General features: G+C 36.0%; 1 protein-coding gene and 2 long non-coding RNA genes across 11 annotated transcripts in view; 2 read left to right on the top strand and 1 right to left on the bottom strand.

Annotated features, from left to right (window-relative positions):
- Nucleotides 1-49,131: 49,131 nt before the first annotated feature.
- On the bottom strand, nucleotides 49,132-51,856 carry LOC143679217 (uncharacterized). The gene is made up of 3 exons (XR_013173598.1): nucleotides 51,807-51,856; nucleotides 49,393-49,472; nucleotides 49,132-49,190 (listed from the first exon to the last, which is right to left on the bottom strand). It is a non-coding gene; the product is annotated as an uncharacterized LOC143679217 (long non-coding RNA).
- Nucleotides 49,137-138,951, top strand: LOC143679216 (uncharacterized). 8 transcript variants are annotated; one of them, XR_013173592.1, is made up of 6 exons: nucleotides 49,137-49,234; nucleotides 54,429-54,470; nucleotides 60,853-61,075; nucleotides 62,412-62,463; nucleotides 93,930-93,977; nucleotides 138,414-138,951. It is a non-coding gene; the product is annotated as an uncharacterized LOC143679216 (long non-coding RNA). The 8 variants fall into 8 exon arrangements; XR_013173591.1 differs by lacking the exon at nucleotides 62,412-62,463 and adding an exon at nucleotides 62,156-62,206; XR_013173593.1 differs by lacking the exon at nucleotides 138,414-138,951 and adding an exon at nucleotides 94,296-94,482.
- A 5,028-nt stretch (nucleotides 138,952-143,979) lies between these two features.
- The window catches only part of LOC143681208 (uncharacterized), a 7,129-nt gene continuing 6,929 nt past the window's right edge, over nucleotides 143,980-144,179 (top strand). For both annotated transcript variants that reach the window (XR_013174467.1, XM_077158022.1), the window contains exon 1: nucleotides 143,980-144,179. This exon is cut by the window's right edge and continues 329 nt beyond it. The gene's annotated coding sequence lies outside the window, so the exon portion shown is untranslated.

Here is a 144,179-nt window from a genome sequence, read left to right as displayed (position 1 = left end):
TCTACCTTAGAATTATAAAAATACTCCCCAATATAGCTTCACATATAAAGGTGCTTAGACAAACTCCAGGCAGTCTTCCACTTAGAAGAGAGATTGGATTCTAAGCATCTGTTACTAAATTGGTTGTTTGGGAGAAAAAACCTAGAAATAACATTTATGATAGTTAAGCTCCCAAAATAGCCTACAAATATCCATTTCATTCTGGATTCTGGGGAAAATGGGGCTTTATATTACATGATAGAAAGAAAAAGTGCCTCTCCACCATTTTCTGGTTCAGTTTCCTTTAGTATTCTTTGACATCACTTTACACCTTTTCTGATAATCCCCATCCTTGGCGTGCAGAAAATATATATTGCTTCAGTCAGCATAAAAGGTCTTCCTGTGGGACAGAGCAGTTTAGACTCCATCCATAAAAAATAACAGTGCCTCAAAACAGTACTCAACCTTATCCAAGTCATACCTTCTCTCCCTTCTGCTGCTGTGAGAAAGCCACCACTGAACTGAACTCCACTGTTTACCAGTTTTGCAACCTTAAACTCAGTGCTTATCTTTTCTGAGCAATGGTTCCTTCCCTTTTGATACTTTGCAGAGTTGTGGTGATGGTTCAGGGGAGCTTATCCAACTCCTCCCTTCACCCTAAAACTAATTCAGTAAAGGTGTATGTGATGTATGGTCATTTATAACCAATGGAAGAAAACAGCATTTTTAAGGTTAATGCTTAATTAACTAATAATATGGAGGACAATAGCTAACATTTTTTGAAGACTTCTCACAGGCCAGGCACCATGGCTTATATGGATTTCTTTTGGGGTAACAATATGAAATGCAAACAAAACAGTATCAGACAGTGTGTGGAAGGTTATACCTGAGACCTGACTTCTCCTGTCCTTACCACATCCCATGTCCAAAATTGGCTTCTGGAAGATGACCGTAGAGTGAATCTTTTTCTTGTCCTTTACTTTGTATTTCTCAAATGAAAGGTTTTTGTAGTAGGAGTCACAACAGCAGCAGTTGACTTTCACAATAGGGTAGGAATGGGGAAAAAGAAAATACCATTTGTAAATACCGCATTTTTATATGACAAATGGTTTCTAATTTGTAAAAGATATTTAAGTGAAAGAGCTATTCAATATCTACATCTACTGGAGAAAAAACCCTTCTTTGAATAGCATATCCATTGCAAATTTGACCTTGTTTACATAAAGCCCTGCTACCTGGCTTTGGTTTTGTTCCTGAAGGGACATGCCATGACAAACTAGGGCCTATCCTTTCCCCTGTTTCATGAAAGGTGAAATTATTCTTCTATCCCTTCTGTACACTGCTTTTCTCCTTTTCACCAAATCTAAGTCCCCGAGGGACTAGCAGGAACTCTGATTTTCAGTGAAAAGTTTGAGGCTCTAGCATACGGCCGATCGTGTGTGTCCCTTTCCTGGGCTCCACGAGGCAGCCAGAGGACAGACTCCATCTCTGTGTCCTCTGAGATGTACCAGGAGAAACCTGGCCAGATTCAAATGCCTTCCATTCATAGTTTAATCCATTCATTTAATACATAAATACTGACTCCCTCTTATAGGCCAGAAATAGATAAATTCCCTTCTCCAACAGAGCTAAGAATTTAGTTGGAGAGATAACTATTAATCCAATAATGACACAAAGTTTAGGTTTCAAACACGGAAAGTGTTTACAGGAGATGGATGAGGTGCTGAGGAAGGGGTGTTTGACCTGGTCTGGGACTGAGGGAGTCATGGGGGGTTTAATCTGTGAAGAATAGAAAAGACTGAATTAGGGAAAGAGGGGAGAGAAGAATGTTTTAGGCAAAAGTGCTATTGTTCAGAAAGGTTATGTGAAGGGGGGAGAGCGTGTCAATTCCATGTGTCCTGGGGCAGGGCATTGTGACTGGAGGTCAGCAGTGAGGGAAACTACTGTGCAGGATGAAGCTGAAATGATCCTCTAGGCCATGCTACTGATTTCAGAATCTGTCCTATTAGCAAATACCTCTCGTCAAAGTTTCTAAGGAGAGAGTTAACTGATTGATACCCAGGAAAGTTTAGATTGGTGAGAGGGTCAGAAAGGATGTTCCCAGGCCAGTTAGCAGGTTACCAGAGTAGATTAGGTGACAAACGAGGACATCATGTATTCATGTGGCAGTCATGTAAAGGGAGAGGAGTGAGCACATTCAAGGTATTTTTAGCAGGTAAGATAAATATTACTTGATGTTGGGATGAAAATGGGGGTGTGGGGGAGAAAAGAGATTTTTAGCCTGTGCCCCTATTTACTTACAGAGGGAAATTAGAGGAGGACCCAGTTTTGGGGAAAAGAACAAGAATTCAGTTTTAGACAATTGCCTTTAAATTTTCCCAAAGGAGATGTCAAATAGGCAGGTGACATCTGTTCATCTAATATATTTCTGAAGAGAGAGATGAGTTTGTGAAAATTCTAGGACTCATACAGACCTGAGTAATCTCTGGTTTATCTCAGCACTGTCCTCAAGAAATACTTAAAAAACATACAAAAACAATTCATTCATTGAAGTTATATTTTACAGAACTATGTACTAGATGATATTAGAATACATTTCCCCTACTTTAAAGACTCATTCAACAACTATTTGTTGAGTGCATACTATGTGCAAAGCATTGATGTAAGCACTAAGTGAACAAAAGGGATGAGATACTTGTCCTCACAGAGCTTATATTCTAATAGAGACAGATAATAAATGAACATATAAAAATGTAATCACAGGTGATGATAAATACTGATGAAGTATCTATCATTCAATATCTAAAACAGTAAGCTAGATTTATTGTTTGCTTAAACAAGGGAGAACTGTGCTTGTAAGACAAAATTTAAAAACAAAGAAGAGAGCTTATCTTTTATAGAGTTTTAGAAATTATGGATATTAGAAGCTGTTCTAGTTTGCTAGCTTCCAAAATGCAACACCAGAAATGGAATGACTTTTACAAAGGGGAATTTAATAAGTTGCTAGTTTACAGTTCTAAGGCTGAGAAAATATCCCAATTAAAGCAAGTTTATAGAAATGTCCAATCACAGGCATCCAGGGAAAGATACCTTGGTTGAAGAAGACTGATGACGTTCAGGGTTTCTTTCTCAAGTGAGAAGGCACATGGCGAACACAGTCAGGGTTCCTCTCTCATCTGGAAAGGCACATGGTGAAAAGGGGGTCATCTGCTAGCTTCTCTCCTGGCTTTATGTTTCATGAAGCTCCCCAAGAGGCATTTTCCTTCTTCACCTCCAAAAGTTGCTGGCTGGTATACTCTCTGCTTCTCATGGCTATGTCATTTTCTGCTCTCTCTGAATTTCCTCCATTCTCCAAAATGTTTCCTCTTTTATAGGACCCCAGTAAACTAATCAAGACCCACCCAAATGGGCAGAGACATGTCTCCACCTAATCCAGTTTAACAACCACTCTTGATTGAGTCACATCTCTAGGGAGATGATCTAATTACAGATTCAGGCATACAATACTGAATAGGGATTAGAAGAAATGGTTGGATTTATAAAATGGGATTAGGATTAAAACATGGCTTTTCTAGGGTACATACATCCTTTCAAACTAGCACAGAAGCTGATGTGTTGACTTTACATGCCATGGAAATATGTTTACCAGAATAAGACTGTTGCTGAGTGGCTGACTCTCAGAAGTGGGATGGAGTGAATGCCACTGATGGACATTCTTTAGAAGTCTGTGTACTGTTGGGAAACCATCACTGAATTATTAAATAGGTTTAGCACTGTTTGTGATTGTTACTCATTGCTGTGGTGAACAAAGATCATCATCTTTTTCCTACAAGGGAGGAAATTTTATATTCTCAATACTATGAAGAAAAGTAATTCAGGATAAAGAAATAGAGAGAAAAGGGAGTTACTGTCACATTTGAGCAGAGATTTCAAAATAAGGAAGCAAGTCAAAGTATCTTTACTGAGAGTTCCAGGAAGATGGAAAAACTAGTGCAAAGGCTCTGAGTAAAGAGTAGACTGGTGGCTGAGAGTTCAAATAGAGTTGAGAGGGTACTCTGGAGGTCACTCTTATGCATGCTTCAGTTAGATGTTGCTACCTATCATAACTTGACAAATCCCAACCAAAACCATTCCTGCGAAACCAAAAGAACACCTGGGGCATTACATAAGATTCTACAAAAGTTCCATGCACTAGTGTAACTTTACAGAAACCTACAAATTCCAGATGGATCCCTGGACCAGATAAGTCCTGAATAAGGTTGAATGACCATAGCCCAAATACCCCTAGAGATCAAAGGTGATGGTGGAGTTATACAGAGAAGGTCGGATTTGACATATGAGTATGAGTGATGAATCATTTTACAGATATTTCTTTTAGTCTCCAGTACCTTAGAGCAACAAAAAAAAAAACCCTAAAATTGTGGAATTTTAACCCATACCAAACTCTGAAATCTGTTCTACAACTCATTGTTGTGATGTACTTTGAAATGTATTGCTTCTATGTACATGTTATTTAAAGAGAAGGAGGATTATAATAGAGAAGATAGGGCTTAACAAATAAACATGACTACTGAGTCACTATATGTTTGTCTGCTGGTCTCCAGTGTCTTGGAGCAGCTAGAAGAAAGAATGAAAAATCATGGAACTGTAACCCATACCAAACGTTAAAATCAAACGTTTTAACTACTTGTTAAAATGTACTTGGAAATATACTGCTTTTTTGTATATATGTTATATTTCATAATAGAAAAAAAACATATATAGCAGGCTGGGCAGATGTGGGCCAAAAAATTGAAAAGGAAATAAATTTTCAGGACTTCACAATTTCCTCTTATTCTTGCATTTATTGTTCTATGTCATAGTCTCTCTAATGTTAGTTAGAGAGGAAAATTATTGTTTATGAGATTTTGACACAAATTCAGCAATAAACATAACATTTTGTAATTTTGCTTTTTAACATCTCATATTTGTTTTGAAATATGTGATTATCTTAGAAGGAAAAGATTTTGAATAAAAATTATCTAAATGCAAATGGGGCTGTGTCTGTTTCTTACACTGTGACATTTTTGCTGTAAGAAGTCAGCTGGCTTACAGTGATCCAAAGTGCACAGATATTGAAGACTTACTGGTTCAACAATTCCACCACCTATCACATGAATAACAGATTAATAACCATTTAAAAAATTATACCACTTGATTTACCATGTTGACCCTTCGAGTTTATTTGTGTTTCTTTTTCATCATATTGATTTTCTATTTCTATTTTCATGTTGTTTTATTTTGTGTCTTCTGGCTGATGGCAGTAAATAAAAATACAGTTTCTTATAAAAACTAAAAAACAGAAAAGAAAAAGACAGTATTTTGGTGAGCATAACAAATATTTGTGATCTATTTTCAGTCTCCAATGACTACTGCTGCATGGTTTCTATGAGAAAATCAGTCCAAACAACTGATTAATAAATTAATTTAAAGAATTACAAAAAATGAAAATGAAAACAAAAAAAGGTAGGGATTGTACTTAGTGAGATGTTTTGTGGCTTACCATAAATGTTTAGGTGTAAAAATTTAGGAATCACAAATTCTAGTTATTTAAATTAGATTATTTATTTTAAATGAAAATATAAAATAATTGAAACCTTTGCAAATAAAAGGAAAAAACCATAGTAGATTTTGCTGACTGAGCTGATATTTTATAAATATCTGCCAGGTATTAATACCACAATAACTGAAAATGCATTTTGGGGGCATTTTCTATTTAATTATATAATGGTTTTTAAAGATCAATTTGATATTTCAAATATGAAAATTTAAGTAGGGTTTTGTCTGAAATAGAACTAAAATATGACTAAATTTTTCTTGAATTCACTAAAATCTAGCATTAGAGAGCATGTGTTAGGCACTGTGACAGACTTCTGACATCAAATTTCAATACAACCCAATGAAATCATTTATCATAAGCCAAATTATACAGATGAAGAAATTGATGCTCAGGAAGATGAAATAATTTGCCAGATTTTACAAAGCTGCCAGCTTCTTCTTTGCTTCCTATGGTGATAATGTGAATGGACAGGAGATAGTAGATGAACTTTTAATAAAATATGTAGACCAAGAACTCTGCAATCTAGGAGAGAGATTTTATAAGCTCTTTAAGGTCTGAATAAGTCACATTCTCATCCATAGTGTATGTATGGGAGAAGCAGTGTATAAACAACAACCTAAAATCTTTCATCCACTGACAGTATGTTTGTGGTGGTATTCTATTCTATGGATATCTCTGTGGACATTATTCTTATACATATGAAAGAATACACAACCAATGTGCAAATGTGTAAAAAGTCTCTTTGAGAAAAAGTTTATGTATTATTGGAGTAATAAAAAAGCTTTGTCAAACATAGAAGATTAAAAAATATTTCCTGTTTTCAATGAATCATAAATATATTTTGTCTATCATATTGCTTTTTCAAATTTAATACAGCATAAGCAAATAGTCAACTAGGTAATATAATCTCAGTATTCATTTTGGCACATATATCATATTCTCAAGTACACTGAATGTTTTAAAATGTTATATTTTTAAGTATGTGGAAGGTTAGCAATAGAAAATACATAAAAGACAAATAGAGAAATCAGAATTATTATTTTTTTAAATAAGCATGTTGTTTCACATCATTACCTATGTGTATGCTATATTTTGAATAAGTCTTTCTTGCTGAAGGTGACAACAGCAGTTCACAGTATGATAACTCTCTGTTTAGCTACAGCAGCAGAATCACAAAAATACAAATTTCTACTGAATATTCACTTTGTCCTTTCTGTAATTGGGAAAGAAAACGGACTAATTTGGGGAGGGAAGTGGTGAACGCTGTTGTTATTTTTCTTGTCAAATGGAAACAGACCAAGGTTTTCAGTACAATAAAGCACGCCCCAAGAGTTTAGTAGACACTATTCTTGAACAAAGCTGAGTACAATTTCATGCAATTTAGTGAATGTACAAATTCCTTTTTTTCAAGAAAGCTAAGTAGCATTGACTTATCAAATAGTTCAATAAAAACAACCAAAAAGAGGAAACCTATAATTGAAAGTGGATTCCAAAGCTGATGATCTGTTCCCCACTTAAGAACTAAACAATCATTACACACGATCTGAAATTACTTAAAGTTGTGCAGGAGATCTTTTCACTTTGATCATTTGCATGTCACATGTTGATCATCTTCACATGATTTTTACAGGCAGAGGCACAGAAAATAATGGTGTCCAATCTCTCCTTGGTTTGGTGAATCAAGGTCATCAGACAGGAGTGATTAGGTGTGACCATGGATGCAAATCCCTTACCATTTCTAAATTAGTTTTTAAGATAATGAAGTCACAGGAACACAAAAACCACAATGAATATTCTACTCAGAAGTGAGGTAGGGATGGAAGCCAGTAAAAAGCAGTATAAAATAAATAGAAATCTATTTTATCCTTTATAAGTGATTTCCAACCCAAACTGCATATTCAAATCATATGGCAGATATATTTTTATACCAGTACCCAAGCTTCATTCCAAATCAATTCAGTCAAAATCCCTAGGGGTATCTTTTGGGCCACTTGATTCTTTTTTTAAAAAAATCTACAATATGCAGCCAGTGTCACAAACAACTTCCTACCCTTTCCTGACAAAATAGTGTAAATTTTATTAGTAAGTACAAATCTCAAATATCCAAATACTCAAAAGCTTCAGTAAGCTGGCTCTGCTTCATCCACACATATGTCATGTTCCTTTGGCACACCAGTGTAGATTCCTAGTCTGCTCTCTTTAATCCATGTTTCAAAGGTACTAAATGCAAGATAATCTACTAATAGCAGTACCATTGCATATTTGCAGAGTCCTTTAGAGTTTCTCAAATTGCAAATATATGACTTGACTTGGGCCTCATGAGAAAATTGCATATAAAATTGGAGTATAGTCTCCATGCATTGAGCACTTAGAAACTTAGAAATAGAAAAATTAAATGACTTTTACTTCATGCCCCTTGATCTTTTTATCATACCAGAATATATGTAAAAAGACTATATACATAAATGTGTAAAATGTTCAACAGTAGTGAATTGGTTAATAAATATGGTTCACAAATAGAATGGAATTCTCTATTCTTAAAATGAGATTGATAGATAATAGGTAGAAGAAAGGTAGATGGGAAAACAAATATCTATAATATTGTAGCTAGAAAAAAAGTAAGTTACTCTGTAGAAGTATGCAGAACTGTGACTCACATTCTGTAAAATCAAAACTCATTGCCTGTGGCATGTGGGTGCATGTGTGAGATGGACAGAGACAGAGAGAGAGAAACAAAGAGATAGAGAAAGAGAAATGGAAAAGGTTAAATTTCCTATTTTCTGTAGCAGAAGCACATGTATGCAAGTCACAAAACCCTTATAATTTTTTACATATATGTTGAAAAGGACTTAGGTCTGCTCTAAGGTGTTTTAAATTTGCAATTCACTCCTTCACAAGCATGTGTTAACTCTTCTGATCTAACTGCAGATCTAAAGTATTTTCTTTGAGAGAAGTTTTAAGGTCCTAGATCTAAATCTGAGGAAACCATCTGATCATGATCCAATTCAAACAGCATTTATTCATTCCTAGTGGTAAAACTCTTCCCTGGATATGTTCCTGAATTATGTTAGTTGGATGGCTTTTGTTGAGTGTGGCTACCCCATCTATTCTGGCTAGGCAAAATTCTGGTCTAAAAATAGTTGGTAGAAATAGGCTTGTGTTTATACATGGGAGTATATATGTGTATCTGCATGATTCCTTGGCAACCAAGTCCCAGAACCACAGGACATGACTTCTCAGAGCAGACCTGGAGATATTTAAGCATTTGTGTCATTAGGTAGGAATTGAAACATAAAACAAAAAACTCTGGAATATAATGTCCAGGCACAGAATGATGTTTATATGGGAATTGGTATACAAAAAAGAGGTTTTACAAAGCAAGAGGATAGGATGTTTATTCATTGACTGATCATTCAATAAATTCTAAGGAAAACAAATAGCTAATAAGGAGCCAACCTTGGCTGAGTAGGTCCACCTCCAACTCATCTCTTTCTTGCCAGTTTCAACTATGGTACAACTGTGTGTATGGTGTGTGTTTGAGAGAGAAAAAAGGGAAAGAAAATTTAAAAGTTTAAATTTCCTATTTCCTATAGTGGCTGCACAGGTATGCAATCATCTAAAAGCCATATCAATGTTTTTTAGATATATATCATTTTAAATATATTTAATGGGCTGCCATCCAATTAAGATGACAGTGAGGACATAGGACTATCTTCTAGAGACCTAGATCTACTCTAAAACTAATCACTTTCTTAGCTTTCTTGTATCCAGAGGTGCCCTTGTCACAAAAATATTGTCAATGAAACAAAACCAGAAGTCAAGTGGGGCTTCCAATAAAGTAGTTGCTTTTCTGTTAAAATGGGCAGATGCGATGGGCTCTATTTTTCTGCCTTTTTCTTCCACCTTGCAACATGATGTGCTGCTTGGAAATACAATGATATTGTAATGAGTCGACAAGCTAATACTTAAAGGATGACAACCCCAAAATAGAAAGACTTGGGTCTTCATTACCATATTGGAGTTTATGTTCCTGCCCTTGACTGCTTATCTCCAAATTCTTAAATGGGATCATTAATGGTTTTATTGATTAATCCATAAGTATTTAAGTGGACTGTAACATGAAGCTGAAAATATTGCTAGCTGATAAAACCATTTAGAAAAATCTAAGCATTATTTTAGACTACACCCTAATATATATTTAGATATAAAAGCAAAACCATAAAAGTAAAGATAAAAATTTTTAATAAAATACAACATTAATTTAAAAAACTGAAAAGGAAAAATTACAACAAAAAAAGACAAAGTGCTTTTTAGCACAAAATATATAAAGTACTTCCTCATTATGAGGCAAGTAAAACTTTTGTTTTTTTAAAAAAAGCACAACACACAAACATAAAATATGCACTAAAAACAAATATAATGCCCAGCAAAATATAAACCTATGTTAAAATTGTCAATTAAAGGAATGAATCAGATTAGAAAATATTTCAAAGTCTGAATTATCCATTGCTATCAAAGGTTCAAGAAAGCAGTTCTGTTTATGCATTCTTTGTGAAAGTGCAAATTGGTATCAGGAAAGATTTTGTCATCAGGTGTAAAAATTTTAAGTGTTTCTATTAGCTGGGAAAGTAATTTTATTTTCTTAGAATTTCTCCTATAGATATTATAAATAATTGTCAAACTCATCAAAGATAAATGCACAAGGTTGCTTGTTGCCATGTTGCTTTAATATCCATAATTGCACAAATGGAGACATCCTAAATGCTTACTTGTTGTGAATTGATTAGTAAATGATGGTTCATACATAGAATGGAATTTTGTTTCCTTACAATGAGATATATTGATAGTCAGTTATGAGAAAAAGAATGGAAAATATCTATTTTATAGTAGATAGAATAATAGCAAGTTACTTTGCATAAGTATAATTCACTTTTTGTATAAGAAAAATAATCAAGAAATGGTGATCTTAAATATAAAAAGCTAGGAAAATACATGCCAAAATTGTAATAGAGAGTATTTCAGAGTAAGGTCAGGCATAAAGGAAATTGATTAGTTCTTTTGTATTTCTATAACTTCAGATGTTAGTACAATAAGCTCATTTTATGCACATACAAATAATGGTTTAAGTGTAATAATTCTTAAAATCAAATTATTCTGATTTTCTATGAAAAAATTAAGGCATTCCTTGAATTCAAAGAAAAGATATTTTAATGATAAAATTACAAATATAAAAAAAACCTTCCTTTTCACTTTTCAGTGCGATAATTCTCACCTATCATGCCAGAGACCAGGGTTCAATTCCTGGAGCCTGCCCATGCCAAAAAAAAAGTTAAGAACCCCTCTGTCTCTCATTATAACAACTTCTAAACTTTTCTTTTCAATTATATTCTTAATGAGTTTATATATGATACATAACTATTTCCATTTGTTTTCATTGATGTATTTATCATAATATCCAACCTTTACCAAAAGATACACAAGTTTTGCTGGGATTTATCATACCACCCAACACAAGTTAATTTTCAGCCCAATAATATTCTACTTCACATAATTCAGTGGAAGTATGACTAGGGATGGGATCATTTGGGCATTAGTACTCAAGGTGGGAAAAAATAAGTATCTTTTTTCAAGATAATAAATAAGACAAAATTTATACACTGAAATCAACCGATATCTAATTTGCTGTTGTTCTAGTTTGCTAGCTGCCAGCATGCAATATACCAGAAATGGAATGGCTTTTTTTTAAAGGGGAATTAAATAAGTTGCTAGTTTACAGTTCTAAGGCTGAGAAAATGCCCCAATTAAAACAAGTCTATAGAAATGTCCAATCTAAGGCACCCAGGGAAAGATACCTTGGTTCAAGAAGGCCAATGAAGTTCAGGGTTTCTCTCTCATTTGGAAAGGCACATGGTGAACATGGCATCATCTGCTAGCTTCTTCTCCTGGCTTCTTGTTTCATGAAGCCCCCTGGGAGGGATTTTCCATTTTCATCTCCAGAGGTCAATGGCTAGGGGACTCTGCTTCTCGTGGCTATATCATTCTCTGTTCTCTCAGAAATCTCTCTTTTTCCAAATGTTTCCTCTTTCATAGGACTTCAGAAACTAATCAAGACCCACCCAAATGGATGGAGGCATGACTCCACCTAATCCAGCTTAACAATCACTCAATTAAATCACATGTCCAGGGAGATGATCTGATCAGTTTCAAACATTCAATACTGAATAGGGATTAGAAGAAACAGCTACCTTCACAAAATGGGATTAGAATTAAAACATGGCTTTTCTAGGGTACATACATCATTTCAAACCAACACAACTGTTAATATACATTACATAACATTTTATTACTAGGATATTTTCTAAGAGGTTCCAAGCCTACCATTGCATCTTAAATAAATATATTACCAAATAAATATGTGAGATTCCTAATGCTACATCTGAATTAAAATTATCTTACAATAATAGTAATATATTTAACTTATCAGCTCCAGTTGGAAGTACACAGGGAGAAAAAATTTCTACTCTTAGTGTGATCAAAAGATGCAATTTTAAGTAAATACATTGTTTAAAATTCCAGGATACATCTGTCTTTTGAATTAATTTCCAATTTTTAATTAGGGTTCAAGTAATTAAAATTTGATTTACTGACCTTAATTGGTACATTATATTTTCTGTGATTACTAAGGAGCCATAATGTCTGGATTTATGTGTAACTAATATGAGACAATTTATTGAAAAGTTCAAACTGTATCCTATGCATAATTCCTCATTTTTTCTTTGTCTTTTCCTATCACCCCAGAAAAACAGTACATGGAACTCAACATTTCAACTCATGGTTAATCAAATGTCCATGCTCATGATCTCAGAAGAGCTACCACTCTACAGAATTAGAGGCTTATCAATCCATTTTGGTGTATTAGTTTTGTTGTTTTAGTCTATGGGTTTTCTTTATGATATCTCAGTAATATCTCTGCAGTAAACTAAACTAACTCTGCCAAAGGCCTTCTGCTGCCACCTTTTCCATGCCACACTGGGTTACTGATATTAACTCTCTATATTAATTCAAATTATATTTGTTACATTAACAACATCCTTTCCTCATTTTATCTGCCTCCTTGTTTTCCATAATGATCAAATGCACTAAATTAGGACCCTCAACGAAATCCCTTTAAACTGCTCTCTCCAAGGTATAATAACAACTTAACACTTAATTCCAAAGAAAAATATTAATCACATGTTTTAAAACTGTATTTAGCATGGCTAAGTATTAGAATTTTATAGTATTCTCTCCTCTCTTAATTTCTATACCATCACACTTGTTGTAGTTTGAAGTTTTATGTACTCCCAGAAAAGATCAGATTCTTCAATTTAATCCACTCCTGTGTGTGTGGAACCATTGTAAATGGACTGTCTTGGTGGGTAGGATTTGAAGTGACCCATCTTGTTCATGGTGGGTCTTAATTCTCTTACTGGAGTTCTTTATAAGAGGATGACAGACAGAAATATAAAGCCAGAGAAGCTAAAAGAAGCTAGAAGCTCAGAAAGAAAGCTACAGATAGGGTAGCCAGAAGCTGAAAGCAAGGAATCCCAGGAGAGAGAGACCAGTAGATGTGGCCATGTGCCTGGTCATGAGACAGAGATGAGGACCACAGATAGCTAGTCTTCATGGAGAAGCATCGCCTGTTGAAGCCTTGATTTGGACATTTTTGTGACCTAAGAACTGTCAGCTTGTGAGTGAATAAATCTCCACTGTAAAAGCCAATCATGTTCTGGTGTATTGCATTTCATCAGCATTAGCAAACTCGAACAATACTATTTTTCTTGGCTCTCTCTAAGCAGTTCTATTCCCTCACTTGGGGATTTTTCTTCTCTTCAGCACTCTTACACCTCTCCTAAACCTTGATAAAGTTTTCCTTCTCCTTTTGAACATCTTTTTTTTTTTAACGCTCCATAGTTCAGTGAGTTAACTCATGTACCCATGGCTTCAATTTCCATATCAGAACTACAAGTTAGATCTTTCTTCTGGCAGGTACCTGACAATTATCTTCATTCTCATATTTTACAACACCTCAAAATAAATACTTTAAGAAATGAATTCCCATTCCCAACCTCTCTTCTTACTGCATTTCTTATTGGTGAATTCATTAATAATTATCCAAGTCAGAAACCTGCTGCCTTAATTTGTTAAGCTGCTGGAATGTAATATACCAGAAATGGAATGACTTCTAAAAAAGGAATTTAGTAAGTGACACATTTACAGTTCTAAGGCTGTAAATATGTCCTAACTAAGGCATCCAGAGAAAGGATACCTTGGCTCAAGGAATGGTGATCTGGGAAGTCATGTGCCTAGCATCTGCTGGTTCTGGTTCCCAGTTTTGTTGCTTCCAGCATCTGATGCCAGTGGTTTCCCTTCTGAGCATCTGTGTGCCCACACTTAGGTGCTCCAGGATGAAACTCTAGACTTCATCTCTTGCCTTAGCATGTGCTGGGGCAGGAGATTTTTTTCTCTTCAGGTTCTGGTTATTTCTGTGAGTCCTTGCTTAGGAGCTGGGCTATTTCTGTCTCAGACTCCAAATGTCTTCATCAGTTCATTCTGTCTGCAGTCCAAGCATCTGAGGCTTCATCAAAATGTTTCCCCTTTTAAGAAGACCCACCTTGAATGGGTGGAGTCACATCTCCATCTACTCAAAGTTCACACCCACAATTGGGTGCATCACATCTCCATGGAGATGATCTAATCAAAAATGTCTGTCCTACAGCATTGAATAAAGATGAAAAGACATGGCTGCCCCCACAAGACTGAATCAGGATTAAAACATGGCTTTTCTAGGGTACATAATAAGTTCAAACCAACACTCCTGGGATGCAATGGTTGATACTTTCCTCCACTTTAATCCATCCCTTGTATTTAATTAGCTCCTATTTCTGGTTTGCTAATGCTGCCAGAATGCAATAAATGAGAAATGGACTGGCTTTTATGAAGGGGATTCATTAAGGTAGAAGTTACAATTCTAAGGCCATGAAAATGTCCAAATTCCTTCTCAGAGGAAAAGCAGCATTCAGGTTCCTCTGTCATATGGAAAGCATATGGCAATGTCCACTGGCTCTTTGCTCTTGGGTTTCATTGCTTTCAGTTCCTGGTTCTAGTGGCCTCCTCTCTGAGCTTCTTCTGTCTGTCTCCAAACATCTGAACTCTGCTCTGTGTCGGCTCCTTTAAGGAATCCAGTAAACTAATTAAAACCCACCTTGAATGGGCGATGGCACATCTCTAATCACAAGGTGCCACCCACAGTTGGGTGGGTCACATCTCCATGGAAACAACCTAATCAAAATATCCTACCCAAACAATAGGTTTGCCCCCACAAGACTGGACTCAGATTAAAAAAACATGGCTTTTCTGGGGGACAGAATAGTTTCAAACCAACACAACCCCTAAGTATTATAAATTCTATCTTCTTATCTCCTCTTACTTTTCTCTTTTCCTTTGCTTTTCTACCATCACTTCCTTGTTTCTGAACCTACTCACTCATCTCCCAAGTACCAGCCTCCCCTCTTAAGTTCCCTCCTCTGCACTATCTTGTGACTGATATTTTTTAAAAAAGTGTCTGAAAATGCCTCTTACAGTTCAAACAGCACAATGAAAATAAGAACCTGTCTCCCCTCTCTACTAAGTCATGAGTAAAATTTTAACAAATAAAGACACTGGTGAATAAAACAACCAAAAAAGGCAGACCTGTACATATGTATAGAATATATAGTGGAGAAAAATGCTTATCCCAAGGAGTTTTCTGGCTTACAAATAAAGGGCATTCAAGCTAAAAAAAAAAAATGAAGACTGTCTAAAAGCAGAAGGCTAATTGAAAGTCAATCTTCTGAAACATTATGCTAGTCAGGTGCCCCTCACCTACCTCCCTTTCCCCATGTACAACAAGCATAAGCAGTCCAGCATTATACTCTCAGGCATGAAAAAAATAGAACTCTTAATTTTTTTTAATTAACTGCATTGGGAGAATTAAGAGTTCTAAAGATGCCAGAATGGCTTCCAATGCTACAGAGTAAAGATCTTCCTGTTTAGAATCCCAAGAGAGTCTTCCCCATCTGCTCACTGTAACTAAGGACAAGCATTACTCACTCATGAATTCCATGTCTGAGCTCCCATGGTGGAGAGACCTAGCAGGAAAAGAGGAATCCAGCAGTAGGGGCAAAATGATGCAAATCACCTGTCTTCTTCAATACAAAGAAACTAAATACCACCAGGTGTGAGAAGAAAGAGTCGATGTCATTATAATAAAAAATAAACACAGATGGCCAAAGGAAACAAATATAAACCAGGAAACAGAAGAACTGCAAAAACAAAGCTCTAATAGATATTGAAGCATCTGAGAAAATAATACATGCATTAAAGAACAGGAATCTATGAAAAAGGAATAACAGGAAGAGCTTATGGAAAGTATACATGGGGCTATGTTTCTTGGATACTTGTGATTTGATATTATTATCCAAAGGAAATCTAAAATCTATATTTGCACTGAGTGTTAGCTTTCTTTCAAGGAATATTTGATTAGAACTATTAATAGGTGACATAATGAGCAAGTTCTAAGTACTTTAGTACTTTCAAGGTAAACGTGAGCAAAGATATGTAGATTATACATAACAGAGTATAGAACTACTTGAACACCTGTTTGGTTTGTATATGTTTTATAAGCCCTGATGCACACCTTGACAGAAGAATCAGGAACCAGATTTGTATATTAAAAAATTAAAACCAAAGGCTTAATTCTTTTTCAGTTCTATTTCATAGTATCATAAAACAGGAAAATTGAAATGTGTAAGACACATAAATAACCTGAATAATTGACAAATGGCTAATTCTATTCTTAGATTTTAATACTACCATTTCTTTCTGAAATAAATGCAAAATTCTAAAAAATGATACAATAAAGTATTTTCAGTCTAAGAAATTAGTATGTTCTTTTTTTCTTACCTGCAGTCTTTTAATAACCATTATGCATGAGTTATGCAACTATTAAATGAGTCAAATGTGTGAAAACATTTTTTGCTGCTTTACATCTTGCTTTATACTATAATTGCTTTATAGTATAATAACATACATTTTTCAAAAATGAATACCAAAAAATAAATGAGAATGGATAAGAAACTGTGTATTTAATATCACAGAAAGAAATATGGTGATTGACTCCCAAAGTAAACACTATACTGCAAAGTCTTATGATTGTTTCCATTGGGAGAAGTAAAACATATTTCTACTCTTGACACGCAGATCATAGTTCTATCCCTTTGTTCCAATAAAGCAGGTTCCACAATATGCATTTGCGGATGTAAAAAGCAATCATATAATTGTCCCTCTCACTGTTAATACCTGATAGTAGCTTCCAGAAGCAGCCAAATGTAAACCCTTTGAAGGGTAGAATATTTCCATTATTCAACAGCAAACTGGGCAGTGAAGAGGCTTAAAGAGCCACCAAGAATCATCACACAGTTTTTAGACTGATTGCTACCCTTAATATATTTGTGGACATTTAAAAAAAATGGCAGCATATTAGTTTCACAAGGGAGGGAGACAGTGACATCTCTCTTTCAAAAAGTTAAAACATCAGTATACATAACTGTTCAAATTTAATCCTGAAGCAAAGGAAGACAGTCAGATTTTAAACTACCTTATGCTAATGTACTTTGTTAAAATTCAATTTTGCTCCAGCACTCCTATTTACTTAGATTTATTTATGCTTTTCCCTTTCCTTACTATATTTTTCTAATTTTCTGCCTGTCCAAGCTCTTCCTCTTTTAAGGCCCAAATTGTTTCTATCTAAAATTTATTCTCTATTTTTCAGTCTGTATTATTTTTTCCATTCTCTTCATGTTTATAAAATAGAATGGTCACCTTTTTATAGAAATTGGCACATTCTACCCTGTATTTATCTTGGTTTATTTTTCATCTGTACTTGCCTATGATTTCCTTCTAAGCACATTCTTGATCTGAACCCTTTTTGTATCTACCACCAGATGCCAAGAACACTGAGCCTTGCATATAGTTAATTTCAATAAAAATATTTTCTTGTTATGGAACCAATGAAATTTGAAACATACATGTAACATCTCAGGTGTATTTAAAAATAATCTTTGAAAATTCAAAATGGAGGTTGTATCAAAAATTCATGTTAAAAACATACATGCAGGAGTCTTAGTTAACTACAATTTCAGTAGCAACTACTTAAAAAGTCACAGTTTTATTAAGATGCCCTGACAAAAATATAACATCCACAGTAAAAATGGTAATCATGGAACTGTATGTGTCAATAATCTCCCATCCTGGATGTTATGAACGCTATTGTAATAGATTCCAAACTGAAGGAAAATTTTGGAAAACTAGAGGACACCTGGAATAAAGTCTTGAAATCCTTCCTATGAAGAATGACTGTGATATCTACTCCCAAGAAGGGAAAATGTGGGTGCTGAATATTTGGAAGTGAGGGTCAGCTTGTTCTAAAGTGCTCTGTAATGCCTCAGGCTTCTCACACTTAAAACTAAGATGGTAATGATTGATTATCACTCATAGGATTATGAGGACTAAATAAGTCAATGCATTTTATACATTTAGAGCAGTTTGGGACACTTAGTATATCCTATAAAAGAGTTAGCTCTTGATAAAATTATCATTCCTTGAAAAGGTTGAACAAGAGCCAGTGTCACACATGAACTGATATTTCACTGTGTATAAGAAGGAGTCTCATGATAATGAGTATTTTCCAACTTCTCAAAACAGTGGAGAAGTTCAAGTTTCAACTTAGATGCTTCTCATAAAGAAATTTTAGGATATTCTGGTCTTGGAAAGAAGTTGTGCTGGAAATGGCTGCAACCAATAAATGAGTAAGTGCATTGGAGGGCACCAGTGTTGACAAAAAGTTCTCTGCTCATGTCTGCAAGATGGTCAGGGACATTCTGTGTTCCCCTCCCATGGTGCTGGGCCAGATTCCTCAGGCACTCGCTGTCAGTAATGTCTGCATTTTGGTGAGTATGTAGACATAATGAGATTTATGACCATATGTACAGAACACTAAAATTATGGCTTTTTATACATAAAGAATAACAAAGGCACTAGTCTGGGATAAGGCCATAGGTAAAAATGTTGGAAAATGACAATGCCAAATTCACACCTTTGCCTAAAATACACCTCATTCCTAGTGGCTAAGCAAAGGCTTTAAGGACTGTGGCACTGAAACTGTGATGTCACTAATTTGCCTGGAATATTCTGATCATTCACAGAACAAAGTAGCTAGAACAGCCTAATAGTGTTTATTTCCACCTCAAATATCCACAATGGAGCATTTAGGACTGGCAATGCACTGTTGTATTTCATTCTGTACATGTGTGTATTTGGTTGATAAAGACATGCAGAAAATGTGTTCATTTTCCATACAAATATAATTATTCTATATTAAAAGGGGAGAAATAAGAGACCTTGGGACTCTTTATAGCACTATGAACATGAGCCAGAACAATTCTTCATTAAAAAAATAGGCTCAGTAGTTATACTAAAGCCTTTAGTTATATTATACTTGCCCTAAAATCTATTGTCTGAAGTTAAGCAGTTATTGGCACCTAGGAAGATGTCAAACAAGTTTTTTCTGTTCCTACACTTGGAAAGCATAATAACTTTTTAACCCAGTTACTCTCTGCATGTAACACCCACACATTTCCAACTAACTAAACATCATTGAACATAGACTAGATAATGAGTCATGATTCCTGGTTGCAAAAAACAAAACCTGCACTACATAGGGAAAGCGTTAAACAAATGCACTAAATATTGGGTAGTTTGCAGAGACCTGGGAGAGGCTAGAGAGTCTGGCTAGGATGCCATGCAACAAGAACAATACATAAACCATTTAAGGGACTCTCCACATTGTAGGGCATCTGTGGGATTGTGGGGTAAGGAGAGAGGCAGGAAGAAAGAAATTAGGAATTCATGGGAAAGATATATAGCAGATATGTTAACAAAGGAAATTGAATCATTGATGTTGTGGAAAATGCAAGCCATTACTCATTTTCCTCCTTTCATTCATAAGCAACTGATAGGGTTGGTGCATTGGGGATTAATTTAAGTTGGAAGCCAAGTGTGAAAATAAAACAATGAAAGTGAAGTAGAAAGAAAAGTCACAGCTCTAAACGTTCACATGTAGCTGTGCTATGACAGCAAAGACTTCAAGTTTTATTTCAATTCAGAGTTAGAGATGGCTGTAAACACAAGCCTGTGTTTGGGTTCATTATGGTTTTTATTGGAGTATATGATCCAACCTACACAGAGACTGTAGAATTGCTGAGCCATTGTATCTGAGAGACTGATGACCTAAAGTGAGCAAGTGTTCACAGAGTATGAGGCTGGGACCTGAACGGCTAGGCTGAGTAAATTACCTGATAATATGGATGATACGTAAATGAAGCCCAGGAAACAAATCCTCCTTTCCTATACATAACACTAAAGACAAGGGAAGTAATATCATTATTTCCTTCTACTGTCAGAAAATTTGCTGTACCATTTTCTGCAGAAGCTACTTTTAAAAGAATAAATCAATTTGGGAAGAAAATTAAAATCCTAGGTTTCTGTATTCCTCCATTAGAAAACAAAGATTTCCTTGCCTTATGATGCTTGCTGAAAATAAAATGAATCTTTATTATAAAGAAAAAACTATGCTTTCTACAATAGAATTGGTATTAACTGACAACTTGGTATATTTTGGGTAAAATACATTTTATTATTGTATTTATATGGATAGAGAAAGTATTTGCTAAAAGAGCTAAACAATTTATCTTTCCAACCACATAAGAATTTTATGGGAAAAAGAAAAGTCCAGTTATTCCCCATCCAAATTCCTAAGTCCACAATAACATCTGCTGAAGCAAAGCTTTTTAAAAAATTTCTAGTAAGGAAATAAAAGCGGTCTTATATTTGGAAATAATTTGAATTTCCATTATTCAGGTAAGTAATAATCAACTCACCTTTTACCACTTCAGAGAATTATATTAAAGGTCCTCTCTCCTAGATAATGTCTTCAAATACAAACTACTTTAGAATACTGTAAAAATCTATAGAAAGCATCACACATAATTGTACAACTGTGGAATAATATATGCTTCTTAAAATTAATAATAAAATATGGATGCACTTCCAATTGCTAATACTACTTAACAATGTTTTGGAAGATCTGACCAATAAAAAAGACAAGAAAAATGAGTAAATAAGGAATATTGGTGAGAAGAGATGAAATTGTCAGCGTTTGCAGGTATTTTATTTTTAGAAAGCAATAAACAACTGAAGGTCAATAGTGTTCAATAGGTTGTCAACAAATATCAATTATTTTCCTGTAAATCAGCAATAACCAGCTTGAATGGACAATGGCAACTGTCTTAGCTTGTCAGTGCTGCTGTGACAATGCACCACAGACTGGCTGTCTTAAACAAGAATTATTGTCTCAGAGTTCTGGAAGCTAGAAGTCTAAAGTCAAGGCTTTGGCAGGGGCATGCTTTCTCTGAAGTCTGTGGTTTTCTGGTGGTGGCTTCTGGCAATCTATAATTCAATTTCTCCCTCTGTCACAGGGACCCATGTTCTGTCATAGAAAATATTTCTTTCTTCCATTTTGATCAATTTTGCCCCCTTATTCTTATCTTTAATATTACATGACATCATCCTATGAAGATACCTCTTGACAAATAAAATAGCAAGACAAGCTGAACTGTTTTAATTTTGGGGCAAAAGCAAAGACTTTAAAGAATGAATCATTACTATACAGAGGATATTTCAACTAAAGCCAATAAAAACAAGAATTGAATCTAATTAGACAGGAAAAGTTTGAATGGATAAGGCCAAAATATTCCAGTTCATATGTTTTTCAAACCGACCCTAAGTAATGGGTCCTATTTTAACTCCAGTTACAGGAAAAGAAGTGAGGCCCTAGAGGGATTATGCAGCTGGGCCAAGATTTCATGGCTAAGCCAGGATCTGAATCCAGCACTCCAGCTCTACTGTCTGCACTTAGTCACCAGAATTTGCTGCCTGCAATCATAAATATCTCTGCTGTTAACATAGGTGTCAACTGATAGATTTTTGTTTTCATCATTTAACATAAAAAGGTCTTTTCCCATGGTGTTGTATGTTCTTTTTAACTATAATATGTAATGTGTGAGTAACAGTAGATCAAGCATATGAAACCTGTTACCTATTTCACTATTTTATGACTGACACTCACTCAAGTTATTTCTAATTTTTTATTTTATAAATAATGCTGAGGGAATAAAGCTTTTATTCATAGTTGTCATACATAACATAACTTCTTAGAAAATGAACTGATTGTGAAGTACTCAAAACACAATATCCTCTGTCCAAATTATGACTATTTTACAACATTTCACATCTGCTGCCAAATTTATTTCCCTAAACACTGTGTCAGCAGGAGATTATATTCAGGGATGATAATCAAAAGTTATACTGATATGAATCAGGAACTGAGAAATCAGAACAGACGCTGTAAATAGACAGAATTCTAAAAATTTCCCCCAAGTATCCTGGCCCCTGTATATTCAACCAAGCATTTATCCAGGTAGTGCTGTGAAAGGACTTTGCAGATGTAATTAATACTACTGTTCTGTTGAATTTAAGATAAAGATATTATCCTGAATAATCTAGGTGGGCCCAATGAGTCCACGTGAGCCCTTAAAAAGCAGAAAAAGGTAGAAGAGGAAGTCAGAGAGATGTGACAGAGAGGGATGTCCAAGAGATATTAAGCATGAAAATTATTCAACATACAGTGTGATGTCACAAGCATGGCAACATAAGACAGCTACTGGAAACCTCTCCCCAAAGATTAAGTGAAAAAAAGGACAATTCTCACTTTTTAATTTTCTGGAAGAAGGTTAAGACTGGAGAAGGATCCCACAAGTGCTAAATCAAATAAAGAGAAAAATATCATATAGGAAACTTCCATCCCAACTAGCTGGTCCTTTCCCCTCCCCCTCACTCAGTCCCAACTTGGAAAGTGCCCAGAGGTAGCAACCTGAATGCCTCCTATGTCTACAAAGAACATGGACTGTGATATTCCTCACAGAGGTGAGAAAGACCCCGCCTATGTCCAGACACAGAGACCAGGACCACGGAGACCCACAGCAGGACTTCAGTTGATGGGAAAGGCAGAATACAAAAGGGCAACAAGAAGGAGTTTCCAAAGTGGAGGATTACAGAGGTGGGGGCAGAATTATTCCCAACAGCAGCAAGTAACCAGGTAAAAACTGCCCAAATCAACTGCTTGGGGACGTAGCAGACAGGGGAAGACACATCAAAGCCCAGGTCAGTGAGAGACAAAGAGTCTGAGAAAACATGGACAGAGACTGTAAATCCAGCCATGGGTCTTGGAGCTCATCCCTGACCCTGGAGGAAAAGAGCAGCCATAGGTCAAATTCTCACTTGGGGACAGTTGCAGACTGACAGAGCTAAGGGAATCCTCTGCCACAAGTACAGAGTACAACACTGAGCTGGATTTTGGTCAAAAATGTGAGAGCACAAAAACCCTGCAGTTTCAGCTCCACTCAGTCAGACACTGCAGGGGTCCAGGAGACAAACAGCTTCTGAGGATGAGTAAGGCACTGAAGAGCACTATGTGATGTGCAGGCTGGAAAGTCCAGGGAAAAACTGCAGGGCTTCTCATGGTCTCTCCAGACCCTCTCCTGGCCATCGGAGCTGATCTTATATCTCCTGCACAGATATGTGGCCCAGTTTTGGCTGAGAAATATGGATGACCCAACTGCCAAAGCAGTGCCCTAATATAAACACAAACAACAACTAAATCCTATCAAGATAAGGAAATTGACCTTCCGAATAGACCTATCAAGATAATCAGATGACCAAACATTGCAAAAATCACGAGGCATACTAAAACTCAGAAAGAAATAGACCAGTCAAAGAAACAGATAAAAAAAACTCAGAAGAAACTCAAAATCTGGAACAACTCATCAAAGATGTGCAAACAAATCTGAATCAGTTCAAAGAAATGAAGGAAAATGTGTATAAAAAGATAAAGTATATTAGGAAGACACTAGAAGAGCATAAAGAAGAAAAGGAAAGAATACATAGAAAAATAACAGATAGATGGAAACCAAAGACACTGTAGATGAAATTAAAAATATACTGGAGACATGCAACAGCACACTTGAAGAGATAGAAGAAAGAATCAGTGAACTAGAAAATGGATCAACCAAATATGAACAGATAAAAGAACAAATGAGGAAAAAAATGGAACCATTTGAGGAGTATTTCAAAGAAATGACTGACAGCACACAGTCCCAGAAGAAAAAAAGAAGGAAAAAGGGCCAGGAAGAATATTAAAAGGAATAATAGATGAAAATTTCCCCTGCTTAGAAAAGATGTAAATATGCAAATCTTAAGAAGCCCAAAGCACTCCACAAGAAATAAATCCAAATAGACCCACTCTGAGACACACAGTAATCAGACAGTCAAATGCCACAGAGAAAAAGAAACTTTTGAAAGCAACAAGAGAAAAGCAATTCACCACATACAAGGGAAACCCAATAAGTCCAAGTGCTGATTTCTTGTCAGACAGCATGGAGCGAGAAGGCAGTGCTATGACATATTTAAGATACAGAAAAAGAAAAATTATTGGCATAGAATTATCAATACAGAAATGCTGTCTTTCAAAAATGAGGGAGAGTTTTAAATATTCATAGATAAAGAGAAGCTGAGAGAGTTCATTAAAAAAAAAAAAGACTAGCCCTAGGAGAACTACTAAAGGGAGTTCTGGTGGTTGAAGAGACAGGAGAGAGGTCTGGAGGAGAGTACAGAACTGAAGATTCTGCAAGAGTAAACAAGTGATTAAAAGAGAGAAAATGAATGAATTTCATAAATAAAAAAATAAAAGATAAGATGGTTGAATTAAGAACTGCTTTTACAGTAATTGCTTTGAATGTTAATGGATTAAACTCCTGAATCAAAAGACTCATGTTGGCAGCATGAATTAAAAGATATGATCCATATATATGTTGTTTACTGGAGACTCAGCTTAAACTCAAAGACACAAATAAGTTGAAAGTGAAAGGTTGGAAAAAGATATCCCACACAGTAGTAACCAAAAAAAGATCTGGGGTAGCTATACTAATATCAGACAAAATAGACTTTAAATGCAAAAATATTATAAAAGATAAAGAAGGACATTATGTATTAATAAAAGGGGAAATCCACCAAGAAGAAATAACAATCATAAATATCTGTGCTGTTTATCAAGGTGTCCCAAAGTACATGAGGCAAACACTAGCAAAACTGAAGGAAGTAATAGACACCTCTACTGTAATAATAGGAAACTTCAACACACCACTCTCTCCAATAGATAAAACATCTAAACAGATGATAAATAAAGAAACAGAGAATTTAAATAATACGATAAATGAACTAGACTTAACAGACATGTATAGAATATTGCATGACAAAACAGCAAGTCATACATTCTTCTCAAGTGCAACATATGCTAGGGCACAAAACATGTCTTAATAAATTGAAAAAATGTGAAATTATACAGAAAATTTTCTCTAATCATAATAATATGAAGCTGGAAATCAATAACAAACAGAAAATTCACAAATATATGGATGTTAAGCAACATGCTTTTAAACAATCAGTAGGTCAAATAAAAATTGCAAGAAAAGTTAGTAAATATCTCAAGACAAGTAAAAATGAAAATATAGTATATCATAACTTATGAGATGCAACAAAGACAGTGATGAGAAGGAAACTTTTATTCCTAAACACCTACATTAAAAAGGATGAAAGGAAAAAAAGGATGAAAGAATTAAAACCAATGACCTAATTGACTGTTCTAGTTTGGTAGTTGCCAGAATATAATAAACAAGAAACAGAATAGCTTTTAAAAAGGGGAATTTATTAAGTTGCAGGTTTACAGTTCTATGGCTGTGAAAATATCCCAGTTAAAGCAAGTCTATAAAAATGTCCAAGTAAGTCACCAAAAAGAAGTTACCTTCAATCAAGAAAGCCAATGGCAATGTCCAGAATGTTTGTATGTTTGTTTGTTGTTTACACTAAAAATATTAAAAAGAAAGGCCAATGATGTTCAGGGTTTCTCTCTCGACTGGAAAGGCACATGGTGAACATGGAAATGTCTGCTAACTTTCTCTCCAGGCTTCTTGCTTTATTAATTTCTCCTGGGGCATATTACTTCATCTCCAAAGGTCTCTGGTTGCATGGGCTCTGGCATTCCTCATTCTGAAACTTTCTCCAAATGCTTCCTCTTTTAAAGTATCCCAGTAAACTAATCAAGACCCACCTAGAATGGGTGGAATCACAACCCCATCTAATCAAATGTTAACACCAACATTTGGATGTGTCACATCTCCTTGGAGATAATCTTATCAAAAGATTTCATCCTACATTATTAGTAGGGATTAAAAGAAACTGTTGCTTCCACAAAATTGCATTAGGATTAAGATGTGGCTTTTTTAGGGTACATAATTCCTTTCAAACCAGTCCACTGACCAACTGGAGAAAGAACAGCAAACTAATCCCAAAACAAGCAGTAGGAAAGAAATAACAAAGATTAGAGTAGAAATTAATGAAATGGACAATATAAACAATAGGGAGAATTGAAAGAAAACAGAAGTTGGCTCTTTGAGAGGATCAATAATATTGACAAACCATTACTAAACTGGCAAATATTAAAAGAGAGAAGTTGCAAATAAATAAAATCAGAAATGAGAGGCAGCATTACAATGGACAACAAAGAAATAAAATAGACCATAAGTGGTTACTATGAACAACTTTTTGCTAATGATCTGGATAACTTAGATGAAATGAACAACATCCTAGAACCACACCAACAATCTACACTGACTCGAGAAGAAATAGAAGACCTCAAGAAAGCAATCACAAGTGAAGATATTGAATCAGTCATCAAAACCCTACAAATAAAGAAAAGCCCAGGAAGAGATGGCTTCACAGGTGAATTATACCAAGTATTCCAAAAACAATTAACACCAATCTTGACCAAACTCTTCCAAAAACCTGAAGAGAAGAGAGTACTATCCAACTCATTCTATGATGCCAAAATCACCTCAGTACCAATGTCAGATAAAGATACTACAAGAAAAGGAAACTACAGACCAATCTCTCTAATGAATGTAGATGCAAAAATCCTCAACAAAATACTTGCAAAAATAATCCAACAGCACATTAAAAGAATTAAACACCATGAACTAGTAGGTTTAATTCCAGGTATGCAAGGATGGTTCATCACAGGAATATCAATAAATGCAATACACTGCATTAACGAATCAAAAGGGAAAAATCACATGACCATCTTAATTGATACATAAAAGACATTTGTCAAAATTCAGAATCCTTTCATGATAAAAACACTTCAAAAGGTAGGAATCAAAGGAAACTTCCTTAACATATAAAGTGCATATATGAAAAACCCACAGATAGTGTCATACTCACTAGTGAGAGAGTTTCCCTATATGTTTGGGAACAAGACAAGGATGAACACTGTCAGCACTGTTATTCAATATTGTGCTAGAAGTACTAGCTAGAGCAATTAGGCAAGAAATAATAAATAAAAGACATCCAAATTGTAAAGGAAAACTGTTACTATTTGCAGATGATATGATCCTATATTTTGAAAATCCTAAAGAAAATAACAGCAAAGCTACTTATTATTAATAAATGAGCTCAGCAAAGTGGCAGGATGCAAGAGCAACATGCAAGATTCAATGGTGTTTCTATACACTAGTAATGGGCTATCCAAGGAGGTAAAAAAGAATCTCATTTACAATAGCAACTCAAAGAATCAAATATCTAGGAATAAACTTAACCAAGGATGTAAAGGACTTGTACACAAAAGACTACAAAACATTGCTAAAAGAAATCAAAGAAGACCTAAATAAATGGAAAGACTTTCCATGTTCATGGATCAGAAGACCAAATGTCATTAAGATGTCAGTTCTACCCAAATTGATCTACAGATTCAATGCAATGCAAATCAAAATTCCAAGAGAGAACTTTGCAGACATGGAAAAGCTAATTATAAATTTTATTTGGAAGGGTAAAGGGCTTTGAATAGCCAAAAATATCTAAAAAATAACAAAGAAGTGGGTGATCTCACACTTCTTGACTTGAAAGTATATTATAAGGCCACAGTGATCAAAACAACATGATACTGTCATAATGATAGACATTGGGATCAATGGAATCAAATTGAGTTCAGATCTATGGTCAATTGATTTTTTATAAGGCTTCAAAGTCCACTCAACTGGGACAGATGGTTTCTGCAATAAACGGTGTTTGAAGAATTGGATACCCATAATGAAAAGAATGAAAAAAGACTCCTACCTTACACCCTGTTTTAGTTTGCTAAAACTGCTGGAATGCAACACACCAGAGATAGATTGGCTTTTAATAAGGGGAATTATTTAGTTACAAATGTATAGTTCCTTGGGGGAAAGGCAGCTAGCTTTCATCAAAGTTTCTCTGTTACAAGGAAAGACACATGGCAATATGTGCTGGCCTTCTCTCCTGGCTTCTGGGTTCTAGCAGCTTTCCCAGGGGTGTGTCCTTTCTGCTTCTCCAAGCATCTCGGTCTGAGTTGCTGACCTCTCTTTTGAACCCCATCTTTTAAGCCCTCAGCTGAGTAAATTAAACTCCACTCATTGCAGAAGGCACTCTCCTCAGCCTGCCACAGACGTAATCAACCATAAATGAATTTCAAATGCTGATGATTTAAGTCCACAGCAACAGAAAAATAGGGCACCATCACCTGGCCAAGTTGACACCTGAATCTAACTACTACACACTGTATTCAAAAATTAACTAAAAATGGATCAAAAACCTAAATATAAGAACCAGAACTATAAAACTCCTAGAAGAAAATATAGGGAAATATATTAAAGATCCAGAGATAGACAATTAATTTCTCAGATTTTATACCCAAAGCATGAGCAATGAAAGAAAAAAAATAGATAATGGAAACTCCTCAAAACCTGAAACTTCAGCGTTTCAAAGGACTTTGTCTAAAGGGTATAAAGGCCACCAATTCAAAAGGAGAAAATATTTGGAAACCATATATCTGATAAGGGTTTGAATTTCAGAATGCATAAAGGAATTCTACAACACAACAATAAAAAAACAAACAACACAGTTATAAAATGGGCAAAAGACGTGAATAGACATGTTTCCAAAGAGGATACACAGATAGCTAAAAAGCACATGAAAAGATGCTCTGCTTCATTAGCTGTTAGGGAAATGCAAATCAAAACCACAATGAGATATCACCTCACAGCTACTAGAATGGCCACTATTAAACAAACAGGAAACTACAAGTGTTGGAGAGGATGTGTGGAAATTGGAACATTTATTCACAGCTGGTGGGAATTTAAAATGGTGGAGCCACTATGGGGGACAATATGATGGTTCTTCAGGAAGCTAAGTATAGAATTGCCTTATGAACGGGCCCTGTCCACTACTTCGGATATACCCAGAAGATCTGAGTGCAGGGATGTGAACAGATATTAGCACACTGATATTCATAGCAGCATTATTCACAATTGCCAAAAGATGGAAACATCCCAAGTGTCCATCAAAAGATGAATGAATAAACAAAATGTGGTGGATACATATGATGCAATAGTATTCACCATAAGAAGGAATGAAGTCCTGAGATGCACAGCAACATGGATAAACCTTTTAGGACAGCATGTTAAGCAAAACATCAGAAACAAAAGGAAAATATTGTATGAGCTCACTGATATGAGTTAATTACAATATGTAAACTCATCACCAAAAAATATAAAATTTAGGCTACCAAGAAACTGAATGAGGCTAAAGAATGGGGAGCAGTTGTTTAATATGTGTGGAATTTTAACTAGGTTAAACTTACACCATAAACTCGTAGCCATAAAATATAGAATTTAGGTTACCAGAATATAGAATGAGGCTACAGAATGGGGAGCAGTTGCTTAATATGTGAAGAATTTTAACTAGACTCAACTTAAACCTTTGGAAATCAACTGATGTGAAATTAACAGAGCTACTTTTAAAAAGGGAATTTATAAAGTTACAAGTTTATAGTTCTAAGGCCATGAAAATGTCCAAACTAAGGCATCCAGGAAAATACTTCAACTCCAAAGAAAGAGCCAATGAGGCTTTGGGTTTCATGCTCAGCTGGGAGGGCACATGGTTAGCTTTCTCTCCTCATTTCATAAGGCTCTCCCAGGGGCATTTTCCCTCTGCCTCTCCAAAGGTCTCTGGCTGTGTATACTCTGTCAGCACTACAGGCTCCTTCCAAAATGGTTCTCTCTTAAAAGGCTCCAGTAAGCAACCCCACCTTGAATGGATGAAGACACATCTTGATGGAAAACACCTAATCAATAATTATCACCCACAATTTGGGTGGGTCACATCTCCATGGAAACAAGCAAAAAGATCATGCAGCAATATTGAATGAGGATTAATGTGCATGGCTTTTCCGCAGTAAATGACAGTTTCAAACTGGCTCAGATGGGGTATATAGGAAAAAAGTTTATTTATTGAAAACTATGTACTATAGTTAACAGTAATATTGTAATACTCTTTCATCAACAATAACAAATGTACCACACCAATACTGTGGGTCAGCAATAGGTGGAGATAAGGGGTGTGGGGAAAATTTCATTTTTATTTTTGCTTATTTTCTGGAGTAATTAAAATGTTCTGAAGTTGATGATGAGGATGTATGTGAAAATACTGAGATCCAGTGACTGTACACTTCTGATGGTCTGTATTGTGTGTGAATATATCTCAATAAAATTGCATTAAAATTAGATTAAATTTTAAAAAAAGGAAATAGGAGATGGTGAGGATATAGAGAAATAGGATCCCTTATCCGCTGCAGGCAGTACTATAGATTAGTACAGTCACTGTGAAGGTAATACAATGACACTACTTCAAAAAGTTAAAAATAGAATTACCATATAGTTTAGCAATTCCATTCCTAGCAATAACCCCAAAGAATGTAAAAACAGGGTCTCAAACAGATACCTATACACTAATATTCATAGCCAAAAGGTGGAACAACCCAAGTGTTCATTCACAAATGAACAGATCAACAAAATGTGGTATATACACACAATGCAATATTATTTAGCCATAAAAAGCAATGAAGTTCTGACATGAGTTACAACATAGATAAACCATAATGTTGAGTGAAATAAACCAGACACAAGAGAGACAAATATTGTCTAGTCTCACTTCTATTAAATACTCAGAATAAGCAAACTCATAGAGACCAATGGTAGATTACAGGTTTCCAGGGGCAGTGAGTGAGGGAAATGGGAAGTTATTAATTAATGGGTGCAAAGTTTCTGCTGACAATGAGGAAACCTTTCAGTAATGGATTTCGGTGAAGATAGCACAATGTTGTGAATGTAATTAATACCACTGAATTGTACACCCTAAAGTGGTTAAAATAGGAGATTTTGAGTTATGTATGCTGCTACAATAAAGTTTTTTTTACTTTATAAATTATTTTATTTCACATCCAAATAATGACCCAATGCTCTACCCATAAATTCGCAAAAACAGCAGGAGCTTTTGTAAAGAAAACAACACAAATTTTAAAAGGTGCAGGAATTACTCTGCTTCTAAATTAGTGACAAGCTGGAAAAATAAAACTTGTTACACCAGGAATCTAGGTTAGTGGAAATTAAAAGAGTTTAGTTTCATACCAGGAAAAAATTATTCAGCGGTCACCCACAAAATCCGCAGCTGGCTAGCAGAACACTTAAGCCAGGTCAGAACAGTCCAACCTAATTAGGCCTCAAACTCAGGGGGGGGGAATGCTCATGTAAGATTCTAGTAAATCAAAATAGGAAATCTTACAAATAAAAGCATGATTTAAAGCCCATTTTCAAACAGACTGTTGGTTGCTTATTGTGGCCCCTCTCCCATAACATTAATAAAGGGAGCATTTTACTGCAAAGAAAGCCTTATTTTATGTTATTAGCCATAAACCTTTGTCATTACTTATTATATAAATCCTGCCTAGGGCCATTATCCAAATGATGTGATGATTTTATGCCCACAATTCACCTCTATACTTACAGAATTTTCACGATTTACATAAGTACAACTTATCAGTGAAGGTTTAAAGTTGAGATAAAATCAAACATCTCCACAACTCAGCTAAAACCTAACATGTTAATACTACAATTTGTGCTAACCCTCCAGGTCTGAAGGAATTAATTAGAAATTCAGCACTCACTGAAGAAAGGTCTTGTAATCTGTTTGCCAGGATAGCAAGAAATGCAAGTTACATTCCTTGAAATAACTATATTTTCACACATGTCTATGAAAATTTCTTCTTCACTATAACCTATTTACAGATGAATCAATTACCAAATAAATAAATACAATTCCTGCCCAGGTATGACTTTAAATTATATTACCTTGCAAATGAATTCAGATCATCATCCAAACCTGCAAATCTGCACTAAACATCATTGCCAATAATTTTCTTCTTCTTATCCTGAAAAACATAACCTTAATATCATCTCATTCCTAGGAAGTTCAAGATTAAAAGTTCTGCTTTATAAAATATAGATAAAATGCTGAACTACCCATTTTTGAAACTGGTGAGAGCATGATTAATATCTAATAAAATCATGCTATGCAGTTCCCAAATACTGCTGTTCCAGTGTGAGTTCTAGTGCTAACTTGAGTGTAGGTTGTTCAGAAATAAAGTGATCAGAGGAGAGACCAGGCAAAGACAACCAAGATGCAGGATAATTAATTAATTGAGATTTTTATTTGTTGACCTTATTTCAAAGTACTCAAGTTACCTACATTTTTCTTGAGTCAAAGCATCAGCTTTTGAGAACAGGAACTCTTTGTTACTTTTTGAGGCCTAAATATAGTCTCTTGTACTGAGAAGACATTCAATTATTTTGAGAAGACTAAATTAATTAATAAACAAAATCTTATTCTGCTATATGTTTCTGAATACAAGTATTACATTTAAATTTTTATTGTAATTTTATCTAGGGATAAAAATTTAGGGATTAGTTAAGGATTAACAGTTAAGGATTAGTTGATTATTTCAGAGCACTAAAATTCTGCCCCAAGAGCTACATTCTCCAAATTTACTTTTACTTAAAACAATTAGACTGATTCCAAGCTCTAATAAAACCTAATTTGGAATACATAAGTGTTTATTAGAATAAAATACATATACAGAATTAACATTAAAATTGCTTCACTTCTCATGCCAGTTTACCTCCATCAGTTTCTTTAATGGTTTTAGTCTATGCTTTAAATAATTTTCACATCTGTAATACATCTAAGCTTACCGAAGATACAATGTACCTATTAGATACTGAACATCAAAATTTAGGGATAAGAACTGATAGCTATATCCTATCACACTACATACTTTTGTAGAATTTGGAAAGAGGATAATTAGATTAAAATAATTCAATTGAAATGTGGTAAGCTGTATGAAAAGGATTTTAGTAGCAAATAAGGCAATGTTGAGATAAGAACATTAAAAACATTCATGGAAAATGAAAAAAACTTTGAATTCAAATTGGATTTATAGTGACATTATAATGACTTATTGAAGAGTTGAAAGCATTATTGCAACTTTGGAGGTATTTTTGCTGGTATGTTTTTAATGTTCTGTTTAAATTTGGCATTCATGAAAGACTTTGAAATTCAAGGTTCAGCCTCTGACTGAGTAAGCAAATGTTTGTAATTCATTATAATCTGAATATGAGTCTCTTCAGATCACAGTGTTTCAAAATGTTTTTAGGACTTTCTTAACATGTTTCTTCTCTTATTTGGGCTTGTGAGGATGCCAAGAAAGTTTATGTGTCCAATTAAATGTTTCCTCCAATGGATTTGTGATGAAGCCATTACTCTTTTGAGCTTTATCTTCATCATTATTATTGATCTTGATATTTGCTTATAATTATTTTCAAAAGTAAGCTTAGTTGGCTATAACTGAAGTCATTTTTTATCCTAAATTCACTGTCTATATTTCATTACCTTCCATTTCATCATTAAAACCATTGAGATATGATTTCTACCTGCATCATTCCAATACTTTCTGGTTGCTAAGATCAGTATTGACCTTTGCATTATAAGACCTGATGGAAGTGTTGAATCTTTAATTGATGATGTCAGAGAAGTCTGAGAAAAATTCCTTTTCTGATTTTCTGACTTTTCTTGTAAAACTTAGTAATGATTATTTCTTTTTACATGGTCATTTGATGATTAGCTATAATAAGTAGAAATCTTTAAACCACAAATATAAGCATTTTGGTGTGATGTTGTGTTGGCTTGGATTTTGAATATGTTGAAATGATTTGATTTGTGAGAAATGAATGAATAAAGCCGCTAAACTCATCAGATGGCCATGTGGATTGAGTGGTGTAACCCGGTTTGGACATGTTCTCAGTCTTGTCCACATTCTGCTGGGTATAGACTCATTGTCAATAAAATCTCTTCAAAAAGTTACTTCAGTTTAGATTGTGACTCAACTGAATCACACTGTGCTTTAATCTAGATGATAGGAGTCCTCTATAAACAGAGAGAAATTTCTGCCAAATGGAGATGAAATGAAAAGCCACAATGAGCAGCCAAAAGCTGGAAGTCAAGAGAATCCAGAATAGAAATGAGAAGATGCCATCATGTGCATTGTCATGTGAAAAAGAAGCCAAGGACCAAGCATCACCAGCAGCCAGCCTCAGAATGCAACAGGCTTTAGAGAAAGAGCACTTCCTCATTATTACCTCAATTTTGGGCTTTTGCTAACTTCAAAACTATAAGCCAATAAATTCCCATATTTTAGGCCAAATGATTTCATGGTACTTGTTTTAACAGCTAGGAAACTAAAATAGATAGTAACTGAAAATACTACCACTCTATTTGGTTAATCACATAAAAATATTGAGTCCTTTGCTCTTTCTGAGATAATCTGATACAACATCACGCCCACCTCCACCCTGCAAACCAAAGCACATACTCTCTCCCTCTCCTGTGCCTGAGGAAAGAATGACAACTAGTACATTAATGGGACCTGCAAGCCACAGTGAGGTCCAACTTTCTTTCCTCCCTCATATGCACCCACTAGGCATCAAATTATCTCATGACCTTGTGGATTATCTTCTGACTAATCATATCTCATCCCTTCTGGTATTAGGGAAATGGAGAGCATGGTACTTTAGGTTAGACATTGTGTCTAACCTAAAGGTATGTATGAGCACTTTTCTTCTTATTAGGTTCAAACAAAAGGGCAAAATTCTGTGCCCTCAATAGCTGTACTTGGACACCACAGCCAAAACTTATTTTATCTCCCACCCCTGCAGCTGCATCACTTTTGATCTCTTCCCCATTTGAAAGTCACTCCCACCAATTTCCAAGAACACCACACTTGCTTTTCTTTTGTTGTGGTTTGCTTTGACTTTAACAATGAGAAGTTGACTCACTGTTATAAGGAAGTCCAAAATCAAGACACTGGAAAGACTGACCTTCTACAAGAGTCTGTGTTTTGGCACTGGTTGCTGGCAACCCTTGGGGTTCATGGGCTCTTATCTCTTTTCCCATCACGTGGTGATGTCCTCTCCTTCCTTCCAAAATCTGTAGCATTCTGGCTTCTGTGATTTCTGGTCCTCATTTTGTTTCCTTGTTTTTCTTCTTATTATAATTGGAGACCTTGTGGGGTTACAGAACAATCATGCATACAATACAGGATTCCTATGCACCACCCCACCAGCAACACCTTGCACTGGTGTGGAGCACGTGTTACTACTGATGAGAGCACTTTTTATAACTGAATTTTTTTTTAACAGAAGTAAACTTTGTTACAATTGACAAAAGACTATTATAATAGTACTGTTAACTCTCATCCATAGTTTACATTAGATGTATTATAATGTAAACTGCCCTATACCACCCTATTATTAACATCTTGTATTAGTGTCATAACTTTGTTATAATGCAATCCATGAAAGAACATTCTTGTATGTGTATTATTAACTATCTATAATAGGGTCCACCATGTTATATAGTCCTGTGTTTTATCTTTTAATTTTTACATTAGTAACATATTTGACCTAAAGTCTCCTGCTTTTAACCACATTCACTTAAATTATTTGGTGTTCTCAATTACAATTCCAAAATTGTGCTACCAGCACTACTATCTATTTCCAAACCTTTACAATCATTCCGAACAGAAATTCTGTACAATAGAGCGTCAAACCCCTATTCTCAAAAACCAAACTATCCCCTGGTAAACTATAATCTAGACCTTAACTCCATGAATTTGCTTATTATAATAAGCTCATACACATGAGATCATGTAATATCTGTCCTTTTGTGCCTGGCTTACTTCACTCAGCACAAAGTCCTCAGCATTCATCCATGCTGTTGCATGCATCAGGACTTCATTAGTTTTTCCGACTGAATAATATTCCATTGTATGTTTATACCACATTTTATTTATGCATTTGTCAACCTAGACATTTGAAGTGCCTCCCTCTTGTGGCAACTGTGAATAATGTTGCTGTGAGCATCAGTGTGCAACTACATGTTAGAGTCCCTACTTTCAAGTCCTCTGGCTATATACCTGGTAATGGGGCTGCTGGATCATATGGTAATTATATACTTAGTTTTCTGGGGAACTGCCAAACTGTCTTCCATAGTGGCTGCACAATTTTACATTCTCACCAGCAACAAACAAGTGTTCTTATTTCTCCACATCCTCTCTAACACTTGCAGTTTTCTGTTTTTTCAATAGTAATCATTCTAATTGTTGTGAAAGGGTACTTCTTTTTGGTTTGGATTTGCATTTCCATAATAGCCAGCATCTCTTCATGTGTGTTTTAGCCATAGTTATAACCTTTTCTGAAAAATGTGTATTCAGTTCTTTTGCACATTATTTTTTCTTTTTATTGTTGAGTTGTAGGATCTTTATATATTCTGGATATTAAACTGTTACTGGATATGTGGCTTCCAAATATTTTCACTTATTGAGCAGGCTGTCTTTTCACTTTCATGTCAAAGTCCTTTGAGGTATAAGAGTTTATTAATTTTGAGGAGACCCAATTTATCCATTTTTTCTTTTGATATTTCTGCTTTGAGTGTAAAGTCTAAGAAACCATTGCTTAGCACAAGATACTGAGGATGCCTACTTACATTTCTTCTAGCTTTATACTCCTGGTTATATTTAGGTCTTTGATCCATTTTGAGATAATTGTGTATATGGTGTGAGAAAGAGGTCTGCTTTCAATTTGATAAACAGAATATTCTTTTCCAATGGAGTGAACTTGGCATCTTGTCAAAAATCAATTGACCAATTAATATTCAAAGAGATATTTCAGGAGAGGTTGGGTTCAACCAAATTCTTAAGAAGACATCTAAGGCACACTTTCTTTAATAGAACGACTGCCTAGGGAGCCAGTGGAAAACAGAGATATTATAGTATGCATGCATCTGATAAAGTGGTCTCTGTGCCTTCCTGCCTCCATTGTTTACCAGATGTTCTAGTTTGCAAGCTGCTGGAATGCAATAAACCAGAAGTGGGATGGCTTTTAAAAGGGAATTTATTAAGCTGCAAGTTTACAGTTTTAAGGCCATGAAAAGTGTCAATTTAAGCAAGTCTATAAATATGTCTAAATTAAGACACCAACAACAGGTTACCTTCACTCAAGAAAGGTCAGTGAAGTTCAGGGTTTCTCTCTCAACTGGAAAGGTACATGGGGAGCATGTAGCTTTCTCCCCTGGCTTCTTGTTTCATGAAGCTATCTCAGGGATATTTTCCTTCATCTCCAAGGTCTCTGGCTGCCTGGGCTCTTTTGGTTCTCATGGGTCTCTCGGGCTCTGTCATTCTTGGAATATCTAGCCTTTTCCAAAGCACTTCCTCTTTTAAAGAATTCTGGCAAACTACACAAGATCCACCTGGAATGGGTGGCATCACAACTCCTCCTAATCAAAGTTAATACCCACAATTGGGTGAGTCAGAACTCTGTGGAGATAATCTAATCAAGTTTTCAACCTACAGTACTGAATAGGTATTAAAAGTAAAGGCTGCCTCCATGAGATGGATTAGAATTAAGTCATGGCTTTTCTAGGTTACATAAGCCTTTCAAACTGGCACACCAGGGGTGTAAACATTTTTAAAAATCATTTTAAGTTATATTTTGAAAAAAATCAATTGACTGTAGATGTGAAGGTTTCATTCTGAACTCTCAATTTGTTTCCATTGGTCAATATATCTACCCTTGTGCCAGTGACATGCAGTTTTACCACTGTACCATTGCAATATCTTTTAGTCTGGATGTGTGAGTCCTCCAACTTTGTTTTTCTTTTACAAGATTTTTTTTTGTTTATTTGAGGCTCCTCACCCTTCCAAATAAATGTGATATTTGGGTTTTCCATTTCTGCAAGTGTTGGAATTTCAACTGGGATAGTGTTGAATTGGTAAATCAGTTTGGGTGGAGTTGAACTCTTAATTATATTCCATGAATATCCATGAAATCCATGAATGTTGAACATCCTTTCATTAATTTATGCCTATTTTGATTTATGTTAGCAATGTTTTGCATTTTTCTGTGTACAAGACCTTTAAATCCTTGGTTAAATTTATTTTTAGATATTTTATTCTTTTAGTTGCTATTGTGAATGGCATTCCCCCCCTCCAGTTTCCTCCTCAGATTGCTCTTTACCAGTGTATAGAAAAATTACTGATTTTTGCATGTTGATCTTACACCCAGCCAATTTGTTGAATTCACTTATTAGCTCTTGTAGCTTTATTAGCTCTTGTAGATTTTTCAAGATCACGTTCAGCAAATAGTGAAAGTTCTGCTTCTTCCTTTCCAATTTGGATGTCTTTTATTTTATTCTCTTGCCTAATTTCTCTAGCTAAAAGTTCTAGTACCATGTTGAATAACAGTGGTGATAATGGGCATCCTTGTCTTGTCCTAGATCATAGAGAAAAAGCTCTCAGTCTTTCAGCATTAGTGTAATGCTAGCTGTGGGTTTTCCATATATTCCTTTTTGTTGTTGAGGAAGTTTCCTTCTATCTTCTGAATTACTTTTATCAAGAAAGTAAGCCAGGGATTGAGAGGTAAGGCAAGATGGCAGCTTAATGAGGGTTGGAATTTAGTTTGTCCTCCAGAACAGCTAGTAGATAGCCAGGAATGGTACAGAACTGCTGGGGAAACATCAGTGACCATGCACACAGCACACACCAGTCTGGATCAGGGGAATGGCTAAGACCCCACACAGAACTGTAAGTCCCTCAAGCCACAGAGGCCAGGGCCCTTCCCTCACAGGCACAGCAGGCTGGTTCCCTAAGGGGTAAGGAAATAAACATTCCTAGCAAGAAAGGCTTAGCTCAACCAAGCTCTAATTACTGAACTGATTATCAAATTCTGACTACTGAAAACAGGCCCCTAGCACAGATAAACCTGGAATAAGCAGTGATACTAGGATTTTTTGCCCTAGTAGAGAGGGCACAGGGCTGGTGGGGAAAAAAACACAAGGCTTTTTGAGGTGGACAGCACAAAATACTGGAAAAGGGCTGGACCCCAAGAAAGGGGGTACATGGAGCCTAGAGATGCATAAGGTCACATGCCAACTTAAATTCTTGATTGACAAACCCATGGAGCAGGGGTCTAGCTCTGAAAAGGCTTTTTTTTTTTTGCTTCTTTTCTACTCCTTGATGGCTCCTTACATAGAATTTGAAGCATTTTCAGGCTCCAGTACTGCCCCAGGCAAGGGCAGAATTAAGCTTGTTTGAGAGGCAAAGTAGCTAGTTGGGTGAAAAGAATTAATCCCCTGATGAGTGTATCTCCCTGAGAGAAAGGTTGGGTGCAGCTCACACAGAGTCCCTCCTTCAAGGAATTCAGGACCCAGAGACCAGAAAACTAAAGCAATTAAAGCCAGCCTACAACATCACCTCTGTCTCAACCACGCCTCAAGCAGGGAGAGTCTGCTGAAGTTAAAGGCACCACATTACTTTATGCTGGTGGGATCCCATGAGCCAAATACTGGGCAGGATAGGAAAAGCTCAGAGTCTAAGGGCTTCATAAGAAATTCTGACAACCTCTTGGGTCTCTGTTTTCCACTGGCTTCCTAGGCAGTTGTTCTATTAAAGAAAGTATGCATTAGATGTCTTATTAAGAATTTGGTTAACCCAATCTGCCCTGAAATAGCTCCTGAAATATCTGAATATGAATTGGGCAATTGATTTTTTACAAGACTGCCAAGCTCACTCTATTGGAAAAGAATATTCTGTTTATCAAATGGTGTTCAGAGAACTGGACATCTGTATGCAAAAGATTGAAAGGGCTCTCTTTCTCACACCATATACAAAATTATCTCAAAATGGATCAAAGACCTAAATATAGCCAGGAGGATAAAATTGGAGGGAGACAGCTGAGCACTGATAATAGATTCTGAATTACTGAATTCAGATCACCAGACCCCAACTCTAAGCTGAAATTTCAGCCCACCCTGGACAGGGATAGCTGTGGCTATTGTTTCAACCCTGCCCCTGACAGAGGCAGAGGTCTAAAGGCACAGGTTGTCCTTAGGGCTGTAAGGAAATAATTGTTGAAGGGCAGGCCAGGAAACAAAGCTCTGGGGAGTCATCAAAAAGGTTTTAATGTCTTTCCTGACCCTCTCCCCAGGGACCCTTGGAGCTGGTCTGTGCCCCATTTGTAGGTCCCTGGCCCCAATTTGACTGGTAAATACCCACCTGGCAAACTTTTCACCAATGTGATCCTCTTCCCAGAATTTCCCCTCCAAGCAAAAGCAGTTAAGACTACAAAAGGAGTATAAAGCTAAATATATAAGCAGAAAACAAAACAAAACAAAAAAACAGATCAAGATTTTCAGATAAGGAACAGAGGAAAGGGAGATTTCTACTAGGGGTGAAACAATTGCACTAATCGTGCAAGTCTTAAAAACTGGATTGCACATCCTATTCCAGGAGAAGTATCAGATGCAGAGTGAACAAATCTGATCAGTTAAACATGGGCAATCCTAAAGTCCAAACTAAGTTGAACCAAGTGTCAAAAAAGAGTCTTAGCACAAAGCCAAAAATATTAGAACTCTAGAAAGAAAGAGAGACACAGACCTTTGCAGAAAACTCATCAAGATTATCAGATACCTCAACATCAGCAAAAAAATTACAAGCCATACAAAGAAAGGAAAACATGGTCTGGTTAAAGGAAAAAGTTAAAACTTTGGAGGAGATACAGAATTTGGAACAACTAATCAAAGATTTTCAAACAAATCTCATAAATCAATTCAAGGAGATAAAAGAAAATATGGCTAAAGAGATAAAGGATATTAAGAAGACACTGGGTGAGCATAAAGAAGAATTTTAAAACAGATAAAGAAATATAGTAGAAATTATGGGACTAGAAGAGATGAAAAACACTAGAGGAATGCAATAACAAATTTGAACTGGCAGAGGAAAGAATCAGTGAACTAGAAGACAGAACAATTAAAATCTTAAGGGCAGAAGAACAGAAACAGGAAAAAATGGGGAAAAAATTGAGCAGGGTCTCAGGGATCTGAATGGCAGCACAAAGCATGGCCACAAATGCAGTTATAGGTGTCCCAGAAGGAGAAAAGAAGTGAAAGGGGGCAGAAAGCATGTTTGAGGAAATATTATGAAAAATATTTATGTCCAGGAAGTACAGCATACTCCAAACAGAATAAACTCTAATGAAAATACTCTGAGGCACATGTTTATTAGAATGTCAAATGCCAAAGATAATATGAGAATCCTGAAAGCAAAAAGAGAAAGGTCATTTGTCACATGCATGGGATCTTCAATCAGAATAAGTGGCGATTTCTCATCAGAAACCATGCAGGCAAAAAAACAGTTGTATGATGTTCTAGTTTGCTAGCTGCCGGAATGCAACACACCAGAGATGGATTGGCTTTTAATAAAAGGGGATTTATTTCATTAGTTCTTCAGAGGAAAGGCAGCTAACTTTCAACTGAGGTTCTTTCTTACATGAGAAGGCACAGGGTGATCTCTGTTGGCCTTCTCTCCAGGCCCCTGGGTTCCAACAACTTTCCCCAGGGGTGATTTCTTTCTGCATCTCCAAAGGTCAGGGCTGAGCTGCCAGTGCTGAGATGAGGTATGCTGAGCTGCTTGGGCTGTGCTACATTGAGTCTCTCATTTAAGCACTAGCCAATTAAATCAAACATCATTCATTGCAGCAGGCATGCCTCCTAGCCGACTGCATATATAATCAGCAACAGATGAGGTTCATGTACCATTGGCTTATGCCCACAGCAACAGAACTAGGTGCCTTCACCTGGCCAAGTTGACAACTGAATCTAATTACCACAGCATCCAAATTCGTGAATCATTCCGTATTTTTATATTGTGAACCATTGATTGTACACTTTGGGTGATTATGTGTTATGTGAATATATAATATATATTAATAAATAATAAATAATTTTTAAAAGTTCAAAGGAGAAGGTGGAGTTATAAAAAAAGAAGATAGGATTTAACAAATGTGTATGACTCCTGAATCATTATAATGATATTTCTTTTAGTCTCCAGTGTCTTGGAGCAGCCAGAATGAAAAACCTAAAATTGTGGAACTATAAACTCTGAAATCCGTTCTAAAACTAATTGTTGTGATGTGTTTTGAAATGCATTGCTTTTTTGTATATATGTTATTTTCACAATAAAAAATAAGATGAAAAAACTGAAGGAAGAAATACATGTCTCTACAATAATAGTTGGAGACTTCAATATACCACTCACATTGAATCTCTGTTCTATGGAAACAGAGAATGTGACTAGTATGATACATGAACTAGACTTAACAGCATATACAGAACATTGCACCCCAAAAGAGCAGGATATATTTTCTTCTCAATGCTCATCAGTCATTCTCCAGGATAGAATAAATGTTAGGTCACAAAACAAATCTAAAAAATTTTACAAGATTGAGATACTCTAGCTCTCTGACAACCTAATGGAGCTGAAAATCAATAGCAGGAGGAGAACTGGAAATCTCATAAATATGTGGAAGTTAACACACTCTTTGATAAATTAGTAAGTCAAAGAAGAAATTGCATGAGAAATTATGAAATATCTTGATATGAAGGAAATGAGAATACAGCATATCATAACTTATGGGATGTAGTGAAAATAGTGCTGAAAGGGAAATTTATCAGATTAAATGCTTACATCAAAAAAGAAGAAACAGTTCAAATTGAAAGCATAACTATACATATAGGGAACTAGAAGAAAAGAGCAAAATAATCCAAAAGCACACAGAAGGAAAGAATTAACAAGATCAGAGAAGAAATACAAGAAATTGAAAATTAGAAAACAATAGAGAATTAAGAAAACCAAAAGTTGTTTCTTTGAGAATATCGATAAAATTGACAAATCCAGGGAGGTGTGCTGTTGGCTTAGTGGTAGAATTCTTGCCTGCCATGCCAGAGACCAGGGTTCAATTCCCAGTGTCTTCCCATGTGAAAAAAAAAGACAAACCCTTAGCCAGAATGACAAAGACAAAAAGAAAGGACACAAATAAATAAAATTGGAAGTGAGAAGGGATATTACTAACAACAACACAGAAACAAGAAGAATCATAAGAGGATATCATGACCAACTGTATGCCATAAAAGCAGACAACCTAAGATAAAATGAACAAATTTCAAGAAACACATAAACAATCTGTACTGATTCTAGAAGAAATAGAAGACTTCAGTAGCCCAATTACAAGTAAAGAAATTAAATCAGTCATCAAAAATCTCCCAAAAATGAGAAGCTCAGGACGTGATGGCTTCACTGGTGAATTCTACCATTTATTCAGAGATAAATTAATATCAATCCTGTACAAACTCTTCCAAAAAACTGAATAAGGGAACACTATGTAACCCAGGCTATGAAGCCAATACAACCCAAATACCAAAACTAGATAAAGACACTACAAGAAAAGAAAATTAGACAACAATTTCTCTAATGAATATAGATGCAAACATCCTCAAAAAATACTTGCAAATAAAATCCAACAGCACTTTAAAAGGATTATACACCAAAATGATCCCAGATGTGCTAAGGATGGTTCAACATAAGAAAAATAATTAATATAATACCCACCCATTGACAAATCAAAGGAGAAAAACCATGGGACCACATTGATAGGTTCAGAAAAGGCATCCGACAATATCCATGATCTTTTATTGTTAAAAACACTTCAAAAGATAGGAATAGAAGGAAACTTCCTCAACATGATAAAGGCAATATATGGAAAACCCACAGCTAACATCGTGTTCAATGATAAAAATTGAAAGCATTCCCTCAAAGATCTGAAACAAATCAAGGGTTCCCATTGTTAGCACTGATAGTTTACATGGTGCTAAAAGTTCAAGCTAGAGCAATTAGGCAAGAAAAAGAAATAAAAAACACCCAAACTGGAAAGGAAGAAGTAAAACTTTCAGTATTAGCAGGACATAATCCTATACAACATCCTGAAAATTTTACAACAAAGCTACTAGAATAAATGGGTTCAGCAAATTGGTTGGATACAAGATCAACATGCAAAACTCAGTTGTGTTTCTATACACTAGTAAAAAACAATCTGAGGAGGTGATCAAGAAAAAAAAAGCCATTCAAAACAGCAACTAAAAGAATAAAATATTTAGGAATAAATTTAACCAAAGATGTAAAGGACTTATACACAGAAAACCAAAAACATTGCTGAAATAAATCAAAGAAGACCTAAATAAATGTTTATAAAAATTTATGATATAAACTCTGTGTTCATGGGAGACTAAATATCATCAAGATCTCAATTCTACCCAAACTGATTCAGAGATTAAGCACAACTCCAGTGAAATTTCCAACAGCCTACTTTGCCAAAATTGAAAAGCCAATTACCAAATTTATTTGATTAGGTAAGAGGCCCTAAATAGACAAAAAACACCTTGAAAAGGAAGAATGAAGTTAGGGGACTCATACTTTCTGACTTTAAATCATACTACAAAGTTAAAGTGGTCAAAACAACATGATAGTCATAAAGGCAGCTATATTGACCAATGAAATCAAATTGAGAGTTTGGAAATAGACCCTTACATCTATGGCCAATTGATATTTGTCAAGATACCAAGTTCACTCAACTGGGACAGAATTGTCTCTACAACAAATGGTGTTGGGACAGCCAGATATTCACATGAATAAGAATAAAAGAGGTCCCCTATTTCACACCTAATACAAAAATTGACCCCTAAATATAAGAATGAGGATCATAAAGCTCCTAGAAGAAAATAGTAGGGAAGCATCTTTGAAATCTTATGGTAGGTAATGGCTTTTAGGCTCTATTCCCAGAGCCCTAGGAATGAAAGAAAAAAAATAGATAAATGGGACCTCCTCAAAATTAAATGCCTTTGTGCCTCAGAAAATTTTTCTCATGAAAGTGAAAAGATAACCTACTCAATGAGAGAAAATGTCTGGGAGCCACATATCTTATAAGGGCTTAATATTCAGAATATATAAAGACATCCTAAAACAACAGAATAAAAAACAAATAACTCAATTTAAAATGGGCAAAAGACTTGAAAGGACATTTTTTTCAAAGAGTAAATACAAATGGCTAAAAAGCACATGAAATGATATGCAACCTCACTAGCTATTAGGTAAGGGCAAATCAAAACAATAATGAAATATTTCACACCTACTACACTGGTCATTATCACAAAACAAAAAAACAAAAAGAAACCAGAAAACTTCAAGTGTTGGAGGGGAGGTGGAGAAGTAATACTCATTCCCTGCTAGTGAGAATGTAGAATGGTGTAGCCACTGTGGAAGGCAGTTGGTCAGTTCCTCAGGAAACTACATACAGAATTGCCATGTGATCTGGCAGTCCCACTACTAGGTGTATACTCAGAACAACTAAAAGCAGGGAATGAAAAGCTATTTGCCCACCAGTGTTCATAGCGGTATGATGCACACTCACAAAAAGATGGAAGCAAGCCAAATGCCCATCAACTGGTGAATGGATCAACAAAATGTATATTCATGTGATTAATATTATGCAGCTGTAAGAAGGACTAAAGTAAAGATACATGTGCCAACATCGATGAATGATGAGGAAAATAAACCAGACACAAGAGGAAAAATTATTGCATGATTTCATTGATATGAACTAATTAAAGTAAGCAAACTCACTGAGTTGGTATCTAGAATGCAGTTTCAAGTTGACAGAATAGGGGTAAAGAATGGGGGAGCTGATGCTTAATTTGTGCAGAATTTCTATTTAGGTTCATTGTAAATGTTTGAGAATAGATAGAGGGGATGGTAGCACATTATTGTGAGTGTAATTAATAGCACTGAATTATGTTTGTGAATGTGGATGAAATCAGAATTTTGAGTCATGTGTATTACTAGAAGGAAAGTTAGGAGATAAAACGGAACTGTAATACATGGTCATTCCTGTTGTGAACCATGGACTGTGGTTAACAGTACAAATCTAAGAATGTTCTTTCATGAATTTTAACAAATTAATGACACTATTACAAAGTGATAATAATAAGGTTGTATATAGGAGAAAATGCATTTAATATAAAATATGGACTATAGTTAACAGTAATATTTTAATATTCTTTCATCAGTTGTAAAAAAGGTACCACATTATTGCCAAGGAATATAGGGAGAATTGTATTTTTTTAGATGACTTTTCTAGAAGCCTACAACTTCTCTGATTTACAAAAAAACAATAATTTTTAAAAAGTATGCTAAGTGAAAAAAACAAGACACAAATCACTACATATTGTATGATTCCATTTATATAAAATGTAAATAGAATTAAATTTAATTTATATACAGAGAATTATGTAATGTTAGGGAAGGATAGAGGAATTGAGAGGTGACTCCTAAGGGGGTATGGGGTTTTTATTTTTGGAGTAATGATAATGTTCTAAAATTGATTATGGTGATGAATGCACAATTCTGATAATAATAAAAGCCATTGTACACTTTGGATGGATTGTATGGTTTGTGAATGTATCTCAATGAAACTGTTTAAAATAAACAGACTTTGAACCAAAAAGCCATAAAGCAAGTCTCAAAAAATCAAATGACTGAAAGCTAATAGGGCATATTCTTGGACAACAGTGCAATTACAAATAATAAAAAGATAACTAGAAAATCCCAGGCTCTTGGTAATTAAGAATTAGCAGGTGTCAAGGAAGAATCATAATGGATTCCTGGGGGGTGAGATTTTAAAATCCTTTTTAAAATGACACTAAGACCAGAAGTCAAGATGAGAATACAGTAAAAGATAATAAAAATGAAAATTTCTTTATGGCAAAATGAACTTTAAATAAGTTAAAAGATAAAGATCCACTGGGTAAAAGAATAGTACCTTATTTAGCATATAAGGAATTCAAATCCACAATATATAAAGAGAACCAACAAATCAGCAGTGGAAAAAATTATAATCCAATCCAACAGGAACTTCCATTCAATATGATCAAACAAATTACAGAATTAAATGGTAAAATGATCAGTAATCATGTGAAAATGTGTTCTACCTCATTATCATAATTTACAAACAAAGATAATAAGATACTATTTTCTAATCAGAGTGGCAAACATTTAGGATTGATATTTTATGGTTACAGACGTGGAAAAAAGAGCATTCTCATACATTCTTGGCAGAAGAGCAGAATAAGATGGTTTTCAGATATTCATGAGTAAAGCAAGATGTTATATGCAAGAATGACTACAGCATAATTTATGAATGAAAAATTGGAAACAATCTACACCTAGCTTATTAGATCTATGATACAGTTCTATATTAGAGACATAGAGATTTCCAAGATAATGCTGTAATTTTAATTTACTTACACCTTGTTTTCGTTTCCTAAGGTCACTTTATGTAAATTCCATGAAATCAGTCAGGTTAGGCAATGGGAATTTGTTTTCGTTTATGGTTCTGTGGCCAGAAAAATGACCAAATCTGTGGTATTCTGGGGCTGACTGCTGTTCACTCTTGGTCCTTAGCTTGTTACTTAGCTGTCTCTCCTGGTCTCTTCCAGGTTCTGTTTTGATGTCTTGCTTCTTGTGGCTTTCTTTCTTTTGTCTGGATTTCATGTTCTTATAATGGCCTCCAGTAATAGGATTAAGACCCATTTTGACTGAAGTATTTCACATCTTCTCTGAAGGACCCTCATCAAAAAATTTCCTATGTACATTGAGTTCACACCCACAGAAATGGATTAATTTTAAGAACATGTTTTTCTGTTCTTTTTTTCTACAATTCCAAACTATCACAATTCTCATAAAATTCCCATAAGGTAAATACTAACACTGTCTTCATTTTAAAAATTTAGAGAGGCACAGAGATGTCAAGTAATTTTCCCAGTGTCACAAATCTGTTAAATTAAAGAGAAAGGATTCCAACCCACGTGGCTTGGTGTTCCTCCCAAATTTTCTCAATTTCTCACTTCATTCTCTTTTCCAATCTCCTTCATTTTATTCCCCCTCCCCATGTTTTAGTAAATTTTCAGTCTAGTTAACAATTTAATGGAGAGAAAATTGGGGTGTGTAAAAGGAAATGTTTCTCTCTTGCTTGTTCCCTCTAGCTTTATTGTCTAAAAGACCATGAGATACTTTTGTAAACAAAAGTTTTCAAAGAGAAAAAAAAGACCCTTCAGTTCTTTTCAACAAGTATTTATTCCACCCTGTGTGCCTGTGGTGGGAGTGGAAAACGAGACATTCTAAAGGCTTCTGATCGGTCTGACTTAAAACAAGTTAAAAACAAAAAGCAAAACAAAACATCGTTTAAAGGAAAGAGAGAACAAGAACGGAAGAGTAAACTCATCCAGTAAGAAATACGATCTTGACCTCTCGATTTGTACTCCAAATTCCTTTTCCTCTCTTCATTTAGGTGATGCACTGTTAGTTTTCATGAGTTTTGGACACTTTGCCCTTTGAAAATAATTGTTTCTATTGTGGTGTCTATTCCTGTATTTCCTCTCTGGTGCATTTTCTCTCCAGAACGTCCAAAACCCATATATTGAATATTTAACAATACAGCCCCCCACTCCGCCCCTACCCTTCCACCCCAGCCCCCACTCTGAAGAGCCACAAGGAATCCTAGCGAAGGCGGCCAGGGGGAGAGTAAGGAAAGCTCGCCTCAGCCCCACCCTGCAGAGCACCTTCAGTCTCTGACTTTCAATGGACTTTCGGGGCAGGCGCAGGGCTGGGGCTTGCACGGCTCGGGTTCCAGACCAAGAGTGCCCGCTGGTTCCGCGTGCGCCGCGAGGGGGCTTCCGAGCGGCTTTGGGAAGCGAGCCCAGACGCGCAGCGGGCCCTGGAGCTCCAGCCGGCTCAGCGGTTCCCCGGACAGGCTCTGCGCCAAGGCGACGGTGCAGCGGCTCCTGCCTAAGTCTGTCTCACAGAACACTTGCTTGGGTTGAGCCGCACCGCTTGACATCACAGAGGGCGGTCCCGCATCACGACAAAAACAGGCTCAGGAATACCTGCCGCTGGGCTAGGAGTCTAAGAAAGGACGATTAATAGAGTCATCTAGCTGTCCTTTAACAGTGAGTATTAATTGGAAGCATATCTGGCGCTGAAAAGTATGCTAGGCACTCCAGAATCCGCAAAGAATGCAAAAGATAGAGGCCGTATCTATACGGCCTCTATATAGATATAGATGTATAGTGACTAAGACCCTTAACTCAGGAGTCAGGCTGCCTACCTTTGAATCCTATCTCTGCTACTTAATGTCTGTAGACTTTGAGCTGCTTGTTTCATGTAGGTGTTTTCCTTGCTTCATTTCTGAAATGAACAATCACTCAAGTTAATATGCAATGTGATTAGAACAGTGACTTGCAATACAGAAAGCACTCAATAAAAATTACTTTCTAGTAAAAACAAGAAAATTTTTACAAAGCCCCTGTTCTTCAAGCTCATCTGGTTTTCCATGTCATTTTATTTATACACAGTTATTTCTGGCATCTTGACATGGCCACTTCCTAGTTCTATGAACAGGCAGTCATTTTCCCACCCATATTAGCAATTTGAGATATGGGGTATGTTTGTTTAGTGCTAAGTATTAGGTGATTTGGAGCCTCTTTTATCTCCCTGTAATTTGCCTATCAACAGAACTTTTTCTTGATACCACCCTAGAGTTTAACACAATTGTGAGGCTTTGGGCAATAAACACTATAAAAAAATGAGGAAATAAAAATAAATGAAAAGGGAAATGAATAGATTTCTGCAGAGGATAGGAAAATGGGATGTAAAATAGCTTGGTTATATTAAGCAGCCTTCAGATCTGTAAGAGTGTTCTAACTGAAAGGAAGGAAATAGTGCTATACATTTTAATAAATTTTCTATTTATAAATTTATAAGCATGTTTATGCTTATCAATTTAGTACATTGTCCAAGGCCAACTTCTGGCCTTTTAGAACTTAAAGTGCAGGTGGAGAAACCTTTCTGAAGGTGCATGAATTGGCTCCTAATATACCTTTCCTCTTCTCCAATGACATCGCCCTCTTTTGTTCTCTGTAACCCTGTTGACCGCTTATTTCCTCCTGTGAGCCAAAGTCCCTCCAGCCTCGGGAGTTTTGTCTGTGTGGTTCCCTCTGTAATCACCCTACTCCCTCCTCCCGCACCCAGTCGGTTAATTCTACTTGATGTCTGAGGGCTTTGATTCTAGACTTCTTTCAGAGATGATTTTCCTGACAGCCCATCACCACCATGAGTTAAATTAGTGCCCCAATTACCCTATCTAAAGCATTATGTAGTTTTATTCATAGCGCTCAGAAATTTGTAATAATATATTTAATTGTATGTCTGGTCCCCCCCCCCACCCTTTGCTCATCTTTGTAGTTCTAGTGCCATGCTGTAGATACATGCCTTCAATCAACATTCCCTGAAGAAATCTTCATCTGAGAGAGCATTTACACAAGTATTTGTCTATATATGCATGTACACATATAGATATATATGCACACACACACAAACTCTCTAACTTGACAAGTATTAAATTTAAAAGCCAAAACACTTTGGTTTGTTAATACTACCAAATCATACTTTCCACTTTCCAGATTTTGTTTTTAACAAGTGTTTGAAAAAAATCATTTGCCTGTCCTAGTGAAAACTAGGTAGCCACAAGAGTAAATTCAATTTCTCGGCTTTTCAGCCTTACACATTAAAGGTATTCTTTTAACAAATGTCACTGAAATTTGACAATTTTTGAGAATGTCCTTCCCCAGTGAAATAAAAAATTTGAGTACAAAGGACACGCACATGAGAGTTCATGTAACTCAGCTTGGCAGTGAGCTAGCTGCATGGCATTAAACAACCATTTCATCTCTCTGAGGTTAGGAGGAAAGCAAACAACTCAAATCTGAGGGGGCTGTCTGAGTTGTCAGGAAAGGTTTTTTAGGAGCAACAGTGGACCCAAAGACTATTTTGTTTTGTTTGTGTTTCTTTATCTTTGTGGTTTACTTGTTAGTTTTATAAAACACTTGATTGCCAATATCTCACTTGTTCCCATTGTTATTCACAGGTTTATTATAAAATATTCTTCCACATTGTCTGTATTTTTGATTTGCTTTCTTGAACCAAAAACATAGGAACATATTTTTACAGGAAGACTTTGTTAGAATGTACTTTGTATTTAGATTTGGCCTCAGTCACACCCATGTCCCTCCAGAGATGTGATAAATCACACATGTGGTGTGCTTTTGTGCAGTGTGCTAAAAATGATCCAAAGCTTTCTCCTCTTTGCCCCACCTTTTGTATAAATACATTTTGTTTTGCTCAGCTTACTGGAACTAAGGTTGAGCAAATGAAATGTTTTTCTCTTTAGATGTTAACTAAATCTTTTTAAAATGTATGGAATTTATCTGCTGACATGAACTGAACAACACGGAAATTATGGCATTGGTGATTCACCTCAGCAACTGCTGAGTTCTCCCTCCAGCTTTCCTCCAAACCTTCCCTTGCCCTATCTAATTTCTCATTACAAGAAACTTAGAATTCCTGTAATATTTTTTCAGAGCAGTCTAGTTATACTAAAATAATTCAGAACATAAACGTCCATCTTGTGGCTACATATAACTGGTTATATTGTGGAGTTTTTGTTTACAAAAAAATACGTACTGTGTTCCTTCTCTTGGCAACTGTTCAGGACTTGCTCTTGAAATGAACTGTCTTCATGACATTGTAGGCAAGGGGAAAATAAATGCACTCTAAGGTTAATTTTTTCATTTAAAAAAATCCTAGAGAAACCTTAGAAGAAATGTTATACTTCTTAGGAAAAATATTGTGTAATTTATGCTATAGTCTATCAAGATCAGTTTTATTTGTGTGTATCTTATATACATAAATATTATTCAAATCATACTTATTAACAGAAAATAAAATTTAATGTCAGTTCCTTGAATTAAATCCTCCAATACATTCCCTGTACATACATTTCATAACATACACACATGTGTAGGATTAAATAAGAACCAAGCATATGTTCTGATTTTTTTCTCCCAAGAAAATCATAAATAAGATAGGTTTCTATCAAGTATGTAATAAGAGTTTTTTCTATTTAATAATTTAAGATTCTGTAGAAGAAAACACTGTAGTTGGAAGAAATGATCAAAAATAAGCATATTTTTTTTCTCAAATGATTTTTAATCTTTATTTTATCTGTGTTAAGATAGCCAAAAAGATGCTTAACTTTCACTACAGTGCCAGCCTTGCTAGAGATATTAGACGCCCTGCAGGACCAGCAACCTTATTTTTCCTTCATGAAGTTTCACGGTCTCTTACTCACTGCTGTACTTATTTCATTTTATTTATAAAACTAAATTAAAGCATTTTAATGGCAATTTATATAGAATTAAGCTGTTTCATTTTCCACAAGCTTTAGGATTCTTCAACACGATTAAGATTCATTTTTGCCATGCTCACAGTAAAGTTTTTAACTCTTCAGCTTCATATATGTAAAATTGAATTTGTGTGCATATAGATGTGTCCATAGATAGAAATAAAGTTTATCTGTATGTAAACATTATATAATATATATGTACATGTGCATCTATACACAAGTAAAAATAAAATGTCTTCAAGACAATGTGATGGCCCAGTGATTTCTATAAACTATTGTAAATTGCATTTCATGAATGGAGAAGCTGTCATCTGTAATTCATATGCTCTTCAGTCTACCTGGCTGCCGGTCTTTATTTTTAATTTGTATGTGTCCCTTATTAAATTTCTGCTGAAATCAGGATCATTGCTCTTGTACCAAAACCTCAGAGATTATGAACTATTGATTTCTTGAATCTTTCTGTTCCTGAAAGATTAAGTATGTGTGCATTTAATATTATTCAGTGTTATCTGTTAAGGTGCCAAAGTGTAATGTATCAGTTCAGGATAGTTCATTAAATCATACTTGTGATGTGTTTTCTTGCTATCTGTTCTGAGGCTGATCCTGTATTGTTTCCAACTTGGACTGGTGTTGTGGGTTGCAGGCAGAGCCTTTAACTAGATAACTAAGGAGCCAGCAGCATGGTCACTCACCTGAGGCTGAGAAATAAAAAGATATTGACTTGGAGTGTAATGAGCTGTGGTATTTTGGAGATCTGTGATGATCCAGGGAGTATTGGAGCATTTGCCCAGCCCTGATAGGAGTAGGGGATTTCCTGTGTACAGTTTCCATGAACTCTGTTCTGCTGAAATTATTGTGAAACCAGTACTTGAATGGAGGAAGTGTGCAACCCAGCCTTCCTCCTAAAGCTACATGAATGAAATAGTTGAATGGTGTTTAAAGGTTCATAATAGAAAAATATAGAGAAAATGTTAAGATTGAAAGCTTGACCAACTTATTCTTCTATATTAATGCCATGTCTCCATATGTCAAAAACAAAATGTTATAAATTAACAACCATTAAACCATGAAGGAAACAGAAGATTGTGTAAATGTAGAGTCTACTAGACCATAAGTTCCATGAATGCAAAACCATAGTAGCCCCAGAGCCTAACATGCTGGTTACATAGTAAATGCTCAATAAGTATTTATTGGCTGGCTGGGATAGCTAAATAAAGGATTGGAGTGATTTGAATATGAAGAACTGGTAGGCTGAATCATTTGTGCATATGTAGAGATCACGTACATCATGTTAATGAACAGATAACAAACTTTAACATGATAGCTTATTGAAACTAAGTCAGTAATGGCTTTTGTAATTCTCAATCAGTCATATATTGGTAATTCCATACTGTTCAATCTTATTGGTATAGTTTCAGTGTAAAAATAAGGATATTTAAACACTGAAGTACATACATTATTTTAAATATTTAAAGAAATAATTCTTATAAGAATGATTATAAATATTTTAAAAATTGCACATAATCCTAATACTACCATCCCCACATCAAACTATTTTCATTTATCTCTTTCTTCACCATCTATATGTGGCCTTAATCTTTTTTCTAATACTAGCAAGAATCAAAGTGAGGAACTGAATACTCATCAGCATATTTGAAAAACTAGAAATTCAATTCCAGTAACTCAAATATCTCATTTTATCTTAAAGAGAATTTGTTTGTAAGATTTTACTGAAATAAGCCCCGATAATAGGCACAACTTATGTCTAATAAAAATTCACTTTACTTATTTCAATATAGCACAAGACCATTCAAGTGGAAATTATCTAAGGACAATGCATTTTTCTTTCTAATATATATTTTATTAAAGTAAGCATTTATTTACCTTTCTTATATTTACAGATGTGGAAATGAAAACTCCTCACCCAGAAACAACTTTTTCAGGTGGGTCTCTCCCTCAGAATCGTTTGACAGCATTTCAAGTTAAATTTCTTTGAAGAAGAAAAAACAAAATTAATCAATTGTTAATATTTTCCAAAGGGTTATGTGTGTAATGTGGTTTTAGTAGGACTTTATTCAAAATCACATGAAATTTTGGAAGTCTGGTTCTTGATTTTTTAATTTGAATATCTATTGTCACAGAATTAATTTTTATTTATGGAGGTCAGTAAAGCTAATAAAAACAGTAATGAATTTGCATCCAACAAATGAAATATAAAGCTGTGCATATACTAAACCTCAAAAAAAAACATAAAAAATTAAAGATTTTTACTGCTGCTACATCTGTTCTGAAAATTGTGGTCATAGACTCACATTTAGAGGATTTATTCCTGCATATTTTCTAGTCATATAATAAACTAGGGCTAATTATATATTAATTATATATATATATAAGAGAGACACACATATGAAAAGAAAATATGGCTTCTAGGCAGACACTTTGAGCAATAGACTCATAGCTATCTGGTGATAATTCTCCTTTCATTTTGTAACATATATGGAAAACTTCACTTTTGTATACATGCTGAATCATACCTTGCATTTCAAAGAAAAAAATTATCACTGCATGATTAGAAGTACATTTTTCTTTTGAACCAATGCACAAACAAATTCATAAAATTCATCTAGAAAAAGGTGATCAAAGTTATCTGAACTTTTCCAAATTGCAAAGTGCATCATGCACCCAGATTTACAAGGAGGCAGGATACTCACCTCTTCAGAGTTGATCCTTGGGATTTAGGATCAATGGGTTGATCCATTTAATTTTTTTTCTCTGGGCAAACAAATATGCCTGGTTGCTGAATGACTCTTTAAATGTCTAAGCCAGAAACTTCCCACAGGTGGTTTGCTCTTCTGTCCAAATGTTTGCAGTGAAAACAGTAGGAGCTAGATGACTTCTTATTGTTAAGGTGGCAGTTCACAATGTTAGGTGTACTGAAGTTTAGCCTGGGGAGCAGTTTAAAATAAAATGTAGCACCAACCCAGAAAAATTAAATCAGAATCTTGGGTAGTGGGACCCAAGGATTGATAATATTTTTAAATTTCCATGTTATCCTAACATGCAGCCAGGATTGAGAACCAATGTGCTCAATTCTTATAAGATTGATATTTGGAGAATGATTGGCAGGTCCATAAAACTCACCCAAAGCAATTGGAGAATGACTTAATCTACACTGTAGTAGATTAAAAGTAAGTGCTACAGGGTGGGCCTCGGTGGCTTGGTGGCAGAGTTCTCACCTGCCATGCTAAAGACCTGGGTTCAATTCCTGGTGTGTGCTCATACAAAAAAAAAAAAAAGAAAAAAGTAAGTGGTAAATAATAACATTCAATTGTAATCAGACTTCAGAAATTTGTGAAAAAAATAAATTTTCTTTGTCAAGGCCAAGGTCACTGATAACACAGGTCCTGAGATAAGAATGATGCTGACAATAATAGCTAAAAAGTGAGAGTTCACTGTATTTTAGATTTTGCTCAAAGTGCTTAATGTGGATTAACTCAATTAATCCTCAGAACACTCTTATTATGTAAATACTGTTAAATTCTTTATGCAGGTAAGAAAACTGAAGTTGGATCTGGCTTCAAGTTCTGGCTCCAGTACTTAATAGTTGTATGATGGTTTTAGACATGTTGCCACACCTCCAAGCCTTGGTTTTCTTATCTATGAAATGGGGATACTATTTTCCAATCAGGTTTGCTTAGAGATTGAATGAGAATATATGTAAAAACTTCTCACAATTTTTGTAAATAGTAAACGAAAAATATTTGCTAACACACTAATAATATTTAAATCCATTGGACTTCATATAAGTCATTAAACTGTTTCCCCAAATTCAGGTAGTTCAATATACTTAATCATTGATTGGAGAATAATCAACCATACTCTTTCTCTGACAGTCTTGAGAGGATTAAGATAATACTAATAATTAACTGATTAACTCCCATCCCATATCCCCACTGACTTGCCTGTGCTGTAGTCTCTGCAATGTAGCCAGTGACTCAAAAATGCAAATCTGGTCATGTGACATGGTATTCACCCTCTGCTTCATCATCTTCTTTTAGAATAAAGGTCAAATATTTATTCAGCCCTCCACATCCCCTGACCTCTCTTTAAAGAAAACTGTCCCATCTCCTTTCCCTCACCCCATTTGCTAGCTTAGTCTTAAGTATCAATGTGACTAGGCTATAGTGCCTGTTTTATTTAATAAAAAATTCATTTAAGTGCTGATGTGAAAGCATTTTGTAGATGCAGTTAGTATCTACAGTTGACTTTAAGAAATATTTAAAGTTGACTTTAAGCAAAGGATATTACTCTTGAAAATATGGGTGGGCCTTATCTGATCAGTTGAAGGCCTTAATAGCAAAACTGGGGTTTCCCAGAAAAGGAGAAATTCTGCCCCAAGGCTAGAGCACAGAAATCCTATCTGGATTTCCACTCAGCCAGCCTGCCCTATAAATTCTGAACTATAGACTGAAACATCAACTTGTGTCTGAGTTTCCATCCTGCCAGCTTCCCTACAGATTTTAGACTTGCCAGACACCATCATCCCATAAGCCAATATCTTAAATCTCTCCCTCTCCCTCTCTCTCTCTGTGTCTCTCCATATATATATATATATATATATATATATATATATATGTATATGTATATATATGTATATGTATATGTATATATATATATATATATATATGTATATGTATATATATGTATATGTATATGTATATATATACATACACATATGATGAGCTCAGGGCTTCAAATTCTTAGCTTTAATGCCATGTAAATGACTTGAAAGTTTCTATGACTGCCTTGAATTAAACCTTTATCTCCCATAGCCAAAGATCTGAAATTTCTGAAAATCAAACCCAGGTTGGCTCAATGATAGTGCAAATTGAATACCCAAACTACTAGACTGTCTGCTGTTAAGATAAGGGCATTGATTGGAAAAGAAGAACTGGGAAGCTGCAATTTGGAATAGGGACATATAGGCAGATCATGAGGAAATGGGAGACATTGGGCCCCTAAAACCTGCTGAGTCTTCTTTGTCAGTAAGCCCACCCCCTTCCTTCTTTGGGAAGACTAACCCTGCCTTGTGTGATGAACCTTTAAAGGCATATTCTGAGATAGTTGTCTTGCATGAAAATACTGATTCTCCTCAGGACCCATTCCCTCCACATTTTTGCATCTAAACATACAACTAGACTCAGGTCCCAGGAAAGGAAAGAACCCATTACACTGCAAACTTTATACTACTAATCTTTTCTACCAGCTTTCCCCAGAGAGATTTTCAGCCTTGTATCATAGTGGTTGTGCTTTGGGTAAAATAAAGAATCAAACAGTTTGGAAACTACTGGATACTGACTTTGAACTGACACTAATTCCAGGGGTCCAAAATATCACTGTGATCAGTTAGAGCAGGAGCTTAAAGATCAAATGACCCATGGAGTTTTAGCTTAGTTCCATTTCTCAGCTGGTCCTCATATGCATCCTGTAGTTATTTCCCCCATTCTGGAATGCTTACTAGAATAGGAATACTCAGCAACAGGAAGATTCCACAGATTTGTTCCCTGACTTATGGCATGACAGCTATTATGGTAAGAAAGGCCAGTGGAAGCCACTAGATCTGTTTCTTTGTAGCAAAGTAATAAACCAAAAATATTACCACATTTCTGGAGGAATGGCAGAGATAAGTGCCACCTTGAAGGACTTGAATGCTGCAAGTGCGGTAATTCCTTTTCAACAACCCTATTTGGCCTTGGCAGGAAACAGCTGGTCTTGAAGGATGACAGTGGATTATCATAAACTTAACCAGATGGTGAGTCCAATTCCAGCTGCTTTTACAGATGTGGTGTCATTGCTTGATATACCACATGGTATCTGGTACATAGCTGTTGTCTGGAAAATATGTTTTCAACAAAACTACTAGATACCTGTAGTAGTTAGGTTCAAGTGTCAACTTGGCCAGGTGTCAGTACCCAATTGTTCCATTGTTGTGGACTTAAATCATCAACATGTAAATTTCATCTCTGGCTGAAATTTCATCTCTGGCAGTCAGCTAAAGGGAGTGCCTTCTGCTATGGATGAGGCTTAAAAGGCAAAATCAGAAGAGAGAGAAACAGCCTAGCAGAGTAGGGCAGCCCAGAACAATGCAGCTCAGAATTCAGAGCTGGCTCAGACCCAGACATTTAGCAATGCAGAAAGAAACTGCCCCTGGGAAAGCTGTTTGAACCCAGAAGACGGGAGAGAAGTCCAGCTGACACTACTGTGTGCCTTCCTATGTGACAAAGAATCTTAGATGAAAGGAAACTAACTGCCTTTCCTCTGAGGAACATTAAATTTGTAACTAAATCAATCCCCCTAATAAAAACAATCCATTTTAGGTGTATTGCCTTCTGGCAGCCTTAGCAAACTAAAACAATATCTGTTCATAAAGACCACCAGAAGCAGTTTGCTTTTAACTAGTAAGGCCAGCAATACTTTTTTACTGTCCTACCTCAGGGGTATATCAACTCTCTTGCCTTATATCATAATTTAGTTTATAGTTATAGTGATTGACTTTCCCTCCACAAGACATCACTGGCCCATTACCTTGATGATATCATACTGATATAACCTAGTAAGCAAGAAGAGCAATTACTGTAGACATATTGGTAAGATATTTGATGCCACGAAGTGGGAAATAAATTGACAAAAATTCAGAAATTTCCATCTCAGTGAAATTCCTCAGTCTAGTCTTGTGGGGCATGTTAAGGTATTCCTTCTAAGTTGAAGGATAAATTATTAAATGTGGCCCCTCCTACAACCAAAAGAGGCTCAACTGCCAGTGTGCCTCTTTGTATTTTGGAAACAACATATTCCTCATATGGATGTGCTATTCTGGTCTATTTACTGAATGACCTGAAAAGCTGCTGCTTTTGAGTGGGTCCCCCAAAAGGAGAGCACTCTACAGCAGGTCCACGCTGCAGTGCCAGCTGCTCTGCCACTTGAAGTAGATGATCCAGCAGAGTCATTGTTACTTAAAGTGTCAGTGGCAGGTATAGATTATGTTTATAGCTTTTAGCAAGACCCCATAGGTGAATTGCAGCACTGGCTTTTAGGATTTGGGTACAAATTCTGACCATATTCTGCAGATAACTACCTTCCTTTTGAGAAATAGCTTTTGGCTTCCAGTCAAAAAGAGACTGAATGCTTAATTTTGACTATCAATTTACCATGCAGCCTGAGTTGCCTATCATGGACTGGGTGTTGTCCTACCCATCAAGCAGTAAGTCCTGAATATACAATTATATTCTATCATCAAAAGGATGTGATAATAAACAATCAGGGTTGAGCAGACCCTGAAGGCACAAGTACGTGACATGAGGAAGTGGCTTAAATGCCCACAGCCCCTGCTCCTGCTACATTAATTTCTCTCCCAGCCTGCAGTTATGGCTTCCTGGGGATTTCCCTTTGGTCAGTTGACTGACCAAAGAAAAGCTCAAGCCTGGTTTACATATGGTTCTGTTTGATTCATAAGCACCACCTGGTAGTGGCATCTTCAGCAGTTTTCTGGGTCATTCCTGAAGGACAATGGTACAAGAAATCCTCTTAATTGGCAGAACCTCAAGGAGTATGCCTAATTATTCATTGTGTTTAGAGGGGGAAACATCCAGAGGTGCATTTGTATAGTAACTGAACTGTGCCCAATGGTTTGTCTGTATAGTTAGGGATTTGGAAGGAACATGATTGAAACATTGATGATGAGGGGTCAGCACCAATGATGCGGAGAAGTTTGTGCAGCCTTTTTGAATGGGCAAAAATGTGGAGATCTCTGCATCCCACAAGAATTTTCATGTGACCTCAGTTGAGAAGGATTTCAACAATAAAACTGAGAGCATGGCCTGTTCTGTGGATGCCAGCCACTGCTATCAGCCATTGCCCAACTGGCTCAGGAACAAAGCAGCCATGAAGGCAGGGGTGTAAGTTATGCATGAGCTCAGCAGCATACACTTTCACTTCCAGTACAGCCTGGCTACAGCTGTTGTTGAGTGCTGGGTCTACCAGCAGCAGAGACCCACCTGAGTCCTGATATAGCATCATTCCCTGAGGCCATCAGCTAGCTTCCTGCTGACAGATTGATTATGTTGGGCAGCTTTTGTGAAGGAAGGGGCAGCATTTTTTTCTTATTGGAATATATACTTTCTCGGAATATAAAAACTCAAATCTTAAGCTTCATAGAAACAGAATTTCTAAATGGAGGTTCAGCTTGTATATGGCTGGCATAATGTTAAAAGTTTTGATCCTTCTATTTTTTAGTGTAGTTACATTTTTTACTTGTTAATATTTCAGGACCTGTAGGACATACTGGCCACCCTGACTCCCAGCCTAACCACTCCAATGCTGAGACGGACCATGCAGTCCCAACAGGCCACTATTCAGATGTTTGTCCAGCTTCAGCCCTGTCCAACAACAGCCAATATCTAATCATTGTGGTGAACCTGCAGGGATACAGTGCATACCAGCAGAACTTTCTCCATCAATCTGTCCACCTGGATTGGAATATTTAATTCAGGTAATTTGAAATACATAAAACACTCATAAAAAATAAAACTGTGCTCCCATTTTACTTAGCCAGATTAACAAATGACAAATTCACAAACATCTGAAATGACAAAACCACGATTTTGCTAATGGATCACTCTAATTCTTTTAGGTCAGTTTTACTCTTAAAGCAAAATACAAGTATCTTAAGAAATTGCATTTCTGTGATTTTGAATATAGTCTGTGAAATAGCCAATAGCCAACATTTATGAGGCACTGTTTTCCATGCATGTTTCTAAGCATAATACATGTATTCTCATTTAACTCTCATAGAAACTCTATGACATATGATTATCCCTATTTTACAGAGGAGGTTCAAAGAAGTTAAAAAATTTGCTCAATGTCAAAATCTAAGGAGCATCTGGGACATACATTTTAAACCTAAGACCTTGGTTCTGTATCCTGGGCTTTTTAATCACAACACTGAATTATTTACTAGGGATTTAAAAGAAACTTTAAATATAGTTTAGATTTGAATTTCAATGCATGTTGCTCAAAAAGCAGTTAAAAAAATTTTTATACACCTTTTTATTATAATTTGTAAAATTATATTTTTATGATCCTTCCTTTGTTTTTTGGCATTCATAAATGCCACCAATAAGAGAGAGAGAAATAGTTTGAGTATACTCTGATGTACTACATGATATCTCATCTCAGCAAAGTGAGATTTAAGATTTGTCTGTAGTTGGAAATCCAGTAGGTAATGTCAGAATGTGAAGTTCTGTGTGTCCAGTCTATAAACAAATAAATATTCTCATATTATAAAACCAGTGTTCCATAAATAAGCTGTCTCTCTTCACACTCTATATTAATTTAATTTCCCACCATGCATTTGGGCAGCACATATTATAAGAACTTTTAGTAGTATTTATAGTCTTTAAGAAATACTCTGAAGCAGATTTTTAAAAGTCAGGGTCTCATAAAAAATATAGGGGAGTTTATCATCAACCATAGATGATGATCTTAAGTACACTTCAAAAGAACAATTTTGAAATGTATAGGAAAAAAATCCTTTAAATTGATAAAAATTTCCTAATTTCTAATTTTACAGAGATTACAGTGTAAATCAACTTGACTTGACCTAAATTTGCCCACATTAATAGTGAGTAAAAGTGTAAACATTCTGAATACTTTCAGTAGATATTTTTTCAACTAGAATGTTAACTTAGTTTTAAATTAAAAAGTAATTAAAATTATTATTAAATAGTGATAGTATTGACAAATCTGATAATTATATATATTTAAATATACAAACATGAATATTAATCTGGTTGGCCTTAAAACCCTCATTTGACATATTCTTACAGGTTGATTTTCTTTCTACTATAATAGATCAGATAGTGATTGAACTTCTGGAAGGTATGTATTATTGTATTGATTTTATTTCTGGGAGAGTAGAGGTTTATGCAAATGAAGGCATATCAGCCTCCACAATACAACCCTTTTGCTACTATGGGAAGGTTAACTCTGGTTATTTAGAAGTGCTTCTCTTTAAAGTAATGAAAAATTTTCATTTCTGAAAATTAGGAACTATATAGTAAAATACCATTGTGCTGAACATCTGGTTGAATGATATGTCTTAACTTGGCAAGCAATCAAAACTTCTGCTCCCATCTCTTTCTAGAAATCACTCGAAGTGGCATTCTGTCACTTTACCTGGATTCTTCGCTTCTGCTGTCTTTCCTCCAATTTGTGATCATTGATTGGCACAGAGCCAGATGCAATATATCAGTTACCTTAGTGCATTTTCAAAATGAATGAAGTTTTTAAATTTGGATAGGGATGTTTTGAAAAATTTTCATTCTTCCTGATGTTTTCTCTTGGGAGTTCAGATGAACCCTCTAAAACCTTTGCTCCACAGACTCTAGGTTAACTAACTTGATTTTCAGGGCCAGTACAATGCTGGAGGATGCAGGCAGAGCTCTCTCTTCCTGGAAGAGCATTCCTGTTCATCCACAATATGGCCTTTGACCCCACCACGTGTTTCCATGGGTCCACCACTCCCCAGGTGCAGGAATACACTTAGGAAACCCTGGATACTACAGGTCTCCTACCAAGTCAGAGAGAACTTGGGTTTTCTCATTAACCATAGTTTTCCTTCTAGACATAAAGGGTTTTAATGAAACTTCTAGTTAATTTTTTGAACATTTCTGTTCCATCCATCTTCATTATTTTGTAAAGTTCTTTTCCACTGGTTTCACTGGAACAATAATTGTACTAGAAGAGTAATGGATTCAGTTAAAACATACGATCATCACTTTACACCTTTAAATTACTTACAGTGGGCAGTTTTAGATATTTATAATTCCCCTGGTTTTGTGTAATTTCTCTAAACTAAGTTTACTATTAAAAAGGTCATCTTTCATCTATGTGATGATGTTAAGAATTACTGATTGCATATGTAGAATGGTATGATTTCTAAAGGTTGGGTTAATTTCTTTTTTTTCTTTTTTTCTGTTAATTAATAAAAAAAATTTTTAAAAAAGGTCATCTTTCTTGTATTTTTATTCTACAGTATATACTATTGATATTATACAACCTTAAAGGCCAGATACTATATATTATATACATTCCATCTTTTAAAAAAATTTACAAGCTTTATTATTTTTGAAATATATATATAATATATATATACCTTAATCATGAAATCTAAAGTAAGTTCCAAATGTATTCATCTTTAATTCTGCTGTTTTTCAAAAGGGATATCTTTAATTTTGTCATTGCTGTTTTCTTCATCTGTGATTGAAAGTCTATGTTAGTGTTTTTAACAATGTGAATAGTGTAAAGATGATAGTGATTCATTTTTCTTGCAGCATTTGACACTATGACAGGCACAATAGAGGGAAACAGGGATTGTGTAGTCCAGTGATCTCATTTTACAGGAATGCAAATGGAAGAGTTTTGAGTTAAGCTATTTAATGAAACAATCCATTGGATAGCAGACACCCTCTCATGAATCAGCCTAATTTCATTCTCACCAAGCATTTGCCTGCAGCAGGTGCTGAGGCCAAAGAGGCTTCTTATAAAGATGGAGTCCAGGGTCTGCCTGGGTCTGCACAGAGACTTAAGAGTTCACGGTGATAGGGTTTGCTATGGATGCCTCCCTCTGAATAAAAATCCTCCTGCATAGACATTGCAGAGTGATTTTTATTTCCATACATCTTTTATTTGTCTGTTATTTTCATCAGGCTTCTGTTAGGCCCAGACCCAAGTTCCTAAGGGCCAGGGACAAGGACTGTTAATTGCTCCTTCCTGACTCTAAGCAAGCAGAGGTTCTAAATGTGTGATTTGACATAGGAAACCCTTTGGTAAAAAGTCACGTGCCTGCCAGCATGGAGAACCCCTTCATTTCCCACCATGGGAGATGAGCCTGTGAAGGTCAGCATCCACTGGGAATGTCAGTGTTCCAAATATTCCATGCATCGTGTGTGGTCCTGTCCCCAAAGCACCTTCCCCTCTTGTCCAGCAGCCATCTTCCACTTCTGAACAGCCACTGCTGAGCTGAACGGAGGTCCTCTGGGCCCAATGTGACCTCCTGGTTCAAGCTCATCTTCCATTTTCACATGTGTGAGAGTCACCCCCTCATTACTTCCCTTCAAATACAGTGCAAAAAATATGCCATGAATGTGGTTTATAAATAGATCTTCTCAAACCAATTTAATAGACACAATATTTTGTAAAGCATAAATGTAGCAATCATTCTATATCCATCTGCATAACTGAAAATTGCATCCCAGCATTTCATAAAATATTCCAGCAAGTGGCCATTTTATTGAAATACTCATCATCTCTGAGCCCACCTGCAGCACTGCTCCAATCCTGAGCAGTAAAGTCTCCTTTCTGATACAAAGTTATGGAATTAGGAAGATACAGGTCATTTCCTTTTCTTTGTCACACATGGAGCTTCCTAATTTCTTAGAGCTTAATACCCTCTCCTTTCCTTTTGCCTTTTTTCTCTGTCTGCATGATCTCTAAACACCTTTCCTTTTCCTTTGCATGTTCTGCTATTTAAGATGGTCCAGTTAGATATTATATTAGAATAATCCAACATTTTTAAAAATAATGCTGATCATATTTCCTGTTTTATGTTTTTAGTTGTAATACTATTTGAAGCCAATAACAAATATGAAATTAAGGACATCCTTGGACAGAAGATTTACTTTGCAGTAGAGAAAACTGATTGCTGTATCTGAAATATCCTTAGGTCTGCTAGGCCTTTTACTACTATGATTCTCAATAACAAGGGCCTAGAAGTCATACATTTGAAGAGATGGCTAAGATGTAAAGCCTGTTTTTTCCCCTGCTGCCTTCAGGAGGTCGGTGAGCAATTACCGTGGCAGTGTATAAAATAGTTCAGTCTGAATTGGCACCCTTTCATTGAACCTGTATAAGCAAATGAGACTTAAAGGGAAATTGACCCATGAGCTGTTGTATTTCTTCAGATAAATTTTAAAGGAAGGAAGGCAGGTGCAGAACAGTGAGTTATCCCCATATCACCATGCAGTGTGCATTATGGAGTTGAGAGGCCATGCCGAGACCAGACATCTTCAGGGAAGGCTGAGAAGGCAAAGCACATTGGTTGAGGCTCTCACTAAAAATGACTGTGAGGGGCCTCATCAGGGCAGGGATGTTGCAATATCGAGAGCATCCTAAAAATATTTCAGGAACAAGTGATCAGAAGAATGGAGGAAAGAATAGATTTGTTCATTCCACAATTTTGTTTCCCTGGCCAACCTTCTAAAGAATGAACTTAGGAGAGATGCCCTCTGAAAAATTTCAGCTCCTGTATTTTTCATTGCTGCATTTTCTTATAGTTTATATAGATGAGTTCCCATTTGTAATACAGGTACCTCTATGTGGGAGAATCTTCAGCTCTTTAAAGATCAACTGTATCTTTGGCACATATTAACTGACAGCTCACTCATAGAAAAATATCTCAGAGGAAACACCAGGGCACATGTGTTCTCAGGAAAGTTAAGATTTGGCCTGAGACCAGCCCTGCCATGATCACTTAGTTATCCTATGCAGTTTGCTGTGAAACCATAAAAGAGAAGGATATAAAAGTACATGAATTATTTGAACTTGGATACTGCACTTGCTTTGAGAGACAACTGTAGTTATTCAAAATGATTTTGTTTCCCTATTCTTTTAGGTAAACTATAATAATGCATCCATACAGATATCTGAAGAAAAGGGTAGTTTGATGGGGGAAATGCCTTCCATTTGTATAAAGCTCTATGATTTAAAGAGCACAATAGCATACATTATAGTATTTGATCTTTTAAAGGTCCTGTGAAGTCTTCATTTACAGAGCGGGAAACTGAGGCACTTTCAACAATGTACAGCTAATAAATGAACAAGATTCCAGGCTCCATATTCTTTCATTATTGCACCACTAACACTAATATTTGAAATACCAGCAATCAGAGCTCTGATTCAAGCATATGAGCCACTGTTTGTAAAGGAATTATAATCATTTCTTAATACTTTAGACTTTTTCATAAGTATGGCAATTAAAAATGTACATGAGGCCAGAGAGCAGGGGGTAGGATCAGAAAATTTGCATTCAGCCTACCAGAGTTTCTATCTCTCTCTTCCACTTTGTGGCTAAGGAATCCGACCTCTCTGTTCCTCAGATTCTACTTCTATAAAATAAAGCTAATAATAGTACAAACTTAACAAGGTTATGATGTGAATTAAATACATTAATGTACATGCAGTTCTTACAACAGTGCCTGACACTTAGAAAGTGCTCAATGAGAGTTACTATTAGACTACTACTACTTATTACCTAGTTTCTCCATTTTAGTTAGAAATATATTCTCCTCCTGGTGTACCAATAGGTTATATTATTCAAATTTGGTATCCATGGCTACCAAAATTTATAATTCAAAATGAGAAGAGATAGGACATACTAAAAATTACTGGTCTATGTTGTAAGAACAGCTGTTTTGCAGATGCTGATTCTGAGGTAAGAGATGCAATCATGTTTATACAATTTGCTTTCCTAATATAAGAAAAATCTAACTTTGCAGACTTTTGCAGATATATTAAATAAATATATGTGTGTTTGTATCTTGAAGGAGATAATACACTCATATATTAAATTTGGTCAGAGAGGGAGTTATTACTCTTAATAAATATCAGTGGTGATTATACAAATTTAAAAAAATGAGAAGCAGAGCCATGTAGACAAATAAAAATAAACCAAATGAATAACATGGAAATGATAGTTTTTTATAGTGATATTGAATATTATCCATTTGAAATAGAATGTTAACTTGTCATCTAAGCCTAACTGTCTGTGCCAGTTTGAAGCTATTATGGACCCCAGAAAAACCATGTTCTTTAATCCTCATTCAATATTGTTGGGTGGGACTTTTTTGATTGCTTCCATGGAGATGTGACCCACCCAGTTGTGGGTGGTACCTTTGGATTAGGCTATTTCTATGGAGATATTTCTCCACCCATTCAAGGTGGGGTTGCTTACAGGAGCCTTTTAAGAGGGAACCATTTTGGAAAAAGCTTTAGAGCAATTAAAACCAGCAGAGTCCACACAGCCAGAGACCTTTGGAGATGATGAAGGAAAATGTCCCCCGGGAGCTTCATGAAACAGGAGACTTGGAGAGAAAGCTAACAGATGTCACCATGTCCACCATATGTCTTCCCAGTTGAAAAAGAAACCCTGGACTTCATCGGCCTTTCTTGAGTAAAGGTAAACTTTTGTTGGTGCCTTAAATTGGATATTTTTATAGAGTTGCTTTAATTGGGACATTTTCATGGACTTACAACTGTAAACTTACAACTTAATAAATGCCCCCTTTTAAAAGCCATTCTGTTTCTAGTATGTCACATTCCAGCAGCTAGCAAATTAGAACACTGCTTGCCAAACCACAGCCAAAAGTATTCCTGTCTATCTTAGAGAACACATAGGGCTTTATCTAAGATTCTACAAAAGTTTCATGCTCTAAGATTACTTTCCAGAAAACTACAAACTCCATACAGGTTCCTAGGCCAGATAAGTCCTGAAACTCAGAGGCGCCAGGCTCTCCAAGAACACCAACTAGTTCCATCCCATATTGCATATTATCAACACCCCTTTCCAACGTGAAAAATTTAGAATAGCCATTTCCCAAATAACCCCAAAATACTGGGAGAAGGACCAAAGGAGAAAGAGGAGTTATAACAGAAGATAGCATTTAACAAATGAGGATGACTGCTGAGTCATTAGATTGATATTTCTATCAGTCTCCAGCATCTTGGAGCACCTAGAAGGAAAGACCTAAAATTGTGGAACTGTCACCCATGCCACAATCTGAGATCTGTTCTATAAATAAGTGTTACAATGTACTTTGGCATTGCTTTTTTGTATCTGTGTTATATTTCACAATAAAAAAATGTTTTAAAAAATTATATAGGAGGGCAAGAAACCCCAAATAGCCAAAATCATCTTTAAAAAGAAAAAAAGAGTTGGAAGATTTATAGTCCCTTAATTTAAAATAAATTACAAAGCTGCAATAATGAAAACAGTGTGTTACTGGCATCAGACATCTATACCAAAGCACTGGAATTGAGAATTCAGAAATAAACCTGCAAATCTGTGCCCAACTGATTTTTCACAAATATGCCCAGTCCACTGAATGGAGAAACAACAGTCTCTTCAAAAAAATGGTAAGGGGAAATTGGACATATACATGCAAACAAATGAAAGTGGACCTCTACCTCATACCATATATAATACTTAACTCAAAATGTATCAATGACCTAAATATAAGAGCTAAAACTACAAAAGTCTTCAAATATAGGGAATTATCTAGAGGTCCTTATATAAGGTAATGAATTCTTAGACTTTATACAAAGCACAAGCAACAAAGAAAAAATGGGTAAATTGAAATTAATCAAAATTTAAGACAGTATCAATAAAGTGAAAATACAACCCACAGAATGGTAAAAAATATTTGGAAACCATATATCTGCTAAGGGATTTATATCCAGATTATATAAGGTACTCTTACAATTGAATAACCAAAAGAGAACCCAATTTAAAAAATGGGCAAGGGATTGATTGTATAGTTAGGATGGATTGTATGGTGTGTGAATAAAACTGTTTTAAAAAAATAAACAAAGTTACAAGTGCTAGAGGAGATGTGGAGAAAAAGGTATACTTATTCACTGCTGGTAGGGATAATTGGTGGTTCCTCAGGAAGCTAAGTATAAAATTATCATATGATCTAGCAATCCCATTACTAGTCATATCTTGGAAGCACTGAAAGAAAGGACATGAGTAGACATTTGCATACTGATGTATTTGGTGGCATTATTCACAATTGCCAAATGTGTGGAAGTGGCCCAATGTTTCTTCAACTGATAAGCAGAAGGATAAAGTATGTTGTATATATATGATATGGAATATTATGTGGCTGCAGAAAGGAATGAAGTCACGAGATGTACAGCAATGTGAATGTACCTGGAAGACATTAAATATTGAGTGAAATAAGCCAGAGACAAAAAATATATATTTTATTATTCACTAATGTGAACTAACTATAAGGAGCAGAATCTAAGAGTTAAAATTGAAAGCCTAGATTATCAGGATATAGAAAGAGGGCAGAGATATGGCAATTGATGCATAAGGAGTACAGAATGTTCAATAAGATTGATCGTAAAGGTGAATTGTGCTACCATAACACAGTATTGTACCATCATAATATACTGTGATGGTAGCACAATGGTGTAAGTGTAATTAAAACTGAGAATAAGTATGGTTGAGAGAGGGAGGCTATGTTTGTGTATACCAAAAGAGGGAAAGCTAAAAAACATAAATGGGGATTGTATAACTTAGTGAAACCTAGAGTGGACAATGATGCAATTAATTGTATAAATATATAAAAGCTCTTACATAAACTAGAACAAATGTACATCACTATTGCAAGGTGTTAATAATAGGGTTGTATATGGGAAAAATGATGTAAACTAAGGTCTATAGTTTACAGTAATGTAATATTCTTACATTAATTGTGAAAAAGGGACTATGTTAAAGCTAAATGTCAAAAATGGCAAGATATAAGGGGTATGGGATTTTTCCTTCAGAAGAAATGAGAATATTCCCATATTAACTGTAGTGGTGAATGCATAACTACATGGTTGTACCAAGTGCCATTGATTGTACACTTAGGATGGACTGTATGGCATGTAGAGAAAATCTATTTTAAAAAATGAATGCAATAAATAAACCAAAAGAAAAAATGGGCAAGGGACTTGAATAGATATTTCTCCAAAGATATATAAATAGTCAATAATTACATTGGAAAGATGTTCAACATCATTAGCCATTAGGAAAATGAAAAATAAAAACAATGAAATACCACCTCACATCCACTGGAACTGCTATTATATTTAAAAAAAAACAGAAAATAACAAGTGCTGGTGAAGATACAGAGAAATAGGAACTCTAGTACATTTACACAGGTGGCAGTGTAAAATGGTGCAGCCACCGTGGAAAACCTTGGTGGTCTCTTGAAAACTTAAAGTTACCATATGACTCATCAATCCCACTTCTAGGAATATGATTAAAAGAATCTAAACCAAGGACCTGAACATATATTTGTCAACCAATGTTTATTGCAGCACTATTTGCAATAGCAAATGGTGAGAAGCAATCCAAATGTCCACCATCAGATGAACAGATAAACAAAATGTGCTGTACACCTTCAGTGAATATTATTCAGACATAAAAAGAGAATGGTTCATACAGCAAGGATGAACCTTGAAGACATCATGTTGAATAAGACACACATATAAAGACAGATACTGAATGATTCCACTTATATGTGATAACTACAATTTACAAATTCATAGGAACAGAAAATAGAGCATAGGTTGCCGGGGCCAGGAGGAATGGGCAGTGAATACATAATGGGTGGAGGATTTTTGTTTGGGGTGATAGAAAAATTGTGGTAATGGATGGCATTAAAGGGTATAACAACATTGTACCTGTGATTAAGCCTGCTAAATGTTTTGCTTGGGAGTGGTTGAGATGGGGAATTTATGTTGTATATTTGTTGCCACAATTTAAAAATGAGAGAGCAACTAAAGAGACAATAAAATTCAATACATGATCTTGAACTAGATTTGACAATGCTTTATAGCAATGTTAAATTTACTGAACTTGATAACTGCATTTAATGAGCTAGAAAGTGAATGTCCTTATTCCTAGGAAATATTAACTGTTCAAGGAAAACGATTAAATGCAACTTACTCTTACATGTTTAGAAATAGAAGATAGATGATGGATAGGTAGGTAGTAGATAGAATTATATAACAAATGTAACACAATGTTAAAAGCTGGTAAATCTGGGTATCTGGAAAGAAGATAAATTGGGGGGTATATGGAGTTCTGTTTATTGGTTTTATATGATCTTGCAATTGTCCTGTAAGTTTAAAATGATTTCAAAATAAAAATTTTTAAACAAACAAAACAGAACAAAGACAGTGCTTTGATTTCTCAGCTGCTAAAATAAATACCATGCAATGGGCTGAAGGAAACCATGGGAATTTGCTGGCTGTGTTAGTTTCCTAGCTGCCAGAATACAATATACCAGAACTGGAATGGCTTTTTAAAAGGGGAATTTAGTAAGTGACACATTTATAATTCTAGCAAATTGAAAGTATCCAACAAGAGGTTACCTTCACTCAAGAAAGGCCGATGGGCAGAAACACCTCTGTTAGATGGGTGGTCACGTGGCTGGCATCTGCTGGTCCCTTGTTCCTGAGCTCTGCTGCTTTTAATCTTTGTTACTGTGGAGGTTCCTTTCTTTACTTCTCTGGGGCAGGTTTTCATCTCTTGGTTTCCCTTGACTCTCTCCAGGTTCTGGCTTGCTTAACATCTCATGTTGACGTCTGCTGGGCTCCAAACACCTCCAAATATCTGTGTGTCTGTTCTCCAAATTTCGGCATCTGTGCCAGCTCTGCTCTAAAGTTTCTGTTGTCTCTGTCATTTCTGAGGCTTCTCTAAAAAGTTCCCTCTTTTAAACACTCTACTAAACTAATCAGGACCCACCTGGAATGGGTGGAATCACACTTCCATCTAATCAAAAGGTCACACCTGGGGTGCAGAGGTAGTTCAGAGGTAGAATTCTTGCCTGCTATATAGGAGACCCAGGTTTGATTCCCAGTCCATGCATTTCCCAAAAAAGCAAAGAAACAAGCAAAACAAACAAACAAACAAACAAAAATCCAACAAATGGTGCTGCACATGGAAAAATAGTGAAATGTGACCCCTACCACACAGCATCCAAAAAATAAAAAGGCATCTCCACAGAGATGTCACATCTCTGTGGAGATAGTCTGATGAAAGGTTTCCAACCTACAGTGTTGAATCAGGATTAAATGAATGCTGCTCCCATAAGATTGGATCAGGATTAAAATATGGCTTTTCTGGGATACACATAATACTTTCAAACTGGCACACTGGGTCAGGGTTTTGATTCTAGAAGTCCAAAATCAAGGCACCAGCAGGTGATGCTTTTCCCCCAAAGACTCTGCCATTCTGGGGCTGGCTGCCAATGATCCTTGGATCCTTTGTTTTTCTTTTCACAGAGCAATGCACAAGGATGCATCTTCCTTCTCTTCCATGCTCTGTTGATTTCAAGCTTCTAGCTTCTTCCCAAGATTCTCTCAATGTGGCATTCTCTATAAGGCTACCACTAATTCAAAAGATTCAAATGACTACACCTTAACTAAAAATAGCCTCATCAAAGTATTCCAATTGCAATGCGGTCACATCTATAGGACTGGATTAAGATTAAGAACATGTTTTTCTAGGGTATGTAATTCAATCTACCACAAAGAGTATAAAACATACCACCCAAATCATGCTTTTCTATCATCTCTAATTTATCCTTATATTAAATTAGATCACTGGAAACCAGAACATATCTGTGTGCTTATTACATGGAAGAATTGCATTGGAGAAATTTCCAACCTTATGGCTCCATTTTTTTAGCTGCAAATATTTAAAAATTAGGATTTAAAAATCAATTTCTTAATTCCCATGGAAAGTCAAAAAATCTGTTAAACTGAGCACCCATTTCTACATGGTAGAAATTTGCTCAATCTGAGTAGAACTTCCCCCATTTGACAAAACCTGTGAACTCTGCCATAGTTGCGACCACTTCCTAAGGGTTTCCACTATCAATTCACTCATTTCCATTATCTGCTTGATTTTTCTAATGACGGGATTTTCAATCCCTCTGTCAGATCCTGATTGTCCAAAAATGAGTCCTTCCCCTCCTTGATTTCTGAGACTAATGAAAGAGAGAGACCACACTGAGAAAACACACATGATGTAAAAGGGACATTATAAAGGCTCTTATAAAGGGATTTGTGTAATGTGCATCTATCTGTCTGTGAGGGATGTGTGTGGGTGGATGGAATATAATATGTCAATATGTATGTATGAATACTTTACATGGAAATATTTGAATAATAGTTGAACATGTGGGGGGTTGTTCTTATCAAAGATCCAGGGAGTATAAAGATAATATTTTTCCCTGCAAGGGAAAATACTAACAGATGTTTAGCTGGAATATATTTTACTTGTGGAAAATAAGTGATAAGACTGGAGAAGCAAGTCAGACCACATCAGGGGACTCTTACATTTCGTGCTAATGAATTTAGATTTCATCCAGCGGCACTTCTTTAATGAACTCCTTAAAGTGTCCATTACATGTAATGAAATAACATCTCTCCTGTGCATCAATAATAGTACATCTAGGTGCTGTCCTTGAAAGAATTGAGAAATATTTTCATGCTTCACACTGAAATCATTTTTTGAAGGGAAGACAATGGAAAGCTTGGCTTGTTAAAGCAGGAAATATCAGTACTAGAAACAAGTATGAATGTGGAGTTTGCATGGAAACAGAAGAGTGTCAGTTTGCATGGAAATTTGGAGTAGAAAAGAGAAAGTCTGAACTACTGTCGAGGAATGTAGGAAATTATACTCATGTTGCATGTTTGAAAAACTGTGTAAATAATGATGCCATCCAAGTTAGGAATCTTGGAGGAGAAGTAGTTGATTTGTGGGTCATGATTGATTTCCATTTGGGTCATATTGGATCTTAGATTTTGCATTGGTTTGAGATGTCGTATTCCCCAGATAAGCCATGGTCTTTTTCCTAGTCCAATCTTGTGGGGACAGAGTTACTATTTGGATGGGATTTTTTTTATTAAGTTCTTTCCATGGAGGTGTGACCCACCCAATTGTGGATGGGACCTTTTGATTATGCTGCTTCCATGTAGATGTATCTTTACCCATTCAAGGTGGGTCTTAATCTGCTTACTGGAGTCCTTTAAGAGGGAATTATTTTGGCAAAAGCTCATAGCCAACACAGACAGAGATGTTTGGAGATGCAGAAAGAAAATGCCCGCAGGGACGGTGTTTGAAGCCAGAAGGCAAAGGACCAGCAGATGCCAGCCATGTGCCTTCCCAGCTGACAGACAAGTTCTGGATGCCATTGGCCTTTCCTGAGTCAAGGTATTTTTATCTGGATGCCTTAGTTGGCACATTTCTATGGCCTTAGAACTGTAAACTTATAACTTAATAAAGTCTCTTTATAAAAGCTATTCCATTTCTGGTATATTGCATTCCAGCACCATTAGCAAACTGAAACAGGTATGTAAAGGAAAATATGGGGATTTTTCAGAATTACAGGTGGTGGTTGTTGACATGAGAAACTGTAAACTTCAAAGTAAAATTACAAATCTTGAAAGTAGCAAGTAGGGGGGAAAAGGTTATCTTTAATATGCAATCCCTGGCTAATAGGGAGTATAAGCATGTTTCTCTTGGTTACTGGCTGTTTATAATTTTTCTTCTTTGCATTGTCTATTAATATCCCTTGCTTATCTTATCTATTGTTTTCTCACCTTTTTCTTGTCAATTACCGAAATAATTTGTGCACTTGAGACATTGGCATTGAATCTATCCCCTGATTTGCAAATCGTTCTCCAAATCATTTCTTTGTTTTGGGACTTTATGATACATTTATGTTTTTGATTTTGCTTTTGTCAGAAAGAAATTTTAAATTTTGTGTGGTCACTGTCTTAGTTTTCAGACTGCTATGCCAAATACTACACAACTGGGTTGACTTAAACAACAAAAATTTATTGTCTTACAGTTTATAAGGTTAGAAATACAACATTGTCATGGTGTTGGCAGGGCTTGCTTTCTTCCAGAGTCTGTACCATTCTACTACTGGCTTGTCACAATCCTTGGGATACCTTGACTTAACATTTCTACCTCCATCACATGGTAATCTTCCTCTTTCCCTGATTTCTTCTCACTTTTAGCTTCCAGTGACTGACTGACTGCATTTGAATTTCTTCTGCTTATATGGACTCCAATCCTGTGGGCTAAGGCCCACCCTGATTCAATTTGACCTATCTAAGTCTTTGAATCTACAAACACAAGACAGGGATTATGACTTGAACATGTGTTTATGGGAGACATGATTTGTTCCCTAAGAGCCACATATACCTCTTTTAATAGCTTTTGACTCTTTTGTCTTGATTGTGAAGGTTTCTGATAAACTTTTAATTTATTTTCTTTTTTCCTGTTTTACATTTAAATCTTTAACTTACTTAGCATTTTAATAGTACAAGAAAGGCTCACTTTTTGTCTTTTATATGGCTAGACAGTTGTGTCAGCACAATTTATTGAGTAAACTATTCTTTCCTTACCAAATCAAAATATCGCTCCAAGCCAGCACAACCCCAAGACCAAAGAAACTGCTAGCAGAGAATTACCCAGGGGCTTAATTAAGGTCTTATTGTAATAGGGGTGCACCAACAGAAAGACCACACAATATCAAATTGCAAGCCAATTAGGAGTCTTTATTAGCCAGCCGGCATCTGCCCTCCATCCCCACTACTGGGATACCAGAGTGCAGCCCCCAGCCTGATTTTGTGCAGGCTTTTAAAGGTATAAACCACATCCTGGGGTTTCTGAAGCAAGTAAGCAAGCAAACAAGCAGGGACAGAAGCAGAAAAGGAGCGGTTAGCTCTTTTGCAATAACAGAATGCTTGCTGGGTTTTGTGACCCTGATTTTAGCTAAGTTTTTAGCAATGGTGCCGCTGATAGCTTCAGCCGGGTCGCGCGACTGGAGCACTGGGTGAATTAGGGGGCGAGCTCGCGGGAAATAAACCTGGGTAAGCGAAACCTAGCCGTCTCAGCTAGGGGACTGAAGGACTTGAGCCAAAGGCCAATTAATCAGCACAAAGCTTTTTTATTGTTACATCGTAAGAGCTTAGGTACCGAAGCGGCTCAAGTGCTCTAAAGACCCCGAGGCTACAGGGAGCTTAGGTTATATACAGTTGCACAAGGGGGGGGGGAGTAGGGGAGAGGGTAGGGGGTTCGGAGAGCCAATTACACAAGCTAAAAGGTAGTTGCTAGGCAAGGGCGGCAGAAGATAGCTAGAGGCAAGGACAGAATAACAAGAAGGCTTGTAGTTTTGAGATAAGCTACTGAGACGGGAGGTTTCTGACGAGGGGGGGAAGGGAGAACAGTGAGTTAGGCTACAGACATGAGAGACAGGGAGAGAAGGTAGAAATGATTGACAATTTTTAAGTATGACTAGGCTCCAATCCCTGAGAAATATGCCACACAATGGAAAATTTTCTCAACCCTTCACATTCCCCACTGGCTTTTTACAATAGAATCAAATTATTGTTTCTTCATCGATAGAGGGGACTTGCTGATAATGGGGTCACAAGACTAATAATTTTACAGCTTGTATTCTTTTTCTAATATATGTGGTGAGGCAATTTATGATACAAGGACCAATCAGTAGCCCCAGCAGGATGTGAACTGCTGGTCCTGCCACAGCAGAAAGCAGAGTTGTAGGCCATGGGGATCAGATGAATAAACTTTCATACCAGTTACTTTTAGTTTTGTGGCATTCTCACTCTCGCAACCTGTTACAGACTAAGGAAAGGCTATTTTTGATTATCCCTGAGTGGTTGGTATAGAAACAGCACATTTCTCCGAGAGCCATACATAGTCCCCCTTGTTTTAGAAATAGGAGGTCTAGCCCTCATCGGTTTTGGAGGACTACTTCAGCTAATGAATCTAGGAATTTTCCAGTCGACTGATGAAGCTTTCTAATTCACTAAGTCCAAATCTACTTGCTTACTGAGAATTTTGAAATTCATTATCTCCAGTGATAATGGCAGAAGTTCCTATTGCAGTTGACCCAGTGATGCTTAACCCAACTAAAAGGGACACTAGGATGGGAGCTCACTTGGATGGGTGAGTAACTCCTAAGTGTTCTCTACACTCCTCCCCAGAATAGTAATATACTTGTGGGATAATATGAACCAAGATGCAGAACTTCCCTTCAACAGCTATGATTGGGGGAGTTATTCAGAAAAACTGTGTGTTTTCTCAGTGTGGTCTCTCTCTTTCATTAGTCTCAGAAATCAAGTACTGTCAGGGCTACAAGGAGGTGGTCCCCACCAACTGGGGTGTCCTCTAGAGAAATGAGGAGTCCACAAGAGCTACTATAAGGGGATTTCATTAGATTAAAGTTTTCAGAATAGATACAGTTTCCTTGGCCTTGGAGATCCCCTAGGGTGAGCTTTGGTTCCTGTCCCCATTTACACAGATGCTGGTTGTGCGTTTCTTGTGCTGAGAGGTTTCTGACATGAGTTTCTGTGAGACTTAAGGAAACATTTACTCCTATCCAAATATAATAAGGAGGCTCAGGGTTTAAGCAAAGCCAACAATCTTCAGTAGTATTCGAGTCTGTGCTATTCATAAATTGGAAGACTGGTTGAACACATAGAGTAGGGGCTTTCTAGGGGAAGGGGAGAAGTTAGTCTTTGGGTTTCAGGTAGTGAGGCTTGGTGGTCTGGGGTTGTTAGGTGAAGGTATAGCCCTAGGTGCAGGGTATATATAGACTGTACAGGTTGTAGGCCGGGGTTGAGGGCCCTGTTTGGCCCAATGGGATTTACTGGTTTGTGGGGAGGAAATCTTTGGATTGTAAAACTGATGCCTGGGTCGTGGCTTGCTACATAGAATCTGAGGCCCCAAGTTTTACCACTGGCCCAGGTTTGCATATGCCAGGAGGGGATTCTGATGATGGTTGGGTTACACGAGCCAGTGGTGCAGACATGTGGACCAGGAGATGTTATTCTAGTCAGAGAGATTAAGGGGTCTCGGTTTTTCCAAAGGGTAAGCATTTCACAACCCCATTTTGCACAGTAAAACTCACCCTTCCCCAGACACTTAGGACTCCCCCCTTTGGGGCAGGCATAGTGTTGGGTATGCCATAGACCCCATTCTAAGGAGAGGGTGCCACAGCCGAATCTTCTAGCCTGATACAAAAGAGGGTCCCACAGGCTCCCAAGCAGTTGACAAAGTTCAAAACGAAGAGTGGGCTGTGCCGGGGTGCAGGTTTTAGCAATAATTTGCCCATCCACTGTTCTACGTAACTCCCACGTATAGTTTGTGAGTTGGTGGGGGTTATCCCGGCGGCCCCTTGCAGAAGGATTAAGAGGGCCCAGAGGGACACTTGGAGAGTCTTATCTTTAGTGGATCTCTGGTCCGCTGGATGCTCCATCTTGCAGGACCCTGGTCCAGAGTTGCCCTTTTGATTTGGGTGTGATGAATCCAGTGCTGCTTTCCTGCCACTTTCACCACCATTGGCGTTGAGAGGATTACTGACAGGAGTCTCTTTCACCGGGCCTCCAAGGTGGCTGGCTGATCTTTTTTAATCCAGATTAGATCTCCAGGCTGCACCTGCAATAGATCTTTGTTTGGGGCAGGGTTAGTAGGTCCTGGATGAGCTGCCCTTATTAGCTTCTGAGTTTGCTGAGTACTGGAGTGCAAAGCCTATAATGAATTTAAAAGAGAATGGTTATTTAATTCGGCTAGCCTTTCCTCCTCCCCCTAATTTAGGAATTAGTGGGGGTGGTCGTCCGAACATGATTTCATACGATATGATTCCTTTAATATAGGGAGTACATCTGGCCCTCAGGAGGGCAAATGGAAGGAAACTCACCCAGTTTTTGCCAGTCTCAAGCTGTAATTTGCTTAAGGTTTCCTTTATTGTCCTATTCATTCTTTCCACTTGCTCTGAACTCTGCAGTTTATAAACACAATGCAATTTCCATTTGATATTTAATATTTTTGCTATTAATTGAGTAATTTGGCTAATGAATGCCAGACCATTGTCGGACCCCCATTGCAATTGGGAGGCCAAACTGGGGAACAATTTCAGAAACTAGCTTTTTTACTACTATCTGTGCTCAGTTTTGGTAGGAAATGCCTCTACCCATCCAGAGAATGTGTCAATGAAAACCATCAAGTATTTGTAGCCATATGGGCCAGGTATTACTTCTGTGAAGTCCGTTTCCCACTGCTCTCCTGGGGCTTGTCCTCTTAGCCTGGTTGCTTGGGGTATCTCCTTTCCCTAGCCAGGATTCACCTGGGTACAGATGTGGCATTGCAATGACAGCTGCCGGGCATGACGCCGCAAATGGGGAATATAATAGTCCCTCTGCAAGAGTTCAGTTAGTTTTGTACTGCCCAGGTGTGTACTTTGGTGAACCTGGGCAATCAAATTGTGCCCCAAATACTCCGGAACTAGGATCCTCCCATCCAGGAGGATTTCCCAACCATCCAAATCTGTTCTAGTGCCCAGAATTTCTCCCAGTTTAATTTCTTCCTCTGTATATTTTGGAGGGCTCAGCAGCACTCGCCCTGGTAAAACTGGAAGTATCTGCAGCATCCCACTGGTTTTTGGGCAACTTCCTTCACCATTTTATCAGCCAGGGCATTTCCTTTGGCAATTTGGGTTTTGGCAGTCTGATGTCCTTTGCAATGTATTACAGCTGCCTTTTTTGGTAACTAGATAGCCTCTAAGGCAAGTATTTCTGGTATATTTTTTATTTCCTTTCCTCCCAATGTTAAAAGTCCCTGCTCCTGATAGAGTGCCCCATGGACATGTGCAGTAGCGAAGGCATATCTGCTGTCTGTGTAGATGTTGATTATCCTCCCTTTTCCCCACCGTAAGGCCTGAGTGAGGGCTGTTAGTTCAACTTTCTGGGCTGAAGTCCCATGCCCCAGAGCCTGAGCCCAAATGACCCGGTCCACAGTTACTACCGCGGCTCCCGCATACCTGATTCCTTCCGAGACGTAACTGCTTCCGTCGGTATACACTTCTTCATCAGGATCTGACCAGGGGATATCAGTGAGGTCTGCTCTCAGGTTCATGAGAGAGTCTAAAATTTCATGACAGTCATGGATGGTCTCAGAGGGGTCATCATCCGGGAGCAAAGTGGCAAGGTTAAGGGCTGCTGTTTTTAGGAAATGGATTCTTGGGGGATCCAGTAGTAAAACCTGATATTGGGTAATCCGGGCATTTGAAAGCCATCTTTCTGGTGGACTCCTAAGCAAGGTTTCCACTGAGTGCAGGGCTATTATGTCTAAGTCCTGTCCCAAAGTCAGTTTTGTTGCCTCCTTTACTAAGACAGCCATGGCAGCAATGGCCTGGAAGCAGTTTGGCCATCCGGCCGCTACATAGTCCAGTCTTTTAGACAACTGACCTTTTCCATGGTCCTAGTACTTGAGCAAAGACCCCTTTTGCTATTCCCTTGGCTTCAGCAACATGGAGTTGAAAAGGTTTGGACAAGTCTGGCAGGGTCAAGGCAGGCGTGCTCACAAGCACCCATTTTAGCATGTGGAATGCGTTGTGTTCAGTCTCAGTCCAGGTGAGGGCTTCCTCCTTGCCCCCTGTGCTAGTGTACAGGGGTTTTGCTATTGCTGCAAAGCCCAGAATCCAGAGCCTGCAATACCCAACTGCCCCCAAGAACTGTCGCACCTGTTTTTTTTTGTTGTTGGTCAGGGTATTTTTAGGATGGCTTTGATCCTACTAGAGGACAGGTTTCTTTTTCCTTCCTTCAACTCATAACCCAAGCATGTTGCTGCATTAGTACATAGCTGGGCTTTCCTTGCAGATACCCGGTAGCCCAACTGGGCTAATTCCTGTAATAAACTTTTGGTTGCCTCCTTACAATCAGCCAGATTCTTGGCAGCTAAAAGGAGATCATCCACACATTGTAAGAGGGTTACTGTTGGGTGCTTTTGTCTGAAGTGGGCCAAATCCTGGCTCAGAGCCTCATCAAACAAAGTGGGGAAATTCTTGAAACCCTGTGGCAACTGGGTCCAAGTTAGCTGTCCCGAAAAACCCCCTTGTGGGTCTGTCCATTCAAAGACAAAGATGGGTTGACTTACCACAGCTAGAGGAATCAAGAAGAAGGCATCCTTCAGATCCAGTACTGTGTACACCAGCTGACTGGGAGGTAATAAACTCAAGAGCATATAAGGATTAGGCACAGTGGGGTGAATGGTTTCGACTCATTTGTTCACCTCCCGGAGATCCTGTACAGGTTGGAAGTCATCGGTTCCTGGTTTTTGAACTGGGAGAAGAGGGGTGTTCCAAACCGAATGGCAGGAGACTTGAATTCCTGCTTTTTGGAGTCTTTTGATGTGCACTGTAATTCCTATTTTTGCCTTTAAACTTATTGGGTATTGTCGGATCTGGATTGGGATGGCGGTACTTGTTAACTGAACAACAATGGAGGACCAATGGATGGCCAATCCCGGTGGGTTAGTTTCTGCCCAAATCCCTGGTATTTTGCCTTTAAATTCCCTTAAATATGGACTTGGGGCCTGCTCCATTAGGTCTGTGGTCAGTAGGTATTCTTCTAATAACAGGCAAGTAAGGTGTAGCGTCGAGGGGTTTGCATCGAAGGAAAGCTCAGCAAACTCATTTTGAACGAGATGGTGGCCTGTAATTTTTGGAGGAGGTCTCTCCCCAGGAGGGGATATGGACATTCTGGCATCACAAGAAAGGAGTGGGAGATGGTTCCTTTCCCCAGATTGGTTATTCTAGTCTTGGTCCACGGATAAGACCGTGTTTTCCCTGTTGCTCCTTGTATGGGGATTTTGTCTTTAGATATGGGCCCTTCTGCTTGTTGAAGGAAAAAGAAGGTTGCCCCAGTGTCCACAAGAAATTCCACAGACTTGCCCCTGATTGTAAGGTGACCTTGGACTCCTGGGGGCTCATGAGAATGGAACCCCAGCCCCATCAATCTGTCTCTTCAATTAGGACCAGGATGGGTTTTGGCCCTCTTGATCTGGTTTTTGGACATTCATTTTTCCAATGCCCATCTTCTTTACAATAAGCGCATTGGTTTATGCCTAACCTCAATCTCTGCTTTTGTCCCCTCTCCATCTTCCTCCAGTTCCTTGTTTATTTGTCTATCTTCCCTGGTCAGACATGGCTGACACTAGAATTTTGGCTATTCTTTTGGACTGCGTAGTCCCAGGGTCATCTCTATTGTTAAAGGTTCTCTGGGCTATTTCTACCAACTTGGACAGCACCTTTCCCTCAAATCCTTCTAATTTTTGTAATTTATTCCTTATATCTGGGGCCAAATGGGTAACAAATGCTATATTTATGGCCCGCCTATTTTCAGCCACCTCTGAATCTAAAGGGGTGTACAAGTGATATGCCTCAAGGAGGTGCTCAAGGAAAGCGGCCAGAGATTCATCTGGCTTCTGTATGGTTTTGCTTACCCAAGACAGGTTGGTCGGCTTCTTGGCTGCTGCTCATATCCCCTGTAGCAGAGTCTGGCAATACCGATCGAGAGCCTCCTTACCTCTACCAGTATTAGGATCCCATTCAGGGTGGGTGGAGGGGAACACAGCCTCCAATCTGGTGGTGTCAGTACTAGGTTGTCCATCAGGCCCCAGAATCAGCTTCTTTGCTTCTCTCTTGATTCAATCTCATTCTTCAGAGGTGAAGAGGGCCTGGAGGAGCTGTCGACGGTCATCCCATGTAGGCTGGTGGGTGAAAAAGACAGACTCCAAAAGGGATATGAGTCCTTGAGGCTTTTCAGAGAAAGAGAGATTCTGGTTTTTCCAATTACACAGATTGCTAGAGGAGAAAGGGACATACACCATGAACAGTGGGTGCTCATCCCCAGGGGTGGGACCGACTTGCCTTAAGGGGGGCATCGGAGCCCCAGAAGAGTCTGGGGACTGCAAACCTGGGGAGGAGTTGTAGGTGGATCCGCTCCTCGTGTGGGGATGACTGAAGGTGACCTCCTGGCTCAGATCATTCAGGATGTCTGAGCCATTCCCTGGGTCCGGGCGCCTGGAAAACAAAGGAACTGAGGGATATGGAGGGGGATCCATTAGAAGTGGATCCTCAAGAGGTCCCAGTAAGATGTGGACTGGGACATTTTCATTCTTGTTTGTCTTATCAGATTTCACTAATAGGACTGGATGAGTGTCAGGGGGGTGTTATCTTTTCCTTTTAGACATGACTTTAGCCAGTTGGGTTGTTCCATAATGGTCTCAATCCAAATCAGAATATATGGGACTTGGTTAGGATGGCCGGGGTTGCCAAAGACAACCCTCTGAACCTTGTATGCTAAATTGAGGTTTGTAGTGCCTTCTGGAGGCCATCCAACTCCAAAGGTAGGCCACTCCCATGAGCAAAAAAGCTCAAGGTGGAAACCATCTATGGAGGCTCTGTAATCCTTTGCCTTCCACTGGAAGTCCTGGAAATTCTTTTTTTTTTTTTAATTAATTAAAAAAAAGAATTAACAAAACAATTAGAAATCATTCCAATCTACATGTACAATCAGTAATTCTTAATAACATCACATAGTTGCATATTCATCATTTCTTAGTACATTTGCATCGATTTAGAAAAAGAAATAGAAAGACAACAGAATAAGAATTAAAACAATAATAGAAAGAAAAAAAACAAAAACAAAAACAAAAACAAAAAAAACCTATACCTCACATGCAGCTTCATTCAGTATTTTAACATAATTGCATTACAATTGGGTAGTATTGTGCTGTCCATTTCTGAGTTTTTATATCCAGTCCCGTTGTACAGTCTGTATCCCTTCAGCTCCAATTATCCCTTATCTTTTTTTTTTTAATTAATGGAAAAAAAGAAATTAACCCAACATTTAGAGATCATACCATTCTACATATGCAATCATTAATTCTTAACATCATCACATAGATGCATGATCATCATTTCTTAGTACATATGCATTGGTTTAGAAGAACTAGCAACATAACCGAAAAAGATATAGAATGTTAATATAGAGAAAAAAATAAAAGTAATAATAGTAAGAACAAAACAAAACAAAACAAAACAAAACAAAACAAAAACCTATAGCTCAGATGCAGCTTCATTCAGTGTTTTAACATGATTACTTTACAATTAGGTATTATTGTGCTGTCCATTTTTGAGTTTTTGTATCTAGTCCTGTTACACCGTCTGTATCCTTTCAACTCCAATTGCCCATTATCTTACCCTGTTTCTACCTCCTGCTGGACTCTGTTACCAATGACATATTCCAAATTTATTCTCGAATGTCTGTTCACATCAGTGGGACCATACAGTATTTGTCCTTTAGTTTTTGGCTAGACTCACTCAGCATAATGTTCTCTAGGTCCATCCATGTTATTACATGCTTCATAAGTTTATCCTGTCTTAAAGCTGCATAGTATTCCATCGTATGTATATACCACAGTTTGTTTAGCCACTCTTCTGTTGATGGAGATTTCGGCTGTTTCCATCTCTTTGCAATTGTAAATAACGCTGCTATAAACATTGGTGTGCAAACGTCCGTTTGTGTCTTTGCCCTTAAGTCCTTTGAGTATATTCTCAGCAATGGTATTGCTGGGTCGTATGGCAATTCTATATTCAGCTTTTTGAGGAACCGCCAAACTGCCTTCCACAGTGGTTGCACCATTTGACATTCCCACCAACAGTGGATAAGTGTGCCTCTTTCTCCGCATCCTCTCCAGCACTTGTCATTTTCTGTTTTGTTGATAATGGCCATTCTGGTGGGTGTGAGATGATATCTCATTGTGGTTTTGATTTGCATTTCTCTAATGGCCAGGGACATTGAGCATCTCTTCATGTGCCTTTTGGCCATTTGTATTTCCTCTTCTGATAGGTGTCTGTTCAAGTCTTTTTCCCATTTTGTAATTGGGTTGGCTGTCTTTTTGTTGTTGAGATGAACAATCTCTTTATAAATTATGGATACTAGACCTTTATCTGATATATCATTTCCAAATATTGTCTCCCATTGTGAAGGCTGTCTTTCTACTTTCTTGATGAAGTTCTTTGATGCACAAAAGTGTTTAATTTTGAGGAGTTCCCATTTATTTATTTCCTTCTTCAGTGCTCTTGCTTTAGGTTTAAGGTCCATAAAACCGCCTCCAGTTGTAAGATCCATAAGATATCTCCCAACATTTTCCTCTATCTGTTTTATGGTCTTAGACCTAATGTTTAGATCTTTGATCCATTTTGAGTTAACTTTTGTATAGGGGGTGAGATATGGGTCTTCTTTCATTCTTTTGCATATGGATATCCAGTTCTCTAGGCACCATTTATTGAAGAGACTGCTCTGTCCCAGGTGAGTTGGCTTGACTGCCTTATCAAAGATCAAATGTCCATAGATGAGAGGGTCTATATCTGAGCACTCTATTCGATTCCATTGGTCGATATATCTATCTTTATGCCAATACCATGCTGTTTTGACCACTGTGGCTTCATAATATGCCTTAAAGTCAGGCAGCACGAGACCTCCAGCTTCGTTTTTTTTCCTCAAGATGCTTTTAGCAGTTCGGGGCACCCTGCCCTTCCAGATAAATTTGCTTATTGGTTTTTCTATTTCTGAAAAATAAGTTGTTGGGATTTTGATTGGTATTGCATTGAATCTGTAAATCAATTTAGGTAGGATTGACATCTTAACTATATTTAGTCTTCCAATCCATGAACACGGTATGCCCTTCCATCTATTTAGGTCTTCTGTGATTTCTTTTAGCAGTTTTTTGTAGTTTTCTTTATATAGGTTTTTTGTCTCTTTAGTTAAATTTATTCCTAGGTATTTCATTCTTTTAGTTGCAATTGTAAATGGGATTCGTTTCTTGATTTCCCCCTCAGTTTGTTCATTACTAGTGTATAGAAATGCTACAGATTTTTCAATGTTGATCTTGTAACCTGCTACTTTGCTGTATTCATTTATTAGCTCTAGTAGTTTTGTTGTGGATTTTTCCGGGTTTTCGACGTATAGTATCATATCGTCTGCAAACAGTGATAGTTTTACTTCTTCCTTTCCAATTTTGATGCCTTGTATTTCTTTTTCTTGTCTAATTGCTCTGGCTAGAACCTCCAACACGATGTTGAATAATAGTGGTGATAGTGGACATCCTTGTCTTGTTCCTGATCTTAGGGGGAAAGTTTTCAATTTTTCCCCATTGAGGATGATATTAGCTGTGGGTTTTTCATATATTCCCTCTATCATTTTAAGGAAGTTCCCTTGTATTCCCATCTTTTGAAGTGTTTTCAACAGGAAAGGATGTTGAATCTTGTCAAATGCCTTCTCTGCATCAATTGAGATGATCATGTGATTTTTCTGCTTTGATTTGTTGATATGGTGTATTACATTAATTGATTTTCTTATGTTGAACCATCCTTGCATACCTGGGATGAGTCCTACTTGGTCATGATGTATAATTCTTTTAATGTGTTGTTGGATACGATTTGCTAGAATTTTATTGAGGATTTTTGCATCTGTATTCATTAGAGAGATTGGTCTGTAGTTTTCTTTTTTTGTAATATCTTTGCCTGGTTTTGGTATGAGGGTGATGTTGGCTTCATAGAATGAATTAGGCAGTTTTCCCTCCACTTCGATTTTTTTGAAGAGTTTGAGGAGAATTGGTACTAATTCTTTCTGGAACGTTTGGTAGAATTCACATGTGAAGCCATCTGGTCCTGGACTTTTCTTTTTAGGAAGCTTTTGAATGACTAATTCAATTTCTTTACTTGTGATTGGTTTGTTGAGGTCATCTATTTCTTCTTGAGTCAAAGTTGGTTGTTCATGTCTTTCCAGGAACCCGTCCATTTCATCTAGATTGTTGTACTTATTAGCGTAAAGTTGTTCATAGTATCCTGTTATTATCTCCTTTATTTCTGTGAGGTCAGTAGTTATGTCTCCTCTTCCATTTCTGATCTTATTTATTTGCATCCTCTCTCTTCTTCTTTTTGTCAACCTTGATAGGGGCCCATCAATCTTATTGATTTTCTCATAGAACCAACTTCTGGTCTTATTGATTTTCTCTACTGTTTTCATATTTTCAATTTCATTTATTTCTGCTCTGATCTTTGTTATTTCTTTCCTTTTGCTTGCTTTGGGATTAGTTTGCTGTTCTTTCTCCAGTTCTTCCAAGTGAACAGTTAATTCCTGCATTTTTGCCTTTTCTTCTTTTCTGATATAGGCATTTAGGGCAATAAATTTCCCTCTTAGCACTGCCTTTGCTGCATCCCATAAGTTTTGATATGTTGTGTTTTCATTTTCATTTGCCTCGAGGTATTTTCTAATTTCTCTTGCAATTTCTTCTTTGACCCACTCGTTGTTTAAGAGTGTGTTGTTGAGCCTCCAGGTATTTGTGAATTTTCTGGCATTCCGCCTATTATTGATTTCCAACTTCATTCCTTTATGATCCGAGAAAGTGTTGTGCATGATTTCAATCTTTTTAAATTTGTTAAGACTTGCTTTGTGACCCAGCATATGGTCTATCTTTGAGAATGATCCATGAGCACTTGAGAAAAAGGTGTATCCTGCTGTTGTGGGATGTAATGTCCTATAAATGTCTGTTAAGTCTAGCTCCTTTATAGTAATATTCAGATTCTCTATTTCTTTATTGATCCTCTGTCTAGATGTTCTGTCCATTGATGAGAGTGGGGAATTGAAGTCTCCAACTATTATGGTATTTGTGTCTATTTCCCTTTTCAGTGTTTGCAGTGTATTCCTCACGTATTTTGGGGCATTCTGGTTCGGTGCATAAATATTTATGATTGTTATGTCTTCTTGTTTAATTGTTCCTTTTATTAGTATATAGTGTCCTTCTTTGTCTCTTTTAACTGTTTTACATTTGAAGTCTAACTTGTTGGATATTAGTATAGCCACTCCTGCTATTTTCTGGTTGTTATTTGCATGAAATATCTTTTCCCAACCTTTCACTTTCAACCTATGTTTATCTTTGGGTCTAAGATGTGTTTCCTGTAGACAGCATATAGAAGGATCCTGTTTTTTAATCCATTCTGCCAATCTATGTCTTTTGATTGGGGAATTCAGTCCATTAACATTTAGTGTTATTACTGTTTGGATAATATTTTCCTCTGCCATTTTGCCTTTTGTATTATATATAGCATATCTGACTTTCCTTCTTTCCACACTCTTCTCCACACCTCTCTCTTCTGTCTTTTCGGTTCTGACTCTAGTGCTCCCTTTAGTATTTCTTGCAGAGCTGGTCTCTTGGTCACAAATTCTCTCAGTGACTTTTTGTCTGAGAATGTTTTAATTTCTCCCTCATTTTTGAAGGACAATTTTGCTGGATATAGGAGTCTTGCTTGGCAGTTTTTCTCTTTTAGTAATTTAAATATATCATCCCACTGTCTTCTAGCCTCCATGGTTTCTGCTGAGAAATCTACGCATAGTCTTATTGGGTTTCCCTTGTATGTGATGGATTGTTTTTCTCTTGCTGCTTTCAAGATCCTCTCTTTCTCTTTGACCTCTGACATTCTAACTAGTAAGTGTCTTGGAGAACGCCTATTTGGGTCTAATCTCTTTGGGGTGCGCTGCACTTCTTGGATCTGTAATTTTAGGTCTTTCATAAGAGTTGGGAAATTTTCAGTGATAATTTCTTCCATTAGTTTTTCTCCTCCTTTTCCCTTCTCTTCTCCTTCTGGGACACCCACAACACGTATATTTGTGTGGTTCATATTGTCCTTGAGTTCCCTGATACCCTGTTCAAATTTTTCCATTCTTTTCCTGATAGTTTCTGTTTGTTTTTGGAATTCAGATGTTCCATCCTCCAAATCACTAATTCTATCTTCTGTCTCTTTGAATCTATCATTGTAGGTATCCATTGTTTTTTCCATCTTTTCTACTTTGTCCTTTACTTCCATAAGTTCTGTGATTTGTTTTTTCAGTTTTTCTATTTCTTCTTTATGTTCAGCCCATGTCTTCTTCATGTCCTCCCTCAATTTATCGATTTCGTTTTTGAAGAGGTTTTCCATTTCTGTTCGTATATTTAGCATTAGTTGTCTCAGCTCCTGTATCTCATTTGAACTATTGGTTTGTTCCTTTGACTGGGCCATATTTTCAATTATTTGAGCGTGATCCGTTATCTTCTGTTGGCGTCTGCGCATTTAGACAGATTTCCCTGGGTATTGAATCCAAAAGTTTGGAAGATTTTTCTGTGAAATCTCTGGGTTCTCTTTTTCTTATCCTGCCCAGTAGGTGGTGCTCGTGGCACACGTTTGTCTGCGGGTCCCACCAGTAAAAGGTGCTGTGGGACCTTAAACTTTGGAAAACTCTCGCCGTCCGGGGGGGAGCCGGCCCGGGGTCCGAACGCAGGGAGGGTTGCTGGTCGCCGTAGCCCGGGAAAGAGCCCGTCTGAATTTCCTAGTCGGCCCTGGGCGACAAGCATGGCGGGAGGGCTCCAGCGGCAGCGGCCGGCCCGAGAGAGTGCACGTTCCCCGGGAGTCACGGGTTTGGAAGGGACCTCCCCCACCTGTCACCATTCTCCGCGGCCTGGGGGTTTCCGATCCAATTCTCTCAGTTGGTCCAGGGGCTGCGCGTGGTGTGGGCGCCAGCCGCCTTGTTTTCAGGGGACCACCTCTCCAATTCTCCCAGCCGGCCCGGGAAGGTGGAAGGGAGTAACTCCGGCCGCTTCCCGCCCCGCCCGGTGAGGCCCGCGCGCCTCGGTGTTCTCACCCGAGCTGCTTCTCTCAGCCAGCCAGCCGTTCCAGGATGGGGTATGCTGTCTTTTTTATCTCTGTTGTGGCTTTAGACGCTTTCTGTATCGTTTCTACTCCCCTAGTAGCTGTCCTGGGGAAGAAACTAAGATCCGCGCGTCTTACTAAGCCGCCATCTTCCAGGAAGTCCCAGTCCTGGAAATTCTTAAGAAAACATTTAGGAGGGGTGCACAGAGAAGACTTAGACTGGCCCATAGTAGTGACAAGGAGAAAAGTAGCAGGGATTTGGAGACACAAAATACCATACAATGACACCAACAATAGGGTGAACGGACCAAATCAGAAACCAATGATCCCATGCAACATCTTGCCACAGGACATAACCACAGAAATTATGCTGCATCCAGCCTTCCAGATGGACCCCAAATGGATCCAAACAAATGTTATACTCACCAGTGAGATTTCCAGAAACGAATGACTCCACCAATTTTTATATAGTTTTGGAGTCTGAGGAATTGGCCTGGTTCCTGGTCCTTACCTGGGGCAGAGGAATGTCTCTCTAAGGCCTTCCCCTAGGTCAGATCCCAGTTGCGGGGGCGACTCCCTGGACCTGTGGCCACCAAATGTCCCATTAGGGATGATCTCACTTGGGCATCCAAATGTAGTGGGGCGCACCAACAGAAAGACCACACAATATCAAATTGCAAGCCAATTAAGAGTCTTTATTAGCCAGCTGGCATCTGCCCTCCATCCCCACTATTGGGGGTACCAGAGTGCAGCCCCCAGCCTGATTTTTGTGCAGGTTTTTAAAGGTATAAACCACATCCTGGGTTGTCTGAAGCAAGTGAGCAAGCAAGCAAGCAGGGACAGAAGCAGAAAAGGAGCGGTTAGCTCTTTTGCAATAACAGGATGCTTGCTAGGTTTTGTGACCCTGATTTTTGCTAAGTTTTTAGCAATGGAAAATTTTCTCAACCCTTCACAATACATGATATTAACATTAAGAGAAGTTGAGTGATGTTTAATTGGGGAATCTTTATACTATTTTTGCAAATTTTTTTGTAGATCTAAAATTATTTTAAGTGATATGTTTTAAAAAAGAAAGGATAAGGCAACTTTCATGGATAAATCAACTAATCTATATATTATATAATTGGAATAAATGTATCTAAACATTTTGGGGGAAATATCAATGATTTTTGATCATCAATGACAAATGACTAAAATTTGTCATATATTAATTCCAAAAAGTTCTTCCTCTCCTATACCTCACAGCAGCTTCCAGAAGCCTTTTTCAACTCCTTTTTTTCAAATTTGTCATACGTAGTTTATATTTTCAATTTTTTAAAAATTAAAGTTTTAAAGGTATTTTTATAACTGCAATTAAAAGTCATGTACGTGGTTTGGTGCACTGGTAGTGGTAGAATGCACAACAGCGTTCATTCCCGGCCCATGCACCCAAAAAATATCATGTATATGGTTAAAACAAGAAAACACATTTGGACCCTGGAACGTTGCTTGCTAAAGTGGAACAAATATGAGACAAAAAATTCATCTTCACTAAAAATTAAAACTTGGGTGAAAGACAAGGCATTTATTCTTTAGTGCTAAAATCTGGAACAGATTCTACAATTAAGATGTTTTCTTACAAGTCTAAATGAAGCAAAGGCAACAATAAATAAAGAACAACAAAAGAAATAAAAGAGACATTTTTTCTAACGTTAGTGTCCAAACAGTTTTAGTAAGCCAACATGCTAGGCTGTTTCTAAATGGCTTCAAGTAAATCAAAAATGCTGCTGTTAATAAGCATTCACATAATCCATCATGCTGGGGGAGCATAACTGGCATAACCTATATTGAAAGCAATGAGGAGTGTCATATTATTGGCCTATGGCCATGTAATTATAGCTGTAGAAATCTAGTACAAAGAAATATTTTAATAGCTACAAAAGCTATGCCTACAAATACTATGGTCATTTTCTTACAAATGACTACAGATTTTTGTCCAATAAGAGAGAAGTAGGGTATTCATCTGAGGTCAACAATAATACCAACCACTTAGGATTGCTGTTTTAAAACATAACTGGAGCATAAAAATTTTCAATAGCATTCTTATTCACTGCCTCTTATATGCTGATTGGTTATAGCTATTGAATACTTTTGACATTATAATTTGTTATATTTCACATATACTTTATTTTTGACAGTCACTCATCTTTTAAATCTGTTCATGGTGTTTTTAAGTACAGAAGCTTTAATTTGTATCTAGATACACTATAAAAGCTTAATTTACTTAGCATTCTTTAAGAACCATAGTTTAATAGAATTGCAATCTTCCTAACAGTTTATAACTTGCTGGAGCAATTATTATCCCACTTTACAGAAGGGTAGACTGAGGAATAGAAAGGTGCAAACACCTACACAGGATCTTACAAAAAATGCAAGAAATGGTCGGACCTAACAAACACATATTTGAGAAATCTGAGAAACTTTAAAATATTAAGTATTTGGGAAAGGTTAGTGGTTAGTTATTATTGTGATCATCATTATTATCAAAAATAAAATTTCATAACATTTTCTTTTGGGGGTAATTCTTAAGTATGCACCAAACAGATTGTTTTTAGTAAAATTAATATTTTAAATCATCAATTTGTTAGAACTATGTCTCTCCATTTATTTGAGTTTTAAATTTCTTTCTGTGAAAATATAAAAGAGTTAATACTTTTCTTTATGTAGGTCTTCCACTTTTCTCCTCAAATTTATTCACATGTATTTTATAATTTATGTGGTTATTAAAAATGGATTTGCTTTTTCCTATTACGTTTTCTTATTAGTCATTCCTGATGCAAAGGAAAAGTAACTTTGTTTTATAATGATAATAATGCATGTTTAAAGGAAAATGACCTTTATTTGAGTACACCAAAATGTTTCTGCAATCAAGAATGTTTTTGTTCTGTACTCAAGATAACATCAAACTATTATGCTTGCATGGAGGTTTATATAAAGGTATTAATTTGGAATGAAAAAAAGAAAACTACACTGTTTTAAATGAGTAAAAATATTTTTAGAAACAATTAAGTATTTGTAATAACGAAATAATATAAAATTTTTCTTGATGACATAATTTTATGATTGTATTATATAATAGGAGAAACCATTTTAATCTTTAAACTTTTACAGTGGAATGCCATAGAAACATAGAAAAGAGCACATTATTAAGATGTAGAGCTCAATGGATGCATATTCTATGGAGGATGTTCCCTGTCATGAAAGCACTAAAACCAGATATCAATAACAAAGGTTAGTTAGAAATGTCAATGTGTTTAGAAATTATAAAATAATTTCTAATTACTCTAGGTCAAAAATAAAATGAAAATGGAAATTAGAAAAGATTTTGATATTTACTGGAAAACTATACCTATCCAAATTTTTTAATACGGCTAAAGCTTTTCTTAGAAGAAAATTTGTAGCATACAGGAAATTTATAGCATATATTTGAAAAGAAAAAATGCTAAAAGTCAACAAGTTAAACTTCAATTTTAACAAAATTAGGAAAAAACTTAAAAATAGACTCAATCTTATTACTTAAAAAAATATGGATAACAAAGTTTTTTGCCATTATAATGATCAAATGTAAAGTTTAATTTGCCAAGTTTATTTTAAGGAAAATAATTCTCTATCCTTGAAGACCAAGGTGAAAAATACTCATTTCTGACTAGAAAATATTGGCAATCATGAGGGCTTTGGTTATAACACACAACTTATACCTTTTTAAATTCTATCATGATGTATAAAGTTGCATGAAGTAGAAATTGGCAAAAATCTGGTTGGTAACCAATCCACAAGGGAAAATTATGGCCAACATTTTAAGTACTGTTAACCTGTAATAAAGTCAAAGAAAAAATACAAGCAGCCATGGATTGAGGAGAAATGGATAATGCTGTTTGTGTGTTTGTCTATTTTTGCTAGGCTGACTTGAAGCAATGGAATCATGCCACAGTTCAGAACCTATCCCAGGTAATGGTACAGTTTCAAGATAAAGATTCAAAGAAAGTCATAGAAATCAAATTACAGTTAGTATCAGAATAAGCCACCATTGTATTAAGTAAAATGATGAAACTTGGTGAATTTTTAAAATTTTCATATTTTACACATATTTGTGTGCTGGATTGAAGCTGTTATGTACCCAGAAAAGGCCATAGTCTTTTACCCCATTCCTGTGGGTGCAAATCTTTTGTGGGTGGGACCTTTTAATTAAGTTGTTTTCAATTGACATGACCCACCCAACTCAAGGTGGATCTTTTTTTTTTTTTTTTTTTTTTTTTTTTTTTTAAGGAAAGACAGAGAGAAGGAAGGAAGGATAGAAGGAAGGAAGAGAGGAAGAAAGGGAAACATCTTTTAAACATTTTCTTGTTTTATTGTATTTTGTTTCTCCGTTTTCGTTACATGGGCTGGGGCCGGGAATCGAACCGAGGTCCTCCGGCATAGCAGGCAAGCGCTTTGCCCGCTGAGCCACCGCGGCCCGCCCTCAAGGTGGATCTTAATCCTTTATTGGAGTCCTTTATGACAGCATAAAAGACAGCAAAAGCCCCTGGAGGAGAGAGAGAGAAAACACCCAGAGAAGTTTGAAGAGAGCTCAGAAAGAAAAGCCCTGGGAGAAGCAAGCAAGGACCCACAGAAGCTGAAAGACCCAAAACTTGAAAGCAATGAAACCCAGAAGAGAAGGACCAGCAGATGCCAGCCACACATCTGCCAACAGAGGAACCCCAGATGCCAGCAGCCTTTCTTTGGAGGAGATATCATCCTGTTGATGCCTTAATTGGGACATTTTCATGGTCTTAGAACTGTACATTTGTAAACTACTGAATTCTCATTGTGAAAACCAACTGTTTACTGGTATATTGCATTCTGGCAGGTTTAGCAAACTGAAACAATTTGTTTCTCCTAAAAGTTTGTTCAGTGCAGATATTTTAATAATATGCCCAATAATTAATAGAATGCTATTATAAATTAGCAAAGCCCATGACCAAAGTCTATAGGTATTGATGTTAAAATGAAAGCATTATTAATTAAATAAAAAATTAAATAAAAAGCAGATTAATTAAAAGAAGCATAATATAATTGTGCTCGAATAAAGCATAAAAAAACCCTATACAATACCCTACTTCATTTATGTGTTTGTTGCAGACCATGCTTACTTACATAGGTCTATTCTTTAATATTGTTCAATAAGAAATCTGAGAAAAGATAACTTCTGGAGATCTTATATCTTAAAAGGAGGACATAATTGCTTCATTCTCATTTCCTGGATTTTCTGTTATGGGATATTTAATGTACACTAGTAATTTAACCATAATTTTCATAAGTTTGAATCCATATAAAGTTAGGTGAATGAACATTTACTTAGTGGTAAATATACATTTAGCTCTATACCCTCAAAAATAACCTGCTCTCATTTTACAGATGAGGGAAATTAATCTCAGATAAGTCATATTATCTTGCCAAGGTCATAAAACTAAGTGATAAACCAATATTCAAACACAGTTGAAAATACAGAAAAACAAAAGATAAAACTCCTGTGGTTTCAGACCTCAAACATAAATTATGTTCTCATACAGATAAACAATTCTGAGTTATATACCAAAAAAATTGTTTTGCTCATTTGTCCATCGCATAGCTGTAGAACTTTGAGAATGACAAAAGATTTGGTTACCATCCTAGAGGTTGACAAACTAACATCCTGAAACATGATGAGGCAGAGCTGCTGAAACTTTTGAGCATATGCAACTTTTCCACAGACCTGCAAATGAGCTTGTCCCCTTGTGTGTTCAACAGCAACATAAAAAAAGAAAGCTTTAATTAATTCTTTGAGGTCACTGAATAATCAATTAAATGCATTTGAAAAGTGTCCTACTTGTCAGAGAATCTATTATTTAGTGATCAGTGGCTAAATTCCTACAGCATAATTTATACAAAATTAATGGCTTTTTAAAGAAAAGCTTGACCTCTATGTTGACACAATTTGTCCTAACCTGCCCACTCCCTCCCTCCTCCAAAATGAAAGCAATGATCATCATTATGTAGTGGAAAAAAGCACTGACACCTCAATTTTGGACTTCTCCTAGGCTCAAAAAAATGAACCAATAAATTCCACTTGTTTAAGTATTTGTTTTAGTAGCTAGGAAACTCAAACAGCTACGTATCACTCCAATAAATGCCTGCCCTTCCTCTGGGGCTCTGTTGGGTTCTGGGTGCAAGTTTTTGCCACTTCCAAGGCCAACTACTGTAATCTTACTTGTCTTCAGAAATACCCTCCACATTATTCTATACACATGTGGTTTTTATTTTTCTAAATGAAAGCAATAACCTCTACTTTTTCTTATCTTGATCATATACAAAACTGTGCAGTCACTTAGTTCAGTGGAAGGCAGATGGAGGACAGAGTAAGGAAAGATCAGATTTTTAGAAACATAATGTTGCTTGCCACTTTCCAGGAACTGGGGTAGAAAACAGAGCAGAGTCATTCTTCCCTAATGGGATCACAGCAACAAATAATCCTGGAGACTAGTTTTCTTCTTAAAAATATACCTTATTACATGTTTTATTTTGAAAAATAAGGAAAAAGTGAAGTAGAATACTAATTAAATTTTCTCGATTTTCCCCTTGAGAAATTTTTGACCTTATCTAGGACAGCTCTTCTATTTTGTAAATAATAATCAAGAATTAAAGCCCACAATGCTAATCATAATGAAAAAAGAATAAAAGGGATCATTGTTAACAGCTAAAAATGTATACTTTTTATGCTAGTAAAATCTGACTTCTGGAGATAGGGATTTATTTTCAATTTGCCTCATACTTCATGTTACAAAGTACAACTCTAAATTGGTTTATACAATGAAAAAGTACTGCAGGTTTGGTGTGTACTGCCAACAATAATATTCTGGGGTCCCCTTGTGTTTTCAACAGCAATGGCAGGAAGTAGTTTGCCTGTTCTAACCTCTTACTATCAATTTACAACAGACAGACTAGGTTTTACTGCCATGATCCAATGTGCTGATATTGCTCATTAATATAAAAGTATTGTCCATAAAGCTATGGTGTATAAATTAGGGGATATATTTCACAAATCATTTTCCAGGAAGTTATTACAGTAAAAAAAAGATCTAAATGGGAGAGTTTGATGCCTATTAATTTCATACTCAATATTAAAAGCCATTAAGAATTTTTAAGAATTTTTCTGTGTTTACTTCTTCAAAATAAACAAATTCAAAATGTTTTAGCTATATATGACCACGATAATAATAATGACAGTATCATTATTACATGTCTGTTATTTTAACACAAATTTGTCTAAGAATTAAGAAACTGCATACACTTATTTATCTCAGAGGCAACCAGGTAATAAATTATATGTATACATTTTATAAATAAAAAAATAATTGAGATTCAGAAGGACTTCTGCTTCTGAAATGATGGAGTTTGTACTTTTACCTGATCCTCCTGCCAAGTACATCTAAAACCCCTGGACATTATATGTAAAACAAACATCAAAAGGCTCTGAAAATCTGGATAGAAGAAAGCAGAATTGCAATATACCTCAGGACCCAAGGAAAAACAAGTGGTGAGATCACTGGGATTTCTTTTGACCTCATATGTATTAGACTAGAGGCAAATGAAACTATCAACCTGAAAAATCCAAAGGCCCCACAGACAAAAAAGCCCTCCCCAAATCCAGGTCTCTCTACCCTAAAGACAAGGAAAATCCTAGCCAAGCAAGACAGACCTCTTGCTATTGTACTCCATTCAAACACCACAGAAAATCTACAGCCCTGTTCTACCCATACCAGCAAAGGCAGAGTGGGAAACTAAACCCCACCCTCACCAGGCTGTGATGAAGGACCCAACTCTCCAGCCCAGCAGTTTTAGAGAAGTCTATGCAGGGAGCCAGGACTTTCTCCTTGCCAGGCAGCAATGATCCCCGCACCCCCACCCCACTGTGTCAATGGGGACTCCATGAGGAACCTGGAATTTCACCCCCAACCTTCACCCTCCCCACTGAGAAAATATCAGAGAAAGACAAGTCGAGAGGCAGAACTTTCACCTTCAATGAGGTCATCCCCCCCAGGCTGGAGTTAGCATGGCACACATCTGGAGCCCTCCTGCACCTCCCAGCCAAAGAGAGAGATCATGGAGGCCTAGAGAGGGGCTGGAACCCCTGTCCAGCAGTAACAAGGAGCCCTCCCTGCTAGGATGTCAACAGAGATTGAGTAGACAACCTGGACTTCTACCTCCACCTGGCAGTTAAGAGGCACTCCCTTATCTTCCTCTGCTCACATAATGTTAAAGGAAGCCAGCTACAAAGGACAGTTTAAAAAACATCAGTCTCATGATACCCAAAATTTCTGGGTTCAACTGAAAATCACTTGCCATTCCAAAACCAGAAAGATCACAAACTGAATGATAAAAGACAATCATCAGACATCAAAAACAACACAACAAGCGTGTTCAACTTTCTGACAAAAATGTGAAAGCAGACATCATAATTTGTTTTATACATAATTATAAACACAGTGAAGCAAATGAAAAAAAATAAAGTCTTGGGAAATAAATATGTCATCTCAGCAGAAAAATAGAAGATATAAAGAAAAACAAATGGAAATTTAGAACTGAGAAATATAAAAGAAATAAAAATTGCCAGGAACAGTGAAGGACTTAATATAATGATAAAAGAGTCAATCCACCAAGAAGACATACCAATCCTAAAGGTATGTGCAGCAAGCTACCAAAGGGCTAAGAGAAATGTACAAATTGACAATTATAACTGGAAACTTTTACACTCTTTCTGACAAAAGAATTGATAAAACAAGCACAAAAAATCAGCAAGAATATAGAAGTACTCAAAACACCATGAACAAAGAGGGTCTATTGACATTTATAGAATATTCTGCCAATCAATATCAGAATATACAATCTTTCTTAGTGTCCACAGATCATATGCCTAGACAGATCGTATACTGGGGCCACAAAACAAACCTTAGCAAATTCAAAATATATGAAATCATGCAATGTGTGATTCCTGACCCACAGAAAAATCAAATTAAGGATCTGTAAAAGGAAGATAACAGAATTCCCAAACATGTGGAAACTACAAAACATACTTCTAAATAACCCATGGGTGAAAAAGAAATCTCAAGGGGAAAAAAAAGAACGTTGAACTGCAGGAGAATGAAAATACAACATATCTAAATTTGTGATACAGAGCCAAAGGGAAATTTATAAAATTTCATGTATATATAGAACAGAGGAAAGGTCAAATCAATTATCTAAAGCCCCATCTCAAGACCTAGAAAAAGAAAAGCCAAATAAACTGAAAGCAAACAGATGAAGAAAATAATAAAGAGCAGTAATCAATGAAATTGAAAATAGTAACACAGTAAAGATAATCAATGAAAAATAGAGTTGGTTGTTTGAAAAGATCAATACTATTGATAAGCCTTTAGCAAGAATGATAAAGGGTAAAGAGAAATGACACAAATTACCAGTGAAAGTAATGAAATGGTACAATCCTATAGAACCTGTAGATAACACAATGATTATATAAAGGAACACTATAAACTAGTCTACACATATTACGTTTGATCACTTAGATAAAATGGACCAATTTCTCAAAAAACGATCTGCCAAAACTCACACAATATGTAATAGAAAATTTGAATAACTCTATAGCTATTAAAGAGATTTCTATCCCAAATTAAAATCTTCAGATTGGTTTCCCTATAGAATTCTACCAAATTAAAAAAAAAAGAATTAACATCAATTTTATACAATTTCTTCTAATGAATAGAAAAGAAGGAAAGACTTCCTAATTTATTTTATGAAGCTAGTATTGCTTGGATACCAATAGCAAAGATAGTATAAAGCAAACTGCAAAGCCTTATCCCTCATGAATATAGATGTAAAAATACTCAACAAAATACATGCAGACAGAATTCAGCAACATAGAAACATAATTATACATCATGCCATGATCAAGAACTTCATTCCAGGGAAGAAAGGCTGGTTCAATATTCAGAAATTAATAGTCCACCATATTAACTGGCTAAAGGAGAAAAAATCACATGCTTTTATCAGATGATACAGGAAAACATTTGACAAAATTTTTCAATACCCATTCTACCATAAAAAACTTTCAGAAAAACAGAAACAGAGGGAAGCATTCCCAGTTCACACAGAATCCCTAAAAACATTACAGCGAACATTATATTTAATGGTAACAGACTGAATGATCCCCTCTAAGATTCCCACACTCATCATTCTTATTCAATATACTGCTGGAAGATCAAATCTGTGCATTAAGTCAAGTAAAGGAAACAAAAGACATTCATAATGGAAAGGAAGAAATAAAATTGTCCCGTTTCACAGATGACATGTTTATCTATGTACAAAATTCCAATGAATCTATTTTAAAAATCCCAGAACAAATAAATGAGCTTAGCAAGGTCAAAAGAAACAAGATAAAAATGCAGGAATCAGCTGTATTTCTTTTAGCAATGAACATATGGGCACTCAAATAAAAATACAACATAATTTATAATCACTCAAAAAATACTTAGATGCAAATCTAACAAAACATGTGCAGGGCATGTGCATGGAAAACTACAAAATGCTGATGAAAGAGAACAAAGAAGATCTACATAAATGGAGAAACATATTGTGGTCATGGATTGGAAGACTCGGTAAATATGTCAGTTCTCCCCAAATTGATCTATAGGTTTAATCCAATTCCTATCACAAAGTCTCCATGAGATACTTTATAGCTATAGATAAGATTATATTAAAAATTATATGGGGCTCAGCAGGCAGATTTCTCACCTGCCATGCTAGAGACCTGGGTTTGATTCCCAGTGCCTATCCATGCAAAAAGAAAAAATATATATATGGAAGGGCAAAGAAACTGGAAAAGCTAAAACAATTTTGCAAAACAATGAAGTAGGAAGAATCAGTTTACCTGATTTCAAAATTTAGTATCTATAGTTAACAAGATTAGTATTTTCAGAGGAAAAGATACACAGATCAATGGAATGGAATAGAGAATCTAGGAATAGACCCACACAAATATCCCTCCTTAACTGATTTTTGACAAAGATGAAAAAGCAAATAATTGAAGGAAATATAGTGTTTTCATCAAGTGGTGCTAGAGCAATTCAACAACCACTGGCAAAAAGAAAAATAAACCTCAATCTAAATTCACACACTACACAAAACTTAACTGAAAACTGATCATGAACTTACATGTAAAATATTCAAGAAAAATAGGCGGAAATATTTGGGATCTAGTATTAGGGAACAAGTTCTTAGACTTGATGCCAAAATCATTATCATAAAAAGGAAAATTTGAAATATTAGATTTCAGCAAAATTAAAAGTGTTTGGTCTGCAAAAGAGCTGGTGAAGATGATGAAAATACAAGCTACAGATTGGGGTAGAAATATTGGGATAGAACCCATATTTCCAAAAAAAAGACAAGTATCCAGAATATATAAATAAATCTCAAAACTAACAATGAGCAAAAGCAATCCAAGTAGATCATAGATAAAGAATATTAAAAGATAGTTCCCTTAAGAAGATACACAGATATACCTTCAAATGAGCTACTGAGACTTTCTGAGGGTCAGCTTCTCCATTGATAAAACTAGAACATTAATAAGCATAGAAAATTTTGAAGGATCAAGAGAGATAAAAGACATTGATTAATGTGGAAAAAGTGAATACAAATTAAGTCTAAATTTATCTTTCATGCCCCAACTTTTTATTATAGAGAAAGACTCTCAAGTTTTAATATATTTGACTATAGCATGTCTTTTTTATTCTACAATTTTGAGTGTCTTACAATCTTAACATTAACAAATTAAAAACAGATAATTTTCATTCTTAAAATTTAATTCTTCCTGGTGCCTGCCCATGCAAAAAAAATCAATTCTATGCTTTTCGAAAAGACTAAATGCATATTTTTTCTGAGTATTCTAATCAATGTCTAAGAAATTTACCAGCTTGACTAGATTCAGACTTTTCAGATTTGGCTCAATTTAAGCTGAAATATATATATTAGACTTCCTGATGGAAATGTTACACCTAGTTCCATTACAGATTTGCATAAGAACTTTTTAAAGAAACTATGCTTTTGAGAGCATTGTCCTATTATGTTTGTAGGGCAGTTGACTAAGTCCTTTATTTTCCTAACTCTAAGCTAAATGCTTTGAAGCACCAAAGTGCTAATTTCCAACCCTTTTATTGACAAACTTACACTATTTTATTTATGTCCTCATTATAAAAATAAGGCACTTTTATTGTTATATTCAGAAGCCTATATTTATAGATACATATATTGTTATATTTGTAAACAGTAAAATGGAACTGTTCTAGAATATTACAAATAATTTAATTCATACAGAAATTCTGTTCAGGCTAAAAATAAAGTAAACAGATATTTCAATCTATTATATTAATATAGGCAAGTATTTTTATCAAATCAATGTTATTTTAGAAAATACAGTCATCTAAAGTTACTATCCTGCAATACACAAATGTCTTTAGTTTTCCTGAGGAGTTTACATAATCTGAAATCATTCATTTGAAGTCAGTCCTTTGTGATCTTAATTTTGAAAGACTTTAAAGTAAGTTAAATAGAGCCAACAGGCAACCTATATGCATCAGGACCTGCAAGTAGTAAACCTCTATTCCATAATTCTATTGCAAGGATTTATGCATTCTTCATCTTTATTTTATTTGCTGGTGATATCAAGATTGCCATTCCCTTTCATTCTCAGAGACTACTTTACATGTTATGTTTTTCTGTTCTACTTTATTAGACTGGCCTATAGTTTTTTAAATTTTATTGCTCATTTAAACAAATCAGAGGTTTGGGGTTCAGTGTTTGGACTAATTGGGGATGAGGGGTTTTGATGAACTAATTTCTGTTTTACACTTATAAAAGTTTGATCTATTCTGCAACTTCATTTCATTGTTTTTCCTATATTAAGTCCCATTTTTTGGTCCTTTTTACTTGCTAATGTATATCAAGTCTCTGTGATTTTATGCAACATAAGGTTTAATTTGTGGCACTCTTTGTCATTCTGAATCAAGCTCTGTAAATTATTTAGATTATTTTTTAACCTAAGAATTGCTTGAAAAGAATTGTTCCTTCTTCTATTTTTTAAAAATTTCCTAAATGTAGACTGGGACTACTCAGGTAGAGAATATACATCTTTTTGTTGAGAATTTCTATTTTTAATTCATGATGGCATGGAATGTAGCCAATATAAGCATCAATTTTGGAAATGTTTAAGGATTTTTTGCAAGACCTTATGCATATCTAATGTTTGTAAACATCCTAGAAGTCTATAAAAAGTTATTCTTTCTAAATTGAATTTGCTAATCTCTTGGAATAATATCAGCTATACCCCCAATTAATTCTGTTTTGTCTTATTGGCTACTTTTGACAGAAATGTGGCACCAGTGTAAATTTGTCAAATTGTCTTTATATTTCTACATTTTTATTTTGTTTTATTTTGTTATATATGCTTCTGGGCCTCTTCTGTTTATTGGTTAAAATACTTCAATATTAACTTCTGGCAGAATGCGTCTTTTAAAAATAATTTTTCTTTGTAATACATTAGTCTTTACATTATACATTATCTAATTTAAAAAAATCATTTAGTTTATTTTGCCTGCTCATTTGCTAAAATAACTTCATCTCCCTAACTGGTCTTTTCTTGTCATTTTAAGCATAGTAGAGCTGGAGTTTGATGCTGATGCTGTTGTTTGTATGTTTGTTAAATTTGAGAGGCCTCTTCAAACTGATTTATCGGTGTGATACACTGAAGCTACAGTGGGGTTTGTTTTTCTTCTTTCTCAGTATGTTACCCATAGTAACATTATACTTCCCCAAACCCCACTCAAGGAAATCCTCACTTTACATAAATAACTGTTCTCTCACATTCAGAGAGGTTGCAAAGACTGAAGCCAGCAGAGGGTGAAAGGAGCCCAAGAAGACCCACAATTTAGCAAACTGACCTATATCTCTCCTCTAAGTGGCAGAATTCTTGCCTACCATGCCAGAGACTTGGGCTCAATTTGGAGCCTGCCTGTGTCAAAAAATAAAATATGTCCTCTCAGCATTAATTTCAGTTACAAGATTTGCTGGAAAAATATGTTGTAGTTAGTCAAATATTTAGCTATTCGGTACCCAGAAAAGAGCTGAAGAAAAATAACTAAAATGCTTTTTCCTTGGTCTTGTTTACAATTCACAGTTTTCTGTTTGGCACTCAAATGCAAAGTTAGAAATGGTATACTCTGCCAATAAATTACTTGTGTTTTTAATTTCATATCATAGGCCATCATTAAAGTACATTTTAAACTGACTTTCTTTGTAAGACATCACTTTTCAATTATATATATTTTCACCAAAAAATATAGAAAAGGAGATTTTTTTAAAAAAAGAGTCAGTGCTAAAACAGAACCTTTAAAAGTAAAAGCCCACCATCTGTAGCAGGGGATACTCCATGAAACTCAGGGGTATGTTATTACCCAACTGTCAACATCAGAAAATGTGTCAAGGGGACAGATGCTAAAATTGGAAAGTCTCGTCTAGGGCATGACATCAGAGTCCTATCATTTCTCTCTAAAAAAGCATCAGTTACCATAGCAGCAATGAAGTATCATGAAGAAAACAAAAGCACTCTCCCTAGGGAATAATGGTTTTCATTCAATAGCTATATTGCTAAAATTCTATGAACAGAAATTAACATATTGGTTTGTGAGACAGGATGTAAAATCTATACTGAACAAATTTCCAAGAGACCAGGATGTATTTTTTTTAATAATTGAGAACATATGATTGATCAGGAAAATGATAATAGAAGCCATTACCAAAAATAGTTTCCAATGACAGTGTAAAGTTGAAGAAAAACAGTAAGGGTATCTCTCTCACTAATGTAACAACACACTGACAAAGATCTGCGAATGAAAACTGATTACTCAAAGACAGCATCTAGCACTAAAAATGGAAAACATCTATAATTAGCACCAATTATATGTAGATCAATGGCCCAGAAAGATAAGTATACTACAGTAAAACATATCCCTGTGCCCATCCAAGAATTGTTCCATTTGGATTTTCACTCCCACTGGATTTTCATTTCTATCAGAGGGGAAATGCAGCTTTTCAGAGTTTAGTGCTTTCAGCTGCTACATGTGTTTTTAAATCAGGCAGAATCTGAAAGTGCAATTGCTGGCTGTGGTTTTAGTCTACAAAGCAGAGGTTGTAAACTCAAATGATGGACAAACAGCTAACATGAATGAGTGAAGCAGACTGTGTTAGGACTGCAGTAATCTGGAGAGTGAAAGTTCTGGGTACAAGGGATAGATGCTATTCAGCCCCATACAAGAAAGCAAGCCTAGTGTTGCCAAACATAATTGCTCAAGGAAATTAAAAGCTTGCATTTCTATTTTAAATCTCCAAGTAATATCAATGTTGCTAAAAAATAATCAAGTATTATTGTAAAACTATAGATGCCATTCACATCTATAAAATAAATATAACCAATAGGTAACCAGATGGTGTCTCCCTTATAATCAAGCCTCTTATGGGCAAGGATGGCTGGTTGCTTGGTGTGTCTGTTTGTTTTGCTTTGTTTGGGTAGTATGATGATTTAACCATACACGCCAAATACCTTATGACTCTTTTTACACAAAAAGAAATCCCTGTGATCTGCAAATTCTATAACAGTTTTTGTACACAAGAGATCTAAACTGGCTAATAAAAACTGGATTTTGAAACTTTAGTCAACCCTGAATATCAGAAATAATACTGAATTTCTCAAAAAATGGAAATATAAATGAGAGATAAAGTAGTCATTTGCTTTGCTTCAAGAAGATAAGAGATGGGAGACCCAGGTTCATTTCCTGGTGCCTGCCCATATTAAAAAAAAGGTAAGAGAACATTGTTAACATCCATTTGTGTTTTATGTGAATGTAACCTAGACTGGGTGAATGTAACCAGGCCTGGTTATCTACTTAATGTTTCAGAGAAAAATAAAATCAGTATTAATAGAGACTATTTTACTAAGCTATGAGCTACTAAAGGCAGGCAACTCTACTAAGAGAGCTCAAATTGAGATTTACTCCTTTTTTTTCTTTTTAACATATGAGTAAATGCAAACAAAATACCCCAAAGAGAAAAATTAATAAACAGAATCATGGGTGAATATTTATGAATTTCAGAGTCACTTCAGTCTAGAAAACCTTATTATCTACTTTCATTTCAAGACAAATTGATAATGAGATTTCTCCCCATCAGCCAGTCTTTTCTATTTCTATACCTCATTCTTTATGATCATATTTACAGAGAAATAAACTCATCTGTACACCTATATGACACAATACCTGATGAGTCAGTTACAGAACACATATGGAAATACTGAGCTATTTCCCAAACAGCAATGTGCAGGCAGGAGGAAAACATTTTTCAAAGAATATGTGGCAAGTTACCTCACAAAGAATTAGCCTGAGTACTTCTCTGTGTATTTTATGAGCATTCTTTCCACTCAATAATCTGACGAGAACCACACTCCCAGGGCCAATCTTCTTTCCTCCAACCAACATTAAAACAGGTAGTCAAAAAGGCTCAGGCCTCTGGACATGAAAGAAGTATATGAGTGACTCAGATGCTTGCCTGAATTCTTTTTTTTTTTTATTAATTAAAAAAAATTAACAAAACATTTAGAAATCATTCCATTCTACATATACAATCAGTAATTCTTAATATCAACACATAGTTGCATATTCATCATTTCTTAGTACATTTGCATTGATTTAGAAAAAGAAATAAAAAGACAACAGAATAAAATTAAAATGATAGTAGAGAGAAAAAAAACCTATACCTCACATGCAGCTTCATTCAATGTTTTAACATAATTGCATTACAATTAGGTAGTATTTTGCTGTCCATTTCTGAGTTTTTATATCCAGTCCTGTTGCACAGTCTGTATCCCTTCAGCTCCAATTACCCCTTCTCTTCTTCTTTTTTTTTAATTAACAGAAAAAAAGAAATTAACCCAACATTTAGAAATCATACAATTCTACATATGCAATCAGTAATTCTTAACATCATAACATAGATGCATGATCATCGTTTCTTAGTACATTTGTATCTGTTTAGAAGAACTAGCAACACAACCGAAAAAGATATAGAATGTTAATATAGAGAAAAAAATAAAAGTAATAATAGTAAAAACAAAACAAAACAAAACAAAAACCTATAGCTCAGATGCAGCTTCATTCAGTGTTTTAACATGATTACTTCACAATTAGGTATTATTGTGCTGTCCATTTTTGAGTTTTTGTATCTAGTCCTGTTGCACAGTCTGTATTCCTTCAGCTCCAATTGCACATTATCTTACCCTGTTTCTACCTCCTGCTGGACTCTGTTACCAATGACATATTCCAAATTTATTCTCGAATGTCCGTTCACATCAGTGGGACCATACAGTATTTGTCCTTTAGTTTTTGGCTAGACTCACTCAGCATAATGTTCTCTAGGTCCATCCATGTTATTACATGCTTCATAAGTTTATCCTGTCTTAAAGCTGCATAATATTCCATCGTATGTATATACCACAGTTTGTTTAGCCATTCTTCTGTTGATGCAGATTTTAGCTGTTTCCATCTCTTTGCAATTGCAAATAATGCTGCTATAAACATTGGTGTGCAAATGTCCGTTTGTGTCTTTGCCCTTAATTCCTTTGAGTAGATTCCCAGCAATGGTATTGCTGGGTTGTATGGCAATTCTATATTCAGCTTTTTGAGGAACCGCCAAACTGCCTTCCACAGTGGTTGCACCATTTGACATTCCCACCAACAGTGGATAAGTGTGCCTCTTTCTCCGCATCCTCTCCAGCACTTGTCATTTTCTGTTTTGTTGATAATGGCCATGCTGGTGGGTGTGAGATGATATTTCATTGTGGTTTTGATTTGCACTTCTCTAATGGCCAGGGACATTGAGCATCTCTTCATGTGCCTTTTGGCCATTTGTATTTCCTCTTCTGATAGGTGTCTGTTCAAGCCTTTTTCCCATTTTGTAATTGGGTTGGCTGTCTTTTTGTTGTTGAGATGAACGATCTCTTTATAAATTATGGATACTAGACCTTTATCTGATATGTCATTTCCAAATATTGTCTCCCATCGTGTAGGCTGTCTTTCTACTTTCTTGATGAAGTTCTTTGATGCACAAAAGTGTTTAATTTTGAGAAGCTCCCATTTATTTATTTCCTTCTTCAGTGTTCTTGCTTTAGGTTTAAGGTCCATAAAACCGCCTCCAGTTGTAAGATTCATAAGATATCTCCCTACATTTTCCTCTAACTGTTTTATGGACTTAGACCTAATGTTTAGATCTTTGATCCATTTTGAGTTAACTTTTGTATAGGGTGTGAGACATGGGTCTTCTTTCATTCTTTTGCATATGGATATCCAGTTCTCTAGGCACCATTTATTGAAGAGACTGTTCTGTCCCAGGTGAATTGGCTTGACTGCCTTACCAAAGATCAAATGTCCATAGATGAGAGGGTCTATATCTGAGCACTCTATTCGATTCCATTGGTCGATATATCTATCTTTATGCCAATACCATGCTGTTTTGACCACTGTGGCTTCATAGTATGCCTTAAAGTCAGGCAGCGCAAGACCTCCAGCTTCGTTTTTTTTCCTCAAGATGTTTTTAGCAATTCGGGGCACCCTGCCCTTCCAGATAAATTTGCTTATTGGTTTTTCTATTTCTGAAAAATAAGTTGTTGGGATTTTGATTGGTATTGCATTGAATCTGTAAATCAATTTAGGTAGGATTGACATCTTAACTATATTTAGTCTTCCAATCCATGAACACGGTATGCCCTTCCATCTATTTAGGTCTTCTGTGATTTCTTTTAGCAGTTTTTTGTAGTTTTCTTTATATAGGTTTTTTGTCTCTTTAGTTAAATTTATTCCTAGGTATTTTATTCTTTTAGTTGCAATTATAAATGGGATTCATTTCTTGATTTCCCCCTCAGCTGTTCATTACTAGTGTATAGAAATGCTACAGATTTTTGAATGTTGATCTTGTAACCTGCTACTTTGCTGTACTCATTTATTAGCTCTAGTAGTTTTGTTGTGGATTTTTCCGGGTTTTCAACGTATAGTATCATATCGTCTGCAAACAGTGATAGTTTTACTTCTTCCTTTCCAATTTTGATGCCTTGTATTTCTTTTTCTTGTCTAATTGCTCTGGCTAGAACCTCCAACACAATGTTGAATAATAGTGGTGATAGTGGACATCCTTGTCTTGTTCCTGATCTTAGGGGGAAAGTTTTCAATTTTTCCCCATTGAGGATGATATTAGCTGTGGGTTTTTCATATATTCCCTCTATCATTTTAAGGAAGTTCCCTTGTATTCCCATCTTTTGAAGTGTTTTCAACAGGAAAGGATGTTGAATCTTGTCAAATGCCTTCTCTGCATCAATTGAGATGATCATGTGATTTTTCTGCTTTGATTTGTTGATATGGTGTATTACATTAATTGATTTTCTTATGTTGAACCATCCTTGCATACCTGGGATGAATCCTACTTGGTCATGATGTATAATTCTTTTAATGTGTTATTGGATACGATTTGCTAGAATTTTATTGAGGATTTTTGCATCTATATTCATTAGAGAGATTGGTCTGTAGTTTTCTTTTTTTGTAATATCTTTGCCTGGTTTTGGTATGAGGGTGATGTTGGCTTCATAGAATGAATTAGGTAGTTTTCCCTCCACTTCAATTTTTTTGAAGAGTTTGAGTAGGGTTGGTACTAATTCTTTCTGGAATGTTTGGTAGAATTCACATGTGAAGCCATCTGGTCCTGGACTTTTCTTTTTAGGAAGCTTTTGAATGACTAATTCAATTTCTTTACTTGTGATTGGTTTGTTGAAGTCATCTATTTCTTCTTGAGTCAAAGTTGGTTGTTCCTGTCTTTCCAGGAACCCGTCCATTTCCTCTAAATTGTTGTATTTATTAGCATAAAGTTGTTCATAGTATCCTGTTATTACCTCCTTTATTTCTGTGAGGTCAGTGGTTATGTCTCCTCTTCCATTTCTGATCTTATTTATTTGCATCCTCTCTCTTCTTCTTTTGTCAATCTTGCTAAGGGCCCATCAATCTTATTAATTTTCTCATAGAACCAACTTCTGGTCTTCTTGATTTTCTCTATTGTTTTCATGTTTTCAATTTCATTTATTTCTGCTCTGATCTTTGTTATTTCTTTCCTTTTGCTTGCTTTGGGATTAGTTTGCTGTTCTTTCTCCAGTTCTTCCAAGTGAACAGTTAATTCCTGCATTTTTGCCTTTTCTTCTTTTCTGATATAGGCATTTAGGGCAATAAATTTCCCTCTCAGCACTGCCTTTGCTGCATCCCATAAGTTTTGATATGTTGTGTTTTCATTTTCATTCGCCTCGAGGTATTTACTAATTTCTCTTGCAATTTCTTCTTTGACCCACTCGTTGTTTAAGAGTGTGTTGTTGAGCCTCCACGTATTTGTGAATTTTCTGGCACTCCGCCTATTATTGATTTCCAACTTCATTCCTTTATGATCCGAGAAAGTGTTGTGTATGATTTCAATCTTTTTAAATTTGTTAAGACTTGCTTTGTGACCCAGCGTATGGTCTATCTTTGAGAATGATCCATGAGCACTTGAGAAAAAGGTGTACCCTGCTGTTGTGGGATGTAATGTCCTATAAATGTCTGTTAAGTCTAGCTCCTTTATAGTAATATTCAGATTCTCTATTTCTTTATTGATCCTCTGTCTAGATGTTCTGTCCATTGATGAGAGTGGGGAATTGAAGTCTCCAACTATTATGGTATTTGTGTCTATTTCCCTTTTCAGTATTTGCAGTGTATTCCTCACGTATTTTGGGGCATTCTGGTTCGGTGCATAAATATTTATGATTGTTATGTCTTCTTGTTTAATTGTTCCTTTTATTAGTATATAGTGTCCTTCTTTGTCTCTTTTAACTGTTTTACATTTGAAGTCTAACTTGTTGGATATTAGTATAGCCACTCCTGCTATTTTCTGGTTGTTATTTGCATGAAATATCTTTTCCCAACCTTTCACTTTCATCCTATGTTTATCTTTGGGTCTAAGATGTGTTTCCTGTAGACAGCATATAGAAGGATCCTGTTTTTTAATCCATTCTGCCAGTCTATATCTTTTGATTGGGGAATTCAGTCCATTAACATTTAGTGTTATTACTGTTTGGATAATATTTTCCTCTAACATTTTCCCTTTTTTATTATATATATCATATCTGACTTTCCTTCTTTCTACACTCTTCTCCATACCTCTCTCTTCTGTCTTTTTGTTTCTGACTCTAGTGCTCCCTTTACTATTTCTTGCAGAGCTGGTCTCTTGGTCACAAATTCTCTCAGTGACTTTTTGTCTGAGAATGTTTTAATTTCTCCCTCATTTTTGAAGGACAATTTTGCTGGATATAGGAGTCTTGGTTGGCAGTTTTTCTCTTTATTAATTTAAATATATCATCCCACTGTCTTCTAGCTTCCATGGTTTCTGCTGAGAAATCTACACATATTCTTATTGGGTTTCCCTTGTATGTGATGGATTGTTTTTCTCTTGCTGCTTTCAAGATCCTCTCTTTCTCTTTGACCTCTGACATTCTAACTAGTAAGTGTCTTGGAGAACGCCTATTTGGGTCTAATCTCTTTGGGGTGCACTGCACTTCTTGGATCTCTAATTTTAGGTCTTTCATAAGAGTTGGGAAATTTTCAGTGATAATTTCTTCCATTAGTTTTTCTCCTTTTCCCTTCACTTCTCCTTTTGGGACACCCACAACACGTATATTTGTGCGGTTCCTATTGTCCTTGAGTTCCCTGATACCCTGTTCAAATTTTTCCATTCTTTTCCCGATAGTTTCTGTTTGTTTTTGGAATTCAGATGTTCCATCCTCCAAATCACTAATTCTATCTTCTGTCTCTTTGAATCTATCATTGTAGGTATCCATTGTTTTTTCCATCTTTTCTACTTTGTCCTTCACTTCCATAAGTTCTGTGATTTGTTTTTTAAGTTTTTCTATTTCTTCTTTATGTTCAGCCCATGTCTTCTTCATGTCCTCCCTCAATTTATTGTTTTCTTTTTTGAAGAGGTTTTCTATTTCTGTTCGTATATTCAGCATTAGTTGTCTCAGCTTCTGTATCTCATTTGAACTATTGGTTTGTTCCTTTGGGCCATATTTTCTATTTTTTGAGCGTGATCCGTTATCTTCTGCTGGCGTCTGTGCATTTAGACAGATTTCCCTGTTTGTTGGATCCAAAAGTTTGGAAGATTTTTCTGTGAAATCTCTGGGTTCTGCTTTTCTTATCCTGCCCAGTAGGTGGCGCTCGTGGCACACGTTTGTCTGCGGGTCCCACCAGTAAAAGGTGCTGTGGGTCCTTTAACTTTGGAAAACTCTCACCGTCCGGGAGGTTCACTAGCCTAAGCGGCTTGGAAGAGTGCCAGTCGGCCCGGGGTCCAAACGCGGGGCGGGTTGCTGGCCGCCGCAGCCCGGGAAAGCACCCGTCTGAATTTCCTAGCCGGCCCAGGGCATGAAACGTGGTGGGAGGGTGCCAGCCGCAGCGGCCCACCCGGGAGAGTGCACGTTCCCGGGGAGTCACGGGTTTGGAACGGCCCCCCCATCACTCTTCTCCGTGGCCTGGGGGTTTCCGATCCAATTCTCTCAGTTGGTCTGCGGGGCTGCGCGTCGTGTGGGCACCAGCCGCCGTGGTTTGAGTTGACCGCCTGTCCAATTCTCCCAGCTGGCCCGGGAAGGGGGAAGGGAGTGACTCCGGCCGCTTGCCGCCCCGCCCGGTGAAGCCCGCACCCCTCGGCGATCTCACCAGAGCGGGTTCTCTCAGCCAGCCAGCCGTTCCGGAATGGGGTATGCTGTCTTTTTTATCTCTGTCATGGCTTTGGGGGCTGTTCTGTATCGTTTCTACTCCCCTAGTAGCTGTCCTGGAGGAGAAACTAAGATCCGCGTGTCTTACTAAGCCGCCATCTTCTCTGGAAGTCCAGAATAGAATCTTGCCTGAATTCTTCTGTTCCAAAAGATCAGAAAGAACTGTGTTTGGGGTCCCTGGGGTGTTGATGAAGAGGGCAGAATGGAGAGAATGAATATTTCTCTAAGTGAGCAGCTGGAGGGTAAAAGGCAGGAGAAAAGAAATGGAAAAAAAAAGGTGACCAGCTATCAAGGACAGTACCAGCCCATCACCATGTAAAATCCAATTGGGCAGTTATTCTAAGCCCAAGAAAAATCCAACTGGAATCCTTTTCTAAGCTATTTCAAATAGAGATGGGAACTTGAGCCATTTGTATGGAAAAACAGCATAAAGGGGGAAAAATCTTATTCTGTATCCAAGGTAGAATTAAACAGAATGGGTTGGAGATATTCACAGGAACTGGTGAAGTTGTTATCAAATAATAAATAATAAATGAAAATACATCATGTATTTTTACATGGCAAATAATTTGACAAGGTAATCCTCCCTCATACCCCAGGATTTAAAAAGCAAACTCAACTCTACTGCAAAAGAAAAACAAAACAAAATAAAATATAACAAACAAAAAACAGTGCCCGATTGAAATTTCACCAAATAACAAGGACACTACCACAACTACTTTAGAGATCTTGAAGTCTGAAAGTAGTAGTTTATCATAACTATATAATTTGTAACTTATGATTTCTAGCTTCTTGTATTGACTGCATTAAAACTAACACAATAATGGAAAATGGATATTTTAGGTATTTGATTTTTTTTAAGTTTTTATTATGAAATATAACATATATTTTAAAAAGCAATAAATTTCAGAGTATGTTGTAACAAGTAGTTATAGAACAGATTTCAGAGTTTGGTATGGATTACAGTTACAAAATTTTAGAGTTTTCCTTCTAGCTGCTCCAAGACACTGGAGACTAAAAGAAACATCAATATAATGATTTAGCAATCGTACTCACTTGTTAAATCCTATCCTCTCTGTTATAACTCCACCTTTTCCTTTAATCCTTCTCCCAATTTTTACAGGTATTTGGGCTCTGACTTTTCTAACTTTTTTTGTGGGAAAGGGTGTCAATAAAATGGGAGAGATGGGTAGAACTGGTTGATGTTTGCATTTTAAAACTTATCTGGCTTAGGAACACATATGGAAGTTGCAGCTTCCTGGAAAGTCATTCTAGTACATGGAACTCCTATAGAATTTCAGCTCTAGGTGTTTTTTAGGGTTAACAGGAATGATTTTGGTTGGGGTTTGGCAAACCATGGTAATTAGCAATATCTAGATAAAGCTTGCATCAGAGTAGCCCCCAGGATAGCCTCTCAAATCTATTCGATCTCTCTCAATCACTGATACTTTATTTTGTTGCATTTTCTTTCCCCCTTTTAGTCATGAAGGTGTTTTCAATCCCATGGTGCCAGGGCCAGGCTCATCTCTGGGAGTCATGTTCCATGTTGGCAGAGACTTTCATCCCTGGATGTCATGTCCCCTGTAGCAGGGAAGATAATGATTTTCCTTACAGAGTTAAATGTATATACAATAGAGAGATGACATCTGAGCACCAAAAGAGGTCCTCTGGAAGTAACTTTTAGGCATAATGGTAGGAAGGCTTAGCATCTCAGGTATACAAATAAGCTTCACAAAAGCAAGCTTCAGAGGGTACAAGGGTAGTTCAGTGGTAGAATTCTCACCTGCTGTGCAGGAGACCTGGGTTCAAATCTTGGCCCATGAACTTTCCAAAAACAAACAAACAGAAAATGAACAAGCAAATAAACAAAAAACAAGCAAATAAAAATTCAACAAATGTTTCTGCAGTAACAGGATGCTCATATGGAAAAACAATGAAATGTAATGTGACCATATAGCATACAAGAAAAAAAAATGCAAGCTTCAAGATCAATAGGGCTTGGCCTATTGACTTGGTAATCCCTAATCTTTGAGACAGTATCAGGTGTTAAAGATTAATAGTTTCATGTTTTTTCTCCTGTCCCTCAAGGGGCTTTGCCAATACTTTCTAATTAACTGCCCAACATACTCTGGGATGTATCTGGATATTACCTTAAGTTATACAGAATCACAAGTCCTCATTCCCATTCTGGGTTCCCTGTGTCTGGATTGTTTAAATGAGCTATTAAGACAAGTGAAGTTGGAGTATATGCTCAGAAAATTTAAGTTTTGAACAAAATAAACCTCTCTTCGTTTAGTATCATACAATAGATGAAGTTCTAAAATATCAACAATGTCATCTTTATCCCTGTATTCTGATTCACCTTATTTCTGACCTGATCAGTTGTGTTCTTATGGCTAATTGAAGCCTGATCTCTTTTTCAGCTTTCAACAATTGTTGTACATAGCAACGCTCACTTTCAGAGCTGCAGAAATCAAATTCTGAGTCTTAGGTGTCACTCAGGTAGCCAATGTTCCAGAGAGATACCAGGTTATCTGTTATCAAGTTATGTTCTCTAGTTTCTTTATAGTTACTGCATTAAAACTAATACAATAATGGAAAGTAGATATTTTAGGTGTTTTTAAAATATAAACACTTTCTAATGCAATTACTGTTTCTAGATACTAATTACTAATATTTACTGGTGGCCCCTTAAATACTAGATTATATGCTAGGTACATAAATTATACTATCTTATTTTAATACAGTTAATTTAATCCCCATCTCATAAAAAAAACTTAAGGTGACTACTATTTCTACCTCAATTTTATATGTGAGGATTCCAAAGCAAAGAGAAGTTAATCAAGTTATTCAGAATCACATAAAGAATGCACGGCATATGGAGACTAAAACCAGGTAACCTGACTCCAAAGTCTACCCCTTAATCACAGAACATGCTAATTCTCTAAATACAATAGCCAAGTCTCCTCTCACGTGGGACATATTTTTAAATGAGCAGGTTGATATAGCATGAACCATTGTCTTCTACAGGAACTTAAAACAACTCTAAGAATACTGTACCTTCTTATTAAGGGGGACAGAATTCTCCAATGGTTTGAAAATCAACCCATAAATCTCCAGAGGGTGAGGTGAAAACTATGAGTATATTATTAGGGAACAGATTTATTGTCACATCACAAAAGCTTTGAGAATATATGATTGTGATGGTTAGGTCCTGGTGTCAACTTAGCCAAATGATTATGCCCAACTCTGGTCAAGCAAGCAATGACCTGATCATTGCTGCAAGGGCAAGGATCTTTCATGTGGCTGGTTGATAAACTGAAAGACTGGTGTATTAAATCATCAGCCAGTTGATTGCATCTGTGGCTGATTACATCTGCAGTCAACTAAGGCATGCCTCCCACAAAGAGATAATTCAGTCACTTGAAGGATTTTGTGGGAGAAGAGAGACTTTTTCACTGCTTTTTCAGCCAATGAGCCTCTCCTGTGGAGTTCTTCCAGACCCTTCACTGGAGCCATTAGCCTCACAGTCTTCCCTATGGATTCTGAACTCTTCCATTCCCATGGCTGCATGAAACACCTTTATTAATCTCATATTTATGGATCTCTCATGTTAGTTCTGTTTCACTAGGGAACCTGATAAACACAATGATTGTTTAGATAGCCACCCTTCCAAGCTGACATAAATAAAAATTGTTCCAGACATTTATATGGCTACTTATAAGGTACCCAATGTAAGAGTAGGGTACCGAGAAAATACATAAAGAAAAGTATGTAATAGGTTGTGTAAAAGTAGGCCACAAAACTATTTCTATACAGAATAAGGAAATTCAAGGGCATCAGTGATATGAATGCCTGTAACAACACTATCATTAAAATAGATGAGGTCAGAATGACTACCCAAGGATGTATCTTTACTAAATGCATATGTAATATGGCACAAAATACTACTGAAATTTTGACATGGCCAAAAGAAGAAGAGTGAAATATATATATATACAAAACTAAAAAATAACAATATAATAGAAGCACTACTAAGATGAGAATGAGATGAAAAAAAGATATTGTGCTGGTTTGAATCTGTGGTGTACCCCAGAATCCTTTAATCCTCATTCAATATTGCTGGGTGGGAGCTTTTTGATTATCCAAGGAGATGTGATCCACCCAATTTTAGGAGGTAACTTTTGATTAGATGGTTTCCATTGAGTTGTGTCTCCAACCATTCTAAGTGGTGTTGCTGATTGGAGTTCTTTAAGAGGGAACCATTTTGGAAAAAGCTTTAGAGGCACAAGTGCCCATGCAATCAGAAACCTTTGGAGATGGAGAAGGAAAGTGCCCACAGGGGAGCTTAATGAAACAAGAAGCCTGGAGAGAAAGTTAGCAAACTTCTTCATGTGCTCTTCCAACTGAGAGAGAGAAACCCTGAACTTCATCAGCCTTTCTTGAGTGAAGGTAATCTCTTGTTGGTGCCTTAATTTAGACATTTCTATAGCCTTGCTTTAATTTGGAGATTTCCACAGCCTTAGAATGTGCAAACTTGCAACTTAATAAATTCCCCTTTTTAAAAGCCATTCTGTTTCTGGTATTGCATTCCGGCAGCTTGCAAACTAGAACAGATATTTCAAGTCATTTTCATTCATCAAGATCATCACTGTACTTTAAACATTCTGCATTTACTAATTTTATAAATTATTAAAAGTTCTATAACTTAGCAAAAATCAAGACAAGCAATATTATTCATTATTTCAAATAAATAAATTTTTACTCAAAAATAGTGTTGGCATTGGCAAAGACAACATGGTCAGTTAGGGGCAAAACTGGGTGTTAAACCAGCAAATTATTTTTAACAGCAGCCAACCATGCAGGTATACAACTATTCTAAATCCCATTTTTAAAAAAGTTAATACCATGTATATCCTCTGCATTCTAGAAGTTTTCAATCTAGAAAAAGTTTAATGTGAAAAAACATATAAATGGTCCTATAGTATTCTTTAAACACCAAAAGTTACCATTGTTGGATGATTTAAATCATGTTCTTTCTATACATTAAAATTATTTTAGGTTATTGTCATCTACATCTAGATTACACCAAATAAATTAATAAAAATGGAAAGTTAAGCATATCATCAAGAAGCTAGTGAAATAAAGGTTGACAGAAAAATTAATCAACTATTTCTGAGATAAAATACCTGAAAGTAGAACTGTGAAAGAAATTCTTTTAAATAGGATGCACCAAGGAAAGAAAAGGTGAAAAGTGGAAGATACAACACCACTCACTAAGCTTGAAATGTTTTCCTATACAGAACTTCTGCTTTGTGATCCATGTCCTATACATTATCTCTTTGAATTCTCAGGATAACCCTAAGAGGTAAGTGGGTAAGGTACTTTATAACTATTTTCCAAATAAAAAAAATTTCAAAGAGAAGGTATTATCACAAAATACATAGGTAGTTGGTGGAATTTGCAAGATATAAAAAATAGAGTAGTAGAAGATCAGGCTCCAAAAGAGAATTTGGACAATTCTCTTTTATATACAAAATATATATTCACTGTTCAATGAATGACAAGGGGGTATATGATCAGAACCAGTAACAACAGGAAGGACTTAATTTAAAAAAACACAAAGGGCTATTGTTGATAACAATTAAGTTATATTTGTTGAAGGAAAGCTTTGAATATCAAAGAAAAGTATTTTTGAAACATGGACCATTCAAAACCAGAAGAATCTCTGAAGGGAAGCATTAAAAAACAGATGAATCACTTAAAACTCTTCACATAAAATAAATAATTCCTTCATGTACCAACTCCACAGTAAAGGTATAGGTACATTAATACTATAATATAATATTTTACATATATTTATGAACAAAAACAAAGCAAATTATTATTATGAATAAAAACAAACCATAAAAACTGGTTTTTATTTTCACTCATTGCAACAGATTTTATTCTCTAAGAACTTTAAATTCTTATTTTTCAATTTGAAGTCACATTATATAGGGGTATAGTAAAGTTAAAACTAAAAGGCAATAAACTCCTTCCTGTGGCACATAATGGCTGGCACAATTCCAGGAAATGAAATATGTCAAGAAAAGACATTTTTCAACAGGTTATGCTCTATTCTTGCTTTTGTTAGCAGAAGGAAACCTGCTGCATGAGGGGAAATGTATAACAACTTAGACTGATCTTTGTGACACATCAAAAGAAAATCTAAAGGAAAAATTGATACTGTCTACATCATTTCTTCCCTCAGATTTGAAATGTATTCTGCTCAAAAATAGGGCAAAAGTTATCTACCCTCAGCACTTACTGAACTAAGTTATTGTGCTGACTTGAAACTGTCATATATCCCAGAAAAACTATGTTCTTTAATCCTGATTCATTCAATATTGTTGTTTCTATGGAGATGTGACCCAATTAAGTGTGGGTGGGACCTTTAGATTCAAAATGGGGTTGCTTACTGGAGTCTTTTAAGAGGGCACCATTTTGGAAAATGCTTCAGAGCTGACAGAGACAGGAAACCTTTGAAGATGGAGAAGGAAAAGGCCCCTTGGGAAAACTTTTGAAATGAGAAGCCAGGAGAGAAAGCTAGCAGACATCATCACATGCCTTCCCAGCTGATAGAGAAACCCAGAACTTCATCAGCCCTTTCCTGAGTCAAGGTATCTTTCTATGGATGCCTTAGTTTGGACATTTTATGGACTTAGAACTATAAACTTGTAACAATAAATTCCTTTTACAAAAGCCAATCTATTTCTGGTGTATTGCATTCTGGCAGCATTAAACAAACTAAAACAGTTATCCTTATAACAGCATATATAAAAATACAATAATAATAAAGTCCTTGATAAATCTTAAGTGTGCTTAGCATAAGACAGGAGAAGCACACACATGTACAAACACACACATAGCATTTTGTGACCTCAGATACTTCCAGAATCTTTTTAATAGGTCATTGTCACTATTTGACCAATCTTTATACTATAAACATTTTATCTCATCTTCACAAAAAAGCATTCACCTAATTTAACAAACTTCTAAAATTTTATTTTTGTTTCACAGCATCATGTTTTTTCTTAAAAGAATTCTGAAAGACAATTGGTGTGTGACTCCACAGTCCTTGATAAACCTAATATTAAATTATAGAGTGCAAATGTATAACTGAATGAATTCAAATACTTTAAAAGTTCTCCTCCAAAAAAAGTTGTTAAAATTTCAATTATAATTTGACCCTTTTATATTTAAAAATTTATTTATATTTTACATATATTTCATACTACAGTATAGTGGATCTTCATGTTTTGAAGACATAAACTCATTAATATCCATACTTTTTAAAGAAGAATAAACTTTTATAACGATTTTTGTTGGTTAATAATAGTTATAATTTAGGATCATTTATTCTTAGTGAACCATGGGCCAAATTTTCAGATTGATCTCATTTATAAATGTACCTAGCACATAATTCAAAGCATTTTTATAAAGCTAAATATACTCTAACCATATCCACTTAACCAACTTTTCCTTTTACAGAAGAGACAAAATGGAGACAAAACACAATGAAATGAGAAAGGCAATACTATATATGTACTACTGTTGCTTATTTTACACATTATTGTCCAGAGACATTAACCTTAAACACATATCTCATCATGACACTCTCCTGTCATTTATGTGTTTGCACTCAGTTTGTTGGGTTTCTTGAATGTGCACATTCATGTCTCCATTAAATTTGGTATGTTTTCTGCCATATGCTTTAAATATACATTCTGAACCATTCTCTCTTTCTTCTTCTGAGTTACCCATAAGGAATATTTTAGTATTCCTGCTGGTGCAGCACAGGTCTCTTAGAGTCTCCTCATTTCTTATCAGTGTTTTTACTTTTTTCTCTCAGATTGAATCATTTCATGTGTTTTACCTTATGGTTCACTGGTTCCACCTTAACCTACTCTTGAAACCCTCTAGGGTTATTTATTTCTTATTGTTTTATTCAATCTTAGTATTTCAGTTTAGTTCCCTTTGAATTTCTTTTTATTGAGATTTGTTTAGTGTTCATTCATTGTTTTATGATATTCTTTCATTATTTCTTTCTGTCTTCCTCTTTCTTTGAGCATTTTGAGGATCATTTTTCATGTCTTTGACCTGTATGCCCAAAGTTTGGTTTTCTTAATTGATGGTTTCTAGATTTTATTCTGTTCCATTGGATGGGTTTCTGGATTTTATCTTATTTCTTTGAATATTCATTATTTCTACATCTTTGTTTTTCTTATGAACTTGTTGCATGCTATATATATTATTATTTCAACTATGGGATTTAGTCCCTGAGCTGTGAGTTTCATAAGTTTATATCCAGTGAGGTGTATGACACATACCTCCTTGAGTGACCAGAGTTAAAAACAACAACAACATACAAGCTGCAAATCACACCTTCCAATGTCTTCAAAATTTGGCTCTGTTTTGTACAGTGCTCCCCCTCAGACATAAGCACTCCAGTCAAGCAGATTAGCCCAAGAGAAACAGGAAGCTCAAGGTCAAAAATATCAGACCAATGCAAAGCTGTGGTATCCTCTCCTCTCTGAGCTTGTGTTTTATTCTGTTGTGTTGCTTCTGGTTTTAGAAATTCCTCTGTTGATTGAAAAATCAATGCCCCTCCAAGTTCCAGAGTCTTTTATTGTGTGTCTTAAAATAAGGGATCAATTTCTCCAGGTTTCCTTCATGATTGTTTCTTATAGTGTTTCAGCTGTCCAAGAGGTTCACCTGCCTGCACTGAAAATTCTGGGAAGCTATTCAGAGATTAGTGTTTTGGATAAGTCTTACAGATTGCCCCTGGATGGGTTGAAACCAACATACATGAACCCTAGATGCACCTAGAAGATTCTGCTTCCTCAAAACATGAAGATCCACTATAGTGTAGTATGAAATATATGTAAAATATAAATATATTTTTAAATATAAAAGGGTCAAATTATAATTGAAATTTTAACAACTTTTTTTGGAGGAGAACTTTTAAGCCAGGAATCAAAAATGAGAGTGCAAGTCTGCACCTAACAGTGTCTTAGTCTGGGCGGGGGAGAAATCAGCTTCTCCTACCAGTTTAAATTTTCATTTTCTTTATTCAGCACTTTTCCTGTTAGAACTATACTGCAACTGTTTTATGGAATTTTGAGGAAGTGGTTTTGTCAGGTATGGATAGTTTTTCAAATATTCTGTGGTCAGATGGAAACTTGGAGGGTCTATGTTGCTATCTTGAATAACTGGCAGCTACAAAATAATTTAAAGAGAACTGAAATAATTTAAGGATGCAAATTTTATCCCCTGGAAAAATCACTAGTGATATAATTAAATGAGCTATGGTGGAAACAAACAGAGAGAATACAATTTAATATTAAATATTCTATTAAGTCAAAGGAGCCAGGAAGATGAGTCAGAAGTCCAAAATAGAGGACTTCAATTAATTAAAAATTATATGACCACATAAATATAGATATAATTAGCTATTCCTAAAGGAAAACAAGTGTAAGAAAATACATGTCAAAATTAACAATATAATGATTTCATTTTCTTCTTTGGATTTTGCTGTATTCTAATTTTTGTGTAATGAACAAATATTTATTTACATGGGAGTGTCACAATTTAAAATATGAATATGTTTCATAATAAAAAATGTGCTATTCCATCCCTGGTGGTTAATGAACTGGGCTTTCAGCCTCAGGATAATTAAGACTTTCTCTAAAAAATGCCTTCTCTGTACCCAAATATTATAAGATCTCAAAAGGATATCATAAAATCATTTTCAAAATTATGTAGCTTGTAAGGTAAGAGGAATTCTCTGGGTAAAACTTAGCATTGATGCATTAGTGCTTGGAAACCTGCCAAGTAATCTCCTTGGAAGTTGGCCCCAGAGACAGCTGAAGGGTCTTATCAGTCATGGTCAATACAAGAGGTGCCTTGGCATTAGCAGGGGAAAGTCAATGATATTCTGTTCTGCTTTTGTTCATAGAAGCTCCTTGGTACACTTGTGAGATGTAATTTCAGGGGAACTTTCATTTGACCAGGATCTTAATAAAATCTGGGGGTTCATTTTTTTGCCTAGAAAAAAAGCAAAAATGCCTGTACGAAAAATTAAAACTAACTTATCTCAAAGAAAACTGATATATTGTAGAAAATTTCAGTTCCTTATATGTGGGAAACAGTTGAGCTTGATATAGTTTTAGACAGTCATACTTGTCTAAAAGAAGTTCTTCACCTTTGGCTCAGGTGAGCATTATTCTCAAATTTAGAAGGTTTTAGATTTGATCAAATAAAAAATATCCACATCCATAGACATATAGTTTATGTCTTACCTAAATTATGCCAAGATTTGTGGAAATGGTAATATAGAATGCGTGGAATCTGAATGTACCAACAAGGAACAGAAATTCAAGATATAATCTTTGGAAGAAATTTTATTTTAAATTGACAAGTTAAAAAATGTATTACATTTTGAAAGTTAATATTCATGTGTGATATATAATAGTGCACCCAACAAAGAATCCTAGGATTTACTTTATTACCTGTTATTAGTGTTACATAATATTCAATATGAAACAACAGCAAAGGATATATTAAAACTATCATTAATTTTGTTTCCCAAACTCTGCCCATGCCAAAAGAACAAAAAAACTATCATTGTTTATTGCATATTTACACTAGTTATTATTTCCCTGAAAGTAATCATAAATAGGAATACAGTGTGCTAAATATGCTCTCTGGATTCAACCAATCTTTGTAGAATAATAGAATCAACACTTAATGGTTATGACACTGGACAAGTTCATTAACTTTTTGTGGACTTTCTCTCATCTAAAAAGTGGAAACAACAGTAATACCTAGGAAGTAATGTTTTCATTTGTATAAATGTATTAATAAATGGAAGCATTTATAACAGTTCAGTTTCACTCTAATTATTCAGCATAAATGAATTTCTACTATATGAAATGCAAAGGATGTATTAGAACCTAGTATATATGTGGCAGTAAAAATAAGAATTTTTCAGTCACATTTTGCAAATTACTCTTTATTATATATTTCTAGGAGTATGAAATTAATTTGTAAAAATGCAGTATCACTCATATAAACATAACAAATTTTTTAATCATTCATGCAAAGTATCAAATTTGAGTTCTCAACAGTTTCCAATTCAATGCTATGGAAAGTAGGAATAATACAAGTGTGCCTGACTTCACCCTTGTTGGACTGACAGATTGTGAAGAGATCCAGAGAGTTCTCCTTATGGTATTTCTCCTCATATATCTGATTACTGTGCTGGGAAATACAGGAATGATATTCATAATCTGTCTGGATTTCCAGCTTCACACCCCAATGTATTTTTTCCTCAGTCACCTCTCATTCCTTGACCTTTGTTATTCAACAGTCATCACCCCTAAAACCTTAGAGAACTTAATGACTTCCAACAAGCATATTTCATTATTGGGCTGCTACAGCCGGATGTACTTTTTTATCTTCTTATGTGGCACTGTTTCCTTCTCTCTTCAATGGCCTATGACCACTATGTAGCCATCTGCAATCCTCTTCGCTACCCAGTTATTATGTCATGAGACTCTGTTGTGCCCTTATCACTGGATCTTACATGATTGGCTTTACTGACTCCTTGGTCACTGTTCTTTGCATCCAGAGTTTGCATTTCTGCAACTCCAATGTAAGCTATCATTATTTCTGTGACACACCCCCAATTCCGGCCCTTTCTTGCACTGACATTCATGACATTGAAATCACAATATTCATTTTGCTGGCTCCACCCTAATGGTTTCCCTTATGATAATCTCTGCATCCTATGGGTCCATTCTGTCCACTATCCTGAAAATTAATTCCACATCAGGAAAGCATAAAGCCTTCTCTACTTGTACTTCCCACCTCCTGGGAGTCACCATCTTTTACAGTACTACAATTTTTACTTATTTAAAACCATCTAAGTCTTACTACTAAGCGGCCTCCGTTTTTTATACTATGGTGATCCCCATGCTGAATCCACTCATTTATAGTCTTAGGAACAAAGAAGTGAAAATTGCTCTCATTAGAGTCATGCAGAAGAGAGAGCGCTCCAGGCAATTGAAGTGATAGTGACTCTGAACATTCATGTTTATCTTTTCTTTCTTTCCTATTGTGTATTTAGCTGAACTTTCTCTAAAAGTCATAACACCCTTCAATTAAATTGCATTGCTCTTGAACCACCCTTTACATCACCACACATAAGCTAGACTATTTCCAAGAACATATTTAAAAATTCTCATAGTAACTGGAAGTTGTGAACTATATCCCATACCTGTGGGCTAACTATATGTGGTTTTAAGGGCAACTGGTGTGAAAAAAAACATAGGTCTTCTGTGAAACTATATCATAGAAATCCCCATGCATGTTCCAATTTCAGAGAATTTTATTATGGAGAGCACTTTCAGAAGTTGTTCCATTTATTCTGTAGAAAAGAAATACAGCAGAGTTGTAAAGAGCTCTGCTTTGAACTGGACAATTCAAGGTTTAGATTCTAGATCTGCCAGGTTTTAAGCAGACTTTCCTTTGGTAAGTCATTGAGAGTTTGTCTCAGTTTCCCTAAATGTAAAAGAAAATTTATAATTCTAAATCCATAGAGTTATTGTAAAGTTTAAATCAAATTATCTAATGTGAAATACTTTAATGCAGTACTGATAATTTGTGGCCATCATAAGAATAATTAAAGTCTTATAAAATTTGAATGCACAATGTATTTCTTTATGAAAATATTTACTGGTGTTTCATAACTAATTTGGTTAATCTTATTTATAATCAAGCAGTTAAATTGGAAAGTAGTACTTTAAACATTTGTTGTTAGAGCAAAGGAAAATATTATGGTAGTATGTTTATAGACAAAATATATATGAACATTGCAGAAAATGTTGCAAATGTTTTAAATATTAAAGAAAATATAAATATTCTAACACCATTTTAATAGCTTTTTCATGGTCTATGTGCATATTTTATGCTTATATTACAAGCATGTTCCAAATGTTTCTCTTTTTATTACTCTTTTGCACTTTTAATTTTACACTTTTCAATATATCATTTGGTGGTTACCTTGTCATTTAAAGTTGGGAGATTAATGTTTTCTTGGTACATGTGTGAGATCCTTCAATGTTTAATATTTGAAATTTTGTGAATTAATTAGAATAAAAATCTGCATGCAGTAATATCCCTCATGTGCCTATCTGCTAACCATTTGAAAATCCTACCATTTTGTGATCTCAACAAACTTCAGTAATTATTTCTTTTTTACATTCAGTATAATTTAAAACAGTGTTTTGATCCTGATATCTACAGATTTGTTAGTTAGAAACAAATTCTTAAGTTAAACGCTTGGCTTATTTGTTTTACAATTTTAAATTGCAGAAAATTTGGAATGGTAAGGATTTATAATAAGTCCTAATTATGTGAAATCTCATAAATTCTCATCAAGTAGGTCATTCAAATTTCCTTTAAAAATTCTGCTACAAATTCTGGGATTGCAGCTTAAATTTTGCTTGATATTCAGTTTATAAAAGAAAATATTTTCCCATGTTCTAAGAATTTGATTATAATAAATTTTAACCTCTGTTTTAAGGTATAATAATGTTTAACAATTTTTCACTGGTTCATCACTCTTTATTGATTTATTCAAATTATTAAAATCTATATTATTTTCCTTTATCCTCTTCATTTATGTGAAAAGTTTAACTTAGCAGATATAATACTACATGAATGATTTCATTATGACATTTTTTACTTGAAATCTGTTGTTTAGAATCTATATATTTTTGCAATTCCTCTTTGAATTGACCTTTCTTTCATTTATGTACATTTCATTGGTTTAGAATATATATCCATTGATATGTATTGACAGCCTTGGTCAACAACGCCTATAAATTTGTTAGGCAATAATAACTTCAGGAAATCCTTGCCTTTTTGTTTAAATTAAGAATACCCTACCCTCTTCTAATGTATTTCAATAAGCAATTATGTTGTTATTAAATATATATAACATTATTTTGAGCAATATAAAAACACAACGGTTGGGCGGGCCGCGGTGGCTCAGCGGGCAAAGTGCTTGCCTGCTATGCCGGAGGACCTTGGTTCGATTCCCGGCCCCAGCCCATGTAACGAAAAAACGGAGAAACAAAATACAATAAAAACAAGAAAATGTTTAAAAGATGTTTCCCTTTCTTCCTCTCTTCCTTCCTTCTATCCTTCCTTCCTTCTCTCTGTCTTTCCTTTAAAAAAAAAAAAAAAAAACACAACGGTTTACATTTTCTCTCTTATGCCTAATTATACCATTGGGGATCATATTTTATGTAAAATGTAATATATGGTCTGGGGTTTTTCCCCTCAGAAATCCCCAAAGCATGCTTGTCTATATACATATGCTTTGTATATTTATGTTTTTTTATTAGAGAAGTTGAAAATTTTGAGAAAAAACAAACTTGCATAAATTGCAGAGCGCCAATAAATTCCCCTATATTAACACCTCATATAAGTGTGGTAATTAGGGTGGTAGCATTATTTTAATTGTGCTATTAATTAGAGCCATGGCTTACATTAGGATTCAATATTTGCAATGCACAGTCTTATTTTTTGTCTCTAGTAGGATATATTCTGAACCTAAAATTTCCTCTTCATACCGTATTTGACATCCTTTTATTTGTGATGCCATGGTGCAATTCTATGTATTTCAATAGTGCAACTATTTAAATAATGGTGAAGGAAGTAAAATTGGAGTACTGCATGACAAAATATGATCAATAGCTTTTGTTTGCAGATGATTGATTTTATGTAATAAGTGAAAAAATAAATTATATTTACACAGCATCTACTGAATGCCAAATGATATTTGAAGGGTTTACAATTAATCTGGTTTATCTTCACAAGAGAACTCTCAAATAGGTACTGACAGTATCTACAATTTAATATCTGGTAAAGGAAAGCCATCCTCCTACTTGTTCAGGCAAAGACTTGAGTCATTTTCGTCTCTATATCACACACCTCACATCCAGTCCATCAGCATGTCTTATTGATTCTATGTACAGAATATTTTGAGGGGTGGCTATTTCTCAACACTTCCTCTGCCTTGACCTTGCCCAAAAAACCATCATCTCAGTCACTATATTATTGATGAAGCCTTCTAGATTGTTTCCCTCTGTTCTGCCTTATTCTCTTTGAGCTTAATCTTAATGTAGGGGCCAGAAGTGTACTGATAAAAAAAAAAGTAGGTATGATCATGTCACTTGTCTTAAAAAAAACCTACAAGATTTCTTACATACTAAGAGTAAAATTTAGTATTTTCAGAAGATCCTCCATATCCTAAATGGCCTTGTTCCTCCTTGCTCCCATAAACTCATCCTTTGTCATGGAGACTTTCACTCTCACTTGTGGACACACATGGCCTCCTCGCACTTCCCTATACCTGCTAGTCCAGATGCTACCTGGACTTTTTCATTTTCTCTTTTTCTTGAAGTACTCTGCCTCCAGATAACTGCATAAATCTTTTTTCATTCTCTTCCTTATAAGACCATGCCTTGACATGTTATTTAAATTCACCCCTGATCCCATTCCTGGTCCTTGCTGCATTTGTATTCCATAGAATTCACCCCACCTAATCTTTCATTTTGCTTATACCTTTTATTTCTTCTCTGTTTTCCTCCACAATGAAAACTCTGTGAGTACATGATTTTACTTATGTTGTTCAACATTGTGTCCCCAACACCTAGAACAGTGTCTCAATAAATGTGTCTGAATTGCTGAATTTTACATATGATGAAACTACTGGGGCTCAGAGAGATTATAGGACATGTTCATGCTCAGGTCACTGCTTCGAGGACAAGCTCATATCTGAACCCAGCCAGTCTGACTATAGAGCTCACATTCTCCATCACCAACCTATGATATGCCTGTTCTCCAGAAATTTATTACTATTATTAGAGAAAAAATAGAATCATTTCTTTATTATGTTTTAAACGAATAAACAAAAGCTAAAACTCATTGAGAATAGTATATTATTGGCAAGAATCTTTTAGATGTGTTGAGAGAAGAATGTGTGACTCTGATAATATCAGCCAAATCTTTCCAAACATGCATGTATAGTCCTATTTACAGAAATAAATTATTTGAAATGGAAGGAAAGATTTATGAGCTGATGTGACTGGGCTATAGAGAGAACTGTGTTTGGTACAGGCTGTCCCTGGTGTGAGAAAGGTATTCAGAAAAACCTTGGCTCAACTACATAGAAAGTATCATCCTTGGCTGTAACAGTGGAGACTTTTGCTGAATAGGGTCTGTGGGTTGCTTTTTTCCATGAGGTAATCCTGGGACCCAAGATTGTTGCTCTAATTCCCAACAGCAACATGGGAATGAAAATGTTGATTTTCATTCATGGCTGAAAATGTTTCAAATAACACTCTGTCCACATTTCAGTTTTCATATTGTAAAAAGAATTCCCACATTTTTGTAATGTGGTAGATTTTTAAGGAAAAATTCAATTTCATGATATAGGACTCTTCAGGTTATCTATTTTTTCTGGTGAGAGTATCTTTAAGGAATTGTAGATATTTTTCTAAATTAGGAAATTTAACACCAAAAGACCTTTATAACATTTCATTACTATCCTTTCAAAATATGTGAGTTATTATAGTGTTATCACTTGACTCATACTTTTTTTTTTGGCCTTGACAGGCACTGGGAATTGAACCTGGGTCTCTGGCATGGCAGGAAAGAACTCTCCCTGCTGAGCCATCAGGGCCTGCCAATTTCATTCATTCTTATTTGCCATTTTTTCACATTAATTTGTTCTAGATGTTATTTGCCTTCAAGTAGGAAAGATCCAATTTATCTTTCCTAATCTTTGCACTATTTTTGCCATCAATTTTACTTCAATACATGATTAAAGCCCTTTAATGCATCAATGAAGTTTTCCCTTAGTCAATTACTTTTCAAAATCCAATATTTGATATATTTACCTTCATTTTACATTTTTACATTGAGTAGACAAAAGTTCCTTCTGTTATCATACTCTGTCTGCCTGGAAAATTTTTGGAGCATAAGACTGATGGTTATAAATTATTTCTGTGTGTGTGTGTGTGTGAGTATGTGTATGTCAATTTTCCTGAAAGGGCCTTTTTTATGTTTGAATGCTCTTTCATTGGGTATTGAATACTACAAATGCATTATTATCTTCAGCACTTTTTACATCCCTCTTTTCGTTATGGCTTGATTCATTTTTAATGTGTACATGTCTGGTGTAATTCTCATAGTTTCTCTTCTGCACGTGATATGTACTATCCTTTGACTGCTTCATAATTTACTTATTTTCTCATTCAGATGTGAGACCAAAATATCTAGATAGGTGTTTGTGTTGATTTGATATTTTTATTTAACTCTCTTGGTGTCCATTAATTTGATAAATACTAGGTTTGATGTCTCTCCTTATTTTCAGAAAAATTTGATCATTATCACCTTAAATATTTCTTCTTAGGTACTCCCTTTCTAACCTTGTTGTAGGACTGTTACTATATGTACATTATACTCTTTCATATTTTACCACAGCTGTTGGGTACTTTTTTGCATGTTTTTTTTTTTTGCCTCAGTGCTTGTTTGAAAGGATTTGTGTACCCTAAAAAAGCTGTGATTTAACCCTAAGCAATTATGTGGGAGCTACCGTTTTTCTTAATCCATATTCAGTACTATAGGTTGAAAACTTGATTGGGTTATCTTGATGGAGATGTGATTTGATCAATATGGGTTAATACCCTCAAAACTTGATTCAATAGAGACATGTCTCCACCCATACTATGTAGGCCTTGATTAGTTTACTGTAATCTTATAAAAGAGGAAACCTTTTGGAGAAAGGAGAAGATTCAGAGAGACCAGAGAAGAATGACAGAGCCATGAGAAAGCCACAACAGAGAACACCACAGAACCACAAAGCAGAGAGTCCACCAGCCATTTTGGAAATGAAAAAGAAAAACACCTCCTAGGAAGTTGGAGACGAAGTTAGCAGGTGATGTTGTGTTCACCATGTGCCCTTCCAGACAAAAGAGGAACCCTGACCATGTTTGTCATGTGCCTTTCTACTTGAAAGAGAAACTCTGAACTTCATCAGCCTTCTTGAATCAAGGTATCTTTCCCTGGATGCCTTAGATTAGGCATTTCTATAGACTTGCTTTAATTGGGACATTTCCACAGCCTAAAAACTTTTAACCTGCAACTTATTAAATTCCCTTTTTAAAAGCTGTTCCATCTCTGGTATATTGCGTTCCTGCAGCAAGAAAACTAGAAAAGATTCTGGTACTGAGAGTGGGATGCTGCTGCAGTTTGCAAATACCAAATATGTTGGAACAGTTTTTTAAATGGATAAGGGGAAGAATCTGGAAGAGTTGTAAGGAGCTTGATAGAGAGGGCCTAGAATGCTTTGAAGAGATGGTTGGTAGAAATCTGGACTCTTCTGATAAAGCTTTACACAAAATTGAGGCATGTGTTATTACAGACTGGAAGGAAAGTGAACCTTGTTTTAAAATGGCAGAAAATCTGGCAAAATTGACTAATGGCTTTGGCTGGAAGGCTGATTTTAAAAGCCATGAACTTGGGTATTTAGCAGAAGAGATCTCTAAATTAAATGTGGAAAGTGCAGCCTGGTTTCTTCTCACAGCTTATAGTGAAATGTGATAGGAAGGAGTTAAGCTGAGAACTGAACTCTTGGTACAAAGAAACCAAAAATTGATGTTCTGGAAAATTCTGGTATTCCAGGAAGGGAGACCCAGAGAATAGTGCCCCATGTGAGGTTTTGGTCAAATGCAGGACCAGTCAGTCATTTCAGAGAAAGCCAGGATTGAACATGTAGTTATCCAGGAAAGATTTCTGGAAACTCCTTATGTCTGATGGGCATGATCTGAGGCTACTGCATAGAAAGCCAATGAGAATGTTGGAGGATTTATACAAAGAAAACCACTGCCAGCCAGGACTGAGAGGGACAGGGAAGGGACACATTGGAGGAAAAATAACTTCAGAGGCAAAGCTATAGAGGCTGGGGTCTGAAGTCAGGAAGCCTCAGACCAGGGAAGCAGATCCACCCAAGCATGTGGAGAGAGTGAGTTTGTCTGGAAGGCAGAGGATGGCCCTTCCACCTCATTGCTGTGGAAGAGTCATGCCACATCAGGCCTGAGAGGGTGCAACACAGTCCCTGGGGTTTGGGGAGAGCATGGCTGCCACCACATGCAGGAGTTGCAGCCCCAATGTTTGAAAAGGGTGAAGCCTAGAAAAAGGTGGTGCCCCAGTGTCTCCCAAGGTTGCATTTGGAGAGAGGCAGGCCTCTGTGTAGGTGATACTGCTGCTTTCTAAAGCCCCAAAGATAAATGATTCTCAGATTTTGAAATCTAATGAACTTTGCCCTGCAGGTCTTTAAAACTGCTTGGGTCCAGTGACCCTTATGTTCCTTCCTCCCTATGAAAATGTGTATATGTATCCTATGACTGTTCCTCCTTTTTATGTTGGCAGCAAATAACTTGTTTGAGCTTCACAGGTCCAGAACCAGAAGAGATTTTCCTTAGAACAGACCATACATGCAACTAACTTTGATGAGACTTTATACTAGTTTTAACCTTGTATTACATTTGATTGTTACTGAAATGCTTTAACATCTTCTGATATTGTGATGAAATGAATATATTTTGTATATGGATAAAACATGTCTTTCTTAGGGTCCAGAAGGAGGAATATGCTGGTTTGAAAGGATTTATGTACCCTCTCAAAAGCCATGACTTAATCCTAAACAACCTTGTGGAAGCAACCATTTCTCTTAATCCCTATTCAGCACTGTGGTAGTTAGATTCAGTTGTCAACTTGGCCAGGTGAAGGGACCTAGTTCTGTCACTGTGTCCATGAGCCAATAGTACGTGAACCTCATCTGTTGCTGATTACATCTGCAGTCAGCTGGGAGGCGTGCCTGCTGCAATGAATGATGTTTGACTTAATTGGCTGGTGCTTAAATGAGAGGGCACAACATAGCACAGCCCGAGCAGCTCAGCATACCTCATCTCAGCACTCACAGCTCAGCCCAGGCCTTTGGAGATGCAGAAAGGAATCACCCTGGGGAAAGTTGTTGGAACCCAAAGGCCTGGAGAGAAGGTCAGCAGAGATTACCCTGAGCCTTCCCATGTAAGAAACCCAGATGAAAGTTAGTTACTTTTCCTCTGAAGAACTAACAAAATAAATCCCCTTTTATTAGAAGCTAATCCATCTCTGGTGTGTTGCATTCCAGCAGTAGCAAACTAGAATAAGCACTATAGGTTAGAAACTTGATTTGTTATTTCCATGGAGATTGATTCAATCAATGTGCATTAATATCCACAAAACTTGATTAGATAGAGACATGTCTCCACCCATTCGATGTAGGTCTTGATTAGTTTAGTGCAATCCTATAAAAGAGGAAACAGTTTGGAGGAGATTTGGAGAGAACAGAGAAGAATGACAGAGCCATGAGAAAGTGACAACAGAGAACACCACAGAACCATGAAGCAGAGAGTCCACCAGCCAGCAACTTCTGGAGATGAAGAAGGAAAACACCTCCTGGGAAACTGGAGAGGGAACTGGAATATGATATTGTTTTCACCATGTACCCTTCCAGCCAAAAGAGAAACCTTGACAGTGTTCGTCACATGCCTTTCCACTTGAGGGAGAAAATCTGAGCTTCATCAGCCTTCTTGAATCAAAGTATCTTTCCCTGAATGCCTTAGATTGGGCATTTCTATAGACTTGCTTTAATTGGGACATTTCCATGGCCTAAAAACTGTTAACTTGCAACTTATTAAATTCCCCTTTTTAAATGCTGTTCCATTTATGGTATATTGTATTCTGGCAGCTAGCAAACTAGAACAGCTTTTTTTTGGTTTGATAAATTCTTATTGCCTAATCATAAAGTTTGTTGAATCTTTCCTAGTTTTTATTGATACTATAGATGATACTGTTGGTGGATGTTTTTTTGTTTCTTCTGTTATATGTGTTGCATATGTGTGCTTTGTTAAAGTTCTATCTCTTGCATTTTTACCTTTTAATTTCATCCCTTTGGTAAAATTCCTCATATATACATGCATGTTTTCTATCCTTTCCTTTTTATATTGTAACCTCTACTTCTCTTTAGTCATAGACCACCAGAAACACCTGTGGTTGAACAATGTGATTTTATTTCCCATTGCAGTGAAGAAGAACCCATGACATGAGAAAGTGTGCAGTTTCAAAGTTAAAAAAAATAAAATAAAATAAAGCTTTAAAGAGCCTATTATAGGATTCTAAGTCAGGTTGGGTAACCAGGGAGAGGCTAAAAGGAAACCAAAATTTGCTATTCAATTAAATGCCATCAGAAAGCAGAAGCAATTTCATGACTAGAAAAATTTTATATATCTTACTTTGGCAAACAAAAGTAGGAATAAAGCTATAAGTGGTAAAGTAATACCAGTTCCTCATTTAATAAGAGAGGAAAAGGAAGATATTTAGTATTTTGTGTGTTGCTTATTGACCTTGTCTGAATTCTCTCAACATGCCCCCATTTTTCCCTGGTGCATTTAGTAGAGACCTGCAGAGAAGATATTGAAAATGAATGAAAATCCTTTGATACTAGAGCTCAGTGCTTTTCCCAGTTGGCATGTAGCCCATAAATAAATTTAACAATTATATAAAATTGTCTATATTCTCCCAATCTGCTTAGATAGTAGCCACCTCTTTCTCCTACCCTCTGCCTAAAGTGAAGCTCTTCATTTATCCCATTTCCTTTTCATTGAGGGACTTGTCCTTCCTTGGTAATTGATTTCTTAGATGTTGCCAACGTTATCATTCATTGGTGGGCTCAAGACATGTATGTTTTTTAAGATTATTGGCTTTTTAAAATTGTCAGGCTTGAAAAAATGTTCATGGCAGATTTCTACATCTTAAGTAGTAGTGGAATTCCTGTATTTCTTTTAGAATCATATTCACTTCTATGGCTTAAAATATTTCATTTCTGTATACCTCCATACTTGCCATTACAATAGCTACTGGTGATTCTACTACTACTCCTTGAAAATGTACTTGAACCTCAGAGTCATTGTAGAATTATCTGATCCATTTATATTTTTTATCATCCATTTACTTTTTAAATTTTTATTTATTTTTGCATGGGCAGACACTGGCAATCGAACCCAGGTCCCTGGCATGGCAGGTGAGAACACTACCTGCTGAGCTACCATGTCCCAACCCATCCATTTACTTTTACAAATTTATTTTTCTCTCCTTCCTCTACTGTTTTAGTTTGCTAAAGCTGATGAGATGCAATAAGTTAGAAATGGATCAATTTTTGTGATGGGAATTATTAACTTACAATTTACAGTTCTGAAGCCATGAAAATGTCCATATCAAGGCATCAACAGGTAACGTTCTCTCCCTGAAGACCAGCTCCTGGTGATCCTCAGCTCCTATGTCACATGGCCAGGCACATGAAGATGTCACTGGTCATTCCCTTCTTTCCCAGGTTTTGTTGCTTCCAGCTTCTGGCCTCAGTGTCTCCTGCTCTGAGCTTTTTTGTCAGTCCTTGTCTATGAGCTTCTCTGGAACTTTTTTCTGTGTCTTCTCTCTGTCTCTTATTCTCTTCAAAAAGACTTCAATAAGAGGATTAAAACCCACTTAATGAGGTGAGTCATATCTCAAATTAAGATTCTATTGACTAAAAGATCCTACTTAGAATAGGTCTGTATCCAAAGGAATGGATTCACTTTAAGAAAATGATCTTTTCTGGGATAAATACAGCTTCAAACTATCACATTCTGGAACACCAAATGACTTGTACTGAATGGACTGTTTGGATCAATGTTCAGCTAAATCCTCACATGAAACACTATTTTCTGGAAACTCACCTTACAGAAGCTCAAAATTTTTCCAAATTTTCAAGTTATGGTTTAAGTGTGTTTGTGTGCCCAGGAGTTCAGTTCTCAACTTCTCTTTTCTCTCACATTTTAATATAACATGCAAGGAGAATCCAAGGCATATTTTCCTCCTTTAGTCTAGAAATCTCGGCTAAATATCCAAGCTCATTCACATTCAAATTCTGCCTTCCACCAACACCAGGACTCAATTTTGACAAGTTTGTTGTCACTTTAAACAAGTGTCACCTTCCTTTCAATTTGCAGTGGCATATTCATCCTATTTATCTATGGCTTCCCTGGGAGTCTCTTTAGCATCCATATTTCTATCAACAGTTTTTCAAAGCAATAGACCCTTTATATGTAGCACTATAAAATTTATCAAGAATCTTCCCCATGTCCATTTACAAAGTTGTACCAGCATTTTTAATACTTAAAAGTATAGTATCCCTAGTCTTTGAGTAAGGAAATTTATTTTGGTTTGCTAAATATGATAAAATGTAATATACCAGAAATGAGTTGGTTTTTATACTGGGGATTTATTAAATTATATGTTTATAGTTCTGTGGCCATGACAATGCCCAAATTAAGGAATCAACATACAGTAACTTCTCACTAAATACAAGATTCCAGCGATGCTCAATTCCTCTGTCATATGGCCAGATGCATGGTGACCTCTGCTGGTATCTCCCTTCTCTCCTATTTTTTATTGCTTGGGCTTCTGGTTTTGGCAGTGTATTGTCTGGCTTCTGTGTTTTTTCTTGTCTCTGAGCTTCTTTGAATTTACTCTGCATCTTTTCTCTGTCTTTTATCCTCTTATAAAGACTCCAGTAAGAGGGTTAAAACACATCCTGAATAGGTTGAGCCACATCTCCACTTAAGATTGTACTCACCAAAAGATGCTACTTACAATGGATTTATACCCACAGAAATAGATTAACTTTAAAAACGTGATCTTTCCTGTTCATACAGCTTCAAACCAAAACAGCTACATAAAAATTTATTTTATTATCATCAGTTAACAAAAGATTCACCAGACATTTTACCTGGTTATATAGAGAGGAAGTGAGGTTTGGAACATTGAATGAATCATAAAATGCTTACTTCATTCAACATTGATTTTTACTCTCTTCTGTCATGTTTCTTAAATAAAATGTAAGACTACACTAAAATAATTAATCAAATTGCACAACATTGTGGATTGAATACAACAATATATCTGCTATGTTCATGAAATACATGACTCTCCAAAACTTACTAGGCAAATTCCATCATGCTTTCCTTTTATTTCCTTAAAATCACCCATTGGTCATCTATGTACACTCCTTGAGAAGTTAGTTATGCTGTGCCAGTAAATGCAAAATATATGCAAATGTGGGTTTTAAAAAGTATCATATGCTATAGGTCAAAGTGTATTATTTATGCTTACTAATAAAATCAGAATTTTTCCAAAAAGACGTTATGATAAAAATTATGTAAAAATGTAAGTACACCTAAACATATGCACAAAGGAAAATAACTAGAAGAACAAACATCTAAAAATTTACACTTTTCTAATACCATTCTTAGATTATCCCCAAGCAAGTTTCACTGTCCTCCAACTCATCAACTGCAACCTATCACCAGACCACATGATAAAACCCTCTGGGCAATTCTGATTTCATCAAAAGAGACCACTTATACCTACATGCATAACTCACATTAAACAATGAAACATCTAACTTTGCTAGTATCCCTCTTTCCCTGAAAAAGAAGAAATTATTATAATCTATTGCTCAGATCCTAGATAATTTTAAACTTTAAATTAACCATTTTCATAGGTCAGTGGGCTGAATACTTGCCATCTGAGAGAGAATCATAGAGATTCAATTGTGTAGCCCAGTTAAAGTGAGGCTTTGGTTCTGACCTTGTGCTGTGAGCAACTCCTTAGCTCCTGGATCTCCATGTGCCCTGATTGTGTAATATTTCCTTTGTCACCAAGTTGCTTTCCCTGTTTCTGTCAGACTAACACAAACTTTGGACATAGTATTTCAAGACTTGCTTTTCCTTCTGGTTAATAAACCAAAAACAAAAACAAACTATTTCTATAAAATGACAAGGCTGCAAATTACAGCTCAGATGTGAGCCACTAAAATGAAGCCACTGAATTATTAAAGTATACAGTCTGTGGAATTGCTGACTCACTGTTTATTCTAACAATCAGAGTAGTGCTCAGTCTCAGCTCACTGGCACAAATCATGAGGGACAATCACACTGATCTAGATTTCTTGTTGGCCTGTCCCGGTGGTGTCTATACCATTGCTAAAACTTCTTATTACACTTGTTATAATGAAACTGGCAAAGTTGTATAGCCTATGCATTCCTTAAAGAAAAACTTATTTGGCTTTCAAAGGTTGATCAACATGGTCTATAGGATTGTTCTCTTGACTTGAATTGGGCAATTGGTATTCCAGGTTCTGAATCACTTACCAGAATTATTTATTATTCTTGTATCTATCATAGGGTTCATGATGCTGGTCTGCTGCATTCTGCCAAGAGCCATAAGTTCTCTTTGCTGCTGTTCTCTCATCAGATGAGCACTAAGATGATGAAACAACACAGTCAAGGTGTGTGATGGCAGTTGGATGTGAAGATGATGCAACAAGCTCTGAGCACTGAAGATCTGGATTCTTACTTTCTTTGAACTGGTAAACATCACAACCCAGAGAATGATGAAAAAGGAGGAAAGAGACTGTATAGACAAATGGGCTATAACCAGGAAAATCAGAGCCACTATGAACATTAATCAGATCAGAAAACTCTAGTGCACAACCTACAGCCATAGGTTCAGGAGTTGGCCACTATCAGCAGTACCTATGCCAGAAGTCAAACAACAATCCCTGTAATAACAGACCTACAATATCCAGACCTGATCAATAACTGGCAGCTTTCCTAAGATTTGTCCCCATTTCCAAGTTAGAATCAACTGAGGAAAGTCAAATATGCTCCCTCCAATAATCTGTTAGCATGCCCTGCTTCAATAAAACCAATTTCCAGCCTCCCAGGCTAACAACTTTCTATCAAAGTATATTTAAAGTATTTTCTTTATTCCACTATAAAGCTTTCCCTTTCCTTGTTTGTCTTTGAAACTGTGCCAAATGCAAGTGATGATGGATGCATCCCTTGCTGTAGCAAGTTCTGAATAAATAGCCTTTGTCTCATTTCAGTGCCCAAAATTAATTTTCATAGTTTTTTCCTTCCATATCTCACCCCTTAATTCCACAATAAATAATATCACTGCTCTCCCAAAGATGTTTTATCTATTGCTAAAACATTATTTTTATAAGACATCATCTTGACAGTACCAATCAACACTATTTTTTCACACTATTCCATAACCATTTAATCTTCATTACTGAGTGGATTATTGTATTGCTGTTTTGAAGCAGAAAATAATCATGAAATATCCCCTTTGGTGCATCTTTCATGGATTGTAACACCAGAATAAGTGCATATAAACAATTTAATGAGACATATTCATAGTATAACCTGTATTTGCTGTTCTACAAGTAAGACAAAACTGCAGGTCATTTTCAGAATATTTGGGGAGATAGAACGTAAAATATCAAGTTCAATTCTACCATGGAATCTCTAGTTTTAAGCACTTTAGTTCTTGTCTATTGCATAGGTGAATATAATGTATCCATCTGCATTTGATGTATGTAGTGTTCTACCTAAGAACAGGAATCCTGTATTTATTGGAAAACAACAAAGAAAAATATGTATTTGTGACATTTAGAAATGTTTTACAAAAATTATACTATTTGGGGTATGTGAAAGATAGAGGCAATACAAAACCTACCTTTATAGCCCTTTTACTAAAGAAAGGATCCATGGGATTTTATCTGCAGAGTGTAATGTTTGAGCACATATTACCAGTCACAAAAAATATATTAAATGTGGTTAAAGGATGGAACATCTGGTTTTAGGTTCTGGTTACGTTTATTTTTCAATGCAACTGTTATAATATTAACTTTGAGAATCATTATTTGTTAATTTTTTAAATAAATAGATTTGGGTGGGCCCAGGTGGCTCAGGAGACAGAGCTCTTACCTGCCATACTAGAGACCCAGGTTTGATTCCTGGTGCCTGTCCATGCAAACAAACAAACAAACAAACAAGTACATTATTTAAATAAATAAATTTGATGAAAAAATTCAATTATTACTAATCAAACATTGAAATAGTTAAAGAAAAGTCTTTATATACTTTTTGCTTCATATATTTAATTTTCCTTTTGTCTGTACATTATTATATCTTCTCAATTATTCAAACAACTTAATATTTTAAGGGGTAGACTGTGTGAGTGTGTCTAACATCACACACAGCTTTTACTCATTGATCTTAGCCATACATACGTACTGATAGACTCCAAATTTTGCATTATTTATCCTGTACCATTGTGAATTCAGTTACATTATTGAACTGATTGGCAAAACTTGCATTATGGCTGATATTTTTCTCTGTAACAACTAATCAAAAATTTTAAAATCATGGATCAATTTTATCATATTCACCATGTTTGTATTTTATCTCTTTCAATTCAAGTTTTACCTCTGGTACATAAACACTTGTCTCAAATTCCCTTCATTTAATACTCATGTAAACTTCTTCCACAATATTTTTTTGTATGCTGTATGGTGGGGTCACATTTCATCATTTTTCATGTGATACCCCATTATTATATGAGGTAGACTAGAGCAGGGACCTGAGAGGGGAGAGAAGACACTGTAAATAGGCCCCTGAGGAAGGATGATTGATCAAGGCCATGACTGCTTGTCCTGTACAGAAATCCTGCCTGAGGCCATCTGCCTACGCACAACATTGGGCTGCTTGCATAATGATACAGCTTCCACAATGTGACTGTGTGATTGTGAAAACCTTGTGTCTGATGCTCCTTTTATCTATGGTATGGACAGATGAGTAAAACATACGGATTAAAAATAAACAAATAATAGGTGGAACAAATGTTAAAATAAATTTAGTAGATTGAAATGCTAGTGATCAATGAAAGGGAGTGATAAGGGGTATAGAAAAAGAATAGGGGAAACAAAGGCTAAAATATATTAGGTGAATGGAAATACTACAGTCAGTGAGAGGAAGGAGTAAGGGATATGGTATGTATGAGATTTTTCTTTTTTCTTTTTATTTCTTTTTCTGAATTGATGCAAATGTCCTAGGAAATGATCATAGTGATGAATATACAACCGTGTGATGATATTGTGAGTTACTGATTATATACCAAGAATGGAATGCTCATGTTTGTATGTTTAAAAAATTTTAAATAAAAAAACAAAGCACTGGGAAGCAGCCAGCCCAACCAAATGCACTATCCACCACTGGTCACCTCCCTGAAGATGTGTGAGTGTAGGAAAATGAACCTGGTTTCTAAGATATGTTTTTCAAAGATTTGTTTTGTGAAGTTAAGACCTAATGGAGAAGGTAATAGAAAATTTTGTTAATCAACCATTTTGATCTAACAAGAAGTGGGGGGAAGAGAATAAGTAAAGTTAACCAATAAAAGCAGATTGCCCTCAAGTTGTACACCTCTCACCTCTCCTCTTCCAAGAGTGCCCACATGCTCCTCTTGCACGTAGACTCAATGAACTTTCTACTGGCTTGTTGAGTCTGTGCTATGTCCTAGAACTCATTCTCATGACACAACCAAGAACCTAAGGATTCAATGCTGACAACATAAAGACAATTTAGATTATTTTATGTGCACAAAATGAAGCATTAAAAGAGATGTGAACTGCATTGTTGTTTGAAATAGAGAAGACTCAAAAGGAACAAAATGATCCTTTAGTTTAAGTACATGAACTCACCCATAAGCATTTTACTGCTGAGTGAAAAAAACATTTAATCACAAAATAACAAAGATTTCATGGATCAACTATGGTAAATTATAAATCCATATCAGTGGGAAATACATAGCTAATTATTTATGTACCTGACTGCATAAGAGTAAATGCATTAAAAATGATTTGGAAATACTCAGGAAGTTCATCAAAATCAATAGTGATTCCTATAGATGGGAATGGATCAGGTTTGAGTTAATGGAAATACAGTTTATCTATAATATCACAAAAATTTGTTAAAAGTGGGATGAGGATATGGTGTTTGTTATGCCATTGTGCACAGTATATAAGTTTTGTTTTACAAATATTTTGACAACTGAAATTTTGTGATTCAGTGATTATACTTAGATTCAATAATTGTGTCTAAATAAGAACTTTGCTTTCTTCAAGGTAACTTTCTTAAGTAGTGTTTCATATCTTAAAAGTATAAAATATCTCCTGGGAAATTCTGTTTGAATTTCAAATTAAAAGCTTTGTAGTAAGGTTTGAAATCATGAAATTTTATAGGCTTGATTTTATATCCCAACGAAAGACATTTTTCAATTTTAATCTGAATTCCTTTGGGTCTTTCTTAAGTAAATGGGACATTTAGAATACATTATTTTTAGTTCAGGTATGGCCCAACAGAATCAAAATGGGCCACAATCCATAGTTCTGGAGTCAGCAGAAGAAATTTGGATGCAGTTAGGAAAAAACACAGGGATATGGCAGAAGGTCAGTGGAAACCAGAAAAGTAAGCACAAGGAGAAAGAAACCACCATGCAGCAATGCAAATGAAGGAAACTTTTGAATTGTAAGCAAACCACTAACAGAATGCCATAGACACTGGGAGACAGCATGGCCTTGCCAATCCCTTGATGAATTCTAGCTTCTGCAATCATGAGCCAAAATATTCTTGTTTTTTTTTTAAGCCAGCCATTTTGTCATATTTGTCATGGCTGTCTGATGACATATGTGATACCTTCAACTTTGATCTTCAATACTGACTTCACTATTCAAGGAAACCTGCAATGTCTTATGAATTTAAGGGATTGACTTCCTCATTTCTGAAAAAAACAGGTGTTGGGGTGTTGAAAGCTATTACTTTCAATCTGTAGATCCCTTTAAGAGGTTGACATCTTAAAAGTATGAATTCTTTTTATCCATGAAAATGGGACTCATTGCTATTTATGTAGGTCTTCTTTAATTTCTTTTAGCAGTGTTCTGTAGTTTTTAGTGTGCAAGTCCTTCATCAGACATGGAACTAATTCTATCTTCTAGGCTCTGTGGCTGAATAATGAGACAATTTTTGTCACAATATTTAGCATAATTCTGGGTACAGTTTGAGATGAAGATGTTAGCACTTTGCCCATCCAACTTTAAAGAATAACAACTGCAAGGAAAAAAATTCTGACAGATTTTAAACAATGTAAGGAAGATACATATAATCTGGAAAGGGAAGGAACAGCTAATAGAGCAAAACAATAATCAAAACAAGTAGATGTCACAGTGACAAGATAGGACTAGTTTATTTGGCAGAAGTAAAAACATATGATTCAGGAAGGAGGGCTCAGTGTTACTGAATAATACTTTAGAAGGAAAAGTATTGATCTTTTACTCTGTTTTGGTAGCTGGAGCGGAGGGGTTTGATAGAAATTGATTAGGAAAATGCCAGGGTTCTGGAAGTGTTTTTCACAGATATCAATGTACCCAAGAATGATGATAAGTATGGGTAGGTGGTAACTCTTGCTCAACAACTTCTTAAAGCATCTCACTCTTATCATTGGAAAAACCTTGTCTACATAATGTAATATTCATATATAATATCTATCTCTATATTTACTGTATTAATATCATCATCAAATAATTCTAAGCACTCAGTAGTTTTCTGGTGACCTCATATATTTGAAATTTGTGAAAAAGTGACATGAAAAACAATTAAGATCTGGAAATTTTCAGTATTTTTTAAGAAAAATTGACTAATTTGAAAATGAAAGATCTGACAAAGAGTAAATCTTTAACAGCAACACAATTTTACCATCAATTCAGACAATTAGGAAGCAAATAATGTCAAGAAGTGTGGTAGTTAAGTTTGAACTAGAAGTTCTGTCAAGTTTTTACATTACATGGGTTGTAATAAGTAATTTATGACAGACCAGACTAGCCATATTCCAGAAATAACTTTTGTAAAAGGGAATTTTATAAAGCTTAACAGTAGCTAATTTTTCCTGCTTAATTTAGCTATTTACATATATTTTAGCTTCTGAAATATCCAGCAAAAGCATTTGTGTCATTTTATATTCACGGCTATGCATTTAGTGTGAGTTAAGAATTATAAAGAAAAGAATTATGGGCCCCATCAGGCTGAAGATAAACAATCCTGGCGCCAAGG

This window comes from Tamandua tetradactyla, chromosome 4 (genome assembly GCF_023851605.1).
Source record: "Tamandua tetradactyla isolate mTamTet1 chromosome 4, mTamTet1.pri, whole genome shotgun sequence".
Lineage (NCBI taxonomy): Eukaryota > Metazoa > Chordata > Mammalia > Pilosa > Myrmecophagidae > Tamandua > Tamandua tetradactyla.
This window is presented reverse-complemented; position numbering and strand designations above follow the sequence as displayed.